This window comes from Brienomyrus brachyistius, chromosome 10, assembly GCF_023856365.1.
Source record: "Brienomyrus brachyistius isolate T26 chromosome 10, BBRACH_0.4, whole genome shotgun sequence".
Classification (NCBI taxonomy): domain Eukaryota; kingdom Metazoa; phylum Chordata; class Actinopteri; order Osteoglossiformes; family Mormyridae; genus Brienomyrus; species Brienomyrus brachyistius.
This window is the reverse complement of record NC_064542.1, coordinates 27526071-27666149: the sequence shown is the minus strand read 5'-3', so window position 1 is coordinate 27666149 and position 140079 is coordinate 27526071. Positions and strand designations below refer to the sequence as shown.

The 140079-nt window shown below is 47.5% G+C and overlaps 9 protein-coding genes across 23 annotated transcripts in view; 6 read left to right on the top strand and 3 right to left on the bottom strand.

Annotated features, from left to right (window-relative positions):
• mogat3a (monoacylglycerol O-acyltransferase 3a) overlaps positions 1 to 4923 on the bottom strand; it is a 5358-nt gene extending 435 nt beyond the window's left edge. Inside the window, exons 1-6 of the mRNA XM_049029368.1 lie at positions 4580 to 4923; positions 3598 to 3776; positions 3095 to 3299; positions 1701 to 1875; positions 1337 to 1536; positions 1 to 1202 (exon numbers count right to left, since the gene is read on the bottom strand). The exon at positions 1 to 1202 is cut by the window's left edge and continues 435 nt beyond it. Coding sequence (XP_048885325.1) covers positions 1048 to 1202; positions 1337 to 1536; positions 1701 to 1875; positions 3095 to 3299; positions 3598 to 3776; positions 4580 to 4673 — 1008 coding nt within the window. The 5' untranslated portion in view covers positions 4674 to 4923 and the 3' untranslated portion in view covers positions 1 to 1047. The remainder of the gene's footprint in view (positions 1203 to 1336; positions 1537 to 1700; positions 1876 to 3094; positions 3300 to 3597; positions 3777 to 4579) is intronic.
• A 5178-nt stretch (positions 4924 to 10101) lies between these two features.
• LOC125751101 (neuronal tyrosine-phosphorylated phosphoinositide-3-kinase adapter 1-like) lies at positions 10102 to 48436 on the top strand. Its single transcript, XM_049029648.1, is given in 8 exon segments — positions 10102 to 10569; positions 22221 to 22473; positions 35188 to 35561; positions 38458 to 39059; positions 39061 to 39877; positions 41385 to 41561; positions 41668 to 41795; positions 42663 to 48436. Coding segments are annotated over 7 exon segments (2652 nt in total). The 5' UTR covers positions 10102 to 10569; positions 22221 to 22285; the 3' UTR covers positions 43029 to 48436.
• Positions 48437 to 53180: 4744 nt separating this feature from the next.
• On the top strand, positions 53181 to 70214 carry LOC125751017 (sodium/potassium-transporting ATPase subunit beta-2-like). The gene is made up of 7 exons (XM_049029445.1): positions 53181 to 53656; positions 59777 to 59905; positions 60010 to 60114; positions 60617 to 60822; positions 64011 to 64070; positions 64806 to 64901; positions 65878 to 70214. The coding sequence occupies exons 1-7, from the start codon at positions 53545 to 53547 to the stop codon at positions 66037 to 66039; spliced, it is 870 nt and encodes a 289-aa protein (XP_048885402.1). The 5' UTR covers positions 53181 to 53544; the 3' UTR covers positions 66040 to 70214.
• A 1937-nt stretch (positions 70215 to 72151) lies between these two features.
• On the bottom strand, positions 72152 to 75425 carry LOC125750250 (ceramide-1-phosphate transfer protein-like). The gene is made up of 3 exons (XM_049027735.1): positions 75358 to 75425; positions 73272 to 73415; positions 72152 to 73158 (listed from the first exon to the last, which is right to left on the bottom strand). Exons 1-3 carry the CDS (start codon positions 75423 to 75425, stop codon positions 72594 to 72596), a joined length of 777 nt encoding a protein of 258 aa, XP_048883692.1. The 3' UTR covers positions 72152 to 72593.
• Positions 75426 to 76756: 1331 nt separating this feature from the next.
• LOC125750431 (uncharacterized) lies at positions 76757 to 83478 on the bottom strand. Of its 3 annotated transcripts, none has more exons than XM_049028246.1 (6): positions 83454 to 83478; positions 80112 to 80172; positions 79309 to 79474; positions 78529 to 78708; positions 77334 to 77449; positions 76757 to 77122 (listed from the first exon to the last, which is right to left on the bottom strand). In XM_049028246.1, exons 2-6 carry the CDS (start codon positions 80124 to 80126, stop codon positions 77027 to 77029), a joined length of 573 nt encoding a protein of 190 aa, XP_048884203.1. In that variant the 5' UTR covers positions 80127 to 80172; positions 83454 to 83478; the 3' UTR covers positions 76757 to 77026. The 3 variants fall into 3 exon arrangements, with proteins under 3 accessions (XP_048884203.1, XP_048884202.1, XP_048884201.1); XM_049028245.1 differs by lacking the exon at positions 83454 to 83478 and adding an exon at positions 81354 to 81723; XM_049028244.1 differs by lacking the exon at positions 83454 to 83478 and adding an exon at positions 81087 to 81202.
• A 94-nt stretch (positions 83479 to 83572) lies between these two features.
• On the top strand, positions 83573 to 98542 carry zgc:153012 (uncharacterized protein LOC777626 homolog). 2 transcript variants are annotated; one of them, XM_049028243.1, is made up of 4 exons: positions 83573 to 86504; positions 86674 to 86837; positions 95710 to 95761; positions 96474 to 98542. In XM_049028243.1, exons 1-4 carry the CDS (start codon positions 85590 to 85592, stop codon positions 96612 to 96614), a joined length of 1272 nt encoding a protein of 423 aa, XP_048884200.1. In that variant the 5' UTR covers positions 83573 to 85589; the 3' UTR covers positions 96615 to 98542. The 2 variants fall into 2 exon arrangements, with proteins under 2 accessions (XP_048884200.1, XP_048884199.1); XM_049028242.1 differs by lacking the exons at positions 83573 to 86504; positions 86674 to 86837 and adding an exon at positions 87714 to 94172.
• Positions 98543 to 99084: 542 nt separating this feature from the next.
• Positions 99085 to 124336, top strand: LOC125750428 (polyamine-transporting ATPase 13A3-like). 11 transcript variants are annotated; one of them, XR_007400342.1, is made up of 33 exons: positions 99085 to 99576; positions 102010 to 102091; positions 102651 to 102777; positions 103810 to 103983; positions 105713 to 105880; positions 106077 to 106228; positions 106707 to 106776; positions 106898 to 107032; positions 108028 to 108100; positions 109829 to 109960; positions 110051 to 110236; positions 111045 to 111202; positions 111382 to 111570; positions 112404 to 112465; positions 112551 to 112701; positions 115071 to 115187; positions 115446 to 115463; positions 115561 to 115714; positions 115965 to 116085; positions 116306 to 116430; positions 117407 to 117687; positions 118091 to 118170; positions 118796 to 118838; positions 118940 to 119049; positions 119129 to 119225; positions 119925 to 119997; positions 120404 to 120548; positions 120763 to 120983; positions 121489 to 121577; positions 121736 to 121816; positions 121900 to 122025; positions 122134 to 122193; positions 122302 to 122495. XR_007400342.1 is itself a non-coding variant. In XM_049028241.1 (32 exons), exons 3-31 carry the CDS (start codon positions 102703 to 102705, stop codon positions 122008 to 122010), a joined length of 3591 nt encoding a protein of 1196 aa, XP_048884198.1. In that variant the 5' UTR covers positions 99085 to 99576; positions 102010 to 102091; positions 102651 to 102702; the 3' UTR covers positions 122011 to 122025; positions 122494 to 123173. The 11 variants fall into 11 exon arrangements, 9 of the variants coding, with proteins under 9 accessions (XP_048884198.1, XP_048884197.1, XP_048884195.1 ...); XR_007400341.1 differs by having other exon boundaries at positions 122098 to 122357; positions 122430 to 122495; XM_049028241.1 differs by lacking the exon at positions 122134 to 122193 and having other exon boundaries at positions 122494 to 123173.
• A 544-nt stretch (positions 124337 to 124880) lies between these two features.
• Positions 124881 to 129173, top strand: ppp1r35 (protein phosphatase 1, regulatory subunit 35). 2 transcript variants are annotated; one of them, XM_049029807.1, is made up of 6 exons: positions 124881 to 125201; positions 125665 to 125869; positions 126735 to 126894; positions 127652 to 127897; positions 128258 to 128412; positions 128491 to 128582. In XM_049029807.1, exons 2-5 carry the CDS (start codon positions 125681 to 125683, stop codon positions 128389 to 128391), a joined length of 729 nt encoding a protein of 242 aa, XP_048885764.1. In that variant the 5' UTR covers positions 124881 to 125201; positions 125665 to 125680; the 3' UTR covers positions 128392 to 128412; positions 128491 to 128582. The 2 variants fall into 2 exon arrangements, with proteins under 2 accessions (XP_048885764.1, XP_048885762.1); XM_049029805.1 differs by having other exon boundaries at positions 124882 to 125201; positions 128258 to 128385; positions 128491 to 129173.
• Positions 129174 to 132083: 2910 nt separating this feature from the next.
• On the top strand, positions 132084 to 134567 carry LOC125750249 (growth hormone secretagogue receptor type 1-like). The gene is made up of 3 exons (XM_049027734.1): positions 132084 to 132152; positions 132927 to 133389; positions 134230 to 134567. Exons 1-3 carry the CDS (start codon positions 132099 to 132101, stop codon positions 134565 to 134567), a joined length of 855 nt encoding a protein of 284 aa, XP_048883691.1. The 5' UTR covers positions 132084 to 132098.
• The last annotated feature ends 5512 nt before the right edge of the window (positions 134568 to 140079 follow it).

Here is a 140079-nt window from a genome sequence, read left to right as displayed (position 1 = left end):
TATATGAAATAGGATATCTGGACCATCAGTTAAGTTCCTTCTTGGATGACTAACACAACACATAACTATCTGATGTAACGCAGGTAGAGTACCATGCTGACAGACGAGATATCAAAGCCCTCAACATTCCTTCAGGACCTGAATCCTTGTCATCATCACAATCTTGATTGACCATCTGCTCCAAGACATTGACCTTAGTCAGAGAGAAATGTCACGGGGCAGACTTGCCTAATGTGGTCATGACCCCCTTCCTGCACATTTCCCCATTATGAATCATCCCATTGATTACAGCTGCGCTGCTGGATTCCGACTCAAACTGCCCCGTTCGCAGGACAGCCTACACTGCTCGTAACACAAGTAGAATATCATTTAGATGTGCATGTAGATACCCCCAACGGACCAAAAGGCCATGAACGAACGAGCCCAGAGTGGTGCAGACAGAGGATGTGGAGAAGTACAAGAACCTGGGTTAGCAGAAAGATCTAACAGTCCTCTAAGAGGTGTGTGAGACCTCCCTTGCTTCCTGGTGAGGTCTCATGCTCCTACTTTCACCTTCCTCAAATGCTGGACCTCTGATTTGATTGTAGACAAGACTGTTACTCAACCACGGTTGTCGGCTCCATTAAACGAAAGTAGTTACCCAACACACAAGGGGCACCAGTGTTCAGTTGCTTTAATTTAAGTATCCTTCAAGGCAACAGGCAATAACAGGGGTAACAATAATATGGAAAAACTGGAAATGTTAAAGAACATCAACATTCACCTCATTCCTGAGACAGACACACAGAATGACCTTCTGATGCAACAGGCATCATCCTAAATGATTCTCGGCTGCCCAGGATCTGGTTGGAGTTCCGTTTCACGTGGTGTTTCATTCCTCCATAATGAAAACATTTTCTCTTCCATTCGAGCAGACATTGACTGTAATCTTCCCCATGTTATTTTCCTATATTCTTCATGTAGCAGGATACCGATGCTTAAAATGTAGGACGACAGAGGCTGGAGCCAGAAGAGGTAGACGCCGAGAAACTTGTTAAAAGCCAAACATTAGATGAAGGTCAGGTGCTTGTCCTCCGAGATGCCGTAGTTCGCCTTGTTCTCCTCGAAGAGCTGGATAAGTCCATCTAGGTAGGTCTTGTGGAGAGCATCAATGTCCTCTCGACTTGGGCAGGGGTTCTGGACAACTTGGATGGGTCGGCCAACTAGGCAGTAGGGGAGCAGAGGGGGACATTTGTTTGGTGAGGAAGAGATCATACTCTGACCTTCCAGCCAGCTTCTATCAAACAAAAGGCTACACTTGACATTGTAGTCTTTGCCACTTGCCCTTCTCTCTTACCAACTGTATGGATGGGCTTCCTATAGGGCAGCAGACCGAAGCTGTACTGGAAGATGCCCCGGGCGTGGAAGAGAGGCAGGGCCACGCCCATGACCTTCTGCAGCCGATCCTGGATGCCGCGTAGGGGCGAGCCCACAGGGTTCTCCATCTGATCAAACAGCTCATTCTCCCCGAATGAGAATACAGGCACCAACTGGGCCCTGAGAAGCACACAGAGAAGCATTTATGCAAGAGTGCCACCCAAAATTATGGACACGCTTTTTACGCAGTCTGTCCAATACCCACAGCCATGCACAAGCGCACACACACACACACACACACACACACACACACACACACACACACACCATTTCAGATCTCATACCCGTGTTTGAGAGCCAGCTTGATGAATCCTTTCCTGTTGAGCACTTGCAGCTTCAGGGCTCCTGGCCGAGCCTCCAGTGACTCTGGAGCGCCCCCTATAGTCACCACTGCCACATGACCGCCCTCAGGTTGGCTTAGGATGTAACTTGCGCTGCTCTTCTCACTGGACACTAGACCTGCATGGAGTCAAAGAGCAAAAAGGCAGGGGGGGTTAAAGATGCGCCAACCACTGGTTCATGATAAAAGGTGTATTTCCAGTGGTCGTTTTCATAGGATGACTGGTGTCCTCTTTGTGAGTCACTATCATGTGACCAATCGTCTTTGCTGCTGATATAAATGCAAGGACGCTATTGGACAGAACATCAAACTAACAATACAAATTCTGTGTCCCTCTTCACCACTGTGAGTTTTGTCCTGGTACATTCTGATAACATGGGAATCACAGGCAGATGCGAGCCCCATGTTTTCCCAAAATCACAGCCTGTCCAGCAGCGTGTGACAGTTCAGTCCCATTAGTCAGTGTGTAACCTCTCAAACATTTCAACACTGAGTTTTCATAATGTCTCCTTACGCAACACGAGCCAGAGAACTCAAACCCGTCACTCAGCAAACACGCAGATACACCCCCCCCCCCAACCTGTCCAACCAAGTAGGCTCAAAGCCAGGAACACATGATCCTCAGCAAGGTGAAAGACAAGTCAGCAGCCACACCAACCATTATTGCTTCCTTTATCTCCTTGTCGAATCGAGAATGTAGGTAAGCAACTCAAACAGGAAGCTGCATATTTACCATTCAAACTAATCTGACCACCTTATATCAAGTCAGCAGACGTGGATTTTAACGGACATGATGGTCAACCTCTTCGGTTCCCCATAGCTGAATCATTCTACTGGATAAGATTTATAGCCTTCTGATAGGCTTATGACGGGACCGTCAGCCAATCAGTGCATGCACTCTGCATTCCAGTGAATATGACCTGTATGCCTTCTAATGAACTGGCATCCCACCCAGTATGTTCCTCTGCTCTGTGCCCCATACTTCCAGGTAAAGGCCTCTGGCTCCCCTTGACCATGTACTATACAAGTAGTTATGGAAAACTGATGCATGGCTATCGGTGAAAATGCTTCCCTTAGATACCGAACGCTGGATTCCTTGCAATGTTCACGCTGTTTGCAGAATACGTCACTACACAAGAGTAACATAGCCAGGATACTTCTGAAAGAGATGTGCACCATAGATATGAACCAGCTTAAGCTCAAGAAAGCAGAAGGTGCTGTTTTACTAACCAGCCCATATGGCTCAAGGGTGGGGGGTGGCAGTAAATCAAGCTCACAAGAATCGACTCCTATCCCAAGGTGACCTCGATGAGTAAAAGGAGACAGGAAGGTGCTCACCGCCGGACATGATGTAATCCCTGAAGAACGGAACACGGAACCAAAAAGGCAGCATCAGCAGGTATGGTGTCAGGCCTGGAAAGAGGGTCGCAAACCCAGAGGCCTCCGTGCAGAAGTTCCCAAACCCCCCAGCGACCAAGACGCCATGGGGATGGAAGCCAAACAGGTAGTTGCGTTTGGGATCGAGATCCACGGTCTTAATCAGCTGTAGATGAAAGACATTTTAACAACAATCGACAGCATTTTCTTTGTTTTTACGCATTTACTTACAAGAGGAAATGAAGAATTTCAAGATCCTTTACATGCGTTATTCTCTCATGGCAGTTTCACCTGTCAGAAAACATTCTAAGCTAAATGTTTAAAGACCGAAGGCTAACAGTGGCTAATAATGATTAGCATCACGTAAAGCCTCTGCACTCCTATGACAGACTTAACCAAGAAACCCAACTGGGAGACAGTGGAAGACAAGATGCATAAACATGTATGTATGCAAGAGGACCCACCGAGATGGGGAAATAGTCCTTGAAGTAGGCCCACACAGTCCAGCCGCGGACCCAGTGGGAGCGGCGCCCCCCCCTGATGGGCGTGTCCCGGTCCAGGTAGAGCCAGCCGGCATAGAGCACTGCGAGAACCCACCACTGGCTGAGGCACAGCAGCAGGAAGAGAGCCAAGCAGCACTGGGCTGGCGGAGGAGGGACCGGAGTAGGGAGGGAACACGAGTCAGGAAGGTGAGGATGGTTATCAAAAACAGGCAGGCAGGCAAAAGGGGTGAATCTTTCCAATACCCCTTTAATCAGTGCTACACTCTCTGAAATCATGACTTATGTTTTCCTTTTGACAACGAAATGTCACTGCACTTTTATGTGTTTTATATAGACATAATGCTTGTTTTTCTGTAACCTTATGTGGACAAGTGGGAGTTTGTGGAGTTTGCATGTTCTCCCCATGTATTTTAGGATTTCCTTTGGTTACTATGGTTTTCCCGACATACGCGATTTAGTCGATAGTGACTGTAACACTAGTCGATTACAAAAGTGTATGACTGAGTGTGCACCCTGTAACAGGCTGGCGTCTCGTCCAGTTTCGCCTGCCTTGTGCCCTGTGCTTACTGTTATAAACTACAGGTTCAGCGACCTTGTTAGGCGGTTATGGAACATGAATAAAGCAACAGGGATACTTCCCTTACTCGCCACAATGCTGTCGTTGAGTTATTAACTAGTACTTGGTAAAAGCTACGCAAACGTCTGACCGACCAAAACCTACCTCTGAGCACATCCGGCAAATACTTATTTTCAGCACTTCTAAACGTATCAGTAAGTTAAACACCACCATGCCTAATCTGCCTGCTGAACTTGGCCGTGGCGGACTGAGAAAGGCAAGACCAGCAACCAATTACTGGGGCGCCGAAAAGCGTGCTGATTGTCCCCGGCCAATGAGTCGAGGAATACAATATAGATGGTAAAATACTTTAGTACTATTACTCACCCAGAGCGAGGAAGGAGAAAACCCACTGAACGACAGCCGCCGTCTGAAGGCGCCTTCGCAAGGGAATATTCAGCGGAGCAAACTCGATCTTCATTTTGCTGGGTTCAATTAACCATTTATTAATAAGTCTCGGCAAAGAATGCCTAAACCAACACGTTGTGCTTAAAATCCCGACCTTCTGTTTCGAAGCAGATTACAGACTGTGACTGATCGCGAATCGATTACCAAAAAAAACACGACTTAGGAGCACAAAGTGGGCAAAAGATTAGTTTGTCAAATTCCCTGCATAAACCTACTCACCACAATAACGCCGACTATGTTTCTCATTTAATAAAGTTTTGCTGAACTTGGAGACTCCCAAAAGTTGTACGTCAGAGACCCACCTCCGCTCCCCCGTCCCTGCAGCCAATCAGAATAGATGCTGTGCTGCGCCCTTACTGGGCGCCTCCCGGGTCTCCGCGAAGCCTTGCCTCTGTGCCTCTTGCAAAGCGAAGGGTTTTACTTTTATTTTTTGATGGTATAATGTAAACTGGTGTGATTTCTGCAGTTTTTTTTTTAAATAAAAATTTGGCTTCTTGACATTCTCACTTAAGTTTTATAGTATTCCTTTAATGAAGCGCTAGTCGTATTCGTTGATATTTATTTCCTAGCAAAGAAATGATTAAGTACGGATTCCGTGACAAAAGTACACTTTATGTGTACTGGGAAAAATGGCATCGAGAGAGAAAGCCCACCGCCCCACTCCACCACAACTTCCAGAATAGCCGACACGTGGTCACTACGCCCACCCTTTATTTAAAGCTTGGTGCATTGTCACTGAAACACACCTCCCTTTAGTGTCTGTAATATTGTGCTTATTCTACCATTCTATTACAAATCAGATGAACACTTAATCGACTTTTATTAAGCAGTAGCCTTGGAATGCAGGAGATAGTTTTATTGGGGAAAGCTTACTCGCATTTTTGTAAGACGAGTTTATTTGTGACAAATGCAAAGCTCACTACAAATAATACAACTGTTTACAATGCAAGCCTTCCGCGTAAACGAAAACAACGTAAGGTAATGTGGAAGGGCTACAAGAGAAAATTATCTGATTAAGTATAGTACCTACTCACCACTATAGTCCACCACTAGACGGTAGTATCGTGCAGAACTCGTCACTGATGATAAGAATGAAATATCCTCCAGAGCACAATGCAAAATATAAAGTGCTCACAGAATGTCTTAGGATTCTTGCTTGATTCATTGCAAATGTTTCAAGTTAATTGTTTTTTCAAACAAAAAAAATATTTGATTGTTTACAAAAGTATATATCGCATCAGAAACATTGAATCATTTTAACTCAGTTAATATACATATATATACAGCTTAATATTTTTCTACAGGTTTCTGAATTCACTACACGAGAACCATCATCAAGGATGTCATCCCTAATCACTATGTGTCCTGGTCCTCAGGCTGACATGCATTCCCATGCCGTCACCTTGCCAAAACCGTGTTTCACGGGGATATGCTCTTTTCAGGATCTTCAGCAGTTCCCTTCTTTCGCCACACGTTCGCCGTTCCACCTGACTGAAGCATGTTTATCTTTCTTCCATCAGTCCATAGGGACCACATGTGGTCCGAGAATAAAACAGGCTTTTTAATATCATCTTTTCCCCAACCGCAGTCTTGCCTTTCGGTCCTTGATGCTGATGGGAGGTGCACACCGTGCTCTTCAGCCGTGGTACCCAGCCGTGTGCAATGGATACCGCATTATCTGTGCTGAGATGCAGACATTTATAGTTCTTGCTGAATTCGTGTTACGGTTATTTACTGTTTTTCTTAGCCATGTGAATAAGGTTCCTGTCAGCGGTTGAGTTTGTGGATTTCGGGCGACCAAACCTTGGGCGGTTCAAAGCGGGTTTCCACTTTCTTTCCAGTGCTTTAGGACCTTTTGGACACTTTAAATGCTTAACATATCAGCACTCTCCTGCACAGACATTTTCTTATTATTAAGTGTGATTTTTTTTGACTGACAGATTCGGTTCACTTTCTCTTTTTGCTTTGTAGGCCTATTACATTTTCAGTTTTAGTTATTGGCTCCCAAAGCGATACTGAACACAAATGTTTGATGTTGTACGTTATTGGAAAGGTGTTACTGATTAAAATGTTCCCAGTTTGACCGCTTCTCAATGAGCATTTCAGCTCAGATCAGCTGTTTCCCACCGCTCAGCTCATTTACAGCTACCATTTATTTTTCTATTTATTACTACTAGAGATGAATGCGCCATCTTCTAATGCAATTTAATTTTTGCAAATTATGAATAAAGTAATGAGTGTTGTCATCAAATCAATAAAGTGCAACATTTTTACTAAATTAAAGCAAGCGTCCCAAGACTTTCTGTGAGCTATAGCTAGGCATTACAAATCTATCTAGTATTATATTTCATATAAAGCACGAAAGATACTTAAAGAATACGAGAGGTGATCCGTATACGATCTAAAATGCAATGTATGATGGAGTTGTTACTGCGGCGTTCGGTTAAGTTTGCCGGCTCAAGGAAAATACTAATGGCCAGCTTAATAAAGAACATTTAACAAGCCTCCCTAAGACTTCCCTAAGATAACTTTATGAAGCATGAAGATGCCTGAGGCAAGTGTGTGAAAACTGCGATATTCTTAATGAGTAAGTTTGTCTGACATGCACATCATTAGTTCATAACATATATCATGGAATTCATATTAATTACCGATTGGTAGGACCGACTACGTCCTGTGATAAAGAAGCGATATTAAAAAAGTGATACATTTTGTCGCCGGCAGATGGAGCCGAAGTCGCTTTTTGATTCACCTTTTCATCCTATTCCTGATTGTTTTGGTCGGGATTTTGGGGTGTGCGATATATTTGAACTATGATTTTGATATTAATCCGACCGGCTTTACGGGATGCAATTCTAAGCATCTGCGACAGGGAAAGATAAAAGGAAAAACCAGGCCGTTTAAAAGTAAAACTGAGAGGGATTTTCACCTGCGGTGTTAAAATCTTTCGTCAGTTCGGTTGAAAAGTCTTTGTTCTTTGACTGCAGCTCTTTCTCTTAAGCATGCACCCCCTACGTATAGAAGAAAAAAAAAACAGTTTAGCAGATGTCGTGGACTGAGACAACGTATGTAATTTAGGGCTAGGTAATTAAATTCATTATTTGATTTGATGTGCTGCACGTAGGCGGCTGTCTTGGACTCACATGTGTAACTGAATGCACCCTAAACAGCCCATTGCATATTCTTCCAGTCCTCTTTTCCACGTCTCACTCCTGTCTTGCTATAGGCTATTAATAGAGGGATTCCTCTACCGCCGCCCCCCCCCCCATTCTTCTCTCCAGTTTTATCTTTTTTTCTGCGCTCCCTGCCCCCCCCCCCCCCCACTCCCTCTCTCCCTCACACACACAGAGTGTCTCTCAGTTGTGGCGTTATTTATATTCAGATACAGCCCACTGAGGTACAGCTAGTGATAAATGAGCCTTCCCCCCCCCCCCCCACCTCATTGAATTCGATCTGCGTAGCAGGTTAGTGTGAAGGCGAAAATGCGGAGCGGGGTGTGGCTGGGACACTGCGAGTGGGACTGTTTGAGGTTTTCCGTCATCTGCCTATACGCATGCTGGTGTTTTAATTTATTTATTTCTCATAGTTAAAATGTGGCGCCGTGACCGCTCTGAATGCGCCCACAGATATGGCTTTATACGTTTGGCATCACGTACAGCCATTTGCAGTCATTCTGATGTCAACAGAGCCGCCGGTAGAACCCAATAAGAATACAAAGACGGCTCCATACTCACATTATAGCAAACTTTAAGTGTGCACAATTATAAGTGCCTGGTGTACTATCAGACAGCATCATTAAGAAGCGTGTAAGTGCCAGTCTATTGTCATAAAGGGGTGGAGTAAAAGCGAGGTAGTACCCTGCACACGAATAAAACGGGTTCCTTTTCTCTGGATGAAAACAAGAAAGCCTTAAGTGACAATCAGGCACTCCACTCCGTCCCGTCAGCTAAGGGCGAAAATGCCTTTTCTCCAACGATAACTGGGATTTTCTATATTTCTATATTTTCATATATCGGTGTCTCGCTTCGTCTTTTTCCTTCCCAAGTCTCCGTCGATTTTAACCACTGACCGCCATCCTTTTCAGTTCTTGAGCGCACGACTGTCGGTCTAAAGTGTAAAGCGACTGAATCACAACTCTGCAACGCCGACACTGTTTCTGCGCGCTTATGCTGCTCTTTTGTTTGCGTCGTGCCCATTTAATTTCATGTTTACGGCCGTGATCATTAACCTTTCTCCCTGATTTTTTTCCGATGATTTCTTCTGTGAACCTCCCTCCGTATCAGACGGTCAGGACGGAACAGACAGCATAAAGGTGAATCTATTTATAGAGCGTGCGCAAGACGGAAGAAGGGAGGATAGGTAGGGGGGAAGGAGAGAGAGAGAGCGAGGGAAGAAGGGAGGGAGGCTGATGGAGAACTCTGAGATAAAACCAGCAAATGGAGAGGACAGATGAGTGAGTGAGAAAGAAAGATATTTAGTTTGGGAAGAGTTGTGGGGGATTTGTAGTAAGGGGTATCTCGAGGTATGCTTAGCTGTTTTTCAATTTCAGGTTTTCCATCCCTTTTGGCCTCAAATGTTATATATGTTATGCTTTTAAATGTTATTCAACTTCATACATATCGTCCCTGATTTTGGTTTTTTTTCCGGTGTGAATGTTTCTTTCTGTAAATATCTTACGTGGTTGCAGAATTATAGGCTGTTGAATCAATACAGAGCAGCGCGTAACTGGATTGATTAATGGATTTTTTATTACCAGGGTGTCTGCTTCACTGTCAGGTCACTTCACTGTGTGAATTATATTTCTTAATCTACATTTACAACACCCTGCCTGTAATGCGTGTTCGCTCGTCAGTAATACTCATGCGGATTTATTTCCGTCCGTGTGTGTAAATGAGTGTGTTTGTCAGAGACCGTGTAGGTGTGCATGCAAGCTGACTTGGGTCTGACTCCGGAATCTGCGGATCCCTATACGCTGACAGCCTGCTTACGTCTATGCTGGCAAAATTGTAAATACTCGTGAGGGGGCTGAAAGAGAAGGAGAGGGAGGGAGGGAGGGAAGGGCAGAGTAGGAAATATAAATAAAAGGCAACATTTCATGAATGCATTTTAAAAGATGTGTCGCGGAGAGGCAATGGCGACAATTATAAAAACATTACCGTAGATCGCTTGTGAACCGGGAATCCATGGGACGTGCCGCTCACCCGAAATGGATCATCATCAGCCCCTTCATCGCTTCTGTTATTGAAACCACCAACTGCTTCCGAAAACCTCAATCATGTAAAACAACAGTACGACTTCTTAACTAATATGACAGGTTCGTTTATAGAGGCGAATTGCGTGTATGACTTTAAATTTCTTCGACTGGAAAAAAATCGTAGGTCAGGAGCGTTTCAGCACTATTTGTGAATGAGCTATTAAAGGAAGAATTTTAACGTCGTATTGAATTGCAACACGGATTTAACTTCAACAAGACCTTTAACGTCTATTAATGAAAGCAACGTTTTTTTCCACAAATAGAACTGATTGCGTCCTTATATCTTCCACACCGAATTACACTCCATGTCCTTTTTTTTCTGCGAAATGGCACAAATTAAATGAGTACGCTAACTAATATTAGTTTAACTTGATGCCGAAGAACTGCAATATCATGAACATTTCGGTAATTAAAGACGGCAAATTGTTTTGATTTCTTTTTCGCTATATTAAGCAATAGGACATCGCTGTTTATACGGTTATTTTATCATTGTGAACCATACACTCTGTTTTAGGTTTTTCTTTTCTTTTTTTTAACTTGTATGCTATTTGTAGTATTAAAAACACGGCACCGTATCTACGACTAAGTAATAGACGCGAACCCTACACGTTCCTTGCTCGTATTTGGATGCGAACTCATCAAACTTCTGAAATAGGTAAGTTTGCCATTGTTGTTGTTTTAAAAGTTAAATAGCACGTATGATGAATGGACTTAATTGCCAGAAATAAAGTTTTTGTCTGAGTCCTTTATCCAGTTGCACTTAAACCGTAGACCAGTTTACCAGTTACGGAATGTAAAGCGAAGCCCCGCGTTCACCATGGTGATGACTGATCGGCATTATCGCTGTTTTTACCGGCATTGTGCTTTGTGTTGGTAATCAAAGGATGCCTGCATGAAAAGGCAAAATGTAATCATTTTACAAACTCTAGTATTATGTCTTTAGTCGGGATGCCTGTATAACTACCTGTGTCTTAGTGAATCCGGGCAGCTGTTTGAGGTGAAGGGTTGCGCCAATGCCTCTGTACGTCAGTGGAGTGACCCTTGTTTTCGAGTGTTGAAATCAGTTGAAGAATTCGGCCATTTGAAATATATGTATGGCGGGGCCATGTGTGTGCTTTATCGTGCGGTTTAGGAAATGAGTTTGTGAATGATAAATCATTTACTTCGGTTTCTTTGCATAGACCAGTTTTCCACAATGAGACAGTGTAGCGCTGTATGTCAGTGCAATCTCAGTGTTACAGACTGTTTCCTTTTTGCCGGTGTGCCCCCTACTTCAGTCGTTCGCTATACTATTTATACCCACATGGTCCGGGGGAGGAGGCGTTGGGGGGCGCAAACATGCCTCACAGCCCTGTCTGATCGTGACTCCGGCGGAACAGACAGGCACAATGCCTACAGACAAGAGCATGCCCACGGGCACATATGCGCGCACACACGGCCGAGGGACACGCGCAGCATACACATAAGCACACGCGTGCGACATGGTTACATAGTACCGCACGCGGACGCATGTGACAGAAGAGCAGGCGGGGGGAAGCTAACACGCGCGCGACATTTCTGACATTTCTACTTAATAACATACGGATATTCCCATACCTATTGCACGAACAACGGAAGCACATATCGGCACGTGCACAGAGGAGCAGTGGGCTGTATGTGAGCTTATCCACACAAGCGCGAGGCTTAGGATCTCTGAGGTCTATTAACTACTGAGACTGATTGCCCCAGTGAATAGCATCTTATGTGGAAATTTCAAATACGAGTATGAGGACGGTGTGCCTTGCATTTTAAATGGTGTCACTCAATAGTCACTCAGTTCGCGTGCTGGAAGACTTGCTCGCCGTTTAACCGAGCGCAGACCGTCCCGAGACTGTGCTGCAACTCCTGAGAAGGGAGACTATTCGGCTCCCCAGAGTCTGGCTGCCGAGCATCCGTCTGCTGTGCCTTTGTGTCAACCGCCTTTTCTGATCCTAAACAAGATGCCGTGTATGAATGCAGAGATCCGCTAAGACTTTGTCCTGTCAATTATTATTGTTATTGTCTTTATTATTATTGGTTAATTGATGCTCTTCTACTTAAACGATGTGTAACTTCCAACAAACATGTTATCAGAAATTTATAGGATTAAAAAACTGGATTATTTTCCTTGCCCGGTGACAAAATAATGCATGGACACGGTTAATAGCTCTACGTGAGATGTTTAATCGAGCAGATAAAGTGAGGGTCACTGAGTTCATTTAGCTCGAAGATTCGCTGCCTCGTGGGGACCAAATGGCTAAAAACTGTTTTTTGTTTTTTTTTTACGGTGAGGGGACTATTTCTCAGGTGTCAGGTATATATTACATTAGAGTCCCCAAAATGTGATAAAGACCTGTTATTTTGACGTTGTGGGGACATTTTTTCAGTTCCTACAAGGGAAAACTCAATTTTATAAAAACCAGTGACTGCAATCAAAAAAATAGGGTGGGGGTTAAGGTTGTCATATTGGGATTAGGGTTTTTCCCCATAGAAATGAATGGACAGTCCCCACAAAGACATGAGTACAGGTCTGTGTATGTGTGTGTGTGTCCTGCAATTAACCGCCATCCTCTCTGGGGGGTCTTCTGCCTCATGTGCTGTGCTGCCTGTACTAGCTGAGCAATTAGAATATGTATGTATGGACCACTTGTCCTGAATTAGCTACTTCGAATTGACTGGCTAATGCAGCAGAGGAATGTGTTTGTTTCCTGGGTTACAGGTGGTTTATGACATCAGGACACCTGTTCATGCACTGCAGTGCATTAATTAACTCTGATAATATTGGGTTTGAGCCACTGGGTGACTGGGGTCTCGGCTCTGTGCATGTAAATGCTGCAGATGGACGACACGTTGGCATGTTTCCACTCCACTGATATACATCACAGATCAGATTGCTCAAGGGTCCAAGTAAATCAACAAACATGTACCACCAACCTACTACATCCTGCATCTCACAGACCGACTGGATGCTTTTGTTAATACAAAATGCATCTTACACAGTTATTTCTGTATTTATTTGTAATGGTTTTTAAATAGCTTCGCCGAGTGGATTATGCTAATTTAACAGTTAAGTGTTTTTGCATAATTAGGTTTTGTGCAGCCCGGTTTGTGGGTCCGGTTGTTTGAATGATGTTCTTCAAATTTTAAGGAGACTTAAGTGTAAGCTTTAAAGTGCTTATTTATGTGGTAATAAACCTTGATAGCGAAGGTGAAAGTGGAGTTTTTCTTCTCTTGCATTGAATGTGTTTTGCATCACATGTAGGGAGTTAACGTGCAGTGACCGCGACTGTAAAGAACAACACAGGCTTAAATGGACAAACTGGAGCACATTTCGTTTATGTCCCCTGCTAAACAATCACATAAAATAATATGACCTTGAGAATGAGACACAATGACATCATTAATATTTAATCCATAAAATCCATTTGGACAAACTGATAGACAAAGACGAGAAGAATGTGCCACCCAGCATCACAAGACAGATTCAATGGAAGAAAACTGCCAAACTGATGGACAGAAGAAAGGCTTGAATGGAAATTGGCTGCCAGACTGACAGACAGATGAAAGATCAAATGGGAATAGAATGCCAGATTGACAGACAGATGAAAGGCCCAATGGGAATGGGCTGCTAGACTGACAAACAGATGAAAGGCCCAATGGGAATACACTGCCAGACAAACACACATCCAGACAAATATAAATAAAAATTCAACTTCCGTTAAATGTTGTCTTTTAGTCTTTGGTTGTTCTGTAAAGGGCAACTGCATGAAATTAAATAACGCATGATTTAATAGCCTGTGTCTGTGATGAGGGGATAGAGGTTGATAGGACTGCGGTTAGGATTGACAGTTAAATCAAGATAAATTTTGCTAGTTTTCAGACTCTAGTGACACAGAGAGAAGATGGACATGCATGTGGTCAAAACCAAGGCTGGACTTCATGTAGTATTCTCCCGACGCGACCCCTGATGTCCCAGGACATGTGGAGGGGTGCCTTGTGGGTTCAGCCCCCTAGCTAATTCGCTAAATCTATGAAAAGCATTAGATCGCAGATTGGCACTAATCAGCATTAGAGTCCAGGCAGATTAACAACCAGTGCTCTGTGTATGGCAGCCATTTTATCATAATTCCTCCCAAATCTGGATTAGCGGTCGACCCATAAGCTGTCTGCACCCCATCGCAGCCGGGTGGGCTCTCCTTCGCATCCCCCTGCCGGCAAGCATACTGTCACAATCCTGCTCACCGGCGTCCAATGCATGCTGCCATGCCGGGTAGGTGGGGATTATGAGGATGGGAGGAGCTAGGGGCGGGGGATCACAGGATGGGAGGGGCAAGAGGCAGAGATCACGGGGTGGGAGGATCTGTGGGTGTGGCTCACAGGGGTGGGAGGAGCTAGGGGCGGGCATCACATGGTGGGAGGAGACAATCCAGGAAAGAACTTGGAAAAGAGGGACAAGCAGACGAGCAATATAAATAATTTAAAGATAAACAGCACTATATACATATATACACACATGGCAACACACCACTGCGAAACACCGAAACTTGCCACGTTGCAGTGACGTGCCAGACACTGCGTCAGCACACTGCTCGCCTGCTGATGGGGCTTTTGCAGCTGGTATGGATGCAGCTGACTCTGTATTTCATAGGTCCATTATGAGCTGACTGTTCCAGTGTGATGCCCTCTAGGGCCGATATATAAGAATGGCAGCGAAATCTCTGCCAGTGGCTCATACTACGTTCCTGTAAGTTCCATGTCTAAGGGGAACGCACTCACACGGCACACTGTGCTCCACTACTGAGCATGACACCCAGTGAATTTAAAGACAGCCAGCAGTGATGTGTGTCACAGTTGTGGGTGTGGACCTGGTGCCCTTTCACACTCCTGTCCGCGCCTAGACGGGCAAGGTAGGCAGCGGGACGGGCGGTTAACATCCAGACAGCCGTCTGCTGATGGGGGCGCAAGAGTAACAAACAGGGTGCAACCACTGCACAGAAGGCAGTGGCACACTCAGTAATAATATTAAACACTGGCTTACCTCCTGTACACTGGCCTGTTTAGAGTGACCATTAGTACCCATCACTGACAGATATCTGCAAACATCTACAGAAACACTTAAATACACACACATCTCCAGGCTCACCCTGTGTTATAACTGCCACCGCTTAGCTGTAAGGGGGCTAAACATCGGCTGCATGTGGGAGGGGGGTCTTGTTACCATGAGACATGCATGCGCATCTCTTGTCATCATGGCTCCAGCAGTATGTGAGGAGGGGTTTCCCTATGCTGCTAACCCTCATTTTGGAAGGGAGACACCAAATGTGCTCTGTGTGTGTGAGAGAGAGAGCGAGAGAGTCACCGAATGTGCTCTGTGTGTGTGTGTGTGTGCGCAGGGGTCACCCTATGTGGTCTGTGTGTGCCTGGAGGTGTGTGAGGGGGTCACCATGTGTGGTCTGTGTGTGTGTGTTTGTGCCTCATCGTGTCTGGTTCACCTTGGTCCTTACACCCACTATGAAAGACACCAGAGTCAAGGGCAGCGATTGTGTGCAGCAGGGGTGAGGCAGGGAGGGTGCGGGGGACGGGTGGGGTCAGCAAGTGCGCCAGACTGCAGACTGCACCAGGAGGGAGGGAAGGAGGGAGGAGGGGAGAGAGAGGGGTAGGGGAAGGTGCAGTGGAAACGGGAGTCTGGCATTTTACAAGAGGGCTCGCCAGGTGATGCTGGACTGTGTTCACACAGCTGATCCTGTGCTGTAGGCATATTGATGGTAACGTAGCACACATATGTGCAAAAACATAAGTAAGAACTGTAGATTATTCTTGGGTAACGCGATGTTTCCGAGGACAGCCCATTTGGGGACAGTGGTGGATTCAACGATGTCACAAAGCGTTAACTCAGCGACACACAATGTCAGGTCATAGGCACGTTTTAAACACGCGAATAATAAATTAATCCGTTTACCAGATTTGGAGTTGACTGTTTTGAACTCGGAACTGTAATAATGCGGTTTGCGGATGGTAGATGTTTCAATGCGAGTTTGGTTTCATTGCGCTGTTGGAGGGCATAGGCGATTTTCCCGGGGGTGCAATTGCACCCCCTTTTCGTCAGACGAAAATACTATTTGAACACATTAAGTAAAATGTGGCTTGTGTTAGTCATACCAATGTATAATAATAATGATTGTATATGCATTTTTTAAAAATGAATTTATCGGGATGAATGACTGGTTGGCTCTCTCTCCTTACACCCCCTGGGAGAAAAGCCTAGCGTCGTCTATGGCGGGGTGTCCCCTGCAGATGCCGTCGCCCTGCACCTGACCGCGCGCTCAGGAGTACCGCACAGCTGTAGCTGCGGTTACATGCCTCCCGAGAGCCGAAGGCTGTAATAACCATTTGTAACTCACGCAATGCTTAAGAGCTCGTCGATCATTTACATCTACTCTTCCCCACTAATTAAATACGTCCGGACCTCCCCGAGCCCTGCCCAGACCATCTCCCTGCTTCCTCCCTCCTCTCGCTTGCATAAGACAGAGCAGAGGAGCAAAGCTGAACAATAGAGCTAATGGAAAGGGAAGGAATTTATTTCTGGTCCTGCTTTATGAAAGATTAATATGTGACGAGTCCGCTGAGGAAGAGGAGCAGGAAAACGTGGGTAATTTGGGGATGCCTCTCAGCTATTCGCTCAGATATTCCCTTAATCATTCTCTCTGACTCACTTACAGACCTGCTCTTTCATTCACTATTCACTGACTGTCACCCAAACGCAGTTTCACTCTCATCCCGTCTCACTCTCGCTTATTCTCCTGCTCACAGTCGCATTCTTCCTCACTCGATCTGCCTCGTTCTTCCCTCTGTCTCACAGACACCCACTTCCCGGTTTACTTCCCCCCTGTCTCGGTGTACCTTTAACCGGGTGCGGTACTCTCCGCTCCTTTCCGCGATCAGCAGAGCGCCCCCAGTACGGTGCCGTAGTGTTGCACCGGACACGCCCATCGCTCTACCCCATACTCTGGACTGTATCCCTGATAAAGCGAGAATTTAGCCTACCTTTCTATGTTGTGATTTGTTTACCTGTCTGATATTACTTAAAAAAACACACCCACATGATTCATTTAATGTATTCACACATCATGATGATCATCTTTGTGAAATAACACAGTTTATGCATACTTTAATAAATGTATCATTGTTCCTGCAAAATCCATCCATCAATCCATAGATCCATCCATCCATCCGTATTCTTTTTCCGGTTGTCCTACGCATAGTCAAGGGAATTCGGAACCTATCCCGGAAACTATGGGCGCAAGGCAGAGGATAATCCACGAATATATGCAAAACATGACAGGCCTAGCATTTAGGAACTATGGCGGTATATTGCGCACTTTTGCACCTTAGCATGAGAATTTAAATCAGAATAGGTGATTTGCACTAGCATGTTAATCTAGTCTGATTTTTGATCTTCTGCATCTGTCTGGGTTTCTCATGTAATTACTTTTATTTTACTTTATTTAGCTTCTGATCTTTAGACACTATGTTTTTCTTGTAGTTTGCCTTAAAACTTCTTGCCTGATGTTGCTAATTGTGATGCTTTTGGTTAAATCTGGACATCGGGAAAATGGGAGCTTGCGCCAATGGCGAACAGATATGAATTCGCCGTGTTTGTGTACGTTCGCGCGCACACTCCCCGCGTACGACGGGCACACGGCCGCGTGCCATCTGCCCCGCTGCTGGTGTTTCATTAATGGGTACTTTCCTTGCTGGAAATGCCACGACAAGCGCCTCTGCGGTAATCTCTGCCTGTCCCACCCGCGCCCAGCTGGAGACGCGGCGGCCAGGGAGACTGAGAGGCAGCAGACGAGCGGGGTTGCTAGGCGACCACACACACAGCAGCGGCTGGCGCGCGAGACGTGCTTTCACAACCCTCCCCCACCGCCGCCTTCACCTCTCGCTCTCCCCGTCCCTCCTTCTTCTTCCCCTTACGTCTACGAATTCCTCTACTTCGCTTCTTTTTTTGCGGTCCTTTCTTCCTCCCCTTTCCGCCTCCCTCGCTTCCGCAGCCGGCTCGGGCCGGTGCAGCCGCAGTCCCCGTCCGTCTGTCGATGCGGTCTGTGGCTTTTTCAGTCCGTTCAAGGCAGGATCCCCCCGTTTGTCTGGCGAATGAAGCACGTTTTGCAGGGCACGCAGTGTGCCTGAAATTTTAGGGACGAAGCGATCCCATCGTAACAAGCTCACGATGTTCCTGGGGTCCTGCCGTGACGTTTCCACGAACTTTCAGCGCTGTGATGTGTGCGATGAATCCTAAGAGGCAAACACATACTACAGAAACACTGGCAAATGTAGTTCATCCTTTAATTCTGCAAGATTTACAGAAGTTCAGCCCTTCGCGATGGGAGCTCTCCCTCCCACATAAGGTCATAAAATACATCTACGGACACCTGATCTTGATTTAGTGACTTAAACCCAAGCCACATTTTCCTGATTGACCCCCTCTGTCATGTTTCACCATACTTCCTGGAATCACACCTCCAAAGGTGCCCTTTACAGTTTGAAATCCCCCTTTTGCTTCTTGAATCATGGCTCCTTCTTGCTTTAAGTGGTTTCACCGGTGTGGACAGCTTAATACTGTATCGCATTACCTCTGCCTCCGCTTGCATCCTTGTGAGCAAGTGGCTGTTCTGCTCTCTTAGCCGATTACTTCATCCCAAGTGAGCTTCCACTTAAGCGCCATGATCCTGGGTGAAGCAAAAAAAAAAACACTCAGGACTCAAACTTCACCCTCAACCGCAATGACATCTAATGGCCAGATATCGTTTGTCTCTTCAACTGCAGAAGAAATTAAGCTTTTTCTAATATAATATGTCACACTTGCATCTTAAAAATGAAATTCAAATATTTCATTCCTATGTAAGTGGCTCAGTGATTGTGGTGTTGGGGTGTTGGGGTGGCAGGATACCGTAGCACAGTGTTTCCCAAACCAGTCCTTGGGGGCCCTCAGACAGTCCATACTTTCGCTCCCAACCAGAACCTAAGACACATGTACCAGGTATTCAGTGATTTAATTAGGTGGGAGCTGGGAGGAAGCGAAAATGTGGATTGTTTGGGAATCCCTGAGGACTGGGTTGGGGAACATTTCCCTGGCAGATTGGGGGCCCAGCACTTCGTAGGAGCCCCAAAATCTAACGTTGGGGCCTGGTCTGTAAAATCTACCAAGGGCCCCCCTCCCTCCCTGGTGACATTTTGCCAGGTCCAGAGTTTCTAGCTACCCCCCCTGCTCAGTGGGTAACACTGCAGTCTCACACGTCCAGGGCTGCGGGTTCGAGTCTGAGTTTGTGGAGTTTGCTGCTTCCTGCCATGTTCGTCTGTATCGCCGTGTCTGTCTGTCCTCACATCTGTGCCTTTCGTACCAAGCGGAATTCCCCGTGAATAAACCTTGATTCTGGTTTGGAAACACATGCATAGGCAGTTGTGCCTGATGGATGGATTGTTACTAACTGTGTTAGGCAGATGCAGTTCTCAAACTTCAGACCCTGCTGAAGACATGGGCAGTTCTCCAGTGGTTATACGGATATGTGCCTAACAGCTGCATCATTAAAGTACTGTCATAACACACTCCATATCATCTTAACACAGCATTTCATGTCTTAAGGCACAAGCACACCCCCTTTTTCCCTAATAGCAGGGTGTGTAACAGCAGTAGTTGGGGTCAGAGCTGCCCAGTCCCCGTTATTCAGAGGTGTAATGCTCCCAAGCTATCTGAGGGAATGATATTTAAATATGGAGAATCTCATTTTATCACACGTGACCCCTGCGGATTTGTATGGACTGCTCAGCTGAATAGCTGCCATTAATGACGGGGGAAGTAGGCTTCCGAGACCAATTTGTGTGGGACTATCATGGGTAATCAGTTGCCGGCAGGTTTAACCAACTCCTGTTAACCGCTGAATGTACTGGGTCCCGTTGGGCAAATCCAGGCATTACAGAGCAGGCATTACGCCCCTCACTGAGGGCTTCGAAAAGACAAACATCTCCATCAGAAGATCGAGGCTTCAGGGTACGCCCCCCCCCCCCCCATCAAAAAGGGATTTCCATTGAACAACCTTCATTCCTTGCTTTTACTATTCATTCTATTTCCTCCGGTTCTCATAATCTTGGAGTTCCTGGAGAATTAATCGAGTGGCTTAGGACTCTGTGCTCGTGAGCAGAAGGTTGCCGGTTCAGATCCCAGGACTGGAAGGCTGATGTCACTGTTGGGCCCCTGAGTGTGGCCCTTAATCTCCAGCTGCTCCAGCTCCACCTTTCCCTGCTTTTTCATTGTATTTTGCCTTAGATACAAAGTATCTGCCCAAAATGTATCTTTATCTCCACTCTTTTCAGTGCTCCAGGCCCCCCCAGGCCCCCCCAGGCTCCTATCCGTGTTTTGTCACTTCCTGCCCCCCCCCTCCTTCCCACGGCCTTACCGCCAGCTCCCTCCTTCCCTCCAGCAGCTTGCCGGTTCGCTGAGTCACCGATAATGAGACCCCCTAGTGTCCACACACTCTGGCCCCCAGACCCGCATAACCACACCCACCCTGGTTTATGAGTTATTGGCTAAATAAAACAATGTTCATGCCTCTCAGGATTAGCGGCGGACTGTGCAGAGTTCCGTGGCCCCAGTCGAGGAAACCCCAGGTAGAGTGGCAGTGGGGCGCCGCCCCCCCCCCCCCCCCGCTGCGCAGACTCATCAGCTCGACAGCCACATGCAGGCTTGCTATGATCCAGAAGGAGGGCTGTTTACCGCCCATGCTGAGATACTCTCACGCCCCTATGACTAATGCCCCCCCCCCCCCCGCCGCCCTGCAGCCTCGCCCGGGGTAACTGTGCGGCCACGGGGTAATTGGGCTGCCCTCACTAGCGTCGCGTGTGCTTTCTGCTGTGACTGTGTTCGCACTTGACCTCTGATAGCTGGGATATTTATAAACTTGAATTAATAGTTCAGACTACAGAAGGATTCCATCTAGCCTGCTCTAATATAATCTACCCACGCCTTTAAGCAAAGGCGATTGTAATGCTTGAGTCATAATACTATAGCTCTACTAATGATAATAACAATAACTATAATGGCTGATAATTACAAGTATGAGAGTTTTGTAGCTGCCCCCTGGGAATACAGCCCATTCAATTAAATCCTCATTCTTCACTTTTCATGGAGGGATGGGAGGAGAATGTGGAGATCTCCAGGGGGCAGCCAATCACACGGGGACTGGCACACCCTGTGCGCTGGAGTAGCCAATCACAGGGGAACCTGTGTTTTGTATGGGCTGGTGTAGACAAATATGGAGTGACGTGCGTGGCTCTGCAGGTTAGGACTCTGTGTCTGTGATCCGATGGCTATTGGATCAAATCCTTTGGCGCTATATATATATGTATAGAGAGAGAGAGACTTGTGTATTGTATTGGGAAACATACAGGCCTTATACTATAGGAGAATTGTGGAAACATTGCAGCCAATTACAGAGTGACCTGTCTCCTGTATGGAGTGGAGCGGTCAATCATGGTGTGACCTGGGTCCTGTATTGGCTGTAGTGTCCAATCACGGTTTAACCTGTGTCCTATAAGGGCTGGAGTGGCCAATCACGGTTTAACCTGTGTCCTATAAGGGCTGGAGTGTCCAATCACGGTTTAACCTGTGTCCTATAAGGGCTGGAGTGGCCAATCACGGTTTAACCTGTGTCCTATAAGGGCTGGAGTGGCCAATCACGGTTTAACCTGTGTCCTATAAGGGCTGGAGTGGCCAATCATGGTGTGACCTGGGTGCTGTATATGGCTTTCATCACAGCAGTCACATAAAACCCACTCGGCACACCAGGAGGCTGAGGAATTTCTGTCCCACCACTAGGCCTCTGCTGCATCATGTGACAAGCCCTGTTACTGCAGTGTTTTGACAGTCCCCAGCAGAGGGTGTTGAGGGTTTGGGGGGAGGGGGGCAGATCTCGGCGCCCTGTTGCTGTGCCTTAGACTCCCTCTTTTCCCCCACATGATGAAAGGTACATACAGGCTGTTCCCTGCATTACTTTGGTGGATGAGAGTGTCCTCTTCCTCATTCTATCAGTTTGCGACTTGCTGACAGTCCTGACGTGCTACACGTCTCACATTCCCCGGCATTCAGTCAGCGAAATCTGGTTACCAAATGCCGAGTAGAAAACTGTATTATGCCGTCCGTGTGATACATAGCGAGAAACGCAGAAATAAATGCAGCAGTAGCATATTTTGATGGCAGTATCAATACTAATAAAGCCTCTTCTTTATCTCCAGGTTCTGCACAGAGGGAATTTCTGTGAAGCCCCTCCCCCCTCTCTCTCCTGATTGGCTGCTGTACAATGAACTCTGGCGCCGCCCAGGATGTGGCGGTGGAGCGCTTCCTGCAGGACATCGAGAGGCGGGGCAGTCAGCTGCACTGTGCTGTGATTGGAAAGGACCGGCCGACCACCCACACTGACATGAACCTGCTGTATCGCAAGAGCCGGCTGGACTGGAGGAACCGCGACACTGACAGCAACAAGAAAAGGTAAGCACCTGAGACGGGGGGGTGGACTGGGGGGGGGAGGCAGCACATGCTGGCTTTTGTCTGAACCTTGTTTTGTTCAGGTAATTATTCAGGGAGAGCTACCTGCTGTCTTAGGTGTCAGGCGCTAATTAAAACCTATCGTCGAAACCACATGACTCCAGTGATCAGGGCTGGACCTTTCTTCAGGATTTTGGACTTGCGACGATGCATTTGGGGCAAAGGTTGGGTGACTTTAGTAATTGGGGAGCCCAGATCCCCCAGCAGGGTGGCACTGCCTTTGTCCTATAGGGGGCGATAAAGGTGATTAATACATCTAGACACTTTGGTGCCTAGATGCAGTTAGATACTGTGTGATGCTTCAGATATAACAAAATTGATTCTTATCCATCTCCGTTATCATCATTCTATTATTCCAGACTTTTTGCACAACTTTAATACTTAAAGGAAAAGCAATGTGTTTTCAAATTTTGTTCCTCACATTTAATGTGGTAAATATCTAAATCAAAAGTCCATCCATCTTCCAAACCCATTTATCCAGTACAGCCTTAGGGTCACCACCTTGCATCTTATTAGACTGTGGGAGGAAAGCCATATGGCACAGGGTGAACATGAAACCTCATACAGTGAGCAGAGATGAGATTCGAACCCTCAACCCTGGAGGTGTGAGCAGGACTGAATTTCAGGGGGTTGGCCCCTGGGCTAACATCATTGTTGGGGCCCTACCAGCACCTTGGAATGCTGCTGTCGACTGCCTAAGACCTATGTGCAGCACCATATTTCCCATCGTCCAGGCCAGTGTTTCCCAATGCAGTCCTGTGGTACCTTCAGACATTCTACATTTTTGCTTCCAAACACATCTGAACCAGGTGTTTGGTGTTCTTGATTGGCTAGGAGCTGGGAGGGAGCAAAAATGTGGACTGTCTGGGGGTCCCTGTAGGTTGAGTTGAGAAACACGGATCTAGACAACTCAACACCTATCTGTAGCACTCAGAATTAATGGCCAATTAGAAACTGGGGGGGGGGGGGGGGAGTCAGAACTGCGGGAATCAGCTTTAAAAATATTCCTTAAAACACTAGGATTGGCAGATACTCAGACAAGTGAAACAGAAACGGTGTAATAGGTGCTTCCAGTGCAAACGAGAGCAAAAGCATCTCCTGAGAGCAAAGCATTCTGTTATATCACCAGATCTGTCTGCTGCACTCTGCTGCTGTAATATACTTCCTTTTGTGTACTCAGGAAATTGTCTGCCGGGCAGAGCAAAATGCACCTTTTTCAGTGGAATCCCCATTTAATTCAGGTTGATTTACTCAGGAGCCGAGGAAACGTAATATTAATCACTGCAAGATGGCATTTGAGGACACTGATGGTGAAATGTGCTGTGTAAATAATAATTTAAGACGTGTTCCTCCTCCTCGCACGCATCAAAAGATCAGGATGTATTTTTTGAAGAATGAAAACTGATTGAATACTTAGTTTCTTTAGTGAATGGCTCCGGTTTAGGGTTGCAATTGTGCAGTCCACTCATATACACGCCCATCAGCCAATGGCCATTTGTCATACTGTGATGTGCACACAATGTTCAAGAAGGCTGGTGCTCATTGGAAGCCAGTGTCGCAGGCCCCTAACTCACCACTAGCTGGTGCTTACCCAGCGACGAGGTCTGCCCTTCCCTGGTCTTGCTTCCGATTTCCCGGGTCACAGTCAGCAGATGGCTTAGCGGCACTTTCAGCCTGCACTCCGGATGAGGGCTGCTGGTATTTTTATCCATTATACGCAGAGCGAATGTATAATAGTTTATTTGATGTGCGTCACTACAGAGAATTTGGCAGTATGGTGGGACGTCTCCTTTGATCAGTCTCACCGGAGAACCACGTTCGCCCATGTTCGGCTAGCGAGTATAATGGAACACAGCGTTTCCCTGAGGGAGATCAAGCCTCTCCTTGTCCTCCTTAACAACGCGAGACCAGAGGAGAGGGATACTATACTGTGCCGCAAGATCCCTCTGCATTTCCTACGCCGTCCAGCACACCAGCTCCGAGCGTCGTCACGATTGCGCGTAGCCCGAGCGTGCTATGCTTTTCTGTGCCTGCCTCACACGCTAACCGGAGATCCGGTCTGCTCCTCTCTCTGTCACTACGAGAGAAAAACCACACTGATAATGTTTTTAAAAGTGCCCAGGGCCACAGTATACCTGTCCTGCAAAGGAATCGTCTGTTGAATCATGAACATCTAAGAGGGGAGAGGGGAAGAGAAGGAGAGGAAGAGGATGTGACCATCTCTCCCATCAGGTCGCTGATGCATCATTTGTAAACGTAGCACCTCCCCACCCCCACCCACATAGGCTGAGATACTCAAACAAAAGTAATACGGGCTGGGAGTGCTAAATTAGTCAGACTGTTGGCTGTTCCCCCGGGGGGGGTCAGGAGGCTAGCCCAGGTTTAGCGAGGCGAACTGCGTCAATGTGAAGCATGGAGGATGTGGAGGCAGTACTTCCAGGAAGGTGGATGCTGAGATGGAACAGCAGTGATGACGAGCGGCTGATGCCAGACCCACGGACAGGGTGTGGATTTTCATTTTCAGCATTTTTAGGAGCATCCGTCGATGCTGAGATTCCGGGATGCAGGACAGATTTCGACAAAATGATTCTCACTTCCTTAGGTTTAGGTGATATGACTCCTGTAAAATGTGTCAGTGTGTAACTTTGGTGTGTGGAACAATTACTCACTAGTCTTTTTTTTTTTTTTTAACCAAAGATTTGATTCTAAGAGATTTGATTATACAAGTTAACTAGTTATATTGTGTGCAGGTTTGGTCACCATACCTTAAGAAGGACATTCCTGCCTTGGAAAAGGTGCAACGTAGGGCTACAAGAATGATTCCTGGTCCTAGAGGAATGTCTTATGAGGAGGGGTTAGCTGAGATGAATCTGTTTGGCCTCAAGCGAAGGAGACTAAGGGGGGACATGATCCAGGTATATAAGATTCTAACAGGTCTGGATGCTGTTCAGCCAAATGGCTACTTCAATATTAGTTGAAATACTATCACTCGTGGCCATAAGTGGAAATTAGCGGGAGAACATTTTAACATTTGAATTTGAGGAAGCACTTCTTCACACAGCGTGTAGTTAGAGTATGGAATAGTCTTCTTGTTAGTGTAGCGCAAGCTAAAACCCTGGGTTCCTTTAAATCGGAGCTATATGAGATTTTACCAACTCTGAGCTATTAGTTAATGAGCTTGATGGGCCGAATGGCCTCCTCTCATTTGAAAATTTCTTATGTATGTTCTTATGTAGGAACAGACCAAACAGAATTTATATATAGAATTTTCCCACATCTACTACAATATCAGTTTTCACAAGCAGTGTAAATAGCAATACTGTAGGATTTCGAGAGGATTTACATTTGCTTTCTATTTGCTCAGCGGGCACTTTTGTCCAAAGTGACATACATGGGAAACCATGGTCAGAGAGTCCCTGAAACGTGTGGATTAAGGGTGTTGCTTAAGGGCAAGTCCTCTGCTGAGCCTGGGATATGAACCAGCAACCTTCCGACCATAGGTTCAGCATCCTAACCCGCTGACTTGACTGTAACATATCTGATCTATGCTGAAATATCAATGGAAAACCAACAGAATGGGGAGCTTATTTGCTACAAAGTCACCTTTGGGGGCCAGAAATGTTTAATAATGTGGGCAGTGAGACCTGGTGACAGGTTTGCACAGGGGACGCACTTCCTGTTTGCGTCCTCTGTTCTGGGGATCCACGCCAAGGACGGGTGAAATTACGAAGCTGTGGTCTGTGTTCTCCATTCATTCAAGCAAAGCCTGCAAACCCAATGCTCAAGGAAAAAAACCCACTACAGTGACGTACACACACAGCAAGCGAGCCTTCTGTTCAAATCCCACATGCGTCCAATCGCATGCGCATGCACGCCCGCCAGGAACGAGTCCCACACGGAGCCACTGACACACACAGACGCAAACCCACACACACCCACACACGCCCACCAGGAAGTCAGACCTACGCTCGCACTGCTCTTCTCCCTCCTCTTTTCCTATGTGGTGCTTCATTCATTCATTTTTTTTTCCCTCACTTCTATCTCGCTCTCTCTCTCTCTCTCTCTCTCTCTCTCCCGCTCTTACTCTGTTCCTGCGGACTGTGCCGGTTTCCAGGGACGAGTTGAGAAAGGAAGGACAGTACAACGGACGGTCTTTAAAAACCGGAAACTGAACTACCCCCGGTGACTTTTCATTTAAATTTAAATGAGGCACTGTCAGCTTTTGGGATTAATGTCAGAAATATAAAAACGTATTTGTAAATGAGGGCCACAGACGTGTTCGAATCTAGGAGTCCTGTACAGACATGTCACACACATGAGCTGTTTCGATCACGGAAAGGCATGACCCCTCCCTCGCATCTTGAATCCTAAACGTGATTGGTCACACCTTTTTACATGATAACAGGAGTTTTATAGGATTTATTCCAGACAGTTCTTAATATTTATCTCCAGGACATTTTCATATAAATTACATCATTGTCCAAGCTCCCTGAATTCATCAAATTACAAAATACCTGTCCTGTCATTAAAGCATGTGTTTCAAATATGTGAAATACGAATCCATGCCTGTATCATTTTTACCATGGTTACCACAGCTGTTTATTCATTAACTCATTTATATTTGGGTTCGCCAACCACACTCTTACACCTGGAATTTATGCACCACGTTACTGGCCCAGTCCTTGCACATCAGTAATGGGAAGGGAATCAGACTTGATCTTACAGGGTTGATTAGTTATGTCTTGACTTATATCCTCAAGGAAGTCTTTCAAAACACGTGTCTCAGCATAGTTCATGAGGCGGCCTGGAAGGGGTCTTAAGCAAAGGAACAGTCCTCAGCTATTCCTCCACACGCCGATTTTTCCGTCAGTGCATAGGAATCCCCTAATGTTGCTGAGGCACTGTGGAAGTGCTGCAACATTTCACATTTCCTCACAGCGGATCAGTGCAGGTCACAGCATCTCCGACCGCTTCTCCCAAAGCAGGGATGCAAACATGAAGGAGGCACCGTGTCTGATTACACGTCTTCCAGTGGGACATATTTACCCAAAAGGAACAGGGAGGAAGACTGGCTCGCTGCAGGGGGACAGCCCCATTTGCCCGTGACTGTAAATCCTTATGTAAAAACAGAATAACAAGGCGTGGCTAAGTGACGATGATTTGGGAGGTGGGGCCTGGAGCAGCCAATCAAACAGTCAGAGAATGCTGCGCTGACTGGTTTCCTTGGCAACAGCTAGGACGTGTGCCAGTGTCTGACTGACAGGAGAGACCGAGAGCCCAGCAAGAGAAAGGAAGAGGGAAAAAAATGAATAAATCGACAGTTCCCTGACAATAAATATTTAACTGAATCTATCGTAGAATGTGCAAACGTTACAGTGTGTTAGTTGCCCCCTCTGTTGTCAGTTGGTGTGTTGGGCTTACTCTACTCAGACCTGCTTCCAGTTAGTAGAATTTCCACACATCAGCCTGTCAGACAAGATGTTGTAGCAATAAGCTGGCGAGCGTTTTGTTTATTTCAGTAAGGCAGCCATGGCAGAATGCAGTCTGACACAACAATTTACTCAGCATGTCGGATAGACAGGTGGGCTATCCCAATCAGATAGACTGGTAAGCTAGTCCAGTAAGATAGACAGGTGGGCTATCCCAATCAGATAGACTGGTAAGCTAGTCCAGTAAGATAGACAGGTGGGCTATCCCAATCAGATAGACTGGTAAGCTAGTCCAGTAAGATAAACAGGTGGGCTATCCCAATCAGATAGACTGGTAAGCTAGTCCAGTAAGATAAACAGGTGGGCTATCCCAATCAGATAGACAGGTGGGCTAGTCTAGTAAGATAGACTGGTGGGCTATCCCGATCAGACAGACAAGTGGGCTATCCCAGTCAGATAGACAGGTGGGCTAGTCTAGTAAGATAAACAGGTGGGCTAGGCCAATCAGATAGAGAGGTGGCCTAGTCCAGTAAGATAAACTGGACAAACCAGGGGGCTAATCCAGTCAGACAGACAGGGGGGCGTAATCCAACCAAAGAGACAAGTAGGCTAGTCCATGCAGAAAGGGGAGCTAATCCAGCCAGGGAGAGAGATGGGCTAATTCAGTCAGACACACTCAGACAGACAAGTCATCTAATCTGGTCAAACAGGTCACCAATTCAGACTGACGGGTTGACTAACCCCATCAATCAGGTAAACCATTCGGAAAGACAGGTTGGCTAACTCGATCAAACGGGTAAACCCATTCAGAGAGACGGGTTAGCTTATGTAATATTTGTTACAGGCTACAGTTCTGCTGGCTCTTTAATAATACTCCAGCCGTCCAATCACAGACGGTTTGATGGCTTCCTGATTCAGTGCCGCCCCCAGGGTCACGAACAGACTTTGAGAGAATCGCTCTCAGGTGCGGCACCTTGGTGACGGCAGCCCACCGAAGGTCCTTATTCATCTTCAGCCGCCGCCATGAGGTGGCTTCTCCAGCCACTCTGCACACGCTCAGTGGACACGCTGTTCCCATCTGTGCCCGCGAGCAGCAGTGTGGGCGGTTTATGAAAGAAACGAGGTAGAGTGAGAGTGTAAGAGAGAGAGAGAGAGCGAGCGAGACTGAGCGAGAGAGAGGAATGGCAAATCAGTGTGGGAGTCTGAAGGGGTGAACAGAGCCTACTGACACAGATTCTTGTGATTCTTCTTCTTGAGATGATGGTAGATACGGGGATAACAAGTTAGTTAAGGAACAATGTGCTGCTCCTCCTCCTGACTCCCCCCCCCCTTCACCACTGCTTTTCCCTGAAAATACCCCCCCCCCCCCCAACAGCCTTCCCATCCCCCACCTGTCGATTCCATCCATTTTTATTCTAGCGCTCTCCTCTACTCTGCATAATCGCGGATCCCCTCCTCTCCAGCTCCGTACTTTAATACCGCCACCTTTTCTCCTCTCCTTCTCTCTCTCCCTCTCTCTCTCTGTCTAGCCACATCTCTTCTGCCCCCCTTTTGTGTCCCCCTTCTTGTTCAGTGCTGAGTTTTCAGGACTCTCTCCTTCCAGTCCCTTCTCTCCCATTGGGAGGAGATGTTCTCTATCTCGTCCCCCACCTCGCACGCCTCTACGTCCCTCTCTGTCCTTCTCTGTCTTGCTCATACCTCACCCAGTTCCTCTTTCCTCTTCAGAGCCTTGTCGTCATCCCTCTGTTCCTCACTACCTGGGCGAGCAGCTCAAATCCGGCATGGTAGTTTGAACTAATCGCCCACTGAAATGAAAGTCAAATCCAGACTTGAAGTTCACATTCATATTAAAGCTCCAAGCGGATCCTGTGAACTTCTCCAATATCCTAGTAATACAGAATGACCGGCAGCTTGACCCGGTCAAAATTATAATATAATCGTTGTGATACCATACAGCGAAAGACATGAAGACTCTGAGACTTAAAGGATTTTGAAAAAACACATGCAGGTTTGTAATTATATCTTTGTGGGGACTCTACATTCATTTCTATGGGGAAAACTCTAATCCCAACACGACAACCGTAACCTCTACCCAGCCCTAACCTTAACCATAAGTAGCCAAACTAAATACAAGATTTTTCTCATTTTTCTTTTTTGATTATAGTCACAGATCTTTGTGGGAACATGAAAAATGGTCCCCACAACTTCAAAATAACAGGTATTTATTACATTATGGGGGGGGGGGGGATTTAGTCCCCACAATGTAATATACACGTTATACACACACACACCTCGAGCTTTACGGCATGTGACCACTCTGCTCAGCTGTGCCCCTGTTCCTTAACCCCCCCCTGTCCTCATGTGGCAAAAAAGAGGGGGAAGCGGAAACAATTCATCCCAAATGCAGCAGAGCACATCATCCGCGCGCGGAGGAAGATGTGGGCGCGGACATCACACCCCGCCTCCGCCCACCAGTGCTGACAGTGGAAGAGGGATACAAATAAAGAAACAAGCATCCACTGCGAGGGACTGCTGTTTAAATAAAAACCTGCATGGAATTCAGGCTTAAAAAAAGTCACGTAAAATCATTTATAGGCAGGCAAATTCTCATTCTGCGGCTCTTTATTCTTTTCTTATTGAAATGGGCTTTATTGACGTCACAGTTGTGCTTCAGAAACACTTTCCTTCTCCATCGCTGTCTGTCGTTTCTGTGACTCTACCCACCTTTTTCTGTTATCTGTACTCTTACATTATCCAGTCCTTTTCATTCCATGTCCATTTTTTTTGAACTTCCATTTTCTCTCAGTCTGTCAGTCATCCTTATGTCCTCCATTTCTCCCAATTTCTTCATCTTTTCTATCTCTTGTAGTTTGGCTTTGCCTGTCCCTCCTCCTCATTCATCATCACCTCCCTTCAACCTCCTCTCTCCTGTCCCTCTTTATTCATCATCTCCCTTCAGCTTCATCTCTCCAGTTCCTCCTCACTCATCACCTCCCTTCAGCTTCCTCTCTCCTGTTCCTCCTCACTCATCATCACCCTCCTTCAGCTTCCTGTCATGTACCCTTATTCATCATCACCTCCCTTCAACTCCCTCTCTCCCTCATCAACCCCATTCAGCCATCTCTCCCCTGTCCCTCCTCATTCATCACTTCCCTTCAGCCTCCTCTTTCCTGGCCCTTCTCCTCATTCATCACCTCCTCTTAGGTTCCTCTTCTCTGCTCCTCCTCCTCATCCTTCAGCTTCCAGTCTCGCCTACTCCTAGCTCAGCTTTCTCCTTGCTGTCTCGCCATGTCCCTCTTTCTGCCCAGCTTGTCCTCTTCCTTCCTGTGTGACTGCACATTCCTCTGGCCCTTCTACCCTCTGCTCTTGGAACAGATAAATATGGCACCCAAAGGAAGGCCTTCAGTGTGGAAGAGTGAGAAGCTTGTCAGGCACAGTGTGAGTTCTCTTCATTTTACATATTGTCCACACCCAAATCTTCATGCTTGCTTCAGCAATTTGATGTAAATCTATTTCTTAAAGAGACAGTAGCATCATCTTAAGAGCACAGTGTAATCCCCTAGAGCCGAAAACCCCAAGCGTCAAAGCTAGCTTCTAAACCATTAGTTCCGAGTCTCAGCATTCAGAGTAGGTGTATGATTTCAGAATAAGTGTGAGAGAGGCATGTGGGGTGAGCTACACAATCAAAGCGGGGAAAACTAAATAGCAAGTGTCCATTTCAGTGGGATTGGCAAAGCCAACAGAACAGCTTGTAGCATCAGTGTTGCGGCTTAGACACGACCTCCATATGACCAGGAGAAGTGATGATCAGGTGGGAGACAGCCATCCTCCCATGATACCCCACCCCCCCCCCCCAAAAACACACACGCCGACAGTGAAAGAGGCGTGTCATCCCTTAATGACGCACGGGAAGCCCTGGATGCAGAGGCGGAGTCACGCACCGCAAGCCAAAGTGTACAGACACCCCATGTTTCGTTAAAGGATGCTGGTTAATTGGCAGCTCACCGCTCATTCGCTGCCCGGGACTCAGAGTCAGTGACAAATGAGCAATATGTCACAGCGAATCGTACGGCAGCGTTTCGACACTGAGGGAGACGTCGGCTGAAATGCGAAATGGGAATCAGTGTCATGCACACGCTCAGCTGCAGCTACACCAAAGGGTCTCAGACATATAAGCGCTAAGTGAGTAATACCTGTGGTAAGGTGCACACTGCTGATTTTCAAAATTAATTCTGTGTGTGGCAAAGTCAGAATAACTCCCAAATTTAATGATAATCATTATCACACATAAATGTGTGGCAAACCGTGCGACAGGAGCACAGCTGCATGGCTGCAGCACAGACACCCAGATCACACCCAGACACACACACACACACACGCATGGGCGCTCTCAAAGTCTCTCTTTGTCTCCTCTCTCTCTCTCTCTCTCTCTCTCTCTCTCGCTCTCACTCTTTGTCACTCTTACGTTATTCTGGGTCCCGGCCATCCTTATGAATTTTAATGGTGTTTCTCACACACAGATGTCGTTAGCCGATCCCTCTGCTTTTGAAATGATCTTTCACGTGCCCCCCCCCCCCCACCCCTCCCCATTCCACTCACCGAAAAGGGGCTTTAATCTCCCCTTTACCCCACCCACCTAGCACACGGCTGGTAATCACACCGACGCTTTTGCTGCCGTATTTAGCATTAGTTTGCCACTGGGTCGGCTTGGGAACAGCCCCCCCCCTCCCCCCCCCCACCCCAAGTGGGTCACTGAGGTCGCCCTGCATCGGCCGTGGGGGACGGAGCGGTGCGGCACGGAGCGTATTAATTTCGCAGTGTGGCGGTAATGTGGGCCAGCTGGTCCAGGCACCGCCCGGTGCGCTGTTGACGTGGCCGGCACACCGTGCCCCCCCCCCAGCCCTGCCTACGACACCTTTCCTCCGTCTCCATCGCTGTGGTCCCTCACTCCCCGCAGATCTCCATATGTGTGTTCACCTCTCCTTTGTGCTGCCTCTTACCCCTCCTCCTCCTCGCTTTCTCTCAGAGGTTCCTGCTCCATCTGTCTTCCTCCTGCTTTCCTGCAGCCTCGGGGGGAGGGGGGGGGTGCTTCTCCTTCTTCCTCACTGCCCACCTTGGCCCCCACCACCATTGCTATCCAAGAAACCGCCTCTCCTTTAACAGTTGAAAAGTAGCCTATAACCTCTCCTCACTTTTTATTTCTATCCATTGTTTCCACTTTCTAACCCAAATTTCACTAAAAGTTCATTACCAACAAGTGTCCACCAGGGGGCGGTCTGACGCTTAGTCAGTTAGCAGTTTGCGCGTGTAATCGGAAGGTTGCTGGTTTCAAACCCCAGGGCCGGCACCCAGGCCACCACTGAGCCCTTGAATATCGCCCTTAACCCCTATTTGCTCCAGGGACACTGCATGCTGGCTGACCCAGTGCTCAGATCCCAAACGTCACTCTCACTTGTACGTGCGTCTACGACTCAAAGGAGAGAATGATGGAATATAGAAAAAGAAGCATTCCTATGTACTTATGCTCACGCTTGTACAAATGGCAAACAAAGCATCATTTCAAAAACAATTAGAACAAGAATTAAAAAAAATAAACAGCGATAATGTTACTGGTGTCCATTCTAGGGTGTCCCCTGCCTTGTACCATGTGCTTCATGGGATTGGCCACAGGCTCATTGTGACCCCACCCATATGTGTTTGGAAGACTGCTAGATGATTGGTTGTACTGTGATTCTCCCCAAAATGATTGGCTGTAGCGTGACTCTCTCCAAGATGACTGGTTGTAGCGTGACTCCCTATGCTGAAATGTAGACTCACTCTATGCCTTGTGAGAATCTGGGGTTTCTGAGGGATCCCCTAATGGGCCCTCAGGCCTTCTCATTTGTTCTTTAATTAGATTTCTTCTTGTTTTAGTTGTTCTTCCCACTTTTTAATTATGTGGGTGTGATATGGTTTGTGCCGGCAGAGCTCTGCTGTAGAGCCACCTGCTTGGCGTCGGAGTGACTGAGCTTCAGCCTGGTTTAGGTGGGACTGTGTTTTTCGGACTAAATCCAAGTTCAGAAGCAAGACGGCGAAGCTGTTAAATTTAGCCGATGTCGATCTCCCAGGATTAACAGTGAGGTACCTGCAGCCCAGGATCAGCAGCCAGAGATTTTCTGCGTAACCATACAACATTCTCCTCAAGATGTTCGGTTCCAAGGTGGGAAGAAGAAGAATCATTTTGGATTTTTTTAACCTTGACGCTTTGCTCCTCTCTGAGTGTTAATGCAGATTTCGTACAATATTTTTTTCTCTTTTAATCTGCGATTAAGGATCTTGAATAAAACCCTGCTGTTGGTGCACGCTTGGCTTAATGAGTGCTTAATTGAATCTCCTTATTTCACGGTTGCTCGTTACAGGTTTGTTAGATCTGCTGTGAAAAATGTCTGATGTTGCCTTGTTTCTCCAGTACACTGGCAAAGCCTGGATCCAGGCTGAAATATTCTTCTAAATACATGCTATGTGGCTTTTCACCAATAATAAATGAATATGGCCCAATTGACCAAACCACTTTCTGGAGTGTAACTCACTCCTTGAAGACATTTTTAAAGCTAATTAACCCAGGGTGGCACAGTTCATCCTCATCAGAAAGAATGACTTTAGCTTGCATCTGGCATGTTCTCTGTGTGTTTCACGAGACACCTACCGTCTCCCACCCATCTGACAGCCACACTGAGGCTCAGAGTCACCAAATCCAGGCAGGTGCGCTTGCTGACCTGCTCTAAAGTGGTGTGGTGCCAGTATCTCTGACAATCAGCGAACCACTGGCCACATCTGACCGGCTTTCTGAAGAACCAATAGGTGTGTAACAGGCCTTGATGTGTTACTGACAAACCCAAGATGATCTCTATCCCTTTCCTCTCTCCCTCTTTTGTTTTCTCTTTTTTGTATTCCTTTCTCCACCTCCTCTCTTTCTCATCCATTTTCTCCTTTTCTCTCCCTTTTTGCTTTTTCATCCTCTCCCTCTCATATTCCTCACTCTGTTTCCTCCTTCTCTCCCTTTCTCCTCTTTTTCCTCTCCTTGTATCATCTCCCTCTCTCTTCTTCCGCCCCCTTCCCCCACCTTCTCCATCTTCCCTCTCTTTTCTCTCTGTCTCTTCCTCCACCTCCTCTCTTTGTCCTATCTCCTCCTTCTCTCTTCCTCCCTTCCTCTGTCTTCCCTCTCTCCCTCTTTGTCCCTCTTTTCCAGCTCAGGCAGTAAGGAGCCCCAGTGCACTGTGGGTAAAGTCCGTGACCTGGCCACCCTGCGACGTCACTTCCGGATGGGCTTCATGACCATGCCCGTCTCTCAGGACTTATCGCCATGCCCATCCGCCATGGCACCGCGCTCGCAGTCCTGCCACTCCGTGGGCTCTGAGGGGGCAGGTCTGGAGAACGGGGAGCACCCTCCCAATTCTGCTACCCCTCCCACCGCTGGGCGCCGACCACCAGTCAAGCCCAAGCGCCACCCCAATACCCGGCTCAGCTCCGCAGCTGACCCCCGCGGGATCCCTCCAGACACGCCACCTCCGCTACCCCCCAGCCAGCCTCCAGCCAAGCATTCCTACCTCAACAGGAAGAATGGTGAGGGGGTGGGCGGGGTCTGTGAGGAGAAGCCTGATTGGTTAAAGTTGTGAATGATCTTCGCTTAAGGCAGGGGTGAATACAGTAGGGAAACTGGGGCAGTGGTTAAAGTTGAAAGCTGATTAGCCCCCCATAGTGCCCCTCCCATGTCACTTATAAGTTTAAAAAATATGATCAGGAGATGAGTGCCCTGTGTTTGAGGAGACAAGTGTCCTGTGTTTGAGGAGGTGAGTGTCCTGTGTTTGAGGAGATGAGTGCCCTGTGTTTGAGGAGATGAGTGCCCTGTGTTTGAGGAGATGAGTGTCCTGTGTTTGAGGAAATGAGTGTCCTGTGTTTGAGGAGATGAGTGCCCTGTGTTTGAGGAGACAAGTGCCCTGTGTTTGAGGAGACGAGTGTCCTGTGTTTGAGGAGGTGAGTGCCCTGTGTTTGAGGAGATGAGTGCCCTGTGTTTGAGGAGACGAGTGCCCTGTGTTTGAGGAGACGAGTGCCCTGTGTTTGAGGAGACAAGTGTCCTGTGTTTGAGGAGGTGAGTGTCCTGTGTTTGAGGAGATGAGTGCCCTGTGTTTGAGGAGATGAGTGCCCTGTGTTTGAGGAGATGAGTGTCCTGTGTTTGAGGAGATGAGTGTCCTGTGTTTGAGGAGATGAGTGCCCTGTGTTTGAGGAGACAAGTGCCCTGTGTTTGAGGAGACGAGTGTCCTGTGTTTGAGGAGGTGAGTGCCCTGTGTTTGAGGAGATGAGTGCCCTGTGTTTGAGGAGACGAGTGCCCTGTGTTTGAGGAGACGAGTGCCCTGTGTTTGAGGAGACGAGTGCCCGGTGTTGGATGTGATGAGTGCCCTGTATTTGAGGAGATAAGTGCCCAGTCCTTGAGGAGATGAGTGCCCGGTGTTGGATGTGATGAGTGCCCTGTGTTTGAAGAGATGAGTTCCCAGTGTTTGAGGAGATGAGTGTCCTGTGTTTGAGGAGGTGAGCGCCCTGTATTTGAGGAGGTGAGTGCCCTGTGTTGGAGTAGATGAGTGCCCCGTGTTTCAGGAGATGAGTGCCCCGTATTTGAGGAGATAAGTGCCCAGTCCTTGAGGAGATGAGTGCCCAGTCCTTGAGGAGATGAGTGCCCAGTGTTGGAGGAGATGAGTGCCCGGTGTTGGATGTGATGAGTGCCCTGTGTTTGAAGAGATGAGTTCCCTGTGTTTGAGGAGATGAGTGTCCTGTGTTTGAGGAGATGAGTGCCCTGTGTTTGAGGAGATGAGCGTCCTGTGTTTGAGGAGATGAGTGTCCTGTGTTTGAGGAGATGAGTGTCCTGTGTTTGAGGAGATGAGTGTCCTGTGTTTGAGGAGATGAGTGTCCTGTGTTTGAGGAGACGAGTGCCCTGTGTTTGAGGAGACGAGTGTCCTGTGTTTGAGGAGATGAGTGTCCTGTGTTTGAGGAGATGAGTGTCCTGTGTTTGAGGAGATGAGTGCCCTGTGTTGGAGGGGATGAGTGCCCAGTATTTGGGGAGATGAGTGCCCTGTGTTTGAGGAGATGAGTGCCCTGTGTTGGAGGGGATGAGTGTCCTGTGTTTGAAGGGATGAGTGTCCAGTGTTTGAGGAGATGAATGTCCAGTCCTTGAGGAGATGAGTGCCCAGTATTTGGGGAGATGAGTGCCCTGTGTTTGAAGGGATGAGTGTCCTGTGTTTGAGGAGATGAGTTCCCAGTGTTTGAGGAGATGAGTGCCCAGTATTTGGGGAGATGAGTGCCCTGTGTTGGAGGAAGTAAATGCTGCAATGTGAGGAAGGTGGTGACTGACCTGTCTTCGGAAACATGCCATTTTCCTTGAGAAAAGAAGTCTCCGTGGCAGAGTGCCATTTGTCTCGTGTGGTGACCCTGTGTGCCTGTGGTCTCTGTGTGCCTGTGTGCCTGTGGTCTCTGTGGCGTTTAGGCAGGAGGTGACCTTGCTAATTTGGCAGTTTCGGCACATCAGCTCCTCATGGTCATTCTCTAGTAGCTAGAAGTGAATAAGTGTGGCCCCTTGTTCTGCAAAACCACGGCCATGGCGTGCACAGAAATTCAATCACTTTCGATGACTCTTGAGCCTCCAAGTGTTTTCAAATGGATTGCTGTTGTTGCATTGCATATTTTCGGCTCTTCAAACCTGATTTTTAACACGCTGTGTTGTGTGTGTTGTGTTAGTGTTTATGAAACGTGGATGTTCACTTTCAAGCACCAACAAGGGCTTCTCACACACACATACACACACACACACACACACACACACACACACAGACACACACAGACACACAGGATTGTGGGGATTTTCCATTCATTTCTATAGGGAAATCTCTAATCCCAACATGAAGACCTTAACCCTAACCCAGCCCTAACCTTAACCATAACACTGTACACAAGAATAAGGTGCAGCAGGAGACACTGGGAACAACCACAAACCAGCCAGGTAGAGGGCAGAAGCTACTTTCTAATGCCAGAGATGACCACCTTATCTGACAGTTTCTCATGAATCGGAGGATGACATCAGGTGACCTTCAAAAGGAATGGGAAACATTAAGCGCAGGTGTGAAGTGCAGTGCTATGACAGTTTGTATCAGGCTCCAAGGAGCAGGACTGAAGTCCTATAAAGCAAGGAAGAAGCCCTTCATTAATGAGAAAAAGAGAAAAACTAGGCTGCAGTTTGCTAAAAAACAGCACTATTCACAGATGCACACGTATAAATTGACAAATGAGTGAAACAGAAAATTATGATGTGGTCTCTTAGTTTTTTCCAGAGCTGTATATTGATAGTGGTGCAGGGATTTGTTTCCCCTGTGTGCCGAGTCTCTCCTCTGGGTCTGAGCTCCTCATATCCGGTCTGTAGCTCCAGTGTAACACTCACAATGCTCTTTCCCTCCCTTTCTTCCTCCCTTGACAGTCATGAGGAAGTCAGAATCTGGGGACGTGTCCAACAGAAAGGTGCCTCCCGCCAAACCAAAACGCAGCCCCAACACCCAGCTCTCCTTTGAGCCCCCGCCAGCCCGGGTGCCCCCTCCAGCCACCCCTCTGCCTCCCCCATCCCAGGAGACCCAGGTGCAGGAGATGAGCAGTGAAGAGCCGGTCTACATCGAAATGATGGGCAATGCCCTCTCCCCCTGCACTGCCACCATTAGCTCCACTCCGGACTCGGACTCGGAGCAGAGCGAGGCTATCTATGAGGAGATGAAGTACCCCCTACCCGAGGAGGCAGAGACCCTTAGACAAGATGGCCCACTTCCTCCTAGATCTGAGAAACCCTCTCATGCATCATCTTCTCGCTCCTCTGCTTCTTCGCTGTCTCACCCTGCCTCTTCTTCCTCCTTATCCAAGCCCAAAACGCCCATCTCCATCTCCCACTCCTCCCCCCTCCCTGCCTCTTCTCCCTCCACCCCCGTCCCCCAAACCCAGAGGGCACCAACCCCCTACCTCCTCCCAGGGAGCAAACCCCAGGTGGAAACAAGCAACAAGATCCCTGCTCCGTTTCCCAACCTGCTCCAGCATCGCCCCCCCCCTGCTGGCCTTCCCCCAGCCTGCCGCTGCCTCTAGCGGCGTGGGCATCGCGGCCAAACTGGGCACAACAGTCACCCAGAGCTCTTCCAGTTTAGCTTCAACCGGAAGCACCTCCTCCAAGCTCCCTGTCCTGCAAACCGTCGCCAAAGACGCCCATCAGGACAAGCAGCAAGCCGAATCGACGGACTCCCGCCTGGGTCACTCATACTCTGGTCACTCCCACCCTGTTCCCGGCCTGAGGGCCCGGAGCCACTCCACTCCCTTGCCTCCGTCCTCCCAGTCCTCCCACTATGGTTACCACCAGCACCACCACTCCAACCATCACCCCTCACACTACCACCAGTACCGCAAGGCAGACCGCGAGCTCACCACATCCCATAGCATGAAGCTGAACTCAAAGACCCAAAGCACCAGTCACCTCCCCAAGTCAGAGAAAAGGGAAGCCAACCACCACAAAAGCACCACCAATCCCACCCACACCACCTCCTCTTCCCGCTCCCTCCTCTTTCGCTCCCACACTCCTCACAGTTTGCCTGCCTACACTCCCCCCCCACCTGACAGCCCTCTACTGTGGACTTACCCCTCCACGGGCCTAAGAAGACCCCCAGCCTATGACAGCCTGCGTGGTGGCCAGCTGTCCTCTGACCCAGCCACTCCCCAGCAGAGCAAAACTGGAGGTGGGGCCAAGCAATCAGATGCGGGGAGCCTTTTACGTGAAGGCAGTGTAGGCGGGACCACGGCAGATGAGGGCCCCTATTGGACAATGCAGAGGAAGATGTCCTTCAGTCAAAGCAGCAGAGATGCAGAGAGTGAGTGATGAACTGAATGAACAGGATTCAATCCTCTGTTAAGCAAACCTCACCACATTTGTAATGCCGTCCCGGTATTATCACGGCCCCATCATTGTGAAGGAAACAAACAGCCCACAGAAGATCTATTACTTAATGGGTCGATGGAAATGGAGAAGGAGTGCGAATTATGCAGTGTAAAGTAATAATTTTACTCAGTCTGGCAGAGAGGAATAAGGGAAAGAAATGCAACCGTTTCAAGGCATCCGTGGCCCCTCCGCAGAAACGTTTCGGCGCTGTGCCGCCGATCTCCGCGACGACGCAGGCATGACAAATCGATGCAAGATGAAGCCAGGGATTAGCCTCTAACTGGCTATGCATAACACATGCAAGACTATACATGTCCTTTCATGTGGATATAAGGGACATTTATGCTGGAGATTGAGCTTTTATTATGTAAATGGTGTACATGTGAAACAGCGTTCCGAAAGCAGGCGTGCATGTAATAGACATATAGGATCTATGATAATGAATCCGCCCGTGAGATACTACAGCCTTGTAATACCGCTAATCTCCATCACATGTAGCACATTAAAATAATGTCCAGCCATCAAATCATACAGGTAACTCTAATTACCAGGTTGGCTTTGCTGCTTATTTTACATTTCGATATTTATTTTGCACGTATCCTGCTATAGTATTTCTTTAGTATTCATTTTCTATACATACTGTAATGGCTTGTATAAGACTCAGTCATAATTGATAGATATTTTTCTTCCTGCGTGCTGCAAAATTATGTTTAATCTATTTGCCCAACATTTGGTTCATGTTAGCTCTCCGTGCTCTGAACCTGAATCAGCAGGCTGTGTAGTGCGAGGCTCAGCACTCGGTTCAGTTCGGAACCACTCGTTTCTGGGATTTAGGCGCTGGGTTTATTCTATCGGCATTTAAATTCCGGGTTTTGGTCGGATCTACCAGCGTTTACTTTCCAGTCACGGTTTCAGTTCAGTCGCCGTATCGCCTCTGGTTTTTACGCGGTTTGGCTCGCCGGCGCCCTGTTTTCGCAATAGCGGTGCTGCGCTGCGCAAGCCACGTCTTCTTTCGGATCTTTTTTTTGCACTTCAGCCCCATTTCCTAGTTGCTGTTCCCGGTGGCTGTTTGTCGTACACATGATCCTGGAGCAGCTCATCCAGACAGCAGCCCCAAATCTCTTTGATCACTGCCTTCCCACACTAAGATTTCCAGTGGTTTCCGGGACCAAGGGCGTAGTAGAGACTGATATTAGCGGGCATACAACTTAATCATTCAAATTTAACGGTATATTATTCTTGTGGGAATGGGGGACAAATTAAGCCAAATTAGATATTGGGGGGTTGGGGGGCGGTGTTTTAACTGAGCGATATGAGTCCTGGCCATGAGAATGTGTATGCATATATATGTATATATAGCGTGTTTAATACTCTGTGTACCTTTGGCACTCATGTATATAATATTGGCATAGTTTGTTTAATGTTCCCATTCTCTTCAGAGGAGGAAGGCAGTCGCATTCGGAGCGATAACATGGACACGCTCCTGCGAGGAAACGAGGACGAGCAGACGCAGTCCACTTCCGGCGAGGGGGCACCGGCCTCAGGCCTCCGCGCTCCAAGTCGGACGGGGCTGCCCCTGCCCTGTCAGACATTCCCGTCCTGCCACCGCAATGGAGGTAGAGTGCAATTATCCTCTATTATAACCCCGCCCCCAAAACAGCCTCCATCAGTTATTAAACACTTAAGCAGCTCGTGCGTGTCTGTGTGTCTCGTATGTTTCAGAGCTGGGGCGACTGGGCCGTTCAGCCTCCACGTCAGGGGTTAGGCAGAGCGGTACCAACATGCAGCGGCAATTCAGCCTGCCCAGAGACACGCCCAAGGACACGCCCAGAGACACGCCCCGAGAGTTGGTGAGTCTGATTGGCCGTCCATACTGTCCATCAGGCTGTATTCGTTGACATTGCGTCTCCTGTCCCTACCCATGTGATCAGTCCTGATAAGAGACAGTGAAGACAACTCTAATTGTATTTGAATTAAATGCTAGGTTTTAGCACATTATTACACGGAAAGTGGATTCTGGTTTAAAGTACTAGTCAATAGAATCTGTAAAAATTCGTCCCCATATAAGAATGAATGTTTGGAGTCACAAACACCATGTCTGGATGTTTTGGATTCTTCTAAAAGAACGAATATACTGGCAATTGTAATAAGTAATGAAATGAAGGAACCAGTATGCTGGTGTGTAAACGGTTTAAGGCAACAAACAGGTGCAGGATTTTCCCATAAGCCTTTGCCTCAGAGTGTTTCTCCTCATGGCCCAGGACAGATGTCCGGTCTCTCAAAATGAACCTTTTATTCTGAGGGGTAGTGGATAGGGGGGAAAAAATCAGTACACAGACACTGTTTGGCTCGGAATAGACAACGACTGATGGATGGATAAATGGATGGATTCACTGACTGCTGGGTGGAGAGAGGGAAGGACTACTAGAGTGATTCAGTAGGGAACCACATGCCCAAATGTTACTCGCTGTCCCTGCCTATGTCTGAATGCTGATGCGGGGAACCTGCCCATGTGACCTTTGTGAAGGCTGCAGCCCAAGGAATGGAATCATGTCGCCACCTACTGGCTACTGCTGGTTACTGCAGGGGATCTCCTCCTGGTGGTCGACATGGAAACTCCCTCTCTACACTTTGCACCCAGTACTAAGAGTTGTTGTTTGTGGTACCGTTTTCCTAAATTTGCACTTAGTTTTATTATTCCCTTTCTCCACGCTCAGAGTCACTCCCACTCTCCAACCGCCCGCGCTCTGACCACAGCACACCAACAGCAGCAGCTGCAGCAGCAGGTTCATCTCCACCTGCAGTATCAGCACTTGGCCCAGCTTGCGCAGTGCCAGCCTCCTGCCAGCGGGGGCGCTACCTCTCAGGCCCAGAGCCAGAGAGACAGGAAGCTGCTTGAAGTGATTGAACGGAAACGCTGCTTGTGTAAGGAGATCAAGGCCCATAGGCGTCCGGAGAGAAGCCTGTGCAAGCAGGACAGCATGCCTATTCTGCCCAGCTGGAGAAGGACCCCGGAGCCCAGCAAGACGGGCACCTCTTCATGCCAAAGGCAGCAGGCTGTGGTGTGGGACACTGCAATATAAAGGGCTTATGGGGAGTGGGTGGGAAGAGCCACAGGAAGAGGTCGATGGTCACATGGTCTTACATGTGGCAGGGGTGTGGTTATTCTTAAGGTGCGGCTCTCCTTGGGGGTGTGGTTAACTACTGGGGGTGTGACTATTCATTAGGGATGTGAATATCTGAGATGATCAGGGGTTGTGGGCTGGACACAGTGTACATCCACACACAAATGTTCATACTACCCATTAACTGACAGAGGTGCGGGAAGGTACCTGGGAGGTGCCTTGGAAAGGCAAACATTGAGAAGAAGAGAGAGAGAAGGAAGAGGTGGTGTACAAGACACGACTCGGATGGTGGGTGGAAGATGTAGAAGATACAAGCAGTCAGGGAAGGTACCAGTCAGCATCTGCTTGCTTTCTGCTCGATCTCCAGCCCAACTTCGTATGTTCCTATAACTTGTAAACTTCTTCTTTCTTGGAGATGATGTTCCTTGACACGGTGGGCCCTAAAACTCAAATAGATCCTTCAGAATGTTCTGCAGGACAAACAGGGCCCCTTAAATTGCCCCCGGTGCCAAATATAGTCATACACTGGACAGGTGGTACCCAACCCCCTTTCATAAACACCAGAGTTCGTATGTCAGTTTATTCAGATCCGATACGTGGCTGACAGCTGAAAATTACACCTTAGGTGCCGACTGTGCTTTGCTTTGTCCTGTGTTACTAATTTTATTTGTTTTCTTTGCACCCTCAGCTGATGATTGGTTTCTATGGAAAGGATGGTGGTTTGTCATATAATAGAAAGGTGTATTTTGTGGAGCATGACAAGGTGAGGAGAGGGAGCTAAAAGGAGCATGATGGATGCCAAAGATATGGGGCTGTGCACCTGTCGTGAAACATGGAAGTTTTCCAGCCAGCCGGCACAAAGGGAGCTTCCACCTACAGGGTCACGCCGCAGAGACAAAGGAAATGCATGAACAGTACACCACTTAGCACGTAATCGCCGTTATCATCAAGAGTGCAGCCCCGCGTGGGTGTATAGATCCAAACGATACCGTCATACGAAGCACAAAACGTGTGGCGCGGAGCTGCGAATGCGTCTCGCGCCAAGAGACGTGCCTTAAGCGACAAAGACCTAGAACATACAACTTAAATGCAAGGAAGAATGAGAACGTCTCTACGATTCTATTGACCAAATGCCCTCGCCGAGAACATGGCGAAGGCTGCGGCCGAGGTCACTTTGAGTTGAAGGAATGAGGTCTTCCAGGTGTTCTGTGTCAGGGTTTCAGCTCACATGTTTTAATTTGAAAACCCAACTCTATGGGATACATGTCCCTGGATCCATATTTAGATGTAGGTTTCTTATCTGTCGCATTCAATTAGAATAGAATTTTGTGAGAGTAAGGACTGTTGTGATAAAGGTACAAGAGATCATTATTCTAAAATACAAGGAAAGGACACGGGGCACCATTTCCCAAAACGCACTACAATCATTCATAAAAGCTTAGTATTGTACCGACTCATGTTTCCGCTAAATAACTGGCAGACCACTCCTATTTCCTCTGCATGCACACCACCTCTCTGTTTAAAATCGGTTGCTGCTGGCATTCATTAATGTATTCGTATGTTTTTTATTTATTTTTTATTTGCTGCTAAAATTGAACTTATCCATTTGATCAAAAACAATGTAAATATCGCTGTATAACAACAGCTTTTTTTCTTTTGTAAGGAGTTTGTACACACAGTAGATGGATGACTGTACGTTTTGGTACCGCTATTCCTTCATGGTTATCGACAACCTTTTTCTTCACTTGTTTCTTTAAAAAATGTCTCTGTTTTAGTTGTGCTTGTAATACATAATTTTAAAAATGTTTTTGCAAACTGGAAATATTTTAAAAGCATTTTTAAAGGAATAATTTAATGCATTAGTTAGCTAATCGGACTTATTTTCACAAGGAACTGACAGTTCGTTTTACTGAAATTTTCGAATTTGCCTGTCTGGGTATCACGCTTCTTTTGAAGTCCTTCTAAAGCAGTTTGGAAATGAAGTTAACGTTCACATTACTAAAAAAAAAGAGGAAATACGGAGATTTTTGAAATAAAATACACACAAATAACATTTATAAAGTGATGTCACCCAGGAAAAAATCCCTCGCTTTTTGAAACAGATTATCCAATGGATTTTAGTTGTTTATTGTAGATTCATTTACATTTCTGTTCTTTGACGCGACTATGTAAAGCAAATTACAAATTTATTAATTTGGTATATATTTCACAAAAGTAATTCAGATTATCTTGTGTTCTTCTGTGCACGTATCTTTCTCTTTTTTGGGAGGAGGGGTGGAGTACCAGTATCCAAGGACTTCAACAAGCTGAGCCCTTAACCACTACATCAGCGATTAATTAAGAAATAGAAAAAAATGGGTGGGTGCTGTAAGGTAGACCTGTCTACTTTATAGGGCGCGCCTTGTTTTGTGGCCTTTGTTAAAATCGCTGTAACTCCTGATTGGATGAGTGGTTAGTAAAGTGTAATTTGATTGGTGTGGGGTTGCTGTACGGTATGATACGTGAGACTCCCGGAGGTCCTTTGTCGCACTGAGGATGTCTAGAACAGTCCTCTCCTTAAAGATATCCAATTATTGCACAGGTTAGGAGCATTTACCTTATCAAACCCTAACTTAGCTGACTCAGCTGGGGCATCAAATGCGTGAAATGGCTGGGCAGACTTCTAGAGAGGACATGCAGAGTTTACAGAAATGACCTGCAGTCATTACAGCCATTCAAAATACAGTCTATTGGGGCGGGAGTTAAATTCCTCTTCGTGTGAATCAAACCGTGACAGCCGCCAAAAACGCCAGTTGTAGATAGACTCGTTTCCAGTTTCTATAGCGTACACCTGATGTTTTTGCTGTGCCATTGAAACGCTGGACAGACTGGGGGGGAGGGGGGGCACAGTGCTACTTGGTCTGGGATGTTTTCCAAAGATTTTCCAAAGTTTTTTCCCCTCTTAATCTCAGCTGCAGTGGCTCTTTAAAAAGCGTTTAATGTGACAATCGAGGATTGCAAACCTTCCCATTTTTGATGTAGTGGGCTGTACTATTTGGTACGTTTTAAATGTATAATTTCTGGTCAATTCATAGACATGTACGCAAACATTCTGATTTATGGTACAATTTTATATATTTTACGAAGGTTCTGTAAATTTGCTGCCCTGATGACAGTGTTTGTTCTGTACACACCTCCTCACCCCTAGACGTCCCAGTTTCTTACTCGCTCTCCTTAACAGCTCTGAAACATGCTTACTGTGCCACTGCTATACCTTGCCTTCGTTGAACTGCGGGTTTTCCCCATTTATCACGATGTGCACAGTTTTCAGGACATCTGCGGACACTGACAATGACAGAGTGCTGGTCACTGAGGTAGAGTAAATACCATTCATGACAAATGTCTAGGGGCACCTTGCACCAATGCATTATTTGCCTGTATGCTGTTTTCTATAAAATGCTGAGTAATTGTCTTAAAAGTCTTGCTCCTTGACCCTGCTTTCCCACCGCAGTATTATTTTAGTATAGTTACTAGGCAGGCTGTTGAGGACATTACCGCACCAGTTTAATGCGGCAATAGTTTTCATGAGACAAAACTTAAAAAAAAAAAAAACGTCCCGCAATATCTATGGAGACGAAAACGCCGAAGAAACATCAGTTCGTTGCCGCCTCCTTGTCTACTAAATCTCCCGTAATAAGTAATAACGTAATTTTATCAATAAGTGGCATGCGTGAGCCATCAAAGCGTATAAGTTGTTGTCGTACTGTTTTTGCTTTTTTCTAAAATAATACTTTCTCGAAGCTGCATTGTGGAGCCGCGTGCTCCCGCCCAATAAGCATCTCGCTGTCAGTCTCAGTTTTTCACTTTGAAAGTGGATCGTTTCTAAAGAAAACAAAAACTGCGCAGTTCACTAACGCTAATGTATAAGTCAAAAACCTGACTACAGTCATAATGATGCATATAAAACTCAAATTTACTGTATGTAATTATTTTCTAAATGGTTTAATCCGCCATGCATGTTCATTTGCCGTCTCCGAGCCTGCAAAGGCAGCGTATCACTTAGGCGGGTCTAATTATGTAACGATTTTGAAAATTATTCTACCTGACTGTGACATGCATATTAATGGCTCCTTTCACATTTTTCAGGTTCTGTTTGCATTACGTTTGTGCACATCGCTGCTTGCGCAGTTAACACGATCCAACTTTGCATGACAAAAAAGGAAAACAGCCAGTAATGTGGGAGCACCGTTGTAAGATTCTGATGTGACAGAGATAGGGGCGTAGCCAAAAATCTGGGACCCCAAACAAAAATCTTGTTTTATGATGGGCTTTTAAATAAAACAGACGACCATGGGTTCAATATTGCCTTTACTGACCACTGGGGTTCTTCCATTAACACGTTTTACCGGGACTCATTTCAATACCACAATGCCCTTCTCGACACGCGGATTAATCTAGTTATTGTAATATCATGACAATGCTTAGGTCCCTGATACGGGTCCCCCACAGTCAATCAAACGGCCAAGGTGAATCCGTGCTCCTCGAACACCCCAAAATGGACGATACCATAGCAAATGTTACAGTGCCACGGTCGTCTGAATAATATCAATGGTATTATGTGGGTATTATGTGTCCATCTTTGGGACATTGAAATCGTTTGAGCTCCTTGCAGGATTGTCAGATATAAGTCACAGGTCTGTCTGTGCTGCTATGCTCTTCATTGTCATTAAATCACTTCTGCATGTAACAAGTTGCAGAGTGGAGGTCAGTGTCAGTTAATATCTGCCACATTCAATTTTAAATTTTGGGCTATGAAAGTGATAAATATTTCTACAAGGCACCCTGTGGCACTGTAAACTGAAGAGTGGGTGGTGATTTAAGGGACAGTGAGGTTGGTTGTCACACGTTTTATTCGCGCCCTCGACAGCTTAAGCTCCATTTATTGTATAACTAACGACACTAATTGTTTCTCTGTCTTTCGATTTGTGGAACATCAGTCGAATGGAAGAGAGCTGGGTGTCGGTGTGTTTATTAGTGCCTGCAGACGCTTCCGTCACCTAGAGCCCCCACCCGGCTGTCTCACTCTCTGTCTGTCTTCCTAAGCAAGTGCCTCTGCATGGAAAGCAGGTTGAATTGACTTCGTCGTGATGAGAGGGCAGGAGCCCCCGACAGCAGATTTTGGAGCCCCAAAAAGTCACCGTGCCCCCAGAATCTGTCAGGACATCCATAGGGTTTGAACCCTGCCCACTCCATGGATCTCCATCTTCCCCTGGGTTTCCTCTGGATACCCTAATTTCCTCCAACCAAGATTTCCTGATAGGTGAATCGATGCCCATCTTATGCAAGAATGTGCATATATATGCCGTGTGATGGAGCGGCGTCACCTCCGGGGCGTACCCCAATCTCACGGAGCGGCGTCACCTCCGGGGCGTACCCCAATCTCGCGGAGCGGCCTCACCTCCGGGGCGTACCCCAATCTCGCGGAGCGGCGTCACCTCCGGGGCGTACCCCAATCTCGCGGAGCGGCCTCACGTCCGGGGCGTACCCCAATCTCGCGGAGCGGCCTCACGTCCGGGGCGTACCCCAATCTCGCGGAGCGGCGTCACCTCCGGGGCGTACCCCAATCTCGCGGAGCGGCGTCACGTCCGGGGCGTACCCCAATCTCGCGGAGCGGCCTCACCTCCGGGGCGTACCCCAATCTCACGGAGCGGCCTCACCTCCGGGGCGTACCCCAATCTCGCGGAGCGGCCTCACCTCCGGGGCGTACCCCAATCTCGCGGAACGGCGTCACGTCCGGGGCGTACCCCAATCTCGCGGAGCGGCGTCACATCCGGGGCGTACCCCAATCTCGCGGAGCGGCGTCACGTCCGGGGCGTACCCCAATCTCGCGGAGCGGCGTCACCTCCGGGGCGTACCCCAATCTCGCGGAGCGGCCTCACCTCCAGGGCGTACCCCAATCTCGCGGAGCGGCGTCACGTCCGGGGCGTACCCCAATCTCGCGGAGCGGCCTCACGTCCGGGGCGTACCCCAATCTCGCGGAGCGGCGTCACCTCCGGGGCGTACCCCAATCTCGCGGAGCAGCCTTATGTCCAGGGCGTACCCCAATCTCGCGGAGCGGCGTCACCTCTGGGGCGTACCCCAATCTCGCAGAGCAGCCTTATCTCCAGGGCGTACCCCAATCTCGCGGAGCGGCGTCACCTCCGGGGCGTACCCCAATCTCGCGGAGCGGCCTCACGTCCGGGGCGTACCCCAATCTCGCGGAGCGGCCTCACGTCCGGGGCGTACCCCAATCTCGCGGAGCGGCCTCACCTCCGGGGCGTACCCCAATCTCGCGGAGCAGCCTTATGTCCAGGGCGTACCCCAATCTTGTGGACTGTGTTTGATAGGTTCCGGTGACTTAAAAGTGGCAGAATTATGAAGAGGCCTCAGTTTACTGGTGGTCAGATTAATACTTTTAGCATCTTCTCATGGATACGGGACAAGGCCTTTCTGTTGACAATCATTTTCAAGTTTTAATAACTATAAAATATCTTACATCCTGTTCTTTTTAAGTGTGACAATCAAATCCTGTGACAGCCACCCCCAGTCTCCCATCCTTCACCCCGCTTTTATTAATGTCTAATTAATTAATTAATCTAATCTAATCTGACCTATTTTTATGCCTGTTCTATTACTCATAATAATATCTCATGGCTTAGCAAATGCAATTATCCAGTGCCATTCATAATTTTACCGGTTTTTACTGCAACAATTGCGGCTCAGTATCTTGCTCGAAGGTTTAACAGCCGTGCCCCAGTGGGATGCCTTCTAACTTCCTTATTGCTTTATAAGGCTGTGGGAGCGCACCGCTCCACATTCCTCTGCGTGTGTTCGTTTGGTGATTTAGAGTTAAGAATTAAAACAGGACAGATCCCAGTAGGATCCGTCTGAGAGACAGAGAGAAGGTGCTGGTTGGCTGCCATGCAACATGGGTGGGGCATGTCCATGCTGCGGAGCCTAGAGACATGATCAGCTGATGTGACTGGGCAGAGTGATGAGTAAATCTAGTGTGTCTGTAAAGTCACTGCCCCTGTAACATGCAGATGTCATTGAAAGTGCTTGGCATGCATTTGTGCTGATTCTTCATATGCACAATTTATCAACATCTTCCCCCATTTTCTTTGAGATTGATGAGACTTACATGGTTTTCAGTTATCCTCCCCAAATCCAAAGTTCTTTCTTTGACAGACAATAGATGCCCCAACGTTGCCCAGATCTGTTGCCATGGCAAGCGGAAACAAACCATGTCTATTAGCTGATTTCTAGTATGGGTGTCTGCAGGATGTGTGGTCTACAGGATGTGTGGTCTACAGGATGCATGGTCCACATGATGCGTGGTCTACAGGATGTGTGGTCTACAGGATGCGTGGTCTACATGAAGCGTGGTCTACAGGATGCGTGGTCTACATGATGCGTGGTCTACAGGATGCGTGGTCTACAGGATGTGTGGTCTACATGATGCCTGGTCTACATGATGCGTGGTCTACAGGATGCGTGGTCTACAGGATGTGTGGTCTACATGATGCCTGGTCTACATGAAGCGTGGTCTACAGGATGCGTGGTCTACATGATGTGTGGTCTACATGATGTGTGGTCTACAGGGGTACGCGTGTTGCAGCTTCTTGGGTCTTTTTTTTCTTCAAAGACGTGAATCAAGCTGTACAGGAGAACATTTCCTTTTCTTCCTTGAGCAGAGGCCTTAGATGTTCCCATTCGGAGTCGCGCGATGATTTTCTATTTTCCAGCTTTTTCAGCCTCATTGCAGTACCTGGTGAGTTTTCCTAATGATACCCACAGTGTGACCTTGGAAAAATAATGGGAAAGGAACAGTGTTGGGGAATGTTTTGTTGTCCTGTTAATTTGTACGGTATTTGTTGAGACGTAAGGAAGACGTTGGGAAAATTTTTCAGTAAGACAATCTTACTAATAAATGCTACTTAAATACAGACAAAGTCACTATGAATATTATCAAATGATGGCATTGTCAAAGGTAATAATAATAACGTCATAAAGACTAAAAATAATATCGAGGAAAATATTATGAAGCCAAAATGTCAATGAAAATCTGTAAAAAGAAAAAAGTAACTTTTTGTAAACTCTGCTGTGCACAGCCTATTAAAGACTGAGACTGTATCAGTTGTTAATCATTCATATGGAGACCATTGTACGCAATTCATGTCTGTAACAACATGTAGTGCTAGATTTCAAAATAATAATGGAACAGGAACAGGAAAACACTGTAGGCACCTAAACTCTCTTGAAGAACAGGTTAGAGTCGCCCCCCCGTTCCACATCACTTGTTCACTATGTTTCGATGCGACCTGCAGGAAGATGCGTTTGGACGTCCAAACTGGCCTGCCGTAAGTCACTTCACAGGCCTGTCACTCAAGCCGGTCATTCAGGAAGCGCTTTGTGGTACTTGTGTAGCGCATATCACAGTTAACTGTTACTCTCTGGGCGCACATTCATTCTAACGACATAAGATGCCTGCAGAATCGACTTGCAGTTTGAATGATTATCAGCTGTGATATAATAATATACGAATATCTTCGCAAACTGGGTAATAACTGGCCTCTCTGAAGTTGGAATCCCATATGAAGCATGCTGAACAGTCATCTGAGCAAGCACAATATTATCTGATGACCCACAAAGTCTTTATGTTATAGTTTATTAGTTAGTTGGGTAGACAGTTAGCTAATTCATAGTAACATATGACTAGCAGCAAAATACATACAACCACATGTCCCACAGTAGAATATTTGTGTATTTACTGAGGCGAATTAGTGCATTGGGCAAATATACTGACAAGAAAATAATAAATAGCTCTGGAATTATACTGGGATACAAACTAAAGATTTTTTACTTACCAACATAAATGGGCAGGCTTGGATGTCCAACCCCGCCTTCCCGCAGGTGGCAGTAAGAGGTTTCTCAACATTTTCCCTCTTTGTGATGAGATCCACCACCCCCCCAGATACTCACACAGACACATATACAGTGCACCGAAAACCATGACTGAGACTTACTATGTTGTTTGTCTAACGAAACCTCAATTTATTGATGGACGTGTATTAACTGTAATAAAGAAAAAGCATGTCATTCCTTACTTACCGCAACAGGGGGCGCTCTATATCAAGCTATCTTCAGTGCATAAAACAGTAAGGGGACCCATTCTATGACCATCATTCATCTTTACAAATTGTCGTTTTTATTTTATTACAAATGCAAAAGTAACGTAACCGTTGTTTTAAACGCTCATTACCAAATCATTGTCATATATTTAACGCCTACGATTTGCTTACATTTTCTTTAAGTGTTTCTTTAAGGTGCCCTTCTAGACGACATCCGAAGATCTTTTGCAGTATTTCTGTGTCTGTTTTCGGTGAAACAGTGGATTGTCACGTTTCAGTCCTTCCGATGATATTTCTGTTAACTGACTCAACGTCTCAGCTCTTCCTATGCGTTTGTGTGCATCCAGCGGTAACCTTTAAGACTGAGTCATGCAGATGCAATTCTTTTTATTGGATTTCGGCTAAGTAACTAATATTCTGGTTGCAAGCATCTGCATGTACATAAAGAGTGGGGAGGAGCACACTGCATCAGAACCCATCAAATTACATAATATGTAATAAAACATTCAGATGTAGTCTTTCCACAATGTATTGCAGTAACAATGATCGTAAATCATTTGTGCGCTCTAGAATTGGCCCCTATTCTGAGACATACCGGAAGCCCATCCATGCTGTAAACTTTTGTAGCACATTTGATGGTTTGGGGAGGGGGTGGTCTGGAAATGGTTTAAGTTGCTGCATATAATGACTACCCGTCTATATCGGCTACATATTCGCAGCAAGCTTACAGCCGCACCACGTCGAGCGACCACCTTAATAAGCATACGCTGCCGCCGGCATCCCTGCGGCTTAGTAACCACTGGCCGGTTACCCTGTCAATCATAATTTCAGGGGTCCAATGTGGCCAAACACAGAGCATGATGGGCGTTACCGGGCGGTGAGTGGCACTGCCATTGGCTGAGGAGCGAGACGCCGTCTGTGCATGGCGGTGTCGTGTGTGCGGAGAGGGGGGCGATGTACAAATGGTACACCGGGTTTAAAAGCCGGGGAGCGTTTTACCGCAGTATCACTACATTTCGGTACCTAAGACTAGTAGTCTGCAGCCATTAGGGTAATTTAAAACGGGGAAATACCTTTAGAAAGTAGCACTGTATATCAACAGTTTGTTCCCAGAGAACATCTGTCTAGCGGTTTAGAAATCATTATTCTAAAATATCAAGTTTTTACTAACTGCCGATTTATCCGCAGGAAATTTACCAGGTTTCTTTTTTAAACGGCGGCATTTGTTGTTGCTGCACATAAAAAAAAACACTGCTATCATTTATCAATAATTTTATTAATCCTATTTTGGGGGCGCGGTAGCATAAGGCGTGAGGCGACCGAAAATGGCAAAAGAGGGAGAAAAGAAAACGTGCGGCCAGGTTTTAGACGAGTGGAAGGAATTCTTTTGGAACCCGAGGACACACCAGTTTCTGGGCAGGACGGCAGGCAGCTGGGGTGAGTGACCACCATGCGATAACCAACCCATGTATAAACATAACCATGCGCTAACCAACCCATGTACAAACCTAACCGTGCGCCATTAACCAATCGCATCACCCCCGCCCCAAAAAAACGTATCTAGAAAATGTTCATACAAGGCCAGAATCGCTAAAGCCTGTAGTATTTTGCATCTAAATTGGGTTATGGATTTTGTGCCCGTTAATTGAGATCCGATGAAGCATGCGAGCCTTTAGGTACCTGAATATACTATAACAAAATGCATTTTTCCTTTGAAATGTGATTTGTGATCTCCTAAGGTTTCCCTTGGCACTGCCTGTGTGGCACTGAATCTCACCATAAGGGTTGTACTGCGGCATGTATGTGTTCGGACGATGCCAGCTCTCGCTGCTTCATTCCCCCCCTCGCATAAGTCGCTCGATGGTCGTTTCATTCAATCGCAAAACCCCACGTTTGCATCCGATTAGGTGACAGATTTTGTCCAGTGCGTTGCAGCTTATTAAATAAGATGTTTGTTTTTTATAATTCATCATGCGATAGACCATTTATAATTTAATGCGGATTACTGTAGCGTGTCCGCAACCCCCCACCCCGCTCTCTCGTTTTCCTCTTTCCTCTCCATCCCCTCAACGTGTGATTTGCGAATACATACATGTATATAGATGTCTATGGAAGATGCATACGTATATCACCCGACTAGCGAAAATATTAAAAACCCCGCATCGCTGGATGTGTCCCAGTTTCAGGGAGGGAGGCGGCAAGCGGAACACGGACTGTCCGCTGTATGGCGTCAGACGATCTGCAAGGAAATCGATTTTGTATCCGAAACTGTCTAAATGTGTGCTATACAACTGTATCAGCAATTTACATTTTATAACTCACCGGCGCGCGCGCGCACACACGCACACGCACACACACACACACACACACACACACACACACACACACACAAATCGAATTGTTATAATCCCCTTCAATTCATTTTCTCAGAATTTGCTGACACACCGACTGTAGTTTTCGTTTTTATAACGCGGGATTATGCGCGGGTTCATATTAACATCGATCCCTGAACAGGTTCATTGAATTAGTGGCTGTTCCCTTGTAAGGCCATTTACCCGTAATGAATCAAATGAAGCGGAAGAAGGAGAGAAGAACAGAGATGGGGAAACACCGGGACATGACTACTGGAATCTAATTTGGAAATGGAAGACATTCACGTATCGGTCCTGCACATTACTGATTCTAGCTTTACATTGAATTGATGAAAACATATGTGGTATTCTGCAGTAATTCTTGTACTACCTCCATATTTCCACATCAAACAATCCTGTGGCATAAGATATTTTGGAATGGTTTATTTTGGGGCGAAATAATGCAAAAAATTGGAAGAAGTTATAATTAAAAACACACATTTACTAATTATTTATAAATCCAGGATTGGCATAAATATGGAGAGGGCGTACGAGGGGATTTGGTGAGATGGAGCAGAGAGAGAAGCATTTGGATGGGGAGTAGGCTGAGCTGCAGCTGGAGGAGGTGGTGTGTGTGTGTGTGTGTGTGTGTGTGTGTGTGTGTGTACCTAATGGATTTGGGTGTCAGCTTGCAGGTGGCAGTAAGGTAGGACTCCTTCCTTTCCCATGTATTTGGACAGAGTGTCTACATGAACGGCAGTAATTGGTATAACCATCCCAGGATTAATATCCAGGATCGGCAGTCTGCCTCCACTGCTGAATGTTTTATTTATTGTTTCTCCCCTCAGTGTGGCTCCTCGTGTCATATTCAGCAGCTGCCTTAATCTGGCTCGACATCAGCAGAGAGTAACAGCAATCAGGCTGCCAAGCGTGCTATCTATTAAAAAAGCAGCTCACCTCGAAATGTGCCCCAGTGTGTCTGTCAGTGATATGCCAGCGAACAAATTCACGAGATGACAAAAGAGCAACGGATATCGCAGACATCTGTCAGGGCTGGTGCTTGGTCACGCTAGCCATGCTGCTATTCAGCTAGCCCACCCTCTAAAGGAGAGTTACTCGTTAAAGCCTGAGAAGGAGAAAAGGTGGCTTCTTCAGTGGGGTCACAGGTTAATGAGTGCTAGCTGAGAATGGTGTTTCGAGGGATCTCCAAAGGTCTTTGATCATTGGTTCGTGGCTCTGAATCGACCCAGACCATCATCTTCTCATTTTTTTCATGCATACTGGAGAAGTTGGTTAAAGTTGAGCAGGGCTCGTATTTGAAATAAGATGGACTGTGATGGATTGCGGTCTTATTCGGCTCGTCCTTTGTCTTGTGCCCCGGATAGATTCTGCAGTCATGACTGATGATCATTATATGGTTGAAGGCTTAAGGATCAAAAGAGACTGGGTCCATATGTTCTGGCCAGCAGATAATGATGATATTGATGCTGCCAGCCTTGGTGACCTCAACGGACTGTTGGATTTGATGAAGTTTTCTACTTGGGTTCGACCTCAGGACCATCAAGGAGGAGCACAGTGCAGTGAAATAGTCCATCTGACTCTACGTTCTCCTACCAGGAGTGTGAGGTTCCTCCTGAGTATAGACCAATATGAAAAACCCACAGATACCTTTAATGGGGCAGAACATGCAAACATTAACATTACAGAGCACAAATGAAAGGTCTTTTCTTTTAAATCTCGAAATATTCATGGGCCTGGTTCCACTCCTCGTCCCTTGAGCTGTGACATACTGCCGCATTCCTGTGTGACGCACACTTCCTTCCCGCCCCAGGCCAGAACGATCCAGTACCGGTCCGGCCTCCCCTCCTTCGAGAACAGCCGCGTCCTTGCCTCAGGCTGGGTCACGCATGCTTGGTTGGGCCTACAGAAGGCTGGCTGAGGAAGACGGACCCCCAGAATGAAGTGGGACATGTCCATCCTCATTACTCTGACGTGGGGGCGGTCTCGCTCCAGGTTTCTGGGCTGCTACCTTACATGTGATTGTGTCACCTTGCAGATTTGGTCAGTTTTAATTTTAAATATGGTACCTCCCTTTCTTTCCGTTCCTCATTTTTACAGGAGGTCTGATTCACTTCCCAAAAGACATCATTTAGGAAAGAGATATCTGGGAAATTATTAAATTAGAAAGTGGCAGTGGGGGGGGCAAACTGCTGACACATAATGTTGAATTGCTGTTGAACTGAGAGAAGATAAATGTGTGTTGTTAAAAACAACACAGGCAGTCGTGTTACCCAAATGCACATTTCCAAACTCAAAATGCAAAAGCTGTGCGTTCTGTCTGTAGTCAGAAATGTACAATATCTTTGGATATGTAGGACATCTTGGGAAGAATATAATGAAGTTGATGTCATTTTTTGGATGGAAACTTCCCCCTTCAAGCACAGTAATGTGAAATGGAATGTACTCCTTAATTAAATTTTTGTCTCAATGTGCTCTTTGTGTGACTGCGTACTATATTATAAAATGCAATCTCAATGAAATCGTCCCTCACTTATGTATATGATATCTGTTCGGGGTTAGCAGCAATCCCATGGTTCTCAGCTGTTACCGTTTAATGGAGCTGTATTAATTAGTGTGTTTTTGTTGTAGTTGAAGGGGCAGAGAGTGAGTCAGTCTGAGATGAGAGTGGCTTAGGGTTGTAGGAGGCGACTGTAGACAGAATTCCCGTGGTGTTGCTGGCCGTAGACATCACTGGCGGCATCTCAGCGATGCCTTACGCTCCTGTTACTCTACGCCGAGGGAATGAGCCGGGGGACGGAGAAGGAGGAGGACAGATGGGGACGGAATGGGAACAGTGTCTCGGGGGAGGGTGCAGACCTCAAACACCCTCCCTCAAACTGTCAGGTACCTGTGCTGCTGCTTCAGCTGCGCTGATATGCTTTCAGCCTCCGGGCCGCAGTCCTTCGCCGACCCGATCTATTATTCATACATTTATTCTGTCATTTGTTTTTCGCTGAGGTGTGGATAGCTAGGTAGGCAGACACTGGATTAATTTAGCGACAGATTACAGGCGGCTGTGTTGGGCTTCACATTCGTAATGCCGCTGGACAGCAGAAACCCTCTCCCAGGAGCTCTTAAATGTGATCTTAGCCATTTATTCATGTACAGATTCATCATCATCTCAGTGGGGGGAAGGAAAGATGTTGTAGGTAGTGATTTGTATGAAACAGTGAGATCAGATTAATTTGTACTCATCAATTATGGCTGAATGGCTTTTTTGTGTTGTAAATTATTTGTCATCTTGGATGCAGCTGTTTGTCAAATATATATAAATTGCTAACTAATCTAAATAGTATCATCCTTGTGTTCGAGGCCTGGAGCGTGAGGACACCTGCTTTGGGTCAGTGTGCCTGTGTTACTGAGCTCTGTGCCCTGCAATTGTCACATGAGTGACGGGCTTAGCCAATTAAGGAGGATTTAAGCTCAATAAGGTGTCACGTTGTAAACGCTTAGAAGAGCATCTACTCTCGTCGGGATTTTGTTGTAGAATGGAAACACCCCCCCCCCCCGAGTGGGTGAGCAGCCCTGCCCTTGGAATCCTGAAAGGGAATCGGAGAGCTGGATCACCAGGGCAGAGAGGTGGGCGGGGTTAAAGAGCGATGCTGATTGGGTCAGAGAGGTGGGCGGGGTTAAAGAGCGATGCTGATTGGGGCAGAGCGAATGATGGGGTTCACCATGGATACTGGCAGAGGCGGGGGAGGGGGGGATGCTGGTTGGAGGAGCATGGAGAGACAGGTGGTGGGGATAATCCAAGCGGGCACAGGAAAACACAGCATAACCCCCCCACCCAACCACAACCCCAGCCATACTCTGTCTAGGAGAGGAGAGGAGGTAAAAGGGGGAATAGGGACAATGGAAAGAGGAGAGAGAGACCAGGAATATGGAGAGATGGAAAGAGACCAGAGATTACAGCTTTGCTGGGTTCTGCCTTTTCTGATTGTTGTTTGGTCAGTGAGGGTGCTGTGTAGCTCATTGTGCTAGGAACCTGTCACGTGACCAGAAGGTCATCGGTTCAGTTCCCATGGTAGGTCAACTGATTTCACTGTCGGGCCCCTGGAACAAGGATCTTCACCCCCAATTGCTCCAGGGGCCGTCTGACCCTGCCTTCTGAAAAACGTGCATCACTTTGGATAGAAGCATCTGCTAGACGAAATGTGAACGTTGATGACAAGATGGCTGGAGAGTGAAATGAATGAAATTGAGTGGGAACCAGGGACAAGGGCGAAGCTTCCAGGACGTGCAGTTTAATCATAATTACAGTTCTGTCCTTCTGCTGCTGGTTCTCCTGCTTGTAGCGTAAGTCCATGGATTCAAATAAAGACCGATAGGACGAATCTTTATCTTCTCCTTATCCGACGGCTCTGTGTTTGTGTCACAGTGGCGTCGTGACCCATTTTGTAGAGTTGAGCCTAACCGATCGTGTCGGCATACATGAGTAGCCTCTGTTCCATAAGCCTGCGCCTTCTGCTCTGCAGTCCCACACACTGACCTCGCCGGCCAGCCCTGCAGCTCAGCTCTTCGACCAGCTATTTAATATCAAGCCCAGTTGTAGTTATAGGCTGAGTTATGAAACAGCGCTATTTGAGTGGGGTGTCTACCGATGTTGCGTGGGTTTCCCCTCAATGTCCAAAGGCGTGCAGCTAGGCCATTTTGGCATCTCTGAATAGCCTGTAGTGTGTCGCTATGCATGTGTTTCCGGCCACAAGCCGGAATCCCATCCAGGGCGTCCCCTTGCCTTATGGCACAAAAGCTACTGGTGTTTCTGTCCCGCACGACTGAATAAGAGTTAATCGCATCGTTCAGTTTCATCAGCAGGAAACAGCAGTCAGATATACCCAGTGTGTGATTGTTTGTTTAGCTAAGTATACATTAGCATTGGGCTAGTTTTGTGCTATATGCCCTGTAGCTGGTTGGTGGACGGCATGTAGCATTTGGATAAACTTGCCTCAGGAGCATTACTGTCGTACCTTTAGGGAAATTACACAGCCTAATTTAGGGAGGTTTTGAGTATTTTTGGACTAGGGTATCTGCTGACTCTGGTAATGTGCTGCTGTAAAAGTGGTTCAGTGAAAAGTGTGTGTGTGTGTGTTTTAAATCTCTTTTTCATGCAGTAAGTGTAAAACTCTGCTGCTCCGTGTCATTCCAGGTCTAATCCTGTTCTTCTATCTGATCTTCTACATCTTTCTGGCGGGAATGTTTGTCCTCACCATGTATGTGATGCTGCTGACGCTGGACGAGTACAAGCCAACCTATCAGGACCGACTGGCCACCCCCGGTACACGCAGCCATGATCTCTTAAAACTCATGCTAATACTGCAACTTTGCTCTTCCATTCTATCACACACTTACATGCATACCTACACAACTCTTTTTTTGTAGGAATGATGATCCGGCCAAAAGGCAAATCATTGGAAATCATCTACAACTTGGACAAGACTGAAACCTGGGATGCTTATGTGCAGACTCTGGACAGCTTTCTGACCCGTAAGTAGGAGGGCTGTGGGACCAGTCTGGTGTGGTAGTTATATATATGTAATATGGTATGTCAATGGTATTTCATGTAGATGCAGATGTAAGACATCACATGTGTAAGTTGGGCTGGATGAGATGGTAGATTTGTGCACAGATATATAAGTACAAGCAGATGTTGCACAGAGGGCGCGATGAACAGACCTAGCATTTACTGATTTACTGATAACTCTGATTTGTAAACTGTTATGGTACAAAAAGTGAAAGTTGTTGGACAGGTAAGTAAAGGCAGAGAGAGATTTCATTCGTCACAAAGGAAATTGCAGTAGAACGACACACTTATAGACTGTAAAAAAAAACCTCTTACACATCAATAGGCAACAAAAGTAAAATAAATGAATAACATGCCTGTCGTCAGCTGAATAAAGGCATGTGAAAGTGAAATCAGGCCGGTGCGCTGTTGACAGGAGTTGATCTGAATGTGAGTGAGACACGGTGTCACTCTTCTGCACCCCAGCCTACAACAACTCGGTGCAGGTGATGACCAACGACGCCTGCTCCCCGGACCAGTACTTCATCCAAGAGGACAGCGGCGAGGTCCTCAACAACCCCAAACGCGCCTGCCAGTTCAACCGCACCATGCTCCTCAACTGCTCCGGCATCGAGGACCGCTACTATGGTTACCGGGACGCCAAGCCCTGCATCCTCATTAAGCTTAACCGGGTAGGTATATGATCCGGTTGGTTTTGTTCATCTGTACTGCTCCTTCGAGTAGTATACCCCTTTTTTTTTGCATAGTATTTCTGCCGCTTGATGTATTTCAGGGCTGTGCGATATGGACCAAAAACCCATATCCCCATATTCCCAGAATAAGGATACAGGTTCCGTATCTCGGTACTTTCTGTGAAGTAGGCTGCAGCTGTTAGTCAGAGCCGCATGCAAGATGTCAGAAGTACGGAGTGTGGTCTAAACGAAATGCAAAAACAGGGTTGTCTGCCCTCTTGGCGAATATTGTTATAACGTAGGCGCAATTAAACAAACAATAGGTCTTGAGAATAATCTTTCAGTTGTTTTCAAAACAGTAACTGATTTAAAAATACCATCCAACAACACTGACTACAAGGGAAACGAAGGTTTATTTGGGGAAGACAGCGACACACATCAATGACAGATCTCGAGGAAGACGTGGACTGATATACACAAGACAAGGCGAAATAACCGGAAACAGCCAGGCACAATGGGGGGGGGGGGCGCACGTGGGTAATGAGGGGGCGTGGCACACACGAGGACTGGGCGCGCAGGTCATGACAATTATGTTAATTGTGGCTGTGAGTTGCTTAAGGCTAATGTTGATTACAGTCAGTTACACTCGGCACTGTGGTAACGTGGTTTTCCACTAACTTTTAGATTTTTCATATAAACAATACAATTTCAGTTACAATAAATTGCACCAGAGAGTACTTAAGACCAACCCTGGCTGTCAGCTCTATACTAAACTCACATATGTTGCTGGAAACTCAACCAGCATGCTAATCGATTTGAGACGACAGTATCCGAGTGACCAGGATGAAGCAGAAAGAGCCTGTGCAAGTTAGTCTATCTGCAGCAGGTCGGTCCCCCCACTCTTTCGAAGGCATCGTGCTTCGTTTCAGAGAGGAGGCTTCGCAGTCGTGGCTGCAGCAGGTTAAAGTTTAAAACACAGTTCATGCTGCACTTCATGTCGCTGTTTTAAAAGGTGAAGAGTTATGAGGCGCTTCTCCTTTTCGATGCGACCAGTTTTGCGGCACCCTCTGCAGTGGCAGACATGTTAAACCCGGAGCGTCCTCAAATAACCATTATTTCACACTTACAGACTAGGACTTCCTCAGCAGTTTGGACCCTGGTTGTATTTCCCTCGATGTCGCAGAAGTTGTGAGCAAGTTGGGGCGAGTTACACGCAGGGTGAGAGAGTAGAAAGATGCAAACTCTGACAGCTTTACAGAAGAACAAAGTTTTTTTTTTTATTTAAGTAAAAGTAGACAAATGTAGAGAGCATGGCCTCATCCTGTGTTTCGTTTTGAAAATATACCGCGGTACTGTACAAGCTGCCTCTGCTTTTCTCCGCCGCTCGTTCTCCTTCCTGGCCTCGTTGTTTTCGCGCCCCCCTCTTCCTCACCATGCTGGTCTTCCAGCCCCCCCCCGGCACAGGTCGCTTTCCTCATCCCTGTCCTCCAGCCCCATGCCCCCTCCCTCGCTTTCAGGCACCCCTGTTTCTGCTGCCGCCCCTCGCCTCGCTGCCCACCACCCGCCCCACTTTGTCTGTGCGGGTTCCGTGGTCGCTGCCCCCCCACCTCGCCCCCAATGCCGTGTTTCTCTCCTGTGCCCCGGAGGTCGCATGCTGTCATTTCTGTAGCCTCTAACATCCTTCTTCCCAGATAATTAGCAGTAATTGCTGTGTTTTGGATTCACCAGCTTGGTTCTGCTTGCACTTTTTTTGCCTCTTTGTTCCATCTGATTCCCATTGTTTTTAGCTGTAGTGTTTAATCTCCGCTGCCCAAGGTTCTGCTATTTTCAGAGTTTTTCCACTTTTGGATTTTTGCCTGTCCCAGCACGGCCGATGTCTCATTTTTTATGCCATAATACCGTCAGGACATTATACCGTGGTGTATAGTATTTAAACAGTATCTTCAAATGCAACGCTATTGCAATATTTTGAAATCTTGGCAATAAAATGTGCTGAGCGAGGAGGGGGGGAAGTCCCTCGGGTCCCCACAATGCAGTTTGCTGACTGGTGTATATTTATATATTACAGATTGGTAAGTTTTGTCACCAAGATATAAAAAACACAGGGGTATGCCCAAAATTCCGCAGTACACCATGTTATCGTTATGCCGTCCAAACCTACATGCACGCGTCTTTCTCTAGTTCCGCATATTTTTGGGGGGTTACACTGTTACACGTGTATAATGTCCCCCCCCCCGCTCTCCTGTCCCCCTGCATTCCCATGAAATCTCTCGTGAGCCAAAATGGCATTAAAGTGAAGAATCGGTTATCAGCAATTTATGTGGATTCTTTCTTTTTCCACATCATACCAAAGACCATAAAACCTCAACACATAGAAATGATATGATAAACAGAAGTAATGTACGTTGGGTGTAGCATCACTTACCATAATCAATACAATCGTACGTCGCTTATTGACCAGCGTACTTTCAGAGAAATGCGTCTTTAGGCGATTGTGAGAACATCATAGAGAGTATTTACACAAACCTAGGTGGTATAGCCTACTACACACCTAGGTTATTTGGTATAGGGTAAAAAATGGTTTAAACGACTGGCAGTGCCATAGGTTCGTTTACACCAGCGTCACCACAAACACGTGAGAAATGCGTTGTGCTACAACGTTATAACGGCTTCGACGTCACTAGGCGATAGGAATTGTTCAGCCCCATTATAATCTTATGGGACGACTGTAATATATGTCACTGAGTGTAACGCCGTCATGGGTTGTATATGTGGTTCATCGCTGACCGAAACATCATTACGCAGCACGATTGTATATCTGTAATTGTCTCGCCGGTAAACAAATGCTAAATGCTATTCGCTTTTCTTCTTTTTCCGTAAATGCAAAAATCCGCTTTGGATTTGTTTTGGTTAGTGAAGACAGGTGCTAATGTAGGTTCGTTCATAAAAGCGAAGTAGCGTAAAGCAAGCATTTGTAAAGCGGGGGGCTGCCTGTATACCTTTTTATCGTCTCTTAAACTCTTGGCCGTCCACAGGCTTCCAGTTTCTGCCTTAGCCGACTGTGGCCTACTGAGCTATAGTATTAATAACCTGAAGATCTCTACCTGTCCAGCTGGTGAAGGATGTTGACACGTTATGGAATGCTGTGGGGTTGACCCACTTAACGGTGACTTATTCCCACTGTTCAGGTCATCGGGCTGTTGCCAGGGAGGGATGGCATTTCCCCGTATGTCAGCTGTGGGGCCAAAGTGAGTTTCTGCCTACCGTCTGTCTGAGATCCCGGACTACACTTCCTCTTAAAAGTGGAATATCACTGTGGTTCATGGTTTATTTTTTATTTATTGCAATGGGATTATTTTCTGCTGACAGTATAGTTGAATCCAACATCTCCTACGAGCCACCGATGTTTTATAATATGCAAAATTAATCCGAAGTGATGGAGTTGATGCTTGTTGTGCAAAATGTAACCTTGAAATGCCTGAGTCATTGTTACCCCTGCAGTTTATCGTCATCGTCAGTGTGACATATAACATTTTATTTATGTATCTTATTCTTCTGTTCATCTTCTGTCCTCATTTTGTAGTTGAGTCTTACTTCCCCATACTTTCATTTGTCCACCATTATCCATTATCACTCTCCACCCTCGGACCTGCAAATTGAGCAGAGATGATTGGCTGAGGAGACTCCTGGTGGAGATGTGAAGAAGATAAGCTATGGATTATACCCTTGATAGAGTAGCTCAGTTATATAGCCATGGATCGAAAACGAGAAATCTAAAACACTTTAGTACCATGAATTATTGTCTTCATCTTACATGATGTAGCACCTTGAACCAGCTTGGCTGATTCATGGACACATTTGGAACCGTGAATTTAATGTGTCTGACTCATAGATAGTGCAGTGCCTTGAATGTGCGGTGATTGGTGAGTAGGGGCAGTGAACATTTTGGAAATAGAGTTGACCCTCCGTCTTTGTGCCAACAGAAAGAAGACGTTGATAACATAGGTGAGCTGGAATACTATCCACCCAATGGGACTTTTAACCTCATGTACTTTCCCTACTATGGCAAGAAGGCCCAGGTAAGAGATATGGTGCTATGGCGTGGTACACAATAAGCTAACATTCTGCACTTGTAGTCGACATGATGAGTGCAGGAGAAATGAGCACCCGGACCTCTCCCAGCAGCCGCTCCTCAAGGTTGACCATGAACACCCCGTAAGCCTCGCCCTTTCGAAGATGCTCTGACCCAGTAATCTGGCCATAGTGACTTGGCCCTTGTCAGAGTCACTCGGATCATTACTCCTGCCCATTTCTTCTGCATTCAACATGTTGACTATGAGCACCGAATGTTAGCTTACCATCTAATGTATCCTAGACCTTGACATGCATTGTTTTTTTGAGATAGTCAGCATTTTTTGCTTGGCTTGGGTGTGGTCATGTTTTGCTTGATCGGTGTACATATTCATGTATATATTCATTCAGTAAAATTAGTATTAAATTCTTGCTTGGTTGGAATATAATGTGTAGCTAATGTTCCAGTTTTACTTACACTTGTACCTGGACACTCTGGAAGTTCGGCCTAGTAGCACTTATGCTTAGCCGACTCCTTGACAGCATGTATGTTTGCGATGTGCTGTTTCTCATTTGCGCGTCATTTTGGACAGAAGCTTCTCCTAAATGAAAGTAAATGTAAATGCATTCATCATTCATTTCAGAAGCTCGAGACTCCCACCTTAGTTCTTTGAGCGTTATCTACCTTTGTCTTTTCATTTGCTTAACATTATATGCCTTTGGGAAGCCTTAAGAGCTGGATAGACCACAGAAAGTGTTACGCTGGGGTAGCCTGGGATTTAATTATGATCAGAAGTCCCGTGCTTGATAAACTGAGTACTGCTCAAGGCTTAGCCTTGTTCTAGAACCTCCTACCCAGTCAGTGGCTCCATTCCCAGTGGGGACCAGCTTTCTCTTGCCTCATGAATGGATGGATTGTTGGGCAGCAGACCTGGCAGTATGGCTTGAACAAGGTGATCTTTTTTTTCGTTAATGTTCCTTCAGGTGAATTACTCCCAGCCCCTGGTAGCCGTGAAGTTCCTCAACATCTCGCTGAATACAGATGTCAACGTCGAGTGCAGAATCAACTCCAACACCATCAGTCCCCAAAGCGACAGGGACAAGTTCGCCGGACGCGTCTCCTTCAAGCTGCGGATCAACAAATAGGCCGTCTTCGCCTCTACCGCATGCACATTCTCAAACCCGTCCTCATGATCTCCACCCCCATCACCACCCCCTGCACCTCATATTAACCAACCCCCACGTTTGGTGGCTCCTTGTAACTGTAATCATCATTAGCCCCACATTGCTGTCCCCAAACTTGATTCCCATTCTGCAACTGGCAAGCATTAGGAACTGTCAAGTCCTACCATCTCCCATGCTATACCATCTAAACTAGTTCCTCCAGTCTATAAGCCCCCCTCCCAATCCCATGATCCCATTACCAGTGGAATTACATGTTCCTGGTGACTGACACTAAACCAATGCATTGGAGCCAAATAATACAGCAATCATGTATGAAGAATCCCTTTATTTATGTTATATGATGCATATCTCCCCCCCCCCCCCCCCCCACACACACACAGACATTTACGATGCGCACTGTTGCAGACACAAGACCCCACGTGCATCTGTATATTGTACATGTACTTATCAGCCTGTTTTGGTGTCCCTATAACCCGAAGCTCAGCTCACTGAAGCTGTGCAGTTGTGTATATCATAAATAGCATGGCTTTGACCACCTGCTCCGCTCGGTCTCCGCTCTCCTGGGGCAGCTTCCCCTTCACCTCTGGCCGCTACATCCAGGACACCTGCTTCCGGGTGTTCAGTAGACCTGGGTTCCCTTACTTATTCCCCACTGAGCACATGGGCCCTCCTAACTTAGCATCAGTTGGGTGGGGGAGGGGTGGAGTCTCCGACAACCTGGTTTGTCCACTTGAGAAGCAAACTATGTAGGCTGGAGATCCATGTGCGCAAGATTGTCGCTCCAGCTACCGGCCACTCCAGCCTTCAGCGATGGCTCCAGGAGGCAAACCCTGTTGAAGTTGAGACAATTGACACTCCACCCCCTTTTTTAAGGGCACCGACATTCAGAGATGCTTTCCCTTGGTAAACTTGCAGACGTATTTTCATGCGTGCATACAAGCCCAGTGCTGAGAGGGATTGACAGGCATCCGTGGATCCAGCTGTCAATGAGAAGATGTCTACCTGGGCTTAGCATGTATGTATCCATCCCTGACTATTTCATGCATATTGTGGATAAACTAGAAGTAGATGTCTTTATATGTATGTATTGATTTACACTGGATTTTCACCTGTTGCTTAATATGCAATCATTACTTGAGTCATGTTTGAGCACCGCCTGCCCAGATGTTCCGAATGACTTGGTCCCTTAAGTGTTCGCTCCCTCTCCAACCCAGAGCATAACGGTCGCCATGGCAACCCTCGATCCTTGTTAAGGATCAGTGGCTGTCAAACCTCTATGCGGGGAATGTTATAGCGCTGCGTTAGGGCAAGGCAGCTACTGTGCTTCTTGGCACAATGTCGTCCCCGCCCCCCCCCCCCCCCCCCCCCTCCAAATAACAGGAAACATTTTTATGGTAGTGGTAAGGTTGGAAATTTATGGGGGGTTGCACCGGATGATGTGGATGCTTACAAGCAGGTGGAAAGAGAACCTAGCCAGTAGCTACATCTACTGCACACTAGGAGCTCCCAGTTTAAGAGTAGGCTGGCACTGGATGGAACCATCTCCCAGCATCTGGGGGAGGGGGGGGACTCCCACACCAGTTCCACCCCTGTTTCTGTAGTACATTAGTATCTTCTGCTTTGTCCCTTATCTCCTTCCTTTGGGCTTTGTCTGGTTTTATTTTAGCATCTCTAAGTGCCCCCACCCCCGTAATTCGTAATTTACATCGGCAGTGCCGTCTGTGTCCCCCTTCATCTTTTTGGCTCACCCAGTCGATGCAGGGGGAAACCTTGGCATTTCTCCAGGAGTGACGCTCTTTGCTAGTCCTTACCTCGGTATAGCCCGGTCTCCTCATCCACCTGCTTTTTCAGGAGCCTTCTTTACCATCTTGTGTTCCATCCAGCAGTCCCCCCTCCCAGCAGCCCCGTTGAACATAATTAAATGTTTCTTCAAATTCTTGTCTCCAAAGGCCAAGTCCTGGTAGGATCCTTAAGCGCCGCTGTACATCTTAGACGGTCAGTTTCTTCCTTGACCGCATGGGGGAGGTGACCGGATATCATGTTAAAATTAGTTATTTTACAGCCTGAAGCACACAGTGTAGTAGTAGAAAGACCATTGATCTGTAAAGGACAAGAGGTCTTTTTAAACCGTGGAGGGTTTTAAGAGAACTAGCCCTCCGTGTTTTATTGATGCTTGAGGCCAATAAATATATGAATATAATCGGCTATATTCATCAGTTTATTAATGATTTGCTTTTGCACGCTTTTAATGCGTTTAGCAACTTTGGTTTCGTTCGTATTTATGTTGTAGTTTTTAGCCTCAGTTTGAGTTCTAGATTCTTTCGTGTTCATTTCCTGCTCTTCCGTTATTTGCGCTACGGAATTGAATGAGAACTTGTCCTGCGATTGTCTTTGGATTGAAGAAGTGCGGTTACTTTGCCCTTGTAGGGGTTAAAAAGAACACTAGGCAGGTGACATTACCGAGCTTCTCATTGCGTCCGTCGGGTTGTTAGATCTGTTCTGGGTGTTGATCCGGCTGTGCAGAGAGACGCGCACCTGTCTGTCTCAACGCCGGAATGTCGCTCTCCTGAAGTGGCTGATTATGCTGAGGTTGAACGGCAATCTCCTTTATTGAAGTGTGATTCACGTGTCTAATCACCTCAGACTTTTGAAGCAATATAGATACACACATATATACATATAGATTTATCTAGATTATATACTTATATTTCTGCTGTGGTTGTGCTTAGATATTTTATCCCTTTCTCAGTTGTTTCTAATGATACAAGAGTAATAAGCGAGAAAAATAATCGATAAATTTAAAATGTATATCTGTATAGTCTTACAGTTTTGCCCATGCACATAGTATTATTTTAATTTTTAAAACTGGTTTCCCGCATTTTGTTGGTGTTGGAAAGAGGAAAGCGGGGTTAATTGTAATAATTGTTTGGTTTTAAATTAGGTGCCAGGTTAATAATGAGCGATTTGCGGAGATGTATTGGTCTGTATTTATATTTTTGCGGTATGTTTCCGAAGGCGCATTATATTCTGTGCTGTGCCCAATTGTGTATGTTGTTCACGTGCTTCCGGCTTTCTGGACACATGCATTTCTCATTTCTCATTCATTCCCGTCAATGATTAAAAAAAGCTGAATAATTGCAAAGATTGCTTATGTAGGCTGTTCAAGTTTCGACTGCGTGACACTGCCGTGAAAATCCATCATGAACATTTTGACGGAAATGTTGCGATGATTTAACATTTTGACTTACAGTCCTCTCAATGATGTTTACTTGAAAAATGTTTACATTATACGGAAAAATGCTGACGAAACATTACCAACATAAAGATGCTAACAAACATTCCTCTGTATTAATCTTAGCGCAATTATTTGTGGCGTGTTTACAGCGCAGAAATGAACGAGGAAGGTGCAACAAAGACTTGAAAATGAAATGCGATTTTAATTACATGTCAGGATGTTCATTTATATGTTAAAATATTTTTAGGCATATTTAATTTTTATTACCGCAATGATACAATTGACGTAGTATCACATCTTTTATTTTGTGTACACAGAAGAATATTACAGGCCAATAAATGTATTAATATTGTAACTTAAGGCGCGCTTATGATGTCATGTATGTTAACACAGCTTTGTAAACATGAAGACGAGGTTGTACCAATTAATTACTAGGCCTACTAACCGCTGCATTGTTTAAGCTGTGCCGCCGAAATGTTCATATTGAGTTTTTTTTTTTTTTAACTGGCCTTCATTTCTTGAAGTTATCGCAGACGAACATCCTGAACCACGACTCCCTCCTACAGCCCTGTTTGTGCCACATTTTGTGTGCAATTATCATCTCCAGGCAATTCATTTAAAAACATTTTGTTTCAAGTTCATACTTTTCAAATGAACCACTTCAGGTCACTGCTGAGTTTCCATGCTGTAGTTTTTCATTCCTTCGTCTCACTGTCATCCTGCCCTTGTTTCTAATTTTTCAAACAAAAGTGAAGGTGTAAAATACGCGATGTAATTATTAAGATAAACCGATATTTATTGCCTGATACATAAAGCGTGGAACGTGGAAATAGAGACAAATATAGACGATGACTGTAAATGAAATATGGAACATAAGGAATAAAGATTTTGTGTTTGAAAATTCGCTGTACGTGTGTTTGTGCGTCGCAGCCAGCAGTCGGCGGATTAACAAGCTCTTGCATATTTTAACGAATCATCTGTCGCCATTTGCCTTCAAAGCAGCAGAAGAAATTCACGTTGAGAGCAAAAAAAAAATAAAAATAAACACGCTGTTCGGTGCCACTGAATGTCCTTCCTCTCCGGCGGAGAGAAACATTGCCGTCTTTTATACGAAGGCTGCCTAACATCTTTTCCGAAAAATGACAGTAATAAGTAATGTAATAAGTCCATGGGCGTAGATGTCTTCCTCCCTCACGCGTCGCACCGTTTTGTGTGGGCACTGGGATCTGATGGGCGGACACACGACCCGTGAAGCTGCCTGTGAGGGCAGAATGCTGGGCTGCTCGTCCCCCTCTTCACCAGGAGCAGCCTGGGATAAGGCAGCTGAGGACAGGTTCACGGTGTGCAGTTTCCTCTCCACAACCCCCAGTCCATCTATCCGCATGCCAATTTGCTTTGTTCCTTCTTGCGTCACACAGAGATCCCAAACTCCAGCTAGGGAGAGAGGGAGACCCGCAGCTGGGTGACACAACTGCACTGCGAAATCTGCTTTACGTAAGACAATTCCTTCCATTTACAGAAAGGCAGGATGAGTGAAGGCAAATTCTGAACTGCTGTAGTGAATTTGTTGAACACACTGAACTGAAGGTGCTCACACTTTGTAGGTAATTATCCCTCCGCCCAAAGGAATACATCATTTCCTGGTGGACTTATGGAATTCTGGGTAATGCTGTTTCATATAGTGATTGACTAGGCCTACATTCAGCATATACTGTATATTTAAAAAGTTATGTATTTAATATCTCACCAGTGGTAAAATGTTTTTTCTTCTCAGGTAAGGTCATTTAAATCATTGGTAAATCAGGTTCTGTAATATCTATTTTTGTCATTATTTAATTAACGTGCCATTAATCCATTAGGTGCAGTGGTTAGCACTGTTGCCTCACACCTCTGCGGCCCGGGTTCGAGTCTCCGCCTGGGTCACATGTGTGCGGAGTTTGCATGTTCTCCCCATGTCGTCGTGGGGTTTCCTCCGGGTACTCCGGTTTCCCCCCCACAGTCCAAAAACATGCTGAGGCTAATTGGACTTGCTAAATTGCCCATAGGAATGCGTGTGTGAGTGACTGGTGTGTGAGTGTGCCCTGCAATGGGCTGGCCCCCCATCCTGGGTTGTTCCCTGCCTTGTGCCCATTGCTTCTGGGATAGGCTCCGGACCCCCCCCCCGCGACCCAGTAGGATAAGCGGTTTGGAAAATGGATGGATGGATGGATTAATCCATTAGTGACACAAACTGACAAATGTTAAATGAAGACTTGACTTAGAAGCATGGCTACGGTGAAAGTTAAACTGAGGATTTATTTGGAATCTTGATTTTCTGTAGTTTATACTTAACGGTGAACTTCCTGGAGTTTAGTCAGTGAGCCTCCTCTTTCTTTGCAAAATCCTGGAAGTGAGCCGGAACGTCACAAGTACATTCACTGGTTTTTACTTTGACACTTTCTCTGTACCTTAACCAGGTGCCTTGCACAGGAAATTGCAGGATGTACGAAAGGAAGGATGAGAAATATAGAGAGCAGTGTTTTCCAATCCGGTCCTTGGGGATCCACTGACAATTCCCAATAGTAGACTGGTCTGTGGACTGGTCTTTGGACTGGCTGTGGGTCCTGGAGGACTTGATTGGGAAACACCGATGGGGAGAATGGGAGTTTGCGTGGCTCTAGTCTTAGGAAGTAGTTTCCAAGTCTCTGAATCACATTGTGATGAAAAGAGACGCACAGTGAGGATTTTCATGCTGACACAATCCAATACTGAAGGCAAAATGGCTGATCAGGCACTGGGCTACTGCTCAGAGTTAAAAACCTTTAATATGGGATGGAATTTGAATTTAAACATGTCTCTATGTGCTAAGGGCCACTAGCACTCTGAATCAGCCCTTTTGAGGCCTCTAGTGGAGAAACAGAGATACTGCGTGCGAGTTACCGCTGCGATGAAAGAACTACTTCAAAAATCCTGTGCTATAAAAACTTAAATAAATAAGATCTACACAGAAAAGTGTAGTGACTAATACATTCTGAATAGCATTCGGACGTTAATGCAACTCTCCTGTAACTGTTATTGTCACATAAAAAAACAATGACTTATTTATCACAAGATAATAAGTATTGCAGGTTGTTTCTCATCTCAGTCATTTCTGTTTTGTACTGCTTACGTTCATTGAAAGGTAAGATGACACTGTCAAGCCCCAGCATAGATCTGGAACACAGCAGACACACACCATAATTATTTACATTCCTATCCTAGATGGTTTTGCAGATGCTCACGTTGGATTCCGACAGGGCATCTATGGGAGATCCAGCAGGCCATGCTCCTCAAAAGCATTCTGGGTCCTGGAGTACACCTCCCCCAACGCCCGGGCCACCCTGTCCAGGACACGCCCTGCTTCCTGCTGGCTGTGCACGCACACCAGCTGGATCATCGCCTCCCGGTCAGGCATGGCCATGAAGGCCAGCTCCGCCGCGCGCTGGGCGATCCAGGAGTGGTGGTGGGCGAGGGTGAGTTGATAGGCCTCCCGGCACAGGTCTGACGGGTGTGGCATCTCGCCACTGGCATCTGGGCCCTCGCCCACCTTCTGGAGGAACAGCTGGAGCCACAGCAGGGCACGGTGGAGTCTGAGCAAAGTGCGGCAGCCGGATGGAGTCTGGGTGCGGAAGTTTACCAGGCCGCGGCTCAGCTCTGCCTCAATCATGGAGCGTACGGATCGGTACGAGTTCCCTTCGGCCTCTCGCCCAATCTCTCCCTCCCTTCGCATCTGTGCATCTTGCTGAGCTAGCTCGCGGATTATTGTGACTTTTTTCCGCACCTGCTGAGAGATGAAGGATACCACAGTACCCAAAGACTCCATGAACCTGAGGTCAGGGAGAGGAGGACTGTGGTCAGTATGGTCATTCAGATGTATTTAGTGGAGTGCGTCGTCTCTCTCCTTCAGTGTCATAAACGTCTAGGGCGTCTGGAGCCTTACTTGATGAGCTCATCCCAGCAGGACAGGTAGGGCTGCAGCAGGATGTCGGAGTCAGAGCTCAGTGTTGCACCCAGGTGGGTCAGTAGCCGTGAGACCTGGAATATCTGACCAGGACATTCTCTCACCAGGTCATTACTGAGTCCGCTGTCGGCATCCTGAGGGAGGTCAGACTAGGCAAAATGTGATAAAAATAATAAATATGCATTTTATTTAAAGGTGCCTTTCAAACACACTAGTGTTCAATATCTTTATGCTTTTATTTTATGCTTTATGCTTTTATCCAAAGTGACATATGTTGTTTGAGAAACCAGGGTAAGATAATCCCTGGATAAGTGGGGGTTAACGGCTTTGCTCAGGGCCAAGCACTCTGCTGATGCTGGGATTAGAACCAACAACCTTCAGATCAATTCAAATTCAGTTCAAATCACAAATATAGACTCCTATCTCACTGAGTCATACACCACACCCAATATAGTCGACTAGCTTCCTGATTATCCAGCACAAAGGTGGAAAGTTCAGGTTTAGAAAGTACAAATCCAGACTACAGTTTTGTTTCAACCAGCCAGTTGAGTCCTCTGTGAATGTGATTTTTTTTAATGCTTAACTGGTTGATTGAAACAAAAGCTTGATCCGGATTTGTACTTTCTGGACCCGAACATTCCACCTCTGTCTGTAATGGATTAGTTTTGTGAGTAACTCCTCCAACACTGGCAGTGTCAAGGTGAGCCTGCAGCATGTCGTAGACACAATGCATCATGGGTGGTTTGACGGTGTCACTTCCCAGCATGTTTTAGTGCCATTTGTCCTTCCCTCCCCTGTCAGGGTTGGGCTTCTCCCTCTTGGTCTTTGGCCCAGATTCCCCACACCATGGTGCTTCCTCACCCTCACCACCCGCTCTGGAGTCTGGCCACTCAGACAGGGACCCTTTGGCGACACACAGTCCGCAGCTTCTGCCGAAGAGGAAATCAGAGCTTTTCAGATGCACTGTTTCACCCATCCAGTCCTGGAATAGTTGCTATACCTGTTGGGTAACTGCAGAGGTAAATCAATCATCGTAGGAACAAAGGTCAACAGCTGTTATGCAAAGGTTAGGTATTTACAGGTATGCTGTTAGAAACATTTTTATCTCTGTTGTTTTATTGTAAAGGGAATGATGAAGACTATGACATCAGAGGATCTGCCCTTTGGAGTGATTGTGGAGTGGATAATGGCTGAGTGAGCTTTCCCACACACACACGAATAATCTCGCGACGAGTCGGAAATGCTGATGTATATCTGTAAGACACAGACACAGATTGCGGACCTGCCGTCTAATCATGAAAAGGCACACGGGTGGGGGCACACATCATGCTGCTCCATCACCCTCTTACAGGGGCTCTCTTCATCTCCCCCAATAAACAGACAGACTGTTGCATATAAAATTATTAAGTCGTGTCCCTCCCCCAATATCAAACTCTCTCCTACGCCATTGGCCCCTTCAGGCTCATTCAGAGGGCGTTTCATTACTGTAAAAAGATACTCAATTGCAAAGGAGTCTTCTTCAAACGGACAGCTTATTTAGAAAACATAAATGATAAGTATTTAAAAGGATACTCATTTGCAAAGAATACCAATTTTCAAAGGATACTCATTTACCAGAGTACTTCCAAAGGTAATTGATACTTATCAGAGTTGGGTAGTTCAGGTCCAGAGAGTGAAAGTCCAGACCAAGATTTTGTTTCAACCAACCAGTTGAGCATAAAGAGTCACAGTCACAGAGTCAACTGGTTGGTTAAAACGAAATCCCGGTCTGGACTTTTACTCCCCGGACTTGAATTACCCAATTCGGATACTTAGTCACAAAGCACACTAACGGATCAAGGGTATGAATTTCTGAATGATACTCATGATAGACGCCTACTTACGGAGCCAGGAGGTGCTGATGTAGAATGTAACAGCCAAGATGACTGTGAGGAGGAAATAATGCCTTTTAAAGTGGCTTCCTAGAGGTGAAGCACCTCTCATTCCCATTGCTGCTGCAGTGTCCACACGTCCCGCCTCCTCAGTGCAGTCCCGGCCCCCCCAGGCCCAACCTCATCGTCCTCACTTTAGCTCCGTTCCCCGGTCATCAGTCTCTCTGGTCTCTTCTTCTTCGCTGTGGATCTTTACCTTCATGCGGCTCATGAAAACCGCACCTAGATTTTTAATCTGTGCATCTGACCTCTGAGTTATTGATTCCGCTCTCAGCCAGCTTTTCTCTCCGCCCCCCCCCTTCGCGTCGCTCTCTGCTCATGATCTTCATTTGCTGTCTCCATAAAAGCGGTTCAGAGCTCCCTCCCCCCACTTTGAAAACATATTTGCAGCTGTCATAGGTAAAGCAGCCAATCAAACTCAGCAGCTTGTTATAAATGCTGGACCATCTCCGGCATGTCTGCGAGGTCAACGGATTTCGTATTTTCAGTGAGGCCTAAAGGCCTGCTCTACCCTGGCTTCTCCCGACGGAATCAGGTTTGAGAGAAAAACAATGAAAGTCCAATAAAAATGTCATAATGCTTAAACACGACCTTGATGAATGAAATACTGTGATTCATAGAACCAAATCGATACTGAGGATCATGTGAAAATGAACAGAATGCAGACTAAACGATTATGTGTTCTGTTTATCCTTTTTTGAGATTAAGGATTGCTATATTTTGTAATCTTATATTAAAACATTTTGTAAAAGTTTATGAAAAGAGTAGTAACTTAAATGGGACATAGCTGGGAATGAATTTTGTTTCTTCATCGTATATAATGAGTGTATACTGAATAATGTTAATTAATTTTGTGAAAATGGTCAGGCCAACATAAAAAGGTATTTTCTCTCTCCGCTGAGTGTCCGGAGGACTACAGTCCCAGTTTATCAGCGTCAGGCAGCCTGCTCTCTGGACGCAGAGCAAAGGACGTAATCTTATCGCACACATATATAGACACATGTGGACTTTAAGGGGACCCCCCCAGACCCACCCCTACAGCGGCGTCCATTTGCCCTCAGATGACACGTGCGGCCTTTAAGCCTTGGCTCACCTTTACCCGGGCATCCCTGCTGCTGCTCAGTCAGCCCAGCGTGAGCTGTGGCGGGCAGGAAGGTCCGGCTGGGACGCCGTCCCTAAGCTCTGTGCATCCCATGGCGAGGCTCAGATTCCAAGTCCGGCTAATTAAAACCCTTCTGGCAAAAGGCCCGATCTTCAGCAACATTCGACCAGCGCTGCACTGAGTCTGTGTCGCTGGGGCTAGGCCGGCCCCCATACCCCCCCTCCCCCCCCACCAGAGAACATTCTGGGAGGGCTACTGCAGGCCACATGGTGGGGCTGGTTACACGCGCAGGTAACCGTGCACCAATTTGTTTGCCCGATGTACATCCCTCAGAAGGGCGGCACAACAACCCACAAGTGGTGTAACTTTCCGTTGCAATGACAACAGCTCAACAAAATACTGGAAATTACAAACAAAACAATTATTGAGAGTTATAAATCTTTTGATGACATTTTTATTGATGACAGGACTGTATTTTAGTTACCAACATGCAACTCCTCAAATTCAACCAGGCCCAAGGCAACGAAAATAGATGTGAAACATCCATTTGTAAATTTACACCTTCCGGACCGAAAGCATAACTGTGGCAACAAAATAAAGAAATTCTATTACAAGAACACTGATAAACTCGCAACCGCAGCAGGAATCACTGGCTTAAAATGGAAATATTAACAAGTTAGCTTATTCTGGCATCCCATTGGCTAATACTTGGCCGCCTCCCCCTTCTGCCCTGCCATTGGTGGAGGAGTGAGGGTGGGATTGGCAACAGGGCTTGAAGCGTGGACCTGGCTTTGAGTCTGGGGAATAAAAAGAGACGGACAGGAAAAGGAAATGGCGTAACACTCTATTAGTATCACTGCATCTCTGCCTGACCAGCAGAAATCTCCAGCTTGCATATTAACAAATACATTTTTTCTGTCCACTACTACCATGAGGGTGCAATTCCACAAGGACTTTGCTCCTCTGCCCCGATTTCTACTCCACTCCCCCTAGTGGCAGCTACTGTACCATTCTTCCTCTGCCAGAGAACACCGTGGTCAAGCCTCTCTGGGGTTTTACGTGTCTGAGGGGCTGAGACTGCTTCAGCTCTCGAAGGAGCTCCGGACTGCTGAGAGAGAGTGATCCTGAAGGGTGAGGGCAGAGAGAGTGCGAGAGAGTGAGTAAGCTGCAAGGCACCCAAAGAGAGGATTTGGAACATACAGACAGTGGAAAGGATGATGCAAAAGCCATGTGATCTCAAGGTGAAGCCACTGTCTTTGGCTGGGTGATGAAACTTCACTTAGAAAAGCCTCTCATTCTATACAGATTACTGTGACGTCCATACTTCTCTGAGGAGTGACGGTCACATGGGATGAGATGGGATGGGATTGGATGGGATGGGATGAGATGGGATGAGATGGGATGAGATGGGATGGGATGAGATGAGATGGGATGAGACGGGATGGGATGGGATGGGATGGGATGAGATGGGATTGGATGGGATGGGATGGGATGGGATGAGATGGGATGGGATGAGATGGGATGGGATGGGATGAGATGAGATGGGATGGGATGAGATGGGATGGGATGAGATGGGATGAGATGGGATGGGATGGGATGAGATGGGATGGGATGAGATGGGATGAGATGGGATGGGATGAGATGAGATGAGATGAGATGGGATGGGATGGGATTGGATGGGATGGGATGAGATGGGATAAGATGGGATGGGATGGGACAGGATGAGATGGGATGGGATGGGATGAGATGGGATGGGATGAGATGGGATGAGATGGGATGGGATGGGATGGGATGGGATGAGATGGGATGGGATGGGATGAGATGGGATGGGATGGGATGGGATGGGATGAGATGAGATGGGATGGGATGGGATTGGATGGGATGGGATGGGATGAGATGGGATAAGATGGGATGAGATGGGATGGGACAGGATGAGATGGGATGGGATGAGATGGGATGGGATGGACACAATCACTACTGACATTCACATGCCACAGAAGGATAATGCACCGCATCAGTAAACAACTGAGGGAGAATACAGAAGGCAGTTTTAGACCCACAGTTAAGAGGTTGAGGTTTTCCTCTTTCCAGGTAAATACAGCTCTCTCTCTCTGGTCAGAGTTACAAAAAAATTCCCGCACAGAACGTACTGTGTGGTGTGGAGACAGAACTGCTGGATTCATGGAAGCAATCAGGGACTCACCTCCTGACACAGGGGACAGGGGTTGGGGGGGCGAGGCCCCGTTTCCAAGGGAAACCGTCACCATGGAAATGGGGGAGGTTGGCGTGCTGGGGCGCGGGGCTGACTCTTCTACTGGGACGTGGCGGGTGACCCTCTGCTGCAGCTCTGCCAGCAGCTGGGGACTCCCCAGGGAGAGGAACACTACGGGGGGACAGTGGAACACAGACAGAAGCAGGTCCTCAGCACCAGAGTCCCGGCTGTGACCCATCTGATGTCAATACCAGTGTGTCACTCTGACCCCTGACCTTTTCCAGCGACACACAGCATGATGCCAGACAAGAACAACAATTATAATACTTATTATTTTTATTATCTTTATTATTATTACTATTATTAGAGGTCCAAGCAGTGAAGCAGCTGGATCCATATTATTATTATTATTATTCATAAATTAAGTAAAATCTGTGGCTAACAAAAAAGACTTTCTGCTAAGATTATATATTATTGTATTAAAGTAAAAATATACGACTTCAAAGTCCAAAACCTGCCATCTCCTTTTGTGAAGAAAACCATTATTTAGGTGTAGTCATTCATGTCAAAGTCTCCTTTGGCCTTAAGTTTGCAGTTATTCCACTTAGCTGCCTTGTATCATGACTAAAGAGTGTAACTTGTCTTCGTGTGGCTGGGAATCGCTGTGTACTCTTTCCTAAGCTCATTTTGGAGCAGAAAGATCTATGTCGAAGTACCGAGTATTACACATGGACCATAAAGCAACACTGTAACAAAACAGGAGCAACGTACACATCGATGTCGTGGGAGTGTCATCTGGAGAGAAGCCATTTTGTTGGGGAGACGCTGGAGATACAGGGGATTTCTGGGGATTCTCCCCCAGGTCCTTAATCACCTGTGGGGGGCGGCCGGTAAGATCCATGGGTCCAGTACGGCTCTGATTCATATCTGGAGACAACTGCAGAAATAAAAACAGAGCACAAGGCAGCGAGGCAAGGAGGCTTTCAGAATTAGAAATAGACTTGTGCTACTAACATGTTCAGACAGCAGGTGGCGTAGTGACAAAAGGACACAGACATACAACCTGAAAAGTTTGGTCCTACAACTGTTTAAGCATTTAACTACAACTACAGAATAAAATGTCAACATATATTAAGGGGTAAAATTAAAGGTCGTTTAGATACTACAACTGGTTAAGCAATTTAATTAGTTTAACCAAATACACAGCTATTTTGTGAGTGCTAGTTTGTTTGGTACAAATGCTTCAGCACGAGCAATAACTTCATGACAAGCTGTAATGAAACGATCGATGAGGAACCACTTAGTCTTAGAGATCTGGCTCAAACGGTGATAAATACTAGACTCTATACTTAGCTTTCACTGAGGAGTCAAATACAAGAGATTTTGCTCTTTAGCCCCTGGGCTGTGCAGCGAAGGGGCTCGTGCCACACATTCCTAAGTGCTACTTTGGGTCTTATCTTTCAGGATCCAGCTTCTAAGAGGCTATGATTTCTGTGCTGGGGAGGACCTGGGGGAACTAGTGCCGAAACGCTGTGAATGAGCTCGACCCCACCCCCCCCACCCTCTTCCTCTACCTCATTCCTCTCCATGGCAGGTGATATCCAGCCAGCGATGAAAGTTGATGCTACAGCTTCTCTGTAAAAAACAGAGACGCCAATGAGAGTGGTGTGAGGCTCGTGGCTCAGAGGCTCTGCCTGTAACTGAAGGTGACTGGTTCGAATCCCCAAGTCGGCAGAGTGATGTCACCTGTGTGACCTTCTGCAAGGCCCTTAATTTGCAGTCCCTCCTGGGACTGGCTGCCCCTAATCCTGCTTTCTCAAAATGCACATCACTCGGCACGAAGGTGTTCGCTAAATAAATAAAATATAAATAAACAGCCTACCTCATTTGACGTATAAATATGGCTCTATACTCCCATTACAAACCATGTGGAAATATTTTTATATATGCATCTTTCAAAGCACTTATCATGTGGGCAGGGTTGCGGGGGGGGGACAGCAGGAAGACCCCGGAATACGCACAGAATCTCAGCATTGCGCAACTTCACATTCCACACACACAGAGACACACAAACCCTGGAGGTACGAAGGAGTCCCACTGCCCACTGAGTCACTGTGCCACATTCAGTCATTTTAGTAACCATAAATTGTCATTAAAGTTATTTTAATCATTCTAAACTAGTACTGAGACCTCATTTACTGCTAAACACTCCTAAAACACGTCACTCACATATTAAGGGTCAGTTTGTAGTCAAGTTAATGTTTCTCGATTTCACATTCTATTTATAGCAACTTAACCCTGAAGATAACTGAATATTCCTATGTGAGGTTTAATTTCATCCCGTTTTACGTTGTAGCAATAGTGGCTGTCTTTCAGGCATACAGCAATGGTTAATTACCACCATACAAGCGAAGAGAGATAATTATATTGTAAAAAGCAGCTCCCCGAGTTCACAAATAACCGAGACACATAAATCACAACTGCAAAAGGAAATTTTAAAATCACTGCACTGTGTTAAAGGCTAAGCGGCACATAATATTAATACATACTCAAGTAGGTGTCCATGTGACATTTTAATGCGTCTGTTTCCAGTTCAAGCACAGAAAATGAAATAAACTCCACTGCTACAACACATTAGGATTCAAAGTGTTCGTGATCAGCATTTGTCACTCATTAAAACTATCCTGCGTTGGAAACGCAGGTGGAAGATGGATGGACTTGCACTACTCATTTACAACATACGCAACTATATTATGCGAAATACATCCAGGTTACCGAAATTAAATGCGTACAATATTAAGGGATAATCGACTTACCAAACACGCCCCTTTTGCTCCAGGGACCCCAGCAAAGGAGGCTTGGGCTGACTTGGGCCCTTTCACTAACCAAGTCGCGGAAACTTTATAGACCACAGAAACGCGACGACTGTATATCCGATCACGAATAAACCGTACTATAGAAGAATCACAGTAGCGACCATAGCCTATATCATAACATTCATTTATAAGCCTTAGATGTCGCTTTTCTTCTAGACCCTGTCAAGTTATCCTTCTCCCACAACATCAGGTTACAGCGGTAGTCTAAATTAATGATTGACATCCTTTTAATGACTCACAAAGTCCATTGCTAGTTGCTCTTCTGGGGGATAATTTGTGACATAAAAAGCTTTATAAGCATTTCCATCAACTATACAAATAATCTATTCCACTATTTTTTACTGCATGTTTACTAGTTAAAATTAATAGCTAAGTATGTTACGTAACACCTCTGTCCTCACTGAGTGGTAGTCACAAATCATGGGAGAAGAAAATGATATGCATCTATTTTTTTACACATTTTTTTTTTGTAAGGTAGCCTAATTATCCGAGACGGATTACAGAACGTTCACTGTGTATATGTTAACTAGTCAGAATATAGTTTCGTTTCTTATTTATTTGAGTTATTACACGGCCATGCTTTTTTCACTTGGTAATAAAGGCAATGCCGATTATAAGAAATTGAATACACGTTGTGACCTTCGGCTAGCAAAGCTGAACCGGTAGCTTCACTAAAAGCTCCAGGCAAGTATTACAAGATTGTGAACCCAAAGCTGGGCGCCATGGCGGCTCTGCAGGGCTGGGGAGCCTCTGCTGTGTGTGGGTACAGTTTGCATGTTCTCCCTGTCATCCGATTTCCCCAAAACAATCCTATTTAGGCAGATTGCTGTCTCTGAACTGTCCATGGAGCACGATTGTGTTCTGTGCTCCGCGATGGGCCAGCATCTCATCCTGGCTGCGCTCCAGTCCTGTGCTGTATGGGATCGTCTCCAATTTCCCGATTATGTTAAAGCCTGTCCCAGTAACTGAGGGATAGGATGCATCATAGACTGTCCATCGCAGGGCACTGACGCACAATTACCTTACCTGCATGGACTGCACATTCAAAGCCGCAGGCAAATCAGCGTCGAATGTGTGAGACCCAGCTAAAAACAACTTTAAAGTAAAGCGATTTATATGTGCCCCCTGAAATAAATATCACAGCATTGTATTTCAGTTCATATTGTGATACTTTAATCGGTTCATCAAACGATATTACGCGGCTTAATTATACTGAACTTGACTTGTACCCTGAATATGTGATTCGCTTGAGGGTTCAAATGAACATTTTCCTAAGAGAACCAAACGTGCTATTGTGTATTTGTCAAGGCTTATTCGCTTAGCGCTGTTCCGTGTTTGGTTTTAAAAACCAAAATGGACAGCAGCTCTTGTAACCCTTGAGTTTTGCTACAGCTTCTCGGTTCATGCCAACAGATGTCACTCTAGTCTTTAGATCGTTAATTCCCAAAATGATAATGGGCGTATTATATCCACCCTGCATTAAGATAAGTAATGCAGAGCTCAAGCGGGATTTTTTAAATTACTAATTAAAGTACCAGAATTAATTCTCTCTGTAAAATGACGGCTTTTATTTATATCTAAGTAAACTTATTTTGTATAGAAAGCTAAACACACTCTGATCTGCTTTTGACATTGTTGCTGTACTACCAAGTTATATTCATTCATGTTAATTTACATACACCATTATAACAGTAGGACCAATAGTGTACTGTAGTACACTATTATATTTAGGGTTGGCGTGAATGTGCACGGAATATACTTTTCCTGCTGTTCCAAGGATGCAAGCATGTAGTGGCAACTTTGCAAACTAATCACACTAAATCCATATCTGTTTTCGCAGTTGTCAAACAAGCCACCGAACAATTCTTCTTGTCTGCCGAGTTTCTGCATTAGTTAAAAGTGGAATTATCCAGTTTAAGAGATTAGGATCCACAGAACTATGCGTTCGATAAATCCTGCGAAAACGTGTAAATCCAACCACCCCCTCAGGCAATGACACAACACATCAATGCTGCGCCCCAGAACTTAAAACAATCTTACTGGGCTAGTTCTGCAGCTGGGACGCGCTTGTATGTTGTTAGCGTGGTTAAAAAAAAAAGTTGCCGATCCTAAAATGATTTGCATGACGTTCAACACCGGGGGTGGAACTTCCGGACTTGGGAAAATTGTCATCAGTTAGCTAAAGTAAAATAAACATGTAGATGGTTAGATGGAAGTCTGTGTGACCCCCCCACCATAGTCCAGCAGTACAAATATTAGCAAAGAAGGGATCGACCCCGCGAGGACGGAAAAGGGAGCAAAACTGGGGGAACGAGCTCAGCATCAACTGAAACATGAAGCGCGTCTGTCTCAGGCGCCCGATGCCAGTTAGCACGCTGTAGTTAACTGGGAGAAACATTTTTTTTGCACATTGGGTGTGGGGTAAAGGTACTATTTAGAGACAAGCCCTAAAGTAGCAAGGCGACACATGCGGAATATTCTACGGGATCCCTGTCCCGTCAAGCTCAGCGTGGACAACTTTTTGGAAATCGCACGCCTGTCCGGAGCTTGGATGAGCGGAGCTGCGGAACAGTAATGCGGCTGGAAAGCTCACGGCAGCCCGGCGGGATGCACACGTCTTCCTCGGCGTGACAGCGACGGAGCCCGACTCGGAGCCGCGCAGCTCTCAGACTCCCTCTTTAAATGTCCTGCCGCTAGCTGGCTCGGCTAAGTCCCACTAGTCGAGGCCCACTTCGGTGCGAGCCGCGGAATCACTTACACTTCGCATCTTCTGCGGCCGGAGGTCGGACGTTTCGGCACGTTTCACACGGTATCCCGCTTGGGTATATATACACTGCAGAGTTGTGCATGATTGCAATATACTGCTATAGTTAAATGATCGGTCGTAAACAGAAGTCCTAAATAAGGCTTTTATGCTCATTTAAAATTAAAAAGCTAATATGTACGCAGTAATATGTACGCAGATGTCGTAGATGATTTTTAAACGATGCTGAGGCGGTTTTAAGTACAATAGGCTATATTATGTGGACTTTTTTAAAAGTACATGTTTACATTCTTGGTGTGTTTGGTTTATGTTGCGTCCTGTTATAATTAAATATACAGTGAAATTACCTATGGGACAGGGATGGGGCACGAAGTGAGGAAGTACGCGTTAACAAGGGGAATTAAGTCATTTTTGCTTGTTTTTGGGTAATACAGGGTAAATGTGGAGCTGTACGTGATGTGTTAGAGCATTTCCAGGTAGTTAAAATCCAGTATTTGCTAAACAGGTCCTGTCATGCGCCGTCGAGTGGCTTTTTTCCATTTACAGTACAGGACGGTGTGCAGTGGAGCATGAGCCGCTGCTGCCTGCCGTCGTCTATATACCGCAAAAAGCGGCGCAACGTGCAGTAGAAGTCATTTCCAAATGGAAAAACGCAACTGTTAGTGAAATTTAAAAAAGACGACTTTGTTCACTATGCACCAGGTTAAATTACTGAGTTATAAGAGGTCATAATTATTGTTGTTATTATTATTATCGTTATTGAAGAAGAAAAATAGTTTCTGGCGGTTTTCCCTGTGCGTGAAATTTACACCGTATTGTACGGTTTGGAGCTGCACTTTCTAACCCAGTGGTTTCACGTTCGAATAAATCAGACTTCCGACTTTAAACTGGCATCCGAAGTTGCCGTACGTGACATCTATAAATACCAGGCGATGTGTTGGTGCCAATTCACAGACCCTTAATCAGACGTACTATTGCGTAATAGCTTGGCAGGTTTCTACCACGTTTTTAGAGGAGGAGCCTGGACACAGTCCAGTTTCTCGTATTTAACTAAGCGTATGTTTAAAGGGCTTGATATTTGTTTTTGCGGACGTGTTTGTAATCCGTGTAGATTTTAAATAAAGTTTGACGGTTTTTCTTGAACACACTGGTGAAGTAAACCCAATTCGTGTTATGAACTTTTTACAAGTTGTCTCTTCCGTTTTGAGTAATATTAACGATTGAACTAGAAGCTGATATACATTGGATGTTTTATCGGAACTCCCAGCAGTAGTTTGTTTGTTTCTGACTGTGTGTTTACCTGCCATTTGGGAGATGGGGCCTCACTGAGCGTAAGAGGTCTGCCGTTGCTTTAAGAATGTGAGCACGAGCTTAACAGACTAGAAAAACGTGTGCCTTATGGGCTGGGAAACATGAGCGGCGGCAAGAAGAAGAGTGGCTTCCAGATCACCAGTGTCACCTTGGAATATGGCCAGGCATCCGGCGAGCCCTCGCCCCCACCGGCGTCCATGGGAAAGGAGGCGGCCGGCGGGTCGAAGGGCGGGACTGGGACTGACAGGATCACACGGCCTGATGATGCCGGGGACCACAAGCTTCCAGCCAGGTCTGGCAGCCTGGGCGGGGATGATGTGGTCCGGGGGAAAGGTTCTGCCCCCAATGGCCCCACCCTGCTGGACGTGATCAGGACGGTGCAGCCGCACACCAGCTGCAGCCAGCCCAGCACCCCCGCGGCTGTGCGCCGGCAGACCGCGTCCCAGGATAGTGTGGGGTGCCAGTCCCCGCAGGCGTCCCGTTTCCGTGTGGTCAGGCTGGGCCACGGCCTGGGAGAGCCGTACCGCCGCGGCCGCTGGACCTGTGTGGACTTCCTGGAGCGGGAGGGTGGAGAGGAGCGCGGCTTGAGGCGCGTGATGGACAGCATGCGCCACGCCCACTCGCTGGAGTCACTGGAGACTGTGGGGCTGGGCGGGGCTGAGGCGCCTGGGGGCGGGGCTTTGCTGAAGCCCTTGGGGCATGTGCGTGGCCTCCGTGCCGGTCACCTGGTTCACTCGCAGGGCACCACCCACCTGCGTGCGCCGCACCTGGGGGGTGGGGCTGACGAGCTCCTGGCCATGGCCCGCCCCTCGTCCAGTGGGCCGCCGTCCCCTTCGTCCTCCTCGCCCTCCCCCTCTCGCAAGGAGCGCTTCAGCGTCAGGCTGGTGAACACTGGCTCGCTACGGTCCTCCCTCTCCTCCCCCACCTCTCAGCCGCCGGAGCTCCAGGTGTTCCCCCCGCCTCGTTACCGGCACCTCCCTGCGCCTCTGCGGCTGGACATGGAAACAGGAGGGAAGGTGGGTGCCTCCGTTGTGGGGTATTGTATCACAAGCAGTATGCACTAATGGCGTCCAAACATTGATGAAATGTCATCCGAGGCTCACGTTGAGGGTTGTGGGGGGGGGTTATTTTCTCAGCCTGTTGAAGAGTGCCCTGGCACTAATTGCATACTCTGTATTCCCTCAGTCTTTATTTCGAGAGACCCTCTCTCAGCCCAGCTCCCCTGGCCCCTCCTCATCGCGAGATGGCGCCTTCCAACAGAGCACCAACCCCGTGCCCACCCCCTCTGCACTCAGCTTGGCGCAGTCTGTGTTTGGGGTGGGCGGGGCCTTCGACCTCAGCGACGACAGGTAGAATACCCTTCCTGTGGCTCTGCTAAGTGGATTCACATTAGTTTGGGGGTGAGGGGCATGTAAATATGAGCCTGTGTTCCATCGGCCAAGGGTGGGTCTCTGGACCCAATAGTATGGTAGCGCGATAGCAGTGCTGTGTGAAATGCTCACAGTCAGCATCCATGTGTGAAAAGGACAACCAGGCAAACCACAGCTTTGGCAGCTGCCTGTCATTGGCAGGACGGCGCTACCCGTCGCGGCGGGGCAGGTACGCGGCGGGGCAGGTACGCGGCGGGGCAGGTACGCGGCGGGGCAGGTACGCGGTGGGGCAGGTACGCGGCGGGGCAGGTACGCAGTGGGGCAGGTACGCAGTGGGGCAGGTACGCAGTGGGGCAGGTACTCAGTGGCTCGTACCACGTTTGCAAGCCGTTCCCACCCGTGGAGCCGTTTCTCATCTGGCCCTGGAGATTTTTTGAGAAATTGTCTCTTGAATGTCATATTTTTTATAGACCTGGGGAGGGTGGGGGGGTACCAGGCAAAATACTTTTGCCATGGAAAAACTTGTTTAATCTAGTTGCAGTAAGGGGCGGTGGGGGGCAGGCGTTTGACTGGCGACGCAGTGACGCCCTCTCTGTCGTGGGGGCTCACGCTGGCTCAGTACCGCTGTGCCCCTTCCCATGATTCTTGGTTCCCTGCCACGCCGTAATTGCTGCGGTATTTTTAAAGCCAGTGGGGAAGCCGCAGCCCCCTTTGGGATGCTGGTGGCTCGCTGGCCCCCCCCACAGGCGGCTTCAAAGAGCCCCGCCCTCACAGCTCTGTCGCAGCCGGGGCATAAATACCACAACAGTGCCCAGTGCGCCTCTCCACCCCCTCCTCTCGTTCCCTCGCTTATCCAGCTCCTCCCAGCTTTCCTTCTTTCCCATCTCTTCCTTTTATAGGAACCTCATTCCCTCTTTTTCTTTCTCTCTTCCCTCTTTCCTCCTCTTCCTCATCCCCCCTTTTCCTTTTTCCTCCTCCTCTTATCCTTTTTTCCCTTCCTTCTTCTTACCCATTCACACCTTTAGTGCTCCTTCTGATATCCTCCCCTCTACCTTTTCTCATCGTCCTCCCCATCCCATCATTCTTCCCTCGTTTTTCATTCCCTCCTCCTCTTTCCCTACCCCCACCTCTCTCTCTGCCTTTTTCTGCTGCTCCCCAGTTGCCCTTGTGACACGACAGCGGTCGTTAATCGCAGCCACGCCAGCATGTAGGAATAAACTCCAACACATCTCGCCCTTTTCTATACCGCCCCCCCCCCTCCAAATTGCGGATTTCTGACGCTACATTAATAGACGCATGAGTTGTGGGATAGAGACGCTATTCATGATGGGGGTAGAGAGAGAGAGTGAGTGAGGGAGAGAGAGAGAGAGGGAAAGGAGAGCAGAGGGGGTGAGAAAATGAGCTGTGTGTGTGAGAGAGCAAGGTGCTAAGTCCCCTGCACACCAGGCTGAGAGTGTGTGTGTGTGTGTGTGTGTGTGTGTGTGTGTGTGTGGGGAGTGGGGGGGAGGGGGCCGATTCTGTGTCTCTGTATGTGAGGGCGTTTGGGCATTCAGGTGGGCGTGTTTATCCGCTTCGCTTCTACTTCCTGGTGTTGTGAAAATGTGGCCGGTTGCATAAGCCCCGCCTCGGGGAATCCTGACGTGCAAGTGCTGCTGGCGCTCCGCGCTCCCGCCTGCTGCCTGGGAAGCCCGTGGTGGGACGACACAGTCTGCCCTTTATCTGCCTGGTGGAACGGGGACAGAAGCTGCAGCCCCCCTCCGGCGGCCTTGGTCTGGGAACAGGCCACACGCGGGGGGTGTCCGTGCAGGTGTTTCTCTCCCCCGGCCAGCAGTCCTGCAGCTGTCGGCCATGTGTTGACGCAGACCTCGCCGAGCTGCCGCTCCAGGTCCGCGTGGCCGGAAGTGTCACTGCACCACGGGAATCCCGCGGGGCCGAGTACGGATACCTGGCCGCACGATGAAGTGACACATGCAGGCTGCTTACCAGGCTAATTAGGACATGTGGAGGTCGCCGGCTTTCCCTAGGAGGGGTGAAACTCTAAACCTTCCTCCTCGGAAACGGCAGCATCTCCCCAGTCTTACTCAAAGCATCCAGCGGATTATTTACTTGTTAAATTCTGTCTCGTTTTCTCTTTTGGAAAAAAAAGTTTTTGCTCAGGTAGCCTGCCTGGGGGGCCTCGTCAGCCAAAGGACCCCAGAGAAGTTAATCCACTCCTTGCTCTCCAGACTCCTGGCTGTAGCCTTCAGGTTGCTATGGCGACCTGGATGCATTAGGGGCGTGGTTCCAGGATGGGTGATAAAGATGACTGTTGTCTCCCACTGTGGTCCGTGTCACTGCATGTGGCTCCTTTGGCCCATGGGCTCGCTGACGACCCTCTGCTGGCCGCTTCGAGAGCATAGATCCGGAAGAAACCAACCTCATCATTGCTGGGATTTTGGGGAGACACACAGCCGTAAAATGTTGTTAAACTCAAGTCCTCAGTCAAATTTGATTGGCGGTTTTACCCATGTACTGACCCACGCCTGAAGATGACCTCTGTCAGAATGGGGTCCTTGAGTTCTGTATGGGTCACGTTTGTGTGTCACATACAAGCAGGGAGGTGGGGAATGTTCCCTTGGTGATTGGCTGAAGTGGTCCTCATCAAATCATGTGCACATTATCCTCAGACTATGCAAGCATCAATATTTATGGAAAGAAAGTTGTTAAGGGTAGCCCTCATTCACAGAAATTTTTCTTCTTTATCACAGAGGATTCTGGGAAAGGATGGTTTACCAACAAACAAACAAACAAGCAAACCTTTCATCGCTTCGTCTGAAACGGCTAGCGGGCAGCCTCCTTCAGCATTGTTTTGCCTTTGATTTCTTTTTCGGCTTGTGTCTTCACGAGTAATTCCACAACACCCTGGGTATATAATTTGATTAATTCATTTACCATTGTGTTAACAGTGTCTCATATCAAGATAATGGTTTGAAATGCCCGGGATTACCAGCTCATGGAGGTGCAAAGCGCCGAATCAAGTTAGGGGAACGTAGTTCTGGGGAAAGGTTAAAAAACTGGGGACTGTCTGCTGGCTTTCGGCTGCTGTTTAGGGCGGCTCAGTGGTTGTAGCTTCACGGATTGTTTCTGGATGGATCTCTCTGCAGCAGGCTGACTCCTGACCTCGCCCAACCCCAGCTCCCTCTGACCAGGCTGACCGAGCCATGAGGTTTTCACATAGCGACACTGGATGTTAACATTTTTCTGATGCGTATCATACCTCGACTGTGTTCGGAATGGCGGTGTTGGACTTGAGTGGGCCGGGAAGCCTGGCTGAAATGTTCCCAGCTGAAAACAACAAGCGTGGAGGTGCAGGCATGTGTCCCTGGGTGGAGAGGGTGGGGGTGCTCTCAATGGTTTCATTTAGTGCGCGTGGCCCTAGGGCCAGCTCAGCTGTGCCACAAGGCTTTGCGTGGGCCAATGACGACACACATACAGTCACAGACACGCCCTCTCTCATGAAGCAGCCAATGGTGACACACGTACAGTCACAGACACGCCCTCTCTCACGAAGGAGCCAGCGGGGACACGCGCGTACATGCAGCCCTCGGGTCGGACATACTGAGGTGCCTTTGTCCCGCCCAGCCTGAGGGAAGGGTGTAGGATGATGAAGCGGAACTAGAGAGGAGACTGAAACATCAACATGCAGGCATGAGACACTTGAGAGGTTGGGGGGGGGGATTTTTCTCATGGTCAAATGCTAAGAATGGGGCTGATAGTTACAGGTTTATGGGCTCAGAAATGAAGGCCTTCGCTGCATTTGATTTTACTATTGAGGAACCGAGTTTGGATCTCGACTGATCTGGGATCAGCACAGGAAAATAGGTACGGAGTATGCTGGGAGAAGGGTGGTGTGGGGGGCGGGTGCTGGAAAACAGGCCCCGTGCTAAGAGAAGGTCTGTTCCCTGGGCACTGGGGGCCGCGTGTGGGTTGGGAATGTCGTCAGGCCTCCTATTGTCCGAGCCAGCGAGTAGGACTTGGCTGGTTGGCGTCGACCTATCAGAGAACAAGGCCCCTGTTCTGCCCTGATGGGGCGGGGTGGGGGGGTGTATGGCTGTACGTCCACTGACAAACTGGAATACAGAGATGGGGGAGGACACCAAGTTGTTGGAGACTGATGCAGCAACACGTGCGGCTAATTTCTCAACGGAGTGAAGATCCTGGTGTGAAGACCGACTGGATTAGAGCACTGCGGTTGGATTGTATCGGTGACGGATCGTTCTCATCCTGCCAGTGCCGATTATTCCTTTGCGGCGTGTCTGACAGTGACCCTCATTATTTCAACCCTTTCAGTATCTCGGCGTTGCGTCAGTCAGTGCCGAATTGTTTTGGGGACTGGATGACCAATACAGTCCTGATTACGCCTCCTCTGCAGATACCTTGTACAGTTTTGCCTTAGTGGTGCCTCTGTGGGATCCAGTCCAGGTGACCCGGCGTCGCCCTTGTGACTGAAATCCGTCTATATGGACCAGCCGGCTTGAACCGGAATGACCTGCATGCTGTCTGGCAGGCACAGAGCGCATGAGCTCATGACTGTAAACATGCGCTGAAGACATTAATGGCGCACAGATCATAACGTTCCAGGGATTACTGGCAGTGAGCGTTTCCGTGTGGATCGACTTTCTCATACACTGGATTAAAGACCAATAAAACTGGACCAGAGCAGTCGCTGGTGTTTTGGATCTCCGCCCACACAAGGAGCCAGCAGACAGCAGAACATCATTAACCCAAAGGGCCTGTGATTTTTACCCTCCCTCTATTTCCCCTCTCTTTTTCTCTCTCTCTCTTTCACTCTTTCTCTTTCTTTCTACCCATTTCGGTTTGTTGTGCTTGATGTGATTCATTCACTTGCTCTAATTCTGGATCGGTACTCAGTGTCTTATGAGTTGTGTGGCTACAGCTAAAGCCATGACAAATAATTAATCAAACGAAAATTAGTTTATAATAAACTGCCAGCGAGGAGAGCTGCGGGGATTCAACATTTACTTTGTGAAATTGCCGTTTGCAGAATCTTTGAGTGAAAATGCCCTTGCTATACAGAGTAAACAGGTTTATCAAGGTGGGGCTTTGATACTCAATATAAAAAGTAGATATTTAATATAAAATTATGATTAGTATGTCTTAGTGTGATAGTTGAATATTCCATTAATATGTGGTGATATTAATGTTTGAAATGTAATTCATAGATTTCATTGTTTTAGAGTATCTGCTGTAGCTATTAGTATCTTTGGATATTAGTGACAAAATGGATAAAAGTGGGATTGTGTTGATATGGCTATGTACAGTGGTAGATTTCAAAGAGGACCTTGTGTAAGCTGATCATCCTGATAAGAGAAGGAGAAGTGTAGCCTGCAACTTCCTCAGCGAACATCCGTTTGAGAAACACTTTGCAGGCATGTTCGTCAGCGTGAAAAAGATCATCTCGACATTCGAATCACACCGGCAAGCTCAGCCCCCATCTATCCGTTCCTCCTCTTCCTCGTCCCTTGCTCATAAAGACCCTACAGTCAACAGTCCTAAGTGTGAGCTTGAGTCAACTTTGACCCATTGTATCTCCACCGGACATCTTCTTGCGAAACCTTCTTCCTCCTCATCCATCTCTTCCTCACCTCTCTCCCGCTCGTCCTCTGCTCCTTCCTCCCCTATCCTCAAACGAGCAGCAGGCTCTTTCCTCTCCTCCTCTGCTATCCGACTCCCATCTCTGGCCCTCTGCTCCTCCCACCTCGACCAGTCTTCTCTTGGGGGTGCCCCAGTGGTGCAGCCTGCACCGTCTAGTTTCCCCTGCTCTCGGCACCCCTCTTCTCCTTCACTCCATCTGGCTAGTGAGAAATCAAGCAATCGAGAGCAAAAGAAGGAGGGCCAGCCCCGAAGCAAAATCCGAGATTCATGGCCAAGCAGTCATGTGGAAGTCCGCCGCGATGGCCGGCAGAGGTGTGCCAAGATCGCGTACTGGGAACAAGGTGGCTCTGATTTCCCCGATAAAGTGGAACAGTGCTGCCTTACAAATTCCTCAACTCGGCCGCCAGCAAGCTCTCGTGGTGTTTCCCGTCAATCAGGGCCCGGTGTTCATTGTACTGCTGAGTTTCCTCAAACAAGAAGAGAACCACTACTAACTTCAAGCCCCTCCTGCAGGACTGCAAGTCCATCCAGACCTACGACTATCCCTCCTTCTAGGACCGGCCCTCATTCCGGGCCAACGGGATTGTGCCGACTAGAGAACCAGCTGGGAACTGACAGTCCTGTCCTCCGGAAGGGTGTCCGTACCTCGATCCCCAAGGCTCTGGATCCACTGTTGCATCCACCCCCATCAGCTCATCAGTCAAACTTGATTGCTGGGAGAGGCTATCCTATGGCTAACCTGTGTGCTGGGCCGACAGAACCAGATACCCTTCAACCTCCTCATAGGTACTTGGTCACTCCTAGGCTGAATCACGTGCAAGCACAATGCCATGCAACTGTTCAAAATGATCCACCCCCAAACATAAAGACACAGACTCTATGTGGTTCTGATTCTGAAATGAGTTCTTCTGCTTCTGCAAAAGTTCAAGGATTCTTTCAAAACTCTAACCCCAGATTAGTTGGCAGTCAAACTCCTTCCAAACTTCCGAAAGCTTTCAGCCCTGTAGCATGTTCAGCTCTGCCTGCTGGAGAATTGGTGGTGACAGAAAAGGTCAAGATCACAGCTGTTCAAGACATGGTAGATGCAGACCCACCCAACACAGCTAAAGTCCATGGCAGTATCCATATCGCACCACAGGGAGCCTACAGCACTGCATCTACACTGAGCAGTGTTGATTCATCACAGTGTATCTCCGATCCTCAGAGGCTGATCCAGGGCCACAGTAGCAGAGGTACTCAAGCGCCAGACCCTAATAAAAACAGTGTGAGTGGAGTAACTACTGGCATCAACCAAGTACCTCAAAGACACGAAGGAGCAGATGGCATGAATGAGTGCTGGGACAGTCAGATCGCGGAGCACGATCCGCACACAACAGTAACCCACCACCCCTGCAAAACCAACCCCCTTGGCTCAGCCAGATCTGCCACCAAGGAGAATCCACTCTCTGCAGTCAACCGGTCCCCTTCCGCACCCAAATGTGATCCAGTCAAGGCAGCCACTTGCTTTGGACCCACAGATTCTGTCTCCCCCCTCAATGCGTTGAGCCAGCAGAACACGCGATGCCCCATGCTAGTGGGCCCAATGGCAACACTCGGACCGAAAGCTTTGACCCGGAACTCTGACAAGGCCTTTCTGTCCCTGCTGCTCTTCATTCATAGGTAACAAGGAGCCAAGGGAGGAAAGGGGGGGGGTGTGAATGTGTGACAGTGGATAATGGTAGCTTTGGTTTGGGGGGGGTCCATTTGGTAGATGTTTTTTAGGGGCCCAGCTATGTCATTGTGAGGCCCTGCCTGGGGCCAACCACACACTGTCAGCTGCCTTTGTTGTCACTCTGGCAATCATGGAGACTTAATTCCATGTTGTCAGGCCTGCTGTCTCAGGAGGACAACTGTGGAAGTGGAGGGGAGGTCTGGGCAGGAGAGGGGCCAGGTGAGAGGGACCCAGGTGTCATTTTGACCTGTGCCTGTGAATTATGCATGGTGAGCCTGTGGGCTGTTGTCACGAAAATACCAAATTAGCGGGAAACAAATTATGGTGGCAGCCTGACGCCGGTGCGTTAACAGGTGATGTGCGTGAAAGTGTGTGAGTGATGCTGTCAGAGGATTTGGTGGGGCAGCATGTCTCCACCCCTTCATCGAAGTACTGGAACAGGGTATGCATTACTCAGGGTGCTTTTCCACTGCACCAGGTACAGTACTTTGGGTACTATCAGTACTTCCATAAAGTACCAAAAGTACGGTACTTCTTTTGTGTCAGTTTTCCACTGCCGTAAAAACTGGTACCGGCGCCAAATGACATCATCAGCGCCCGCCCCTGACTGGCATCACAGAGCGGGTGCGATATTTCTTTCGCTGTATTTAAACATGTTATTATGATACTTTCCTGTAGTCCTGCTTAAGTTTTTTTTTATTTCCAAGCGGCATTGTTCGGTGTTTCGCGGTTGAGCCCCGTTTCTTCAAAGCGGCCTGCTATTACGGCAAATTTTTTTTTTATTTCCAGTCGTGCATCTAAATCCCTCTGGATCTGTTCATCTGACCATATGGTGATTAAAGCCTGTGTTTGTCCAGCCTTCCATTTTACTTTTTATATTTTCGTTTCTACTGCTTTTTATTTCGTTTCTCGCTGTTCGCTGTGTGTTTCAAAAGATGCCGGTTGTATTTTGTGTTTCAGCGGCAGGCTATTTGCATAACCAATCGACGACAAATACGTTTGCCAGCCCCACCCCAAAGTACCAAAGTAGTACCTCAGCTGATTTGGAACTTTTGGTACTGGAACTTTCGGTACTGGTCCTCGACTGGAAGTCAGTGGAAAAGTGAAAGTACCATACTTTGTGCGGCGGAAAAGCGCCCTCAGTTGTATTTGAGGTTACGCTGCTAGCTTGGTCCTGCTGTGCACACTGAGCCCTGTGATTCACAGGACTGGATTCTACAGGCAGGGCTAGGTTCCACGATTAACTGGAAAGGAGGACTCTGGGTGGGTTACTCCGAGGAAAAATGATGCACATGGTGGCAGTGTATTGCACAAATATTCCAGGACTATGTGGCTCATTTTTGCATCTGTTTTTCATGTTGGCTAATAAACCACAGCGTATGTCATGATTTTGACATTTGTTTTGCATGCTGTAATTGTCACATTATTTGTGTTTGTTTGATTGTAAACCTTCCTCTGTCCCTCTCTGTGTCTTGTGTATTTCAGCGGCTCGAGCAACAGCATGATTGCAATCGACAACAAGATTGAACAAGCCATGGTAAGAGAGCTTGTGTGTGTGTGTGTGTGTGTGTGTGTTTGTCTGCATGTACAGTTTATTCTCATATTTATCACTCTTGTACACCAGTGATGCACTTAATGTATACATAATGTATATAAACAATTTGAGCATATAGACCTCCACATTGGTATAAGTGCTCATATATACTGATGTGTCTGTATGCTCAAAGTGATTATAAAGATGGCACCGACATGCTAATTCTGTACATGCACACGCTCTGTCTGCTCCAAGCGTTTATAAACATGATACCTACATGCTAACCATGTTAAAACACTCAGACTTTGTATGCTCGGAGTGCTGTTTACGCCAGACTGTGTCTTCATGCACAGACCATGCTGAGTAATGTAGAAACTGCTGACATCGTCCCTTACATCTCTTAAGCATAGTTATTAAGACAAAAGTGTGAAATATCGCTGTCTTCACACTAGAGCTGAGGACACGCCAGACTGTGTACAGGCCTGCAGAGGTGTCAATTCACATGAATGTTTACAGCGGGGATATTTAAACATCTTGGTGTTTTAGTGGGACTTGTATGAAGGTTGTCTTGGGCAGTGCACAGCGACCACCCAGGGTCAGTTTGAGAACGCCTGACATGATCGGGGACTGACAGGGGTGTGGGCGGAGCTTGTCTGGCATGAGTGTGTGGCTTTAACGTAAGCGTTCCTAAAGCCCACCGCATCTGTCGCTGCAGGACCTGGTGAAGACCCACCTGATGATGGCTGTGCGGGAGGAGGTGGAGGTGCTGAGGGAGCAGATCAAGGAGCTGACGGAACGCAACGCGCAGCTGGAGAGGGAGAACTATATCCTCCGGGCCCTTCAGGAGCGAGACTGAGGGAGCCAGGAGGGCAGGAGAGCGAGAAGCCTTTGGCCCCTAGACCCCGGGGAGAAGGAGGGGGAGAGAGAGAGAGAGAGAGAGCACGTTCTAGTAACGTCGGCAATGCGTCCGGCTGATTGTCCGATTGCCCGATTAGTCTTCTAGAGGATCATGGGTAACTGAAACGCCAAGTCAGCCGAGATGCAGTGAGCTACAGAGGGAGAAATAAGAAAGGAGGTGAAAGGAGGATGGATTACAAGAGCAGGAGGTGGGAAGAGTGTATGACCATGGAAGATGGGGGAGGGGAGCTATTTGACTGGCAGCCTTGAGCGCCAACACCCTTGCAGTGGGGTACCCCTCTGTATCCTACCTACACACACACACACACACACGTAATCACACTATCAAACATAATGTGCATGTTCACAAGTAAAGATGTGTATGCCAGGAGAGTCACTAGGGATTTATGGAAAGTCTTTCCATTTTAAAGGAAGTGAAAGAGGACGCACATATTAAATAGTATGTGTGCATTTATTTGGAGACTGAAGAACATTTTAGGGGAGCTAAAGTCCTCCTAAAACAGCCCCGACGACACCCCTGATGCAGACCATAAAACGCACATAACAGCACGGGGGGGGGGGGGGGGCTACTAAAAACTCAATGGAATATATGGGTACAAACATGAAGTAACACACAGGTACACAAGCGCAGAAGTCCGTAACACTCTAACACACAAACTGTATCTCGAAGGAAGCGTTCAGTTCTAATCATACGGAGTAAAATATGAAGCATCTTTGATAACTTTTAATGATGATGATTAACACAGGTGGTGATTATGATAATGGCAAGAATTCTTTGCAGTGTAAAAATTTAAGCTGCTTTTTTTTGGCTAATTTATTGGTCTTCTGCTAGGAGAGAAGGGGCCTGGTTGGGATTTGTTTGTGGATTTTCAGCTTTTATTGCATGTTGAGGTCTTTGGTTTTGCATACTTGCTATATTACTGCACCTTTTTAGCCATCAATTAAACTTAAAAGGAAGGGCTGTTGTTGCTGAGGCTCGTGTTGGGACACCAATTGAGGCCCAGAAGGAACCCAGTGTATTTTTTTCCCCACTATACTGTATTTTCACCATCCTGTCCCGCGTTCTTTACACCACATGTTAATTTCACATTTATTTAAAATCTTACCATGCTGTGGAACCATCGAGATTCCAGTCAGCTGAGTCTTTACTGGGGATATTTCAAATTTTGTGTACAATCCCATAAATGACATGGTTTGTTTTTGCTTGGGTAACTGAATGTGTAATGATACACTCTGCCAGACAGCGATTGGTTGCATTGTGCCAAAGCAGTTTTTTTTTCTCCCTCCTGAATACAGATATTAATGGGATGAGCGGTAATATTGTGTTTTTGTGGTCTTAACATGCCGGCTCATTTGCCTGAGGTTCTGGACGGACTCAGTCCTCTGAGGTTAGCTTCCACTAGAATGAGCTAATCCCCGTAACGGAACCGGGAACTAGGTTGATATAAACATGAGGCGAAGACTGTCACTTTATCGAGGGACCTGCAGACCCCTGACTGTGTTACAGTCTAGACCCAGGGAGTTTTGTGGAGATTATCTTGAACACCATAACAGTTTCCCTTATGTGCACACCAAGATAATTAACTCTAGTGGTACAAGTCCAGTAGTTCCATGATTTCCTCAGCAGGGCCTCATACTTGATTTAAAAGCAGCACCAAACAATCTGCTCATTCATTTTTGTTTTATTGTGAAAGGAGCTTAAAGATTCTCTGAGACTGTTACATCAGAGGGTGTTTTTAATTATTTTCTAGGATATTAGTATTTTAAAAACATCCTTTTCTAAAATGGGGTACAAAGTATTGATTGTTTGTAACTGTACAAATTATGAAAGGAAAAAATAGGGTCTAATAAATAACTTTTACTAAATGTTCTTTCCTGTCCTCCTTCTGAGCCCAGCAAATGCATTACGAATCGTTGATTTCATAGCTAGCTAACATAAGAGTTTAGGTAAGGAGCATTCCTATTGGACAATCATGACTTCTAGCTTAAGTTAACCTAGCTAACTGAGCAATCTTGCTTAGTGGAACGCCCCTGGATCTACGTACACCACTGTTTGCATTTTCATGCTGCCTTGTTGATGTGTGTAAGATTTTTTTGCTATGGCACAATATGCCATTAAGAAATGTTGTACATGTAATCAATACACCACCAGCACACACTATAATTGCATTACGAGACCATGCTAGTGAAAAGAAACACAAGTAAGGCGAATTGGCGTGTGATTGTGTCACAGCGATTTCAGAAGAAGGAGAAAGCGTCATTCCCCACCCCCACCGAAGGTTTTAGCGACATTTGAATGAGTTCCCTGCTTTGACCTCATAAAGCTTTAGAAGCCGCAGTTATACAAACTATTAACAACCTGAGTAAATGTTACAGGATATTTGTGGAGATAGATGGAGCTGTGCTACCTAATGCAATGATATGAGCGGCGATCTAATTAAGGCAGTTATTGCACTACAGTCTGCTCCTGAAGTGCCGCATTACGCGGACCGGACAGCCAGGTTTTGCTGCTGCCACTTACATCATGCAGTGCCGCGCTTTTCCTGCCTGGACCGGCTGATGCATGCAGATCCTCAGAAGCCCCGAACTACATTTTCCTCAGGACTATTATGTGCTAAATGTGACGCGGAAACTACAACTCCAGCGATGCAACAGGGCCTGGGAGCCCGGCGCTTCCGCTGTCAGCTGTCATCCGCGCATTTCTAGCGGCGGTCCTGCGTGATTCAGGAAAGCGAGGCAGAAACGCGTGCAGAAGGGGCACCTGCACCGCACCGGAGCGTAAAGCAGATAAGGCACAAAAAGCAATCGCTTTGCAGCCCAGTGAACCAGTTCTTTTTCGTACCAGGATATATCTACTAAGAGCCCACGAAAGAGGAGATGATATGTTGACCCAGACCCGGGTAAATATATCGGCATCTTGCATGCAAGACGGGTACCTTAATGGGCTATATGAATGTAGCGTCACAATTTATGCGGTTTATTCACGATTCCAAATAAAACATGGCGTCAAAGGGGGTTAATTCTGCTGCAATGTACATGTATTATAACCTGCTGTGTCAACATATGTGTTGCATACCCTAAAAAGCGTTTCAGTTGCTCGCGGTATTATTATTATTTTTATTTTTACTTCTTACCTGAACCCATAATTTATAATGAAAATAAGATTAAAAAAAATAAATAAAACGGGATTAAATAATCAATCAGCCAGTTTCTAATAGATAGAGGTGTGTTTTCTAGTAATATTGTAGCCTAATTATTGACATAGCGGACCGTTATAATAATATTACATTTTAATGACTGACTTTTTCTTAAATTGGCCTATAACATTATAAAAGTTTGATTTAAGACTTAAGAAATAACGAACATGTGAATTCTTTATTTAGATGTGTTTGTCTGTTGCTTCCCATATATACGGAAAATACTACATATAATTAAGAATGACGTTAGTTGCCTAACGTTGGTCAAATTATCACTGTTATTTAATTCACAACTCGTATTGGTCAATGTGAAACGGTGCAACCCACAGAATCCCGAAGCTGTGAAGTTTGACCCGTGACTAGTTAGGCAGACCTATGGTGTTTCGGCGACATTTTCATCATGTCGCAAAACCCAGGAAATCTGGTCACGTTTTGGTCACTCAGAGCTCTGATATTTGTGTTTTCTGTAGGGAACTTTATGACCTTTATGCCCTTGTTGAATTAGCTCTTAAGAGGGGAACAGTGAGATATGGTAATTAGTGTGTAATTGGTAGAAGGCCAGTACTAATGGAATAGAGGAAATGTGCTTTCCAAGGGAGAATGTGATGCGTGTTTGTATGTGTGTATGAATGACTGAGAAGTGATCTATGTGCTCATTTTATTGTGACACTATAGTTAGTTTAGGAACTAGCTCGCCTTCTACCAGTGTTCACAGGCAGATAATTGGGTTGGGGTGCTTAAAACATATAAGAAACCCACTTTTGTCCTTGTAGACGCATACATTTTAACACACGCAGGTGCATTGTGGGAACAGCCTGGGGGAGTGTGTGACCTCATGCGATTTGATTCGTCCTCTTAAATCGGTCACCGCCTACTGGCGTGTAATCATCGCGCTGGTCGATGAGGATGATGCAGAGTGACGGGACAGGACGTGGGTCTTCGGGGGCAGCCATCGTCCAGGACAGCTGCTTCCGGAAGGCCCCTTTTCGCCAGGCTGTGTGATTTAAGATTGCTGAGCTGTCCAGCTGAACTCAGCAATGCCCCCGACACTCAATGCGGGTTCCGGTGCCTCAGCATCTGGTATCTACTGCAAACCCTCCAGCATGTCTGAACCCTCGTCAGCGGTAACGGGCCTGTTTGCCGGTGTGACATCTCACTTCCTGTGATCCCCCCATGGGCACCTATACATAAACCTACTCGATGCTCCGTGTCACTCAAACGCTCCGTCATTCCCGTCCCGGGACACATAGCTCTGCCACAGACACATAACCTCACTTAAACAGGCCGAAAGAGCCACAGCCTATATCCTCTTCCGAAGTCAGTGAGCACGCAGAGTCTACACTGATCTCCACAGAGCTGTAGATTCAGGGGCGAATTTGGGTCAGCCTTATCATTAGCCAATGATATGTTTGAAATTGGTGTATCACAGGGAAAGGAGAACTCTGGGAGCCAATCAGCTTTCAGCTGGGGCTAGTGCTAATGTTGCCCCGCCCCTGTATAGATTGCTGGGAGGGAGCAAAAACAGGGACCGGCTGTCGCCCCCGTGGACCAAGTTGGGAAATACTACTCTAATCAACATAGACAGTCTCCTCGCTGATATCGCTGTCTCTTTCTGGCTTGATCGATGCACGAACTGGATATTTCAAAACATTATCCATGTCCCCCCACAAATCTTGATGACCTCACAGTGTCAGGTGACGAAGCATATAGACGAGACCATACCAGGAGCCGGTCATTAGCCACTCACACCTCTCGCGTCCCTCGAACACCGTGAATGCCATCGTTGTAGGGGATACCGAATAGCAGAGAGAGAGAGAGGGAGGGAGAGAAAGAATGAATGTACAAGGTAGAAGAGGAGAGTTCGGTTAGGTCATATAACATCAGGAAATCAGGCCATACGAGTACCACAATGGACATTCTATTCTATCCTATAATCTTGTCGTACATGTACAATGACAATAGGTAATGTGCAAGACCTGCAGTTTCAGACTCTGTGATGTTTATGCCAAATGTTAAAACTACTTGATCCCTCAAATCTATCTGGTGATTCTGCGGCGTATGAGAGCGGCTCTCCTGTGCCGTATACGTCTTGCGTTCAAGCCCTGAACCCACGTGTCCATCCGCCTCTCTCTGTAGCTGCTGTTCAGACTGACCCATCCTAGCAGGGTTTGGACCGTGGATCCAGGCCCGTTCAGCTGACATTGTAGTGCACACCGTGGTAAGTCTCTGTGCCTCTTCATCCTGTCTTCCTCTCTTTTAGTCGTCTTCCTCTCAGCGGTCAGACACGCAACCATCTAGTAGCATAACAATATGCTATTGTTGTTACACGACACAATAATGTGCAGAAAAATAATCAGAATAATGAAAACAAAGTGACTTTGACTGATTCTCATTTTGATTCCAGTATTGTTTACATCTACACCAGTTTAGCATCACATTACTATACAACCTCTAATTTAAATATTATACAAATTAACCCTGTGTTCTGAAAATGAATCTAATGCTGCATATTGCACTAAAGAGCCTAAATCCAATATCAATGATATGATGAAGGTTTCCGTACTTTGTAGTGTCTGTGAGAGGCTCATTCAGATGCTACTTCACCTTTATCTTTCTAGAATGTTCTTCTGCCAGAAGATCTTTTTTTTTTTTTTCCGCCGAGTGCCAGGGTGAGCATCACTGAAGGAGCAGATTTCTCTTGATAGTCTAGGTCACTCTGGGTCGGTGGACACGTGCGCATAGTGCCCTTGAGTGATGCCACCTGCTGTTTCCCCAAGGGCTGTGGAGCTGGAATAGGAGGGAGGTGCACCGCAAAGAGAGGTGGAGAGAATGGAGAAGGAGCGGTGGAGGGAGATGGAGAAGGTGGGCTTCCAGCTGGTGAACCGCGCGGAGGAAGAGGAGATGGTGAGCATCACTCTCGCTCTCCATCCTTCTTCCATCATGTTATCTGTCCTAATTTCTCTTTCATCCAAATCCTTTTCCACCCTCTTGGGGGATTTTTTATATCAATTTGTTAGTAATCTATTAACTAACAATAATAGCAACAAACCTCAAATAATAATAATGAAAGATAATAAAATGAATGAATTGCATAGCATCCATCGCCTGCACATTTCGGAATTTTTGCTGAATATAGTATGTCAGCTGAGTACTGTTACTACTGTCTCATCTATACTGAGGATTCCAAGATACTGCTCACTTTGCATACTGTATTTCACTTATTACAGAGTAAACAAATATGCAATTTCAGACAAACCCACTGTCTCTGGCCCTTTGCTGTATACTCTACAGTACTGATCTGTGCAGGATGTCTCTGGCCCTTTGCTGTATACTCTACAGTACTGATCTGTGCAGGATGTCTCTGGCCCTTTGCTGTATACTCTACAGTACTGATCTGTGCAGGATGTCTCTGGCCCTTTGCTGTACACTCTATGGTACTGATCTGTGCAGGATTCTCTGGCCCAGAGCTGTACCCTCTATGGTACTGATCTGTGCAGGATGTCTCTGGCCCAGAGCTGTACCCTCTATGGTACTGATCTGTGCAGGATGTCTCTGGCCCAGAGCTGTACCCTCTATGGTACTGATCTGTGCAGGATGTCTCTGGCCCAGAGCTGTACCCTCTATGGTACTGATCTGTGCAGGATGTCTCTGGCCCAGAGCTGTACCCTCTATGGTACTGATCTGTGCAGGATTCTCTGGCCCAGAGCTGTACCCTCTATGGTACTGATCTGTGCAGGATGTCTCTGGCCCAGAGCTGTACCCTCTATGGTACTGATCTGTGCAGGATGTCTCTGGCCCAGAGCTGTACCCTCTATGGTACTGATCTGTGCAGGATTCTCTGGCCCAGAGCTGTACCCTCTATGGTACTGATCTGTGCAGGATGTCTCTGGCCCAGAGCTGTACCCTCTATGGTACTGATCGTCTCCCCCTTTACAGGAGGTGTGTGGCTTCGTCCCCAGTCCCTGGAGGATCTGTCTGCTCGTCCTGGGATGTGTGCTGTCGGGGGGCCTCCTGGCCCTGCTGCTGCTCTGGGTCCCCCAGTGGAGCGTCCGTTGGGCCTGTGTGCCTGCCCCCCTCCCCCAGGCATCTGTGCTGCTGCTACGCACTACTGTGAGTGTCCTAGGAGCAGCATTTTTGTAGTTATTACATCGCGGGGGCCAGATTTCCCTACAATGTGATGAACACCTGTTATTTTTTACCTTGTGGGGATATTATTCAGACCTCAGTTTTCTAAAAAGCTGTGAATGCAATCAAAGAACTAAAAATGCCAGAAGTTCCCCACAAAGATATAATTACAAACCTGTGTGTGTGTACAGGAGCGTGTGTGTGCGTGCAGGAGCGTGTGTGTGCATGCCTGCCTGCCTGCATGTGTGTCTGTGCTTTCCTGCATGCACCTGTCTGACAGTAAAGTTCTGTGTATGTGTGTGCGTGCCTGCCTGCCTGCCTGCCTGTTTGTCTGCCTGTCTGCTTGTCTGCCTGCCTGCCTGTCTGCCTGCCTGTCTGCCTGCCTGCCTGCCTGCCTGCCTGCCTGTCCCTGTCTTTCTCTCTGTGTCTGTGCATATTTGGGCACCATTAGTTATTTGTTGGTACAGGTTTTGGTATCATTAAAAAAGCTAATAGTTCCACCTTTTTGGTGATTTGGGATTAAGCTCAGTTAATTAACAACAAATTTTCCTAGTACAGTTTGATGTCTGCTGACAGACCCTTAGTAAAACTAGACTGTGTGCTGCTGAAAGGTATGGATGGTGTTTAATTATTCATTCCTTTTTTCCAACTGCATATTTTAATCATGGTCAGATGGTGCAAATGGCACAGGGTAGGGGTACGACAGAATACCACTCCGTCACTGGGTACATACACACACAACCATACATTATGGGCAGTTTAGTTAGTCTAACTGCATGTTATTTGGCAGTGAGAGCTAACATGGAGTTTGCATCTTCTCACGTCAGTTGGATGTCCTCTCACAGCCAGAAGACTTTGAGTTACGTTAATCACTAATCTATAAATTACTCATAATATGTTTGTGTATGTGCTCTGGAAATCCAGGACTGCATCCCGTCAAGGGATGTAATTATCACAGCTAATTGCATACTGTCCCCTGCCTTATGCCTGGGATAGTCCCCAGCCTCCCCACAACCCTGTCCAGGGAAGATGGATGGAAGTAGGGATGCATGGATGGATGGATGGATGGATGAATGGAGGGATGGATGGAGGGACTTAGGAGAGCCTTAATGAAGCAACTGGCCCGTTATATTAGTGGAAAAAATTAGTATAATTGATATTCAGTGACGGATTGCAGGTGAAAGAAGGGGCTAGATTCCAGCTTCCTGTCAGAGGGGCTCAGGCAGGGAGACACGGACCCAGAGATGCGGGATGAAATGATCTTTATCAGACCCTCCGAGCTAAGGGCTTTCCAAGGGTGAGACAGGTAGAATGGTCGGGAACAGAAGGTTTGGTCAGAAGCCGGGGTGGTCGGTCCGGCAGGCAGGACACGGAGACGGAGGGAAGGGGAGGTGAGAGGTCCGGGGCCTGGCGGGGAGGTTCAGGGTCGAGGGCTGGTCTGGGGAATGGAAGTCGACAAGGTGAGGGACACACGGAAGGTAGACAGGAGCGGGTAGGTCTGAGGGGAAGACAAGAGACAATAGAGCGCTCGGGCATCGCAGTGAAACATTGGCAAATACTTCGCAACCATGGTTGCGTCTGTTCTCCTTTCCTAGCTTCCTGTGTCAGAGTCCAACTGGTCGCCTCCGTGGATCCGCTGCCGGTGGGCGTGACACTAGTTTGAAAATTTTATGTCTATTGCTCTAAGTGAATAAATTATGTATTAATCACCTAGGATGAGTTTGGGCGGTACTTCCGGGTCCGGATCAAAACTCTGCAGATTCCCCGTATGGACCCTCCGGGGATGGGTGTGGCCAGAGAGGGAGCTGGGGGCGTGGCCAGAGAGCAGGCGATCACAGAGGACTGCGGCAAGGGGCCACAAGAGCATGCACTCTATTGGGAGGTACTGTCTTTGAGGGCATGCACTCACATGCACACTCACATGCACACTCACATGCACACTCACATTCCCGGGGAGCTCACATGCACACTCACATGCACGCACATTCCCGGGGAGCTCACATGCACCCTGATTTCTTCAGTGTTCGATCACAGCAGGCAGTGCTGTCCTTCATAAGTCCCTGATCCTGCCTCCCCAGGTACGATGCTTTCGCCTGCAGTCTGTCACATACATGTGGAACTCAGAGGGCCGCAGTTACCAGCCGCTAGACACTCTGGACCATGGCATCCCCATCGCAGACTTCTACTCCCTGCACAGCCATGGGCTGTCAGCCAGGAGGCAGGAGAACAGGTGGGCACATGTGTTACCCTGCGTGTGTCGCGTCACGCGTGTTACCCTGCGTGTGTCGCGTCACGCGTGTTACCCTGCGTGTGTCGCGTCACGCGTGTTACTGTCCGCGGGTCACCATGACTCTGATGCATATCCTAGGCAGCACAGTACATAAGCCAGGGACAGCCTGGCTGGAATGCCCGTCATTCACAGAGCACCTTGACACACTATCTATCCATCCATCCATCCATCCAGCCATCTTTGAATTATTTTTCCAGTAAACGGCTGCAGAAGGGTTGGTGGTGGTGGGAGGGGGGGTTCGTGGTGTGGCCTAGGGGAACAGGGCACTCGCTGACAATCACACATACTCACACACTACAGGCAGTTTCAGCCAATCAAACACCCTCATCCTTTGCGGACCCAGAGAGCCCCTTTCTCCTCTCTCCCTATGACAGTCTCTCCACTTCTCTTCATTTATGTCCCTCTCTTTTCCTTTTAGGAGGCTGTTCTATGGCATCAACCAGATTGAAGTAAAAGTGCCTTCGGTCCCCAATCTGCTTGTCAAGGAGGTTGAGTATCTGCATGTCCAAGGTCCTCCCAGACAGCAGGAGGTGCTGGTGGTCATGTAAGCTCTTGGCATCTCCATCTGCACTCACATTTACTCAGGTTTCTTCTCTCTCGCTGTTGCAGGTGCTCAACCCTTTCTATATTTTCCAAGTATTCAGCGTTATTCTCTGGTCTCTGGATGATTACTATTACTACGCCTCAGCCATCTTTCTGATGTCACTGCTGTCTGTCTGTACCTCACTGTACACTGTCCGTAAGGTTAGTCTGTCTGTACCTCACTGTACACTGTCCGTAAGGTTAGTCTGTCTGTCTACCTCACTGTACACTGTCTGTAAGGTTAGTCTGTCTGTACCTCACTGTACACTGTCCGTAAGGTTAGTCTGTCTGTCCACCTCACTGTACACTGTCCGTAAGGTTAATCTGTCTGTCCACCTCGCTTTACACTGTCGGTAAGGTTAGTCTGTCTGTCCACCTCGCTTTACACTGTCGGTAAGGTTAGTCTGTCTGTCCACCTCGCTTTACACTGTCGGTAAGGTTAGTCTGTCTGTCCACCTCGCTTTACACTGTCGGTAAGGTTAGTCTGTCTGTCCACCTCGCTTTACACTGTCGGTAAGGTTAGTCTGTCTGTCCACCTCGCTTTACACTGTCGGTAAGGTTAGTCTGTCTGTCCACCTCGCTTTACACTGTCGGTAAGGTTAGTCTGTCTGTCCACCTCGCTTTACACTGTCGGTAAGGTTAGTCTGTCTGTCCACCTCGCTTTACACTGTCCGTAAGGTTAGTCTGTCTGTCCACCTCGCTTTACACTGTCGGTAAGGTTAGTCTGTCTGTCCACCTCGCTTTACACTGTCGGTAAGGTTAGTCTGTCTGTCTACCTCGCTGTACACTGTCGGTAAGGTTAGTCTGTCTGTCCACCTCGCTGTACACTGTCGGTAAGGTTAGTCTGTCTGTCCACCTCGCTGTACACTGTCCATAAGGTTAGTCTGTCGGTACCTAGTTTTTATACCTAACATTCCATGACATACAGTATCAGTACTTTACCTGTTTACAGTGCACTGTTACCAGTGAGCCGGCTTATCATGGCCGATCACTGTTCTCATCATAGATACCTAATTTCCCCTCATGTTCCTGCCTTTGTCTCTCCATCTCTGTTTCTGCTTTCCGTCTGGCAATGTCCCTATTTGTGTATCTCTCTCTAGTCATAGCTCTGACTTATTTATTTTCCCTTTCTGCTGGTGTTGTTCTCCGGCCCACAGCATTACATCCTGCTCCATGACATGGTGTCTGCCCACAACGTGGTTCGATGCTCCGTCTACAGGGGGGATCAAGGTACGGCGGCTTGCAGAGCCCGTGCCGCTTCTGAAGGACGCTTCACCTTAGCATCAGTATCCACAGGGATGCTTGTCTAACCCAGGGCCTTAGACACCCACTGCGGTAACTAGCTCTTGTCACACCTGAATACTTAATTATACAGGACTGTGCAGAAGTCTTGGTTACTTAGAAGAAATGTTTAACACTATTTATCTGGGTAGTAAGTGCACATTTTCTTAGAACAAAAAATATAATTTAACATAAGAACATATAAAAATTACGAGTAACACAATAAAAACTAGTAAAAATGTCTCCTGCTCTCCAAAACGTTACTGATATCTACTTGGATGGCTAGATGATCACCACTTCAGTTCCCAAACTTCTCCTCAGTGGCACCCGAACCATTCTATGTATTTATTAAATTTCACCACCAGCTCGCTTAATTAATTAACTTAATTAGTTAAAAAAGCGAACGAGACATTGGATAGATATCTGAGGTGGGCTAGTGGTCAGGTCAATAAACACACGGGTGTGTTGTATGGTTGCTGGACATAACAGGGTTATTTTAGCAGAGGTTTTGAAATGGCGAAGCTGACACACTTTGCATAGTTTTACACCAACATGACAGTTATTTAAATATAATTTTTTTTGGCTGCCTATGACTTTTGCACAGTATTGTATGTGTTAATTATGTGTAATTAATTGGAGTGTGGTAGCGCAGTGGCTCACTGGGTGGCGCTGTGGTTGCCGATCAGATCAGTCCGGTTACTCTAGTTTTCAACCACAACCCAAAAGCATGCAGATACTGGATCAGTGGTTAGGGTTGGAGAAGGTGGGTGGTAATGCATGTATACTGGGTGTTGACATGTTCATAACAAAACTATATAAAGATAAATGCGTGAATGAGTGCTGTGAATACTTTGGAAAAATTAATGCATAGCTAGTTCTTGACTTTACGAGCTAATTCGCTCCAAATTATCGCTCGTTAATCAAGAACTCGTAAAACGGGAGGCATTTTCCCATAGAAATGTCATAAAAATTATTACTTTGGTTCCTGCCAAAAAAAATGTTGTAAGTTTTTGCCAAATGAACAAATGAAACACGGTCGTATTACTAGAATTAACATTTAATCAAAATTATATGCATGTTTAAACAAAAAAATCCTTGGAGAAAAACAGACACGTCTTTGCTGAAATTATAACGTTCACATTCAATTTTGGTCACTGATTTTCAGCAGATAGGGTGTTTTTTTCCATGTGTTCCACTGAGCTGGTGGAGATCGCTCACACAGTACGTAACGCGAACCTGCGGTATTAACACCATCAGGTTGGGTCGAGAAACTAAGTGGTACAAATCAGGCATGCAGAGTCAGATTCTTCATAAAGCAAAAATAATCTAATAACTGTCCGATAATGTTTTTAGGCAGCACGCATTGTTACATGCATATTTTTCATAAATTATGAAAAATTACATTTTTATTTTTGCTGCAAAAAATTCTCATAAAGATATAGACTTGTAATTCTCACTTTCCATGCTCTCGATTTACCTGTACTGAAGGAAGATTATGAACTAATACATGGATTTTGTTGCCGTTGGAGAAAATACTGTCTTAGTCATTTAAAGACGTTAATCTACATCAGTCAGGATCAGTTAGATTAGATTGTTGAGGTTTGTTTGAGTTGCATTTTAAAGAAAATTTTCATTTAAAAAGTTCGCTTTCTTCTGTCTGGTCATTTGCTAATGTAGAGGTGGAGGAGATCCTGTCCACTGACCTAGTGCCCGGTGATGTCATCATCATTCCGTCCAATGGCATGATGATGCCCTGTGATGCAGCTCTGATAGGTGGGACCTGCATTGTTAATGAAAGCATGTTGACAGGTGAGGTGATGGACAGCTGCGTCCGGCCTGCACGATATCTCAGTTACCGTGTTAAGTAAAAAATAATGGACTGAACACTCAATCTCAAAGGGGAAAGTGTTCCTGTGACCAAGACCCAACTGCCGCTGCCCCCTAGTGGTGGTGACGATGACAGGCTGCAGGAGCCCGCATATGACCCAGAGGAGCACCGAAGACACACACTTTTCTGTGGCACACAGGTCATCCAGACCCGCTACTACAGTGGGGAGAGCGTCAGAGCTGTGGTTGTCCGCACAGGTGTGTGTGTGTGTGTGTGTGTGTGTGTGTGTGTGCGGTGTGTCTGCCTGTGGTCATGTATATATTACATTGTGGAGATCAAATGAGCCCACAGTGTGATAAAAACCTGTTATTTTGATGTTGTGGAGACATTTTTTCGGTCCCTAAATGGGGAAACGCAATTTTATTAAAATTGCTGAATGCAATCAAAAACTAAACAGAGCAGACGTCTTGTATTTTGGGATTTGGTTAGGGCTGGTTAGGGGTTAAGGTTATCATGGTTGAATTAGGGTTATGCTCAGAGAAATTAATGTAGAGTCCTCATAAAGGTATAGATACCTAATCTGTGTGTGTGTGTGTGTGTGTGTGTGTGTGTGTGGATTCGGGTTGTATTAAATTGTGGGGACCAAATTCCCCCACAATATGACAATAACCTGTTATTTTCACGTTGTGGAAACCATTTTTCAGTTCCCCACAAAGGTCTGAGCATGCAATACAAAAACTACAACTGTCAAAAGTCACGTATTTTCTTTGGTTACTTATGGTTAAGGGCTGGGTAGGACTTAAGGTCGTCATGTTGGGATTAGAGTTTTCCCCATAGAAATGAATGGAGAGTCCCCACAAAGATATAATTACAAACATGTGTTCTCTTCTGCTTTGTTAATTTGGATTAGTGGCTGTTCATTATAGCAGGTTCAGTCAGTGGGAAACACCATCAAACAGCAGCTGGGGTGTGAACCAGGCGTGTGTCAGCATGAGTCTGCGGTGGTGAGGTCCAATCCCTCCAGCGTGTGATGGAGTATCTGCTGCCCCACTTTCCACACTCCAGGCTTCTCCACAGTGAAGGGCCAGCTGGTGAGGTCCATTCTATACCCCAAGCCATCCAACTTCCAGCTGTACAGAGACGCTGTACGCTTCCTGCTGGGCCTGGTGTGTGTGGCAGCTGTGGGAGTGGCCTATTCCATCTACACCAGTGCATCCCAGGGGGTAAGTGAGGCAGGGGGTGTGGCCTATTCCATAAAAACCAGTGCCTCCTCCTAGGGGGTGAATGAGGCAGGGGGGCGTGGTCTATGCCGTCTACACCAGGGCCTTCCAGGGGGTGAAAATTTCCTCCACCTGCACCGCCATTACTACCTGGGATCCTGTCCCTCCTCTCCTTGTATCAGGAGTCAGTGGGGCGCATTGTGCTGGAGGCCCTGGACATCATAACCATCACAGTGCCACCCGCCCTGCCCGCCGCAATGACTGCCGGGATCGTGTACGCCCAGCACCGTCTCCGGCGAACAGGCATATTTTGCACCAGCCCCCATCGGATTAACACCTGTGGCCAGGTCAACCTGGTGTGCTTTGACAAGGTGAGATTGGCGGATTCCGTCAACCCGAGTCATTTAATGTGTGTCTGACTTTCATGGATGAATGCAGGGGAATCGGAGGCTGTTTTACACCGAAAATGTCTAGGCAGGTCAGAGTACGTCCTTCGGGTGGCTAATTTATGAATGATTTATTTACTGGTGCAGGCACTGTGTTAAATAGATGCTTTTCAGAACACCCACATAACATTTAAGGTTGGCTTGTCCTTATTTTTCAATTTCGACATTGGCGGCATAATATACAGTATGACGAGTTTCGATGTCAGTAATTAAAACATCACCGGGGGGTAAAGGAAGATCCAGATGGCTGATTTTATCTCTTCATACAGACAAAGGCTGTACCCTGGATGGCAGAGACACCTACCTCTGAGTTGGGAAGTTGTTCACTTAACAGATTAGGGGAAAACTATGGTGTCATTGCTTAATTACTGACTCGGAACGGCAGAAATGAATCCCTCTGACTTTATTCGCCAGATCAGCATCCTGTTAAATCTTCATTTTACTGACCAATCTGAAAACCCCCCTAGTCAGCTTTAGTATAATAGCCTCCCTGTGACAAAATTTATACTGCTTATTTAACCATAGTCCAATAGAAGGAGAGCTCTTTGTATTAATATACAAAGACGGATGTTTAATTTCTTCTGTTCATTACCTTGAACAGCGTAATTTAGGGACATTTAATAGATTTGTAGCTTGTAAGGGGTGGTGGGGGGGGGGGGTTTCTGTTTGTTTGTGACCCTCATGCTTGCTGAAGGACATGGATGCTCTTGATGAGGAACTGCCCGCAAGCAGCTTAATCACCACATCTCTGTCTATAGACCGGAACCCTGACTGAAGATGGCCTTGATCTGTGGGGTATTCAGAGAGTTGAGGACAGCAGGTGCGTAGCACGTGAGTGTGTGTGATCACACAGTCTGTACACATGGCCTCGTGTCCATTGGCGTCATCCTGAGCACCTTCTGCAGGTTCACTCCTCCGGAGCAGGAGATGGTGGAGGATGGCCAGGCCCCCTCCCACTTTCTGGTCGCCATGGCGTCCTGTCACTCCCTGACCCGAATCGAAGGCCGGCTCGCCGGAGACCCTCTTGACATCAAGATGTTTGAGGCCACCAGCTGGGTGAGGCAATGAAGAAGGGTGATCCTTGGGGGCACGGGGAGACACGGGGGGGGCACGCTGAGACACGGGGGGGGCACGCTGAGACACGGGGGGGGGCACGGGGAGACACGGGGGGGGCACGGGGAGACACGGGGGGGGCACGCTGAGACATGGGGGGGCACGCTGAGACATGGGGGGGGCACGGGGAGACACGGGGGGGGCACGCTGAGACACGGGGGGGGCACGCTGAGACACGGGGGGGACACGGGGGGGGGCACGCTGAGACACGGGGGGGACACGGGGGGGGGCACGCTGAGACATGGGGGGGGGGCACGCTGAGACACGGGGGGGGGCACGCTGAGACACGGGGGGGACACGGGGGGGGGCACGCTGAGACACGGGGGGGGGCACGCTGAGACACGGGGGGGACACGGGGGGGGGCACGCTGAGACACGGGGGGGGCACGCTGAGACATGGGGGGGACACGGGGGGGGGCACGCTGAGACACGGGGGGGGCACGCTGAGACATGGGGGGGACACGGGGGGGGGCACGCTGAGACACGGGGGGGGCACGCTGAGACACGGGGGGGACACGGGGGGGGGCACGCTGAGACACGGGGGGGGCACGCTGAGACACGGGGGGGGGCACGCTGAGACACGGGGGGGGACATGGGGGGGGCACGCTGAGACATGGGGGGGGGCACGCTGAGACATGGGGGGGACACGGGGGGGGCACGCTGAGACATGGGGGGGGGCACGCTGAGACACGGGGGGGGGGCACGCTGAGACACGGGGGGGGCACGCTGAGACACGGGGGGGGCACGGGGGGGGCACGCTGAGACACGGGGGGGGCACGGGGAGACACGGGGGGGGCACGCTGAGACATGGGGGGGACACGGGGAGACACGGGGGGGGGCACGCTGAGACATGGGGGGGGCACGCTGAGACATGGGGGGGGCACGCTGAGACATGGGGGGGGCATGGGGGGGGGCACGCTGAGACACGGGGGGGACACGGGGGGGGGGCACGCTGAGACATGGGGGGGGGCACGCTGAGACACGGGGGGGGGCACGCTGAGACACGGGGGGGACACGGGGGGGGGCACGCTGAGACACGGGGGGGGGCACGCTGAGACACGGGGGGGACACGGGGGGGGGCACGCTGAGACACGGGGGGGGCACGCTGAGACATGGGGGGGACACGGGGGGGGGCACGCTGAGACACGGGGGGGGCACGCTGAGACATGGGGGGGACACGGGGGGGGGGCACGCTGAGACACGGGGGGGGCACGCTGAGACACGGGGGGGACACGGGGGGGGGCACGCTGAGACACGGGGGGGGCACGCTGAGACACGGGGGGGGGGCACGCTGAGACACGGGGGGGGACATGGGGGGGGCACGCTGAGACATGGGGGGGGGCACGCTGAGACATGGGGGGGACACGGGGGGGGCACGCTGAGACATGGGGGGGGGGCACGCTGAGACACGGGGGGGGGGCACGCTGAGACACGGGGGGGGCACGCTGAGACACGGGGGGGGCACGGGGGGGGCACGCTGAGACACGGGGGGGGCACGGGGAGACACGGGGGGGGGCACGCTGAGACATGGGGGGGGACACGGGGAGACACGGGGGGGGGGCACGCTGAGACATGGGGGGGGCACGCTGAGACATGGGGGGGGCACGCTGAGACATGGGGGGGGCATGGGGGGGGGCACGCTGAGACACGGGGGGGGCACGCTGAGACATAAACCAGAAACATAGACATGTCTCCCCGTGCCCCCCCCCATGTCTCAGCGTGCCCCCCCCCGTGTCTCAGCGTGCCCCCCCCGTGTCTCCCCGTGCCCCCCCCCCCATGTCTCCCCGTGCCCCCCCCCATGTCTCAGCGTGCCCCCCCCCGTGTCTCAGCGTGCCCCCCCCCGTGTCTCCCCGTGCCCCCCCCATGTCTCCCTGTGCCCCCCCCCCATGTCTCAGTGCACCCATGTGTCTCAATTTCTGCCTGTCTGTGGTATTTTTGCTCCTCTTGGACAGAGACCTTACAGCGTCTTGCCAAATGCTGCCCAGCCAATGTGGAATTTGACTTTAAAGTGAGAAGATAATTGCATAGCAAGAAACTGGGACCTAGACCAAAAGGTTACTGGTTCAAGACCAATGAACAACCACCCAGACTAATCATAGGCAAGACTCCAGAGCTGAAATGCTCCATGCCAAACATCCAGCCATATCAACAGCACAATGTAAAATCGTTAGCTGTCTGAATTGTTATGGGTAAAAGCAACTCGCTAAGCAACGTATAAAATATGTATGAAGGCTGCGATTCACAGTGCTTCTCCCCCACATGCGCGAATCAGGCCACATAAATGACATCATCGTGTTTGCACCTCCCCCTAAGGACCTAGAGGAGCCCAGTCTTGACGAGACCTCCAACCATGACCTCATCATGCCCACGGTGGTACGACCTGCCAAGCCGCCCCCTGGAAGAAGCCCTCCCTGCCAGGAGATCGATCAGGTGAAACAGTTCATTGGGGCCCGACTATGACATCAGCACATTTGTAACGTTTTGTAAGAATGTAAGAATAATTAACATGTCCTTTTTATTTTTAAATAATTCCATAAAAAGTATTATATTTCATAATAATGTTTGTCTTCTACGTATAATCTTTAAATTGTATGTTGTAATAATGTTATATTATATCGTAATAATAAGGTTAGATATATATGATTGTATTTTTGGTGAAAATGTGATACTCTGACTCTGTTCCAACAGGATATCAGAGAACTTATGGTAAGTGACCACTTAGTCTTTACCTGTCTGTCTGTCAAATCATTATTATTTTTACAAATATCTGCAGATTGTGTGCTATCCCCCTCCCATCCTCCAGGGGCAGTATGAAGTCGGGGTGCTGGCCCAGTTCCCCTTCTGTTCCAGTCTGCAGCGTATGAGTGTGGTGACCCGTGTGCTTGGGGAGCGCAGGCTGCAGGCCTACCTCAAGGGGGCACCAGAGACTGTGGTCAGCCTTTGCCAACCAGACACGGGTGAGGAGTGACATGGGCGTGTATGGGAGGACAACATCAGGGAAGCCATCAAGCCTGAAGTCATGTCATTAAAATGCCCCAGTAATTGTTGCCACTTTTCTATCATTTCTAGTTGCCTTTCCTTCGAATATAAGTGAATGGAGTATGCTTCCTGTTGACTGCTGCCTGACTTCCTATTGACTCATATCTGACTTCCTGTTCACTGGCATTCAGCTTCCTGTTGACCGCCATCTGACCTCTTGTCTGACAGTGCCCACAGATTTCTGGGAGGTGCTGGACAGTTACACTCGCCAGGGCCTGAGGGTGATTGCACTGGCTCACCGGCAGCTCGAACCCAAGTTCACATGGCATCGTCTACATACAATCAACAGGTCCTCCATTTTTTCTGCTCTTCCTTCCTTTCCTTCAACACATGATAATCTTTCCCTCTTTCTTACTCTCTTCGGTGTTATACTCTCCTGTCTGGCACATTCACTCTGCCCTCTGCCGAACTTCTGTCTCGCTCCCTTCCCCCACACCTCCTCCTTCCTCTCACACTTCCTTTCTCCTTCATTGCTCTACGTGACCCTCCCTGCACCATCTCACCCACAGGGAGGCCATTGAATGCGAGATGAAATTTCTGGGTCTGCTGATGCTGCAGAACAAGCTGAAACCACAGACAGTGCCGGTCTTGGCGGAGCTCCACCAGGCCCACATCCGCACCATTATGGTGACAGGTCAGTGTGCTGTGCATCAGCGCCCACTATAGGTGCGTCACGGAACAGGTTTTAAATGCGAGCCATTATGATTCACTGAAATTTGCCTGTATTGTTTATATAGCATGTGTGGTATTTATCTGCCAGTCGGCCTCTTACACAGTGCAGGGTCATGATGAACCTGGAGGCTGCCCAAGACACCATAAGGCAGAACTACATACTGGGCAAGAAAATAGTCCATCACAGCTGTATATCTAAACTAAGGATACTAGCTCCATTTCACCAAAACACACGCTTGGAGAAAACGCCAGGTTGATGTGTAAATTCCACTTAAACAGAGCAGTAGTAAGATTTTAACCCCCAACCCTAGGGTGTGAGGCAACAGTGCATCATCGTGTTTGCACTGTGCAGATTGTGTCAGGGGACAGAGTGCTGACTGTGTTTTTTACACAGGGGACAGAGTGCTGACTGTGTTTTTTACACAGGGGACAGAGTGCTGACTGAGCTTTTTACACAGGGGACGGAGTGCTGACTGAGCTTTTTACACAGGGGACGGAGTGCTGACTGAGCTTTTTACACAGGGGACGGAGTGCTGACTGAGCTTTTTACACAGGGGACGGAGTGCTGACTGAGCTTTTTACACAGGGGACGGAGTGCTGACTGAGCTTTTTACACAGGGGACAGAGTGCTGACTGAGCTTTTTACACAGGGGACAGAGTGCTGACTGAGCTTTTTACACAGGGGACAGAGTGCTGACTGAGCTTTTTACACAGGGGACGGAGTGCTGACTGAGCTTTTTACACAGGGGACGGAGTACTGACTGCGCTTTTTCCACAGGGGACGGAGTACTGACTGTGTTTTTTCCACAGGGGACGGAGTACTGACTGCGCTTTTTCCACAGGGGACGGAGTGCTGACTGCGCTTTTTCCACAGGGGACAGCCTGCTGACTGCGCTTTTTCCACAGGGGACAGCCTGCTGACTGTGTTTTTTCCACAGGGGACAGCATGCTGACTGCAGTCTCTGTGGCGAGGGAATGTGGTCTAATCCCACCTCACGCCCAGGTGATCATCACAGAGGCCCAGCCCCCGCGTGAGGGGCAGCCCGCCACCGTGTCCTGGAGCTACAGCCAGGACAGTCCCTACCCCATGCTCCCCCCCGGAGAGACGCAGGTCAGTCTGGGCACACAGCAGAATCCTCCCCGGACCAGCTACCATTTTGCCATGAGTGGCCGAACCTTTGCCATCATCCTCGAACACTTCTCAGAGCTGCTGCCCAAGGTGAGGCCTGCATACTCGGTACCATGGACTGCATACTGAGTACTGTAATATCCATTCTCAGTACTCTGATTTCCATACTGTGTGCCATGATCTACATACTGTGTACTACAGGCTCCATACTGAATTCTGTGATCTCCACACTGTTCACCGTTACCTCCATACTAGACGCCTTTGCTTCCATACTGACTACCATGATCTGGCATCATACTTAGTACCATAATCTCTGTACTAGACATCTTTAGTTACATACTGAGTACTTCACTCTGCAAATACCATACTTTACGTGCTGAATACCACGACTTCCATCCCAGATATCATGACCTCGATATCGAGTACCATGATATCCGTATGCTTAAATGGGTGTTTGTGTGTCTGCCCCCCCCCCCCCCCATGCACACTGCAGTTGCTGCTCTGTGGGACGGTGTATGCCAGGATGGCCCCTGACCAGAAGACCCAGCTGGTGGAAGAGCTGCAGAAAGTGGAGTTCAGTGGCTCTAACTCTCTCTCTCTCTCACACACACACACACACACACACACCTCTAATAACACTTGAATACTCGGTTGCAAAATTCTGGGAATTTTCCCATATGTTCCCATTAACTCCTCTGGAAAGTTTCCAATTTGGAATATTTCCAAAATTCCCCAGCTTAACTTCCCACGGAATGGAAAGTTTCCGGAAATATTCTGCCCCTTTCCAACCCTAGTGCTCATTCCAGATGCAGAGTAACGGGAAGTAGCAGCCAACCAATTAGCAGTGCAGGGTTACTGGGGGGCTGGGGGCTGGGACCCTGGTCAGGACGCCACCTTAACACAGAGCACAAACACTCACACTGTGTGCAATTTAGAAACGCCAGTTCATCGAGCCGCATGCCTTTGGACTGAGATGCGAACGCCCATGCCAGTAGGTGTGAGGTGGCATGTTACCCACTGAGCCGCGGGGCCACCCTCTCCCAGGCACTATGAAATGCCAGAATACCATGTTCCAGCATGTAAATGCCTGCAGCTTAAGCTCAGATGCAGGTGTCAGTCGCCCTGGGAGCCTCCCACACTCACACCTGCCACATTAAAGCCCTGATACTATGCTAATGCTGGTCACTCTCACCCACAGCTATTATGTGGCCATGTGTGGAGATGGGGCCAATGATTGTGGGGTAAGATATGAAGCCGCTCTGAGTGTGATTGATGTGGCCTGTTGGTAATGTGATCCACGGTGTGAGAGAGAGAGGCCTGTTAAGTGGTCTTTCCTCTGCAGGCGCTGAAGAGAGCTCACGCCGGCATCTCCTTGTCGGAGCTAGATGCCTCTGTCGCTTCCCCCTTCACCTCCCGCACCCCGGACATCTCCTGCGTGCCGCACCTGATCAGGTCAGTTCCCTCCTCCCAACGGGGTCTGTCGGCAGTCGCTGTCAAAGGTGACGGTCCGCCTCTCTGTCGCCCCCACCAGGGAGGGCAGGGCAGCCCTGGTCACCTCCTTCTGCGTCTTCAAATTCATGGCACTTTATAGCATCATCCAGTACCTCTGTGTGCTGCTGCTCTACTCGGTGAGTCACGTAGGAGTGTGTGCACACACACACGCGCGCACACACACACACACACGCGCACACGCATGCATGCCCTAACCCTCACACGTGCAGAGGTCAGCCTTCCCATCTCTGCAGACTCTCCTTGTTTTATGACGCCCTAATTGCTGATCACAAAAAATCAAAACCATGTGACAATTACTCTTTTTTTATATATATATAAACTGGCATGATGTTCCTCATTTTTGATATTAGACTACATTCACAGCACTGATGGAGAAGATGAATGAAAATGTTGAATCTAATACCTAGCATCAAATTCTTCCAGATTTAAAAAAAAAAAATGAGCTCCACAAAACTGCTAAAAATGTCCAAACGCCGACTGACACACACAGACACACTCAGCTGCTGCATTTCTCTGACTCACTTCAGTGCAGTGGGAGATTTCTGACCCCCACCCAAGGTAACAATAACTGAACTAATAACAATTACTAAAATCTGTAGTTTGAAAAGTTGAAATGGCTTTCAGTCCCATGCCAGGCAATAACCGAAATGCATTTTACAACTTTTACATGGAACTCTCAGCTTACAGATGTCCTCCCTACCAAATATGACACTATCTCAACACAGCGCCTGTGCAGACCTGCATGCTAATGTGTGCATCAGCTCAGTGCTGCGTCCACAGATCCATTAATTAAATGATTTTTTTTTTATTTCCAGATCCTCAGTAACATGGGAGATTCCCAGTACCTGTTCATCGACATCGCCATCATAATGTCTTTGGCGTTCACCAGTAAGTCATCCACGCTGAGGGGGACCTGCTACACACTCCCACTTTATTATTATGTCATTGTGTAAGGATGCATGACCACAGTCGTGTGTGAAGCAGGCCCCACATGGCCACCATGAAAGATGTTCTCCAGGGACGCTGTATTTAACTAAAACTGTGATTTAAATAAAGATAATAGTTAAATGTATAAATCTCACCAATCACATCTCTGACAATCAGTCCAGCATACAAAAAAATGAAATATTTATAATGAATAATATATACCGTACACCTGGTAAATAAACTAAACATTCACCCCGATTTCCAAGAATTCTTTTTTTCTCTCCTTCACCATGATCCTCATTCCCGCTCTCTCCATCTCTGTCCCTCTGTCTCTCTTTTTTGGTCCCCGTCTATCTCTCCATCCCAGTGAGCCTTAGCCCGGCCTGGAAACAGCTGGTGGCCCAGCGCCCCCCGTCCACGCTACTGGCCCCCCCTCTTCTGCTCTCGGTGGTGGGGCAGATCCTGCTGGCTCTCTCCTTCCAGACCACCACCTTCCTGCTGGCTAATATATAGTAAGAGGAGGAGGGGGGAGGAGAAGAAGGGAGATGTAAAGGAAGAGTGGTGGTAGGAGAACAAAGAGGTTGCACAGGAAAAAAAGTAGAAACAAATGTATATTTTCCAGCTTTGAGAGTGATGATAGAGCAAGATGTACATTTGTGAGGGACATATTCGTTGAGTGTATAATGTCAGTGTCACCTTGAAGCACCATTTGACTTCTTAATACAGTGAGCAGAATGAGACCCAACCTTCTGATTGGCTGGTTGGGAACACGACAGGAACGACAACCAATGGGAGTAGACCAGTATCTGACAAAGATGAGAAGGATTCCGACAACATTGAGAACCTGCAGAACACCAGCCTGTTCTTTGTGTCGGGCTGCCAGTACCTCACCGTCGCCCTGGTCTTTAACCGGGGACCCCCCTTCCGCCAGCCCCTCTACACTAACTGTGAGCTCCACACTACCATAGCCCTGTCGTTAAATATAATTCATACTTTTTCCCCGTTTTCCACCTGTTGTGTTTATAGCAATGTCATTTGTAAAAGTGAACATCACTGAAATACTCTCAGAGGTTGAATGTTCGGTTTGAGTCTACAGCTTATGAAAGGAAGAAAAATTACTCAGGGGGTGAAAAGTGGGTGGGATTATCATGCAGCCAATCATTGGGTGGTTTAGCTGACGTCTGATTGGGGCTTTGGCTGCCACTTGGTTAAATCAGACAGTGATTGGACAGTGTACTGTAATCCCACTCACTGTGGGCTTTCCATCTCTGAAATATTTCTTTTATAGTGACAGTTGTGATATTAAAATGACCTTTGAAGTAAGAATTTGTTACTGTTCTATTAGAGTATCCGTACAAGCCAGGAGAACTGAATGTCCTCTGGTTCCTTGTATAACTGATGTTCCTCCTGTTCCATAGTGTGGATTATTGTGTCTCACTGCTGTGCACACAGATCTCTTCATGCTGTGTATTGTATTCTGCTACGGTTTCCTGATTGTCAATCTACTGCACCCTGTACCAGCCCTGCAGGACTTCTTCCAGGTGAGTGTGTGTGTGTGTCTGTGTGTGTGTGTGTGTGTGTGTCTGTGTGTGTGTGTGTGTGTCTGTCTGTCTGTGTGTGTGTGTATTCGTTCAATCTATACTTAAAAAAAGAGCGCCATGAATTTGAAGCATCTACTGACAGTCTGTCTGTCTCCCAGCTGGTGTTCGTACCCATGGAATGGCGTGTAACGCTGCTGGGACTCATCATAGCCAATCTGATCCTGGCTTTTACACTAGAGGTGGGAAACGAGTGTGAAAATGAGCACTTCAAGTGTGCAATGTGGTCATATTCATTATTTTCTCCTCTCTCTTGGAACTGTAGAGTTTCATTACAGATTTCAAAGACCTGTGGAATAGATCGTTCTCTAGGCAGAAGCTAGATGAGCCACACCCTGATTCCCTCTGCCCACAGGTAGCCGAACATGTGTCATAGCACTCTTATGGAGCGGTCACCAGCTAATGCTCTTAGCAGGCCTATGGACAGCTCAGCAGCTAACATTCATAGCAGGCCTATGAACAGCTCACCAGCTAATGCTCTTAGCAGGCCTATGAACAGCTCACCAGCTAATGCTCTTAGCAGGCCTATGAACAGCTCACCAGCTAATGCTCTTAGCAGGCCCATGAACAGCTCACCAGCTAATGCTCTTAGCAGGCCTATGGACAGCTCAGCAGCTAACATTCATAGCAGGCCTATGAACAGCTCACCAGCTAATGCTCTTAGCAGGCCTATGAACAGCTCAGCAGCTAACATTCATAGCAGGACTATGAACAGCTCACCAGGTAATGCTCTTAGCAGGCCTATGAACAGCTCACCAGCTAATGCTCTTAGCAGGCCTATGAACAGCTCACCAGCTAACGCTCTTAGCAGGCCTATGAACAGCTCAGCAGCTAACATTCATAGCAGGACTATGAACAGCTCACCAGCTAATGCTCTTAGCAGGCCTATGAACAGCTCACCAGCTAATGCTCTTAGCAGGCCTATGAACAGCTCAGCAGCTAATGCTCTTAGCAGGCCTATGAACAGCTCAGCAGCTAATGCTCTTAGCAGGCCTATGAACAGCTCAGCAGCTAATGCTCTTAGCAGGCCTATGAACTGCTAAGCAGCTAACATTCATAGCAGGCCTATGAACAGCTCACCAGCTAATGCTCTTAACAGGCCTATGAACAGCTCACCAGCTAATGCTCTTAGCAGGCCTATGAACAACTCACCAGCCAACATTCATAGCAGGCCTATGAACAGCTCAGCAGCCAACATTCATAGAAGGCCTATGAACAGCTCACCAGCCAACATTCATAGCAGGCCTATGAACAGCTCAGCAGCTAACATTCATAGCAGGCCTATGAACAGATGTAGCACTCCAAGCAGCCAAAAAGAGAAGGAATAATGCTTAAAACACACCTGAAGGCACACTCCTAGAAAATGTTGCATGTGGCTTGTTTCAGGGGTTACAGCTAACATAATTTGCTGTTCAACTCATCATTATGATTAGCATTTATGGACGTCTTTGCCAGCATCCTTCCAGTAGGTGGCCCTATTTGCAGGCCTCCCTAGGAACCGCTGCTCTCCTGTCGGCCACTTGCATTCTTTGTTTTTCACATCAGATGGAAGTGGATGGAATACCATCTCCCAGCCACCGTGGTTGCTATTGCCGCAGCTCCGAGCCCCCCCGAGCCCAGTACCAGCGTCTCGCCCAGCAGCTGCTGCTGGATCCTGACTGGCCGCCCCCGCCGAGCACCAAAGCAAAGCCCCCCACCTGCGTCGACAGCGGTGCAGTACAGGGCCTGGTGCCCCAGACCACACCCCTTTGAGTAACCATGTTGTTCATGGAGGTAACAAACATCCTCAGAAATGGATCTCGACCTGTGGCCATCAGCTCTGGTCCTGGTCTGAACCTTTCCATGCTAATCACCACTCATCTCAGAGGAACAAGGGACCTGTTGGTTTTTGACAAATATGCCAGTTTTTATGGCCTGTATAGTCAATTCCTTAATGTGGTATGTGGAAGGATTCCCTTGTGACTCACATGCTACCTGGAGCATGCCTGATCCCAGTACACAAATCACATCCACAATATCACTGTTGTCTTTGTTATATCGTGTAGGATATGAGTCCAAATGATGAGTGAATCTCTCACCTTTATGATCACAATTAGAAGTCATCAAACTGTGAAATGTTTAAATTCACACACTACATGTGAGGGGCAATATTTGTGATAGTGTCCTAATTGACAAACAGGCTAATTATCTATAATAACTGTAAGATTATGACCAAATGTCATTAAATGCAGAGTTTAGCTACCATTGAGGAGATGTTTTTGCTTCGACCAAACCTGTGCCAAATTGTACAATAAGTCACGAAAAGTTAAAAGCGATGTACAAAAAGATTCTTTTAAAAACAAGTGATTTCTTTGAGTGTTAGGAGCAAATGAAGACCACAACACAGCATTTTATAACAGTAAATGGATCCCATGTGTCCAAGGCCTTCAAGTAAGGTCAGAAAAGAAAACAATAATTTTATATTTCCATTCATTTATTTAAACAAAAAGGAGCCGACTGTATTATTCTTTAAACAACTTTGAACTTTTGATCTGCATTTCTGTTGAACAGACGTACAAGTAGATACTGTACCCGATTACTGTTCAAGGGATTTTACTTAAGCATGTATGTATATTTTGTGTTGAATGACATATCTCTTGTAAAAAGCCTATGTGTATATATGGAACACAAAGAACAGCATCAATAAATTTATAACCTATGAATCAACAGAATTGTATTTATTCATTTCTTATATTCTTTTTGACTGCACCACACTGAAGCAGTAACTTGGAGTCAATATTACATCTACACTGCATTTTTACATCATTTTCCTTTTATCTTGCAGAGCTATACTGTGACTGACATGCAGCAAACATACAGTATACAGTATAAACTATTCTTCTGAAATGTGACCAGATATAAATGTGGATTTATTCTTTCATAGAAATTCCAACAGTATTTTCAATTAGGTTTTCGCACAGTTGTACTGGTCTACATTTCTCACTTTGAAACACTATCTCTGTTTCACCAGTATATTTGTTCATGAGTAATGCAGGATAATAGATAAGTACAGTGTAATTATTATATTTGCTCGATTTTCTGATCAATTATATGTGACGGCATAAAAGAAAGTACTGTGACATAACCGTAAATATTCGTTCACCAGACCTGATGCTGCGTTCGATTATTTCTCTCCAACTCGGAACTCAACGTCACGAAACGTCACGAAAAACGTCACTTCCGTCGGAAACGCCTCATTTATGACGTTGGTGTCGGACAGATCCAGAAATCCCGTCAATTCGCACACTCGGTGTTTGACTCGTCATGCCTTGATGTCAGACACCGGAAGTGAAACCATAGAAATTACAAACCGTCATCGAAAAAAGATGGCGCATTCGGCGGAACCGGTGGAGGGAATTTTAAACTTTCGGAGGAGTCTAAAATATAAAAAATAACGGACTAAGAGATGCCTCTTAGCAAGCCCACATACAGATGTGTTCATTTTATTAACTGAAACGGCGTGTAGTGCAGTAGGTAGATAGCAACAAGTTCAGGTAGTTTAGTCAGACTACTGGTTATGATTTCACGGTAAGATTTAAAAGCTCAGATATTCCACTGCTGGGTACCTGGGTCACCCCAAAATAATATATTTTATGTACTTTTCTGGTCTTTTATTTCTGTTTCTTTCATGGTCACGAAGATTCGGGGGAAACAACACACCACCTATATTGTGGAGTCGACAGGTTTAGAAAGTTAATGTCTAAAAGTTTGAGAGACAGTAATTTGTTGTAGTATTGCGATGAACACCGTCGACCAATACTCATGTTGTGTCCGCTTAGTGTCTACTGTGTAACTGTTGTTTTTCATAATGTATTGTTGGCTATTTGGTTAAAGTAGTTAATTGCATAGCTAAGAGATATTGGACTCAGATTTTTTTGAAATGTATTTCAGAGTACCCGAGTTTATGCACCTGATCGCTTAGTTAATTCTTGTATTCTTGTATATTTCTGTGTCACATTGCGTTGGTGGGCTGATAGTGATGAACTTGCAGGTTTTAGCGCTCCACGATGACCGAGAAGTTCAGTCCCATGGACGGTCCGGAAATGCCCCAGGCACCCCCCGTCCCGGCTGGCTGCAGCCGACTCACTACTCACCCCGATCTGGATCTGTCTGTCACTCTGACCCCGGAGAGGCCGAGTATTGAGCCTGGCATCCTGAAGCAGGGCAAGCGAAGAGGGAGGCGGCCACAAAGGCAGGTCAGTCACGTGGGAGAAACATTACCGTGTTATTAATTAGGGCTGCAAAATTCTTTTAAAAATCGAACTTTCCATGTGAATTAACGGGAATATATGGGAATAAACTAGAAATTTGCAAAATTGCAGATTAGCCTATAATAGGGAACTTAAATGTAGTTGGGAAAAACATTTTGACACCCTAATAATAATATCATTGTGTAACCAAGTGCTTGTGAGTACTTGTGTGTGTAAGAACACCCCAAAAATAAACACCTGTATCAAATTCCACTGCTTATTAGTCATATACTTTGTTTGCTGTGTCTGATCTACGTTATACAGAGCTCAATATTTCCAAAGTTTCCCAGCTTAACTTCCCATGGAAAGTTTCTGGAAATTTTCCGTCCCTTTGCAGCACTATAGTAGGTGCTGTCAAGTCGATGTTGACTCTTCAGAACATCCCGTCAGTTGTTTGAGTCCTCACACATTTTCTTACTCCATGAAAAACTGAGAACAGAAAACATGAATAACTGAAATTTTCATATGCAGGGAAACTTCTGCCCATCTTCATACATTAAATCAAGGTTTCGCCTTGAAAACTTTATGCACTGTCCACTGTCCACTTTGCTGCTGTATAACGCAAATTTCCCACCAGTGGGACTAATAAAGGCTATCTTATCTTATCTTATCTTATCTTATCTTATCTTATCTTATAACATTTTTGCGCCTAAGACTGCTGTTGCCTCCCACCCCCAGAGTTGGGGTTTGAACCTAACCTGGCTTTTTTGAGCGTTGGATTTTCCTCTCCTCACGCTATCCAAAGATGTGCAGTGTGATGACACCTGTTTACCTAACTTTTATGATCTGCTCGTGCCCACTCTGCCATCAGGTGCGATTCACTATCAGCCCAAAGCCGAAGGAGACGGTGATAAAGTTCAGCAGAACCCCAGCCGAGGAGCATGTGGTCCGTACCGCGGTGATTGAGCCCGGCAGTCAGCAGGAGGCGATCCAAACCACCCGCGGGTCCAAGAACCACAACGCGCTGAATGGTGGGCTTACATTAAAACTCTTTTTCCCTGCCGCAAGCCCCAAATGAACAGAATGACCGCTTGTTTTGAGGTCGCGACCCTTCCCACTATGGGCCTGGACTGCTTTTTGTGGCTTAAGTCTGCAGTGCTCATCTCCTTACATGGCCTTTGAAATACAGCAAGCTTAATGATGGTTGTATCATCACTGCACTCTGGTATTGCTGGACTCTAGCGCCCCCAGTACTACATCCCAGTAACTCCTCTCTGGCGCTGTGTTCTTCTGGCCATGGACTGGCCCACGTGGGGGACGCAATCATTCACTTCGCTTAGCCTTTAAATTGCTACAATTTGCATGTTTTACATACAGCCGTGTTCATTTCTCAACCATTTGCAGGTTTTTTTTTCCACCTCGTGGGTCTTCTCACATGTGCATTTTTCACACCTGATGTGTTAAAATAGCTGATTAAATTTCCTGTTACCTGTTCTAACCACTGCCATTTTTTGACAGAAAGCGCATTGAGGCTTTATTTTTAATTTCCTCCCTACCCCTAATTAAAATTCTAGCACATGTTGCAAATTCTGTTTATGTTTCATTTAATCGCATCAAAATTAATTGCTCAGTTGGCCTGTGCAGCTATATGGCACAGTGTTTGTTTTGATAAACACCTCCTGAAACATGGTTACCTCTCTGCCGAATGGCTTATTGATATGACTCGTTTAATCATCGTGCGCCCTTGCATTCATTGGAATTGTTGACGGGTCTTGCTCATTTGTACAGGGAGGAAGAGCGGCAAGAAGGGTGGAGGCCCGGAGCCCCCAGTCAAGGAAGGGGTCTCTGTCTGCGGACTGGCCGAGGAAGGTTCCGGAAAGCTCTGCCAGGGGGCGGAGCTCAACACCACCCTGGCTTTGAAGGCGGAACTGGAGGACCTGGCAGAGAAGGAGTTTGATCCCAAGAGGGCAGTGCAGCAGCGCCTGAAGGCATCCGTGTACACCAAGAGCAACATTAGCGTGCGAGCTACGGAAGGTTTGTTAAGATGTGGGGGTGAGATTCACATGGGGGGGTCAGGGGCCTGGAGAGTTGGAAAACCATGGGGGGGGTCTTTTTATGAGCTATCTATGGATGGAGAATGGCAAGCATGATAGCTTTTCAACATCGCTATGATGTGGGTTCGCATCCAAGAGATGCTTGGGCAACACGAAAGGTTCCACCCAGTATTGAAATGTCCAGCTGTTCAAGGCGTCAGTCGTCTGGCCATCCGGGAAGCTTGTTAATAACGATGATGAAATCGAGCAGACGCTGGTCACCCAGGGGTGCAAGAGGAAGTCTGCTGATTACTGGGGGGGCAATGTGTTTGTGTGTCACTCCTCCCTCCTTGTCACACAGGAGTCAACATCCCACGCTGTCAGAACCTCTACCGAGAACTCGTCAGCATTAGTGTGCCAGAGGATCAGCTGATCAGCCAGGCTCTCCACGATAGGCTGAAGCTGGTCCCGCCCCCCCCTTCCAACAAGGTCTGATCCATCACACTCTGCACCCAGGTCAATGAAGATCTGATAACTAAGTGTCAATGTAAACGCTGCAGGTTTGTGACTTCTGGGCTTCTCTTTGGCACGCAGTGCCAGGACAGTCCAGCAGAGGGCCCTGACCTCCTGGCCTTCTACAATCCTGGGGAACTGTACAGGGAGACACAACTCTTCCCAGGGGACGAGCTGAAGCTGCCGCGACCCTGCCCCATATCCCGCCCATCCCGCGCGACCTTTGACCTGTACCGCAAGCACAGACAGTGGGAATCCTGACTTGCGGAGGCTGGCAATGAACTGGATGAGCCGCTGGGTTATTCTGGGTCGGGGTGTTTGTGTCTGAGTGAGCACAGTGGATGGGGTCGGTGGCTGGGGGTCGCAACATCCCTCTTAGCCTAACTGGCACGGATCTGCACACAGCCCTCACTGATCTTGTGCCAGGTGGTGCCTGCCCCCCCCGCCCCGGCTGACGCAGACACCCAAAACCGACTGGGACCCCCCCGAGGTTCTCTGGTGCCTGGCCGGCGCCGCTTTGGAGCTTGGTTCCGAGCACCACCGTGTTCCCCGCAGAGAGCCTCCCTCGGACCGGCAGCCGGCAGCTCCCCAAGGGTCACGGTGCTGTCAGATGACAGTGACTCCCGCACCGAAACTTCCACTCTGCGTTTGTCACCGTTATTCGTGAAGATTATTTGTGAAATGTTACATCTGCTGTCTCAAAATCAGCATGTGCATAAGTATTTAATAAATAAGTTTTTAGTTTTTGGTTTGAATTCACCACATTTTGTTGTAGCGTGTCATGCTATAAGTGTGTGCGTGTGCTGATTTCCCTGTTTGTTCGCGCGATGTAGTTTTTTTTTTTTTGTCAGGGTGGGGGGCCAAGTTAAATGGGGGCAGCATCGGCATGCGATTGACGTGCTGGTCGCTGCCACGGCGACGCACGCAGACCCCTGGGCTGAGACACCACGGTGGGATAACTCCGGTAATGTTATTAAGACTCAGGACTGGGCACCTCCCCTCCCCTCTGTGAGATGTCATTGATCCCGGGGGGGTGGGGGGAGAGGGAGGGAGGCAGGCCGGGTGGGCGGGGCCTGAGCGATAGGAGCGAAGGCCAGTGTATGTGTTCGCTCAGCCACTTCGGCTTCTCTGATCTCGAGGACAGGTGAGGGTCGATCTTGGATGACTTTTGGGTAGGCATGAGCACCTCAGACCATCGGGAGCTGATGGAGGGCAGGTAAGACTATGATATGACTTTTGTTTGTGTGGGCAACAAGTGGTCCAGTTGCCCTTATCTTTTCATACAAGTCCAGTCTGAAAGCGTCGGTGTTCCCCACGGTGCCGTTTTTAATGTTACAACTTTATATTCCTATTATATAGGATGTTTTTTTATGTTTTTTTATAAGTGTGGTGTTTGTTTATTTATTTATTTTATTTTTGCTGCTTTATTGTTACTGTTGTTACTGAATTGTAAGGTGTTTGGTGAATTGTAAGCAAATCCCAGCAGCATATTTTAGGAATCCTAGAATACCAACTGGATTTACTGTAAAGCACAATTTTGCTACATCTGATATAAGAAAATGTGGTCGGTTGATTGTGCATGTTTGACTGCAGACTTTTTGGCGACTTGAGATTTTGAATCGTATTGAAACTCATAATCTTGAGTTTCTGCCTTCCACGTTTGTTCAGCCGTACATATGTGTGCCATGAACAGGTGAAGAACAGCTGGCTGTTCATTCAGACATAACACCCACATTGTCCTGATTCGTCTTTTTTGACTAAGGTTAAGATCAAAAGGTAATCAAACAGGAAATAATCAGTTAATAAGCGAAGTGCCTTAGCACAGCATTACATCTATCCATCCATCCATCCATCTTCCAATCGCTTTTCCTGGTGAGGGTAAGGGGCGAGGCTGGAGTCTATCCCAGGCAGCACAGGACAAAAGGATGGGTCCATCCTGGATGGGAAGATGCACCAGCAAAAGTGTTGCATGCCTTAAGGAAAGTATAACACTGCAGCTGCCGACCATATTAATTCATGTAGGGAAGATGCTTCATTACCTTTTTTTGCAAATGATTTTATGTGTGCAGGTACTAGTTATAAAAACAGGTAATTAACGCAAGAGCTTGTGTTCTGTATTACAAGAACTTTTCCACTGGGGATTGTGGCGGTTTCCCTTATGTCTCGGGAAGTACAGGGTGTGTTGGGAATGTCGTGGCCTGGACGCCGCTCTGCTGCAGGACATTGTGGACATTGTGCCCTTTTAGGTTCACATGAGCGGCATTTAAAGCACAACGTAATTAGATCAGGGTCCTTTGAGTTGCATGAATACGGCAAAAGGATCGTTCTTTCTTCTCATAGGAGGGAACTGGCATCGCTGGAAATCGGTGTCTATCTGGACCAAAAGAAATTGAAACTGCAGAATTTTGATAGGAAATAAAAATCCCAGTAAAATTTAAGCATTTTCTGCCTTTTTTTAAGATTTCTGACTTTTTTTCCCGTTACTTTAAATTATACTCCAAAAAATCATTGCTTAAAAATGAGAAATTCTTACAGTTTTATATTAAAATACCCTCAGGCTGAAAATTATTTCGTTAAGTCTCACGTTTGTGTTTAATAATTTTCTAGCCCATGTTATTGTGCAGATGGATAAATAGCTGGCAAGTTAAAACACATCCATCCATTTTCCAAACCACTTATCCTACTGGGTCGCGGGGGGGTCCGGAGCCTATCCTGGAAGCAATGGGCACGAGGCAGAAAACAACCTAGGATGGGGGGCCAGCCCATTGCAGGGCACACTCACACACCATTCACTCACACATGCACTCCTACGGGCAATTTAGCAAGTCCAGTTAGCCTCAGCATGTTTTTGGACTGTGGGGGGAAACCGGAGTACCCAGAGGAAACCCCACGACGACATGGGGAGAACATGCAAACTCCGCACACATGTGACCCAGGCAGAGACTCAAACCCGTGTCCCAGAGGTGTGAGGCAACAGTGCTAACCACTGCACCACCATGCCGCCCCTGTTAAAACACATATAAATACAAATGTTTGTATTCTTTTTTGTTTAGGTTAATGATGTCGCTCCAGTATTGCCATCCTTTCAATCATGCCATATTGTCTTCAGCTCAATGACGGACTGATTCAACAAAAACAAGAGTTTGATTGGTCTGCTTCGGTCAGCTGACTCATCATCCTTGTGCTTGGGGACTGAGGTTGGGCTTCCTGATTTGACCCAGCGGGACCATTTGGGATAGAAGCCGGACACAGCCTGTGACCATGTTATGGCTGATGTACCATTGGTAAAGCAACGGTTCAAGCTGGTTACATCTAGAGTCCATAGAAAGCATATATATTTGCCGATTGCCACATTCTCTGGTGTGGACAGAGCTCGGTTAGGATTGCTGCCCAATCAGCAATAAGGAAGCGAGGAGAACCACGGTGGGATAATGGACTCCATAGTGGGTCTGAATGTATCAGTGTCAGGCTGCTGGGACAATTGTGGAAACGACAGCGACAAGGACAGAGATGGGCTGTCAGACTTTACTGGTCACCAGGAACCCCTCTTCAGCTCTCCAGAACTGCTACTGGTGACGACGGTATGCGTCCTGCTGTTGCTGGTGGGCTTGGTGGGCAACACACTGACCGTGCTGGTGGTGCGCCTCCGCCGGAACTTGCGAAGCACCACCTACCTATATCTCTGCAGCATGGCTTTCTCTGACATCATCATTCTGCTGCTGATGCCCATTGACCTCTACAAGGTAACTCCCTCTTACTGCACATGCCTGTTGACCTCTACAAGGTAACTCCCTCCTACTGCACATGTCTGTTGACCTCTACAAGGTAAATCCCTCCTACTGCACATGCCCATTGACCTCTACAAGGTAACTCCCTCTTACTGCACATACCCGTTGACCTCTACAAGGTAAATCCCTCCTACTGCACATGCCCATTGACCTCTGCAAGGTAACTCCCTCTTACTGCATATGCCCTTTGACCTCTACAAGGTAACTCCCTCCTACTGCACATGCCATTTGACCTCTACAAGGTAACTCCCTCCTACTGCACATGCCATTTGACCTCTACAAGGTAACTTCCTCCTACTGCACATGCCTGTTGACCTCTACAAGGTAAATCCCTCTTACTGCACATGCCCTTTGACCTCTACAAGGTAACTCCCTCCTACTGCACATGCCCATTGACCTCAACAAGGTAGCTTCCATTCCCTGCGCCTCCAGTCCTGACAGATTTATTTACCTTACTTCAGTTTCTCATGATTCTAGGCTTATCCTCGATATTGTTCTCTAGTGATGATCGCTCATAGTCTTTATTTCTCTCTCTGCCCTTTTTAAGTGTAAAATCAATCCCATTAACCCTAACCCTTGTCAATTTTCTTGATTTCCTATTTTCCTGCCTTATTCAACCTACACTTACCCAGATTTCCTCCATCTTTTCTCCATCTCTTCTCCATCTCTCCCTTTTCCCACACGATCTCTCCATTTGTACCTTCCCCTCCTTACTCTGCTGCCTCCCAGCTGTGGAACTTCCAGCCCTGGCTGCTGGGCGATGTGGTCTGCAAGCTGTCGCAGTTCCTCAGCGAGGGCTGCACCTTCGCCAGTATCCTACACATCACGGCGCTGAGCGTGGAGCGCTATCTGGCCGTGTGCTTCCCGCTACACGCCAAGGTGCTGGTGACTCGTGGCAAGGTGAAGGCGCTTATCGGGGTGCTGTGGACGGCGGCACTGCTGAGCGCCGGACCCGTCTTCGCACTGGTGGGTGTCGAGCAGCTGGACGACAGCGGCGGGACCGAGTGCCGCTGCACGCAGTACGCCAAGGCCTCAGGCCTCTTGGGTACAATGATGTGGCTTTCCAATCTGTACTTCCTGGTGCCCGTCTGCTGCCTCAGCCTCCTGTACGGACTCATCGCCCGCAGGCTGTGGCACCGGCGGCACTGTGCCCACCGGGACAGGGCCAACCGGCAGACCGTCAAGATGCTGGGTAAGCAGACCAGGCTGATGGGGCTGGAGAGGCAGAGAGGATTATGGGAAGAGAGCCGGGGCATTTAAAGCAGTTTCTGTGTGCATGTGTTGGGTAGCTTCGGCTTATTAACCATCTGCATGCATACTGCCACAACTCACCCAAAGTGGAGCTGAAAAGTAGAAAAGTTTGAAATAAAAAATCAATATATCACAGTCAAACAATCAGAAAAAACCAAAGACAAAGAGGTGGCGTGTGGTTGTGTGGGTTGGGACTCGTGACCAGAAGGTTCAGTTCCCGTGGTCGACAGAAGGATTTCACCACTGGGCCCATTAAGAAGGCTGCTAACCCCAGGTGCCCCTGTGACTGGTCCCTTCTTAGTTGTATGTCGCATTGGATAAATGTCTGCTAAATAAGTTACATTTTCAGTCCACAAGAAAACAGTCTGATGTGATGACACCCTTTTACAGGAAGTGAAGGATGAACATGAAGTGAAGGATTCTGGGTAGAGGGCTGGGCTTCAGATGGATGAGGCGTGCGTGTCGCTGGGTAGAGGGCTGGGTGTGGAGGTCTGTGCCGGGCTTAGGGCACACAAGCAGATTTTGCTCCACTGTTGCTTTGGGCGCATATAGAAACATATAGTTTAACTGGGTCTGTAAATCAAAATCTGGAGTGGGATATCGATTCCTCCGCTCTCCTCCTCCTCTTCCTCCTCTTCTCCGATGACTGCCTTTCCAACATACTCCTCCTCACTCCCCCGTGGTTAGCCTGCCTGACTCTGAGACCCTCTCCTCCGCTCTCTCCTCCCTCTCTCTCTGTCTCTCTCTCTCTCTCTCTCTCTCTCTCTCTCTCCTCGCTCAGCGGTCATCGTCCTGGCCTTCGTCCTCTGCTGGCTGCCCTTCCACGTGGGCCGCACCCTCTTCTCCATGTCTCTGAGCTCCAGCCCGGACATGTACTACATCAGTCAGTACTTCAACCTTGTCTCCTTTGTGCTCTTCTACCTCAGCGCGGCCATCAACCCCATCCTCTACAACACCATGTCCACTCGGTACCGTGCAGCGGTACGCAGCCTGCTGGGCCTCACCGCTCCCGCTAGGCGGGGCGGCAGCGGCTCCGGGGGGGGCATGCAGCTGGTTGCCGCCCCCCCGCGCTTCCCACATCTCATTCCCCTGCATTCTAACTCCACCTCAAACCTGTAACAAGACCAGACCTGTCCTCCATTACTCCAGAGCCTGGGACAAAATGACTTCAACCGGGTGCAACCCCTCACATATGAGCATCCTCCTACACTTAGGCCCGAGACAGCTTGAGATGACGGGTCTGACTGGACTTGCCCCAGTCAGGGGTTTAACTGATCCAGTCTGCTGAACCGTTAGATGAGCTTCTTGTAGACCTGGAAAGGGGCGCTGTGTGGGCAGTGGAGGCTTCATGCTCGGCTTCCTGCTGGACTCAGAAGCGGCGTGATGATCTGAGAGGGACGAGGAGACCGATGGGCAGGACAAAGGTGGCATCAGTGGTCTGCTGAGATCTGTCAGACATCTTTTTACCGGTCTGCCTGTTCATGGTTCAGCCAGGAGGGGCATCACACCAAGTGTGCAGCTTGGGTATCCAGTATGGGAGGACAAAGAGCATAAAAGGCGCTGGGAATCACATGGGCCGACGGCAGCGTGGGCTTGGCTGTGAGGAAGTAGCGGGACACGGTGAGCGTCTGTGTGCAGGACCGTGTGCGTTTGGCCTGTTTTTCAGCGGCGAATCGATTGGCACTCGGCGCACCGAGGAGGAGCTGAGAAAGGGAGCGGAAGCGAAGAGGAGGCGTCGCTCTCTCGGTCCCCGCGGCTATGACTCCTCACTCGCCCCATCGCTCTTCATCTCTGCCCAGGCCGCACGGCGCTAATAGCCGCCCTCCTGCGCATCCTCGCTGTGTCAGAGCCACCGGGCTCGATTCAGGGCTCCTTTGGGACGCGCCGGCCTGGTCGGGATCAGACAGAATGCCGGCTGAATTGGAACAGACGCTCGAAATTGCTTTTGCAGTGGGTTTGCTGCCCTCATTTGTAATGTGGGGGTAATGACAACATTCATGGCTTGAAATATATTCTGTTTAACGTCTTAACAGTGTATGATATAACTTTGTTATATAGTTATTTCAAAACCCAAATGACCACAATTGTGTACATAAATATAAGCTGTCTGGGGTATCCCCTGCCTTGTGCCCTATGATTTCTGGGATAGACTCCAGGTCACCACCCAAGTGGTGATGGATGGATGGATGGATGGATGGATGGATGGATGGATGGATGGATGGACGGACGGATGGACAGATGGACGGATGGGTTGAGATATATGAGAAAATCTGTCACCTGTTATTACAGCATCATCGAAATCTTTAGTGTTTGCCATCTTTATACATTGTAATTCATTATCTTCAGTGCAGCAAAAACTACATTTTGTTCATAAGAAAATGTTCCATGAAAATCTAATAAATATGAAGTGAACTACCTTTTTTGACAGATTGCGTTTTTTAAATACTCAACATGTGCTATTTTTTTATTATTATTTTTGCATTCCCCAATTTTTGAAAAGTCTAGCTTTCGTTAATCAGCAATCTGCTGAGAGGCTGCCGTTGTTTGAAGGATCCTCTTACTGAAGTTACTCTCAGTAATAGTGTTTAATGACTAAATCGCTTGCTGTGTAATGGTCTTGGGTCTTGTGGCCTGTTTAAAATTACAGCGTAACCGCTTCCTTGCTGCCGAGATTGTCTTTGGCTAATTATTATTCATGTGAAACTGGCAGTATTGTGGGTGGGGGTAGTGAGCAGCTTGGTGAGCGGGAGGAAAGCTGGCCAAAAAAAAAGTAACACAGAGTGAGCACCAGCATGCCCAAAAGGCCAGTGGGATGGTAAGCAGAACCAAACTCCTAGTATATACCTGAAAAGTGCATGTGAAAGTGCTTTTGAAAGCTGGACAAATTTGGACATAACAGTAACAACATTAACTTGAGAGGATATTAGGAACCAGTAGTTATTTGGGTTACCTATCATTGGGTTAGATAGTCCTTTATCCAACCATCCATCCATCCATTTTCCAAACCGCTTATCCTACAGGGTCGCGGGGGGTCCGGAGCCTATCCCGGAAGCAATGGGCACGAGGCAGGGAACAACCCAGGATGGGGGGCCAGCCCATCGCAGGGCACACTCACACACCATTCACACCTATGGGCAATATAGCAAGTCCAATTAGCCTCAGCATGTATTTGGACTGTGGGGGGAAACCAGAGTACCCGGAGGAAACCCCACGGTGACATGGGGAGAACATGCAAACTCCACACACATGTGACCCAGAAGGAGACTCGAACCCGGGTCCCAGAGGTGTGAGGCGACAGTGCTAACCACTGCACCACCATGCCGCCCCAGATAGTCCTTTATTTGGAACATATTATATGTTTGAAATATTATAATGAGGGCCCTGCGATGGGCTGGCCCCCAGTGCTGGGTTGTTCCCTGCCTCGTGCCCATTGCTTCCGGGATAGGCTCCAGACCCCCTGCAACCCAGTAGGATAAGCGGTTTGGATGGATGGATGGATGGGATCCATGCAGACTGTGGAGGATGGATGCATGCATAGATTGTTTCTTTCTGCTCAAATGTTAAAAAAAAATTAGTAAGAGGAATCATAGACGTAAATTATATAGAAACACATTTCCTGAAGGCACCATGCACTTTTTGCTCAAAACTTTAATGTTCTTGTCAATCTATGAAATATATTTTATATAACTTTTCACTCTCTTACTCATTTCCTTGATACTTGTCATCTTAGATTTAAAATTTTGAATCATATGTGATCATTTTCACATGCATTATTTAAATAAGCTGTTATTACAGACAGTGTGAGACGTTTCCTATAACACATATATTTATGATTGTATTAGCTGTTTTTCTTTCTCCCACGTCCTCAAAATATATAGTTATGTATTTCTAGCAAAAAGGATGATCAACCAAGAGCCAGGGGGAAAGTTTGTGTGATTCCAAGCACCCTAAATGACAGGCCCTGAAAAATTTTGCAGCATAACTGGATTTCTCTGTGCTGAATCCTCAGTATAATTTTATGGGGCACAGAATCCCTGCCAGTGTCCCTGACAAGCACCATAGCGATTATAGGTTTGATGCTAAGAGCAGCTGAATTAAGTGTTGATGTTGATGTTCCAGAAGTGATTTGTGATCCTGGTTTCAGATCAATGTGTGCTTGTTGTTGTAACAATTTTGCAAATGATTCCGGTGCGTTTAGCTAGCACCCCGAGAGACCGGGGCAGGGTCGAACAAGCAGAGCATGAATGGGTGGATGGCTGGGGGGCCGCTGCTGGCCCAGTATGTTTTGGGAGAGAAGTTGGCCGATGTTGCCATAGCAACAAGCCCAGGCCACACTTGGGGTGAAACGAGGTCTCAGCAGGAGAAGTGGGATGTGCTCCTTTGGCACGGGCCTCTCACTGCTCTCGGGGCTCTGGTGACAGAGGATGTGGTGGGGCAGGGGGGGGGGGGCACGGTAGGGGCCCCCAGCCCGGTAATTGGGTCTGTGCCCTGTGGCCTCACGATGCTCATTTGTATCTCTCTGTCAGGGGTCCGGGCAGCAGGGAGACACAGCAGTGTTCAGGGAGACCCACGCACTGATTAGCGTGCCCTCAGTTTGGGCAGTGTGAGCACCCCCCTCAGGGGGGGGGGGGGGGGGGACTGCCCTCTGCCACAGATACCCCCTACCTGGGCCCCTGGTATGTGTGCGACACTGTGTTCCCCGTCTCCTTGCCCCTTTGGTCCTCGGAAATAAAGAGGTGAAGAGACGTCGCCTACAGTAGCCTGCTGAAGCATTCAGGCCCAATGACGGACGTGCCTTCTGGCGAACAGGCCGCTCCTGCCGGTGTTTATGGAAACTTGGGAACGGGTGTTAGGAGTCCTATTAAATATTTGGAAGGTCTGCCTCCCCCAGCAGCCTTTGTTCCTGTTTAATATTTTGACACCTTAGTTCCCAGGCTGCAAGTTTTTCTCCCCTGTCCTCACAAGTCAGTTCTTGAATTTTAGTCAGCAACCATGACCAGCCCAATCTAGTTGTCATTTGCCATTTTCCTTCCCATTCTGACAGGCTGATCAAGTGAGGGGCCCCCTGGTGGCCGCCAGGGCCTAAGCAGCCACTAAGTTGGTTTTTGCCTGTGTGTCACCCGCAGGGTCATACCATCCGCCAGCCGATGTCCTGCTCTTTCTGAGACGGCCTCCGTATCCTTGATGGCCATAGTGGACGTAATAGACGATGCCTTTTCCAGACTTAATGAAACATAATCCTATAATGGGCATGAGGATGGATCACAGGATTAAAGAAAACATTATTTCAAGCTGTAGGTTTTAAAAGGGGGTGCTGGGTGGCTCTGATCAGAAGGGCAGTGACCCCAGTCTCTGGTTCGGCAGAGTGATGTCACCCCTGGGCCCTTGAGCAAGGCCCTTAAACAACAATTACTCCAGGGACCGGCTGACTTTGCTTTTACGAAAAAAAAAAAAAAGCAAGTTGCTTTGGATAAAAACATCCACTAAATAATAAAAAAGTCCTCTGGTTTCATTGTAAAAAGAGCACAGCGGATATGAAGATGCCACCCCCCCCCCCCCAACTATGGTGTTTTTAAAGTTTAATCACATATATTTTTGCCTGTGGATCAGCTCCTCTAGGACCACATTTCCAGCTGCTGACGGTCCACTTTGGGTTGATGCTGCTTGTGTCCCTCTTCAAACAGCCCATTGTCATTATCGCCAAAGCTGCACTTTCTCCCCCCCCCAGCAGCGGCCCCCCGCTGCCCTCGTCGCCTCTGGAAACGACTTGCGCTTCACTGACTGATTTTTAACATCACTTCCTTTATAAGTTTTCCATATCACTCTCTTTTTTGCCCAAAGCAAAGCATCGGTTTTTTTTTTGTTTGTTTTCTTGCCCAGATGTTTTCCACGCCTCACTTTTTAGGACGGATGTGATGTTTTTACGTAAGAGGACAGACTATTTCCTCGTCGTCATTCTTATTTTATCCCATCATAGATAACATATATACCAATATACAGAAAGCCTTCAGCTGAAAATGCTTCCATATTTCAGGATTTGCTAGCAGCTATGTGAACTTTTACGAGTCTCGATCTATTAGCACAGAGTACTGAAAATAAATCTCTACTGGGACATTTCTGTTGTACCCTGAAGATATCACATGGTCACATGGTCATGCAATGGTCCATGGGTGACTTATAAACAATCTAAGCTGAAAAGAGTTTATACCAGATTTATGGCACATAATATCAAATCTTTTCAGTCTTCTTCTCACACACAATGAAATGATTTTCTGCACTGCACTGGATTTATGTCCGTTCATTCAGATTCATTCAGATCCAGCATTTGCCTTTTCTTGCACTGCTACCTTGGAGTCAGATTAATATAATTATGTTATGTAAAGCCCATAAACCAACAGTAGCAAAACAAAAATTAAAAATCCAGCTTGATCCAGCTCCAGACTCACAGCTCACAGAATTGTGAGTGGATTGATTTTATGTTGCTGGCTTATGACCAAACCGCCAGTTTATGCAGAGGTGTGTAGGAGTGAGCACCAGTAGTGTGGTTCATTTAGAATTAACCTTATTACGGACCTGGCGTCGGGTGGGGGGGGGGCATGGAGGGCTTAACCTGCCCATGACCTCAAGCCCC

What these genes read in the sequence shown, in the direction of transcription:
- LOC125751017 (XM_049029445.1), top strand. Translation starts at nt 53,545, where the DNA reads ATGGCAAAAGAGGGAGAAAAGAAAACGTGCGGCCAGGTTTTAGACGAG. An exon ending in CAGGACGGCAGGCAGCTGGG is followed by an intron (nt 53,657 to 59,776) that starts GTGAGTGACCAC and finishes GTGTCATTCCAG; the next exon opens with GTCTAATCCTGTTCTTCTAT. An exon ending in TCTGGACAGCTTTCTGACCC is followed by an intron (nt 60,115 to 60,616) that starts GTAAGTAGGAGG and finishes TCTGCACCCCAG; the next exon opens with CCTACAACAACTCGGTGCAG.
- LOC125750250 (XM_049027735.1), bottom strand. Translation starts at nt 75,425, where the DNA reads ATGAAGGTAAAGATCCACAGCGAAGAAGAAGAGACCAGAGAGACTGAT. An exon ending in GACCGGGGAACGGAGCTAAA is followed by an intron (nt 73,416 to 75,357) that starts GTGAGGACGATG and finishes GGATGCCGACAG; the next exon opens with CGGACTCAGTAATGACCTGG. An exon ending in TGCTGGGATGAGCTCATCAA is followed by an intron (nt 73,159 to 73,271) that starts GTAAGGCTCCAG and finishes CCCTGACCTCAG; the next exon opens with GTTCATGGAGTCTTTGGGTA.
- LOC125750431 (XM_049028244.1), bottom strand. Translation starts at nt 81,109, where the DNA reads ATGTCACATGGACACCTACTTGA. An exon ending in CCTGTCCCCTGTGTCAGGAG is followed by an intron (nt 77,450 to 78,528) that starts GTGAGTCCCTGA and finishes CTCACCCTTCAG; the next exon opens with GATCACTCTCTCTCAGCAGT. An exon ending in TCTCTGGCAGAGGAAGAATG is followed by an intron (nt 77,123 to 77,333) that starts GTACAGTAGCTG and finishes TTTATTCCCCAG; the next exon opens with ACTCAAAGCCAGGTCCACGC.
- zgc:153012 (XM_049028242.1), top strand. Translation starts at nt 92,290, where the DNA reads ATGTTCGTCAGCGTGAAAAAGATCATCTCGACATTCGAATCACACCGG. An exon ending in CTGCTGCTCTTCATTCATAG is followed by an intron (nt 94,173 to 95,709) that starts GTAACAAGGAGC and finishes TGTGTATTTCAG; the next exon opens with CGGCTCGAGCAACAGCATGA. An exon ending in ACAAGATTGAACAAGCCATG is followed by an intron (nt 95,762 to 96,473) that starts GTAAGAGAGCTT and finishes CTGTCGCTGCAG; the next exon opens with GACCTGGTGAAGACCCACCT.
- LOC125750428 (XM_049028232.1), top strand. Translation starts at nt 102,703, where the DNA reads ATGGAGAAGGAGCGGTGGAGGGAGATGGAGAAGGTGGGCTTCCAGCTG. An exon ending in GCGCGGAGGAAGAGGAGATG is followed by an intron (nt 102,778 to 103,809) that starts GTGAGCATCACT and finishes CCCCCTTTACAG; the next exon opens with GAGGTGTGTGGCTTCGTCCC. An exon ending in TGTTTGAGGCCACCAGCTGG is followed by an intron (nt 112,702 to 115,070) that starts GTGAGGCAATGA and finishes CCTCCCCCTAAG; the next exon opens with GACCTAGAGGAGCCCAGTCT.
- ppp1r35 (XM_049029805.1), top strand. Translation starts at nt 125,681, where the DNA reads ATGACCGAGAAGTTCAGTCCCATGGACGGTCCGGAAATGCCCCAGGCA. An exon ending in GGAGGCGGCCACAAAGGCAG is followed by an intron (nt 125,870 to 126,734) that starts GTCAGTCACGTG and finishes CTCTGCCATCAG; the next exon opens with GTGCGATTCACTATCAGCCC. An exon ending in CGCCCCCCCCTTCCAACAAG is followed by an intron (nt 128,386 to 128,490) that starts GTCTGATCCATC and finishes TTTGGCACGCAG; the next exon opens with TGCCAGGACAGTCCAGCAGA.
- LOC125750249 (XM_049027734.1), top strand. Translation starts at nt 132,099, where the DNA reads ATGGCTTTCTCTGACATCATCATTCTGCTGCTGATGCCCATTGACCTC. An exon ending in TGCCCATTGACCTCTACAAG is followed by an intron (nt 132,153 to 132,926) that starts GTAACTCCCTCT and finishes GCTGCCTCCCAG; the next exon opens with CTGTGGAACTTCCAGCCCTG. An exon ending in GCAGACCGTCAAGATGCTGG is followed by an intron (nt 133,390 to 134,229) that starts GTAAGCAGACCA and finishes CTCCTCGCTCAG; the next exon opens with CGGTCATCGTCCTGGCCTTC.